Genomic DNA, 125737 nt, shown 5'->3' on the forward strand with positions numbered 1-125737 from the left:
TATGTTCAGTCTACGATTAATCATTCATAATGACGAAGTGAAACACCTTCTTAGAGTTTAAAAACTAAAATCTCTTATTTATTAAAGTATTCAGCCATGTGTTCAGTACTGCAACTCTTCTTGGATACGTTTCTACAAGTTTTGCACTCCTAGGTTTGGGCTGTTTATCCCACTCGTCTTGGCAGACCCTCTCAAGCTCTGTCAGATTGGATGGTAAAAGTCTGTGAAATGGTCGTTTCATGGGGTTTAAGTCTGGTCTTTGGCTGAGTCACTCAATGACTGTTTGCATGTTTTTTGGAGAGGGGTTTTGTCATGGATGTTCCTGAATTCGGCTCCATCCATCCATCCATCAGTTCATACGAGTCTTCCTGGCCCTGCCACTGAGAAGCACCACCATATTTCAGGCCAGAGATTCTTCTTCCTCATGTTGCCTGTTCTTTACGTGTAATTGAGCAAACGTATGGAGTGCCAGACACATCTCAAAGATCATTAAAGCAAACAGGATGGACCCGACCACAATTTAGAGCAATGGATTAAAAAAAAAAAAAAAAAAAAAAAAATATATATATATATATATATATATATATATATATATATATATATATATATATATATATATATATATATATAAACATGTTTTCACTTTGTCATTATGGGTTATTGCATTAGATTAAATTGGTACATCCAAAACTGGGACAATAAAAATATGGTTAAAACAAGCAAACTTATTCTATTGGATTGTGTTTTTTTCCTAGGCTAATAGAAGCTTTTTTTTATTTAATTTTATTACTATTTTTTGAGTATTTGTATCTCCGTTGCTGTTTTGATCACCTAGAATTTGCTCCTACTTGTTGTTTCATGTTCTGGTGAATAAATGTTTCTGTGTTGATGTTTCTGTGTTGATGCTGTGAGATTTGGGGGAGGATTTATGACAGATTAACTCTAAACTCTGTACAGGAGCGAGTAGTCTTGATGCCTCACTCTCGCAAACCAACACTGCATCAAACACAACATCATCACCAACCTGTAAACGTTAACACTTTTGTTTTTACTGTACTGTTGATCTATTTCACTATACTTCCAGTTTACATATAACCACTTTAAATTTATACAGTAAACATCTTTTTTATATATTTTATTTGCATAATTATAATCCAAAACCAGGGCTGTTGGAGTGCAGCGGTCTAATCCACCACTGCTGGAATTTTGAGCTCTTAATTTCGTGTTGGAGGGGCCGTGTGGTGATCCGGTTCTCCATGATCAGATCATTTAAAATGAAACAATCACTGAAATGAAAAATAAATAATATATTATACAAATAATTGTTCTAAATGTATGCATGAAAAATAAACGAATTAAAACAGAATCACAGTTGTGTATGTATTTATTTGTCTGGTATTAGTCAATCCACAAGAGGACATGTTTCATTTACAGCCCATTTACTGTCCCTTTAATGTCATTAAAAACCCAAAACATACTTAGTTTTATATAGTATAGTTTATAGTATGCCTTTATTTGTCATTTATACATATACAGATGTACAGTACAAGGAAATTCCTTTACCGTGTATCCCAGCTTGTTCGAAAGCTGAGGTCAGAAAGCAGGGTCAGCCGTTGTACGGTGCCCCTGGAGCTGAGATGGTTAAGGGCCTTGCTCAAGGGCCCAACAGTGGCTGCATGGCAGAGCTGATACCTCAAACCTCTACCCATTAGGCTACCACCGTCCCAAAGTCCATGTGAATCTTATTATAAAATAATATAATTAAACAAATAAGAAATAAAGAAAAAAATTGAGTCATTGTTTTTTTACTAAATGACACAGCATGTGTGTGTGTGTGTGTGTGTGTGGCAACTGGCAACCTGTCCAGGATGTTTCCTGCCTTTCGCCTAATGAATCGGACCAACAGCAATATTATTATTATTATTATAACTATTACTATTACTATTATTGTTATTGTCGTTTTTATATTGTAAGATCTGGTCCTTCATTGTATTAAAATCTAGTCAGGTAGGTATTAACAACGTGACTGGTGTGATTGACAGCAGCACAACCAATAGGAATCCTAGCTCAAGAAAGCACCAGCCAATTAGAAACAGTGAATAAAGGGGGCGGGCTATTTGATGCAAGGGCAGGAGTCATTCGGCGACACCGGTGGCAGGTAAAAACCCACTTTAGAAATGTTATTTATATTTATAACCTTATAAACCGACTACATTTAAAAATATAACAGCATGTTTATGTTAAAACAACAAAAAACAACTACAAAATTAGTTTATTTTTTGTCTGTTTATTCCGTTACTTTATTCAAAGCGTCCAACGTTCACACCTGTTGCCTAGCAACCAGTGACCAGTTAATTATTTATCCTTCTTGAATTTTCGTGCTAAGTGCTTTTATAGGGATATATATATATATATATATATAAGGAATAGCATAAATAGATATATAAGCAACATAAGAAATATATAACATATACATATAAGGGCCCAAAGTTGGCACTGTTGGGCCCTTGAGACCCTTAACCCTCAATTTCTTAGACACTATACTGTCACGGTACTGTAAGTTGCTTTGGACAAAAGCGTCTGCTAAATGCCAAAAGTAAATGATCTTTCTACCTTTAAAATGATCTAACCCAAATTTCTAAGTTATCTCTAAGTCTATTATTAAATTAAGGTTTTTTTTTCTTTAGGTCCTTCCCTGTTCCAGTATGACTTTGCCCCTTTTTACTAAGCGGGGACCATGGTCATGGTTCGACTACTTTGGTGTGGCAGAACTCCAGTGGTCCGAACACCTCTGAACACCTTTGAGATGAATTGATACAGCATCACTGCCTGACCACGCAAATGCTACATTGACTAAATGGGCACAAATTCCCACAGAATGTAAGGTGTTCACATACTTCTAGACATACTGTGTGATTAACGATTTATATTCTCGTGTCAAGAGGAGTTGGGAGAATACTACAGTACGTCACACATAGCACCTCCCCCACTCACACACTATGGGGACCCCACAGCCGGCTCGCCACCGAAACAGATCTCTCTCTCCAACACAAAGACCAACGAGTGCAAACTCCATCATAGAAGGTGATGCAGTGTGTGTGTGTGTGTGAGTGTGAGTGTGCTATATTTAATTTTATTCAGCTATAAGCTCTTAGATAAAAAGAACCCACATGTAAAACACCTTTCCAGTAAATGCTTCAAGGTTTGTGAGTTTTCTCATTCCCATGAAGCAAAACATGTATACACACACACACACACACACACACACACACACACACACACACACATTAATATGTAAATATTAAGATCTAATCTGTGAATGCCTTCAAGTTTTAACAGACTTTTAATTATATTTGTATGTTTTATAACCCCTTTATTCGGGTCAAGTTTGCTGTGAGTCCTGTTTCCCTGGAATCACTGGGCGCAGTGCAGTAACTGACCTTGGAAAGGTTGCCAATCCATAGATAGCCAATCAAATGTGTTTGTAGATGCTCGACCAGCTGATAGCACTGCTGGGGTGAACCCTGGATCCCAGTGGTAGTGGGCTAGTGAGCACCACTTTTTATTATTATTATTATTATTATTATTATTATTATTATTATTATTATTATTATTATTATTATTATTATTATTATTATTATTATTATTATTATTATTATTATTATTATTATTATTATTATTATTATTATTATTATTATTATTATTATTATTATTATTATTATTATTAATTATTATTATTATTATTATTATTATTATTATTATTAATTATTTGTTATCCTTGCAATCTATGCCAAGTATATTAAAAAAAAGTTATACAAATACAACAACAAATAATGCATTCAATTAATTTGCTTAAACCTTACAACAGATCTCTGCATGTGGTAATTAAAATAACGTTTTGTAAAGTTTATCTTCACTGTAGATGTCAGTATTATATAATATTAACGATAGTAGTGAGATAAAAGAGGAATTGTGTTCCAGGTGATCCGAACGGAGAGAGATTAACAGTAACAGTAGATCAGACTAAAGATGGACGTCTGGGATTCAGTGTTCGAGGAGGAACAGAACATGGCCTCGACATCTTCATCAGCAAAGTGGAACCCAACAGTGCTGCAGGTGTGTTTGTGAACGCTACCTAAGTGCACTTAATGTATAAACCCTGGCTTGTTTGTAAAGCTTGTCGCAGATTATTTGTATGCAGAGCGTGTGTAAATCCAGTGAAGCTTCACTCTGTGTGTGTGTGTGTGTGTGTGTGTAGAGCAGGCAGGTCTGTGTGTAGGTGATAAGCTGCTGGAGGTGAACGGTATCAGTCTGGAGAACATCAGCATGAGCAGTGCAGTCAAAGTATTGACGGGACACCAGCGTCTTCGTTTGGTCCTCCAGAGAGTGGGGCGTGTCCCTGGGGTCAGATACACCAATGAGAAGACCACCTGGTGAGCAACACACACACACACCCACACACTTTGGCCCTGCCTGTCACCAAGCTGAGACAGTAGTACAAATAAAAGCAAATACAAGATGTACAGGATTTTAACAAATCACTGTTTTATGGGTGAAACATGTTCCAGTATTCCAAACACCGGACGGGGGTACGTTTACCTTTTTAATACACCACTTTTTAACCATGTTTTGTAGTTCTGGACTGCAGTCAGGTCAGTCTGGCTCCTCTACTTTTGCCACACGTCGTACGACATGGTATTGACTTGCTGAGAACTCTAGGTGGCAGCATATGCTTCTCCAAAATGAGCATGTACCCAACCTGGCTCTGCTGAGATTAACATTGGGACAATGGAACAAGAGGACTCCTTACACTATAGATTTTATCATTTAGGTCTGTGCCGTCCTCTTGGTGTATGCTACTTATGCATTCGACTTATTAATGCACTAGCCAGTGGACCAGTCTTTGTGACTGTATGGCCTCTTCTGTCTGAATATTTTAATAAACATTCCTAAACATTTTTATTTTTGCTATTTTAAAAGAAGCAGAGCCTGTACACTGATACACCGTGTGTGTGTGTGTGTGTGTGTGTGTGTGTAGGGTAGATCTGATCCATCGCAGGATGGTGGTGGAGGAAGGGGGTCCAGCTCTGTCAGACAGTCGCTCAGACGGCGCTCTGTGTCGTACGGTTCACCTACACACGTCTGTCGCTCAGCCCTGCCTTGGCCTCAACATCCGCGGAGGGACCGAATACGGGCTTGGAATTTACGTCTCCAAGTGAGAGACTGTCTGTCTGTCTGTCTGTCTGTCTCTTTTTAGTCTGTCTGTCATTTTAGTCTGCAGCATTTAGTAATAAAATGATTAGATTGATTGTAGATTAAAGTCAGACGATTTTGGGTAGAAATTTGCAATCAGATAATATTTCTTTAACATAAATAGAGATTATGTCTGTCTGTCTGTCACTGACAAGACAAATCATAAGGTCCACCCACCTAAAGTTTGCTGTTTTAGAGATACTTTAACTCAGTCATCTGGTCATAACTATTTGGTCCTTATTAAAGTCCCTCAGGTGAGTTTTTTTCTTGGACCAGAACAGGACAGGACGATTTGTTTGTCCACACAGGCTCGATCCTGGAGGGCTGGCCGAACAGTGTGGGATTAAGATGGGGGATCAGATCCTGCTAGCTAACGGAGTCAGCTTTGAAAGTGTTACTCACAGCAGAGCCGTCGAGGTCCTGAAGAGCCAGCCACACATCACGCTGACTATCAAGGTGAACAAACACACATATATACATAAATAAAGCCAGGGTACGATTATAGGGTAAAGCAGCACCTGTTTTTTTTATGTAACTTGTGTGTGTGTGTGTGTGTGTGTGTGGTAGTAGTAGTAGTAGCCAGGCGCTGTGTATTATTAATCACTTTCCAGGATCAGGTGTTGGGTGCTAATAAAATGTGACTCCTAAAACACACAACTCTGAACAGTAGAAACATTGAGACAGTACACTGCATACACTGATGCTTAGTGATAATCCCAGAATGATTTCAATATCAGATGCACAGCGAGATCGAACAAGTATTTAACCACCTTTCTTTCAGAGCCTATTCACTATATGGCCAGCATGTTGGATATCCTGTTCCACGTCCATTTGCGTTATTAAGGAGTCCTCATCCTTTTTTTAGAGAATTGAGACTTAATGCAAAAGAGATTGTGTTTGATTTAAAAAATGTTCTTGGTTTGATTGACAGGAGGCGGGGAGATATCCGGCCTATCAGGAGTTAGTTGCCGAGTACCACTGGATGGACAGACGTAAGAAACAGAACTATAAGCATGTAATATATCATAATTAAATCATACTGTGGTAAAACCTCTGATGCCTTCACCTCCTGTTCAACGTTTTATTTTCAGGAAGCAGTAGAGCATATCAATCTTCATCACGGGGGTCAGACTCGTCCTCCTCTGCCTCCTCTCAGTCTTCTGGGACCCCTCTAAACTCCGTCGCTGGTCTCTCTCAAGCGACGCTGCCTCTCTCGCTGCCCCTCAGATCCCAAATGAGCGACGTTTCCAGTTTCACAGAGAGCCACTTCCTGACGGAGGAGGATTTCAGCGTGGAGCAGGTAGAGACGAGCCTGAGCCGAGGCCCCACCGAGCTGCTGCAGGACTCCGCCATCCGCTGCGAGGCAGGAGAGGAAGGTAGAGAGGGGAGGAAAACCGCCCTCCTGATGGCCCTCAGCAAACCCAGTCCACCCATTCGCAGGACTCAGAGTCACATGACCGTGTTCAGTAAGAAAAGGTCTCTTTGTAGTATGAGAACGAAAAGCACATTTTAAGTATATCGAGTACATAGTCTTGCATTTGTGTCTTGCATTTTGTAATGTGTTAGGATCAGATTTATAATGTAACACCGGTTCAGGCTGCATTCTGAGCTAAGGGGAGACTAGCAGCGTCTACTATGCTTAGAGTGTGAGTGTGTTTATCTCCATACTGTCATGGCAATGCAGGTTAATGAAAATGAAAATTATTGAAGTTGATAACACAGAATCAAACACGAGAGCTTGAGATCTCAGCAGCAGTGGGTTTCATTTTTAGGCAATGAAAAACTATTAGCTTTATTCAGTCATGGAAATCATCCTGATACTCACTAGATCAGACAAGTGAACCACTTTTCCAGCATTCTTTATTTCCTCTCTGGTTTCCTTTCTCTAAAACACAGAAGACGATCAAAGTAAGCAGGAAATAAAGCAGAAAGAGGGAAAAGAGGAAAGTGGAATTTCACTGCAGCGTTCCAAAACTTTGCTCGGCCTGCTCTGGAAAAGGAGTCCGTCCAGGGATCACTCCAAATCCCCAACCCCATCCAAATCCCCAACCCTATCTGAACCTGGTCAGGGTAAGATGAACATCAGGACACCAGGAAAATAATGTATTTAAATCTGTATAACATAATTTATACAGATTTTATACATCATTTATACATCAATTATAACTTATCACTTGAAGTTTATGTAAGTTTGTTCCCTGTATTTGTCACAATCATTGAACAACATGAACACTATTTTTTATTCTGTATTCTATTCTGTATTATCGCGCTTTTAAATGATCCTTTCTTTGATTTTCTGTCCGTCCTGATCCTGTGTGGGATTTCAGGTACTACGAAAGACAGCATGTCGGATCAGGAAGTGCTCTCTCAGGTGGAGGAAATGGCCAGAAAGCTGCTGGATGAGGAGGATGTGGCCGTGCTCATGGAGATTTGTAAGCGGGTACAATGACGATGACAGTAAAGCTAATGGTGTTTAATTCACGACCCTGTTTGGATTGGTGTTTTCTTGCCTTGTACCCAGTGTTTACATGTGGTATCACACACTCGTGTCGTGTCTCTTACCATGATGAGCAGTTAGTGAGAATGAATGAATGAATGAAAATTCTCTGTGTTTGTAGTATACAGAGGAGCGGGAGTTGAAGACTCTGGTTCCTCCCCTGCTGTCCATTCTGGACGGGCCTGAGAAACTGCTGTTGCTCAGGGAGATCAGGTGAGAGAAGTTGAGGTCAGATGATGAAGAGTGGGAGCAGGGGATGTCTCCAGTCGCTGTAGAGTGTGGTGTGTTCCTAGATTTTGTGTTTGGTAGTTTCAGATGAAGTGGTTATTGAAAATGAATGACAGAAATAGTGATGGTGCTCGGCTGGTGCAGCAGGCATCTACATAGACCTGATTGGCTACGTCTGAGGTGGAGGGGGTTGTAGATGGGTATTTCTGTCTTGCACCCAGTATTTCTCGTTGGAACCAGACCTGCTGCATCCCTGTTGATGGAAATGAAATGAAATGAAATAATGATAAAATTTGTACTGGGTGCCTTAATATAAATAGAAAAAAACAAAAAGTAATTAAAGTTATGACAAATATATGATTTTAAACATATTCTTTATTCTATATATTTATTTCTTTTTTTTATTTCCAGGACACTCATCTCCAAGGAAAATCTGCTGCATTTTAACAGCATGGTGATGCCCATTGAGGAGGAAGCCTACGATATACTGAAGACACGTTCTCGTAAGTTTGAGGTCAAGTTGTGTCCAAGTTGTGTATGTGCAGGAAGGTCTAAGTGTGTCGCTCTGTGATGAATCAGCGCCCTGTTCCCACCTAAAATAGATGAAATCGTGCTATCCATCTCAGTTCTGTTGAACATTAGTAAGAAATGTACTTGGATGCTCTCTGTCTCTCTTCTTGTAGGCAGGTCCTCCCCGCTCCGCTCCCCCAAGGCGGGCCACACCCCCAAGCGCCACCTCATTACACCTGTACCAGGTGAGACTTCAAAGACTTTCCAAAAGGAGTTACACTTTGTGTCTTTGACTTTCGTTTTCACTCCAATTATACAGTCCAGTCCATAAACAACCCATCATTTCAGCAACACACCCTGGACAGGACGCCAATCTGTCACAAGGCCCTGGCCAACCCCCCCAAACATAGCCAGTGTGAATGTAGATGTCTGACTGGCCGATAGCAACTCTAGGAATTCAAACCATGTACCCACACAAGATTGAAGTGCTAAATTAATTTGGTTTTGCTGTAAAAAAATAAATAATTATGCTTTTGATGTCCCTCAAAAAACTTAAGGTGGGGTGGCACTGTTGTGTAGTAGGTAGTGTAGGTAGGTGCTTTAGTTTCTTCACACCTCTTAAAATATGCTAAAGGTGGGTTGGCTACTCTAAATTGCCTGTATGTTTATGTGTAAGTGAGTGTTTAATACCCTGAGATGAATTGCCACCCTGTCCAGTGTTTTTTTCTGTTTGCATTCCTGAGTGGTTACTGATAATAAATTAACCAATCAATCGATGAATCAATCAATGAATCAAAATAAATTGACTGTATGTGTATATATGATTAAGACCAGCAGGGTGGATTCGAGCTCCAGGCGGTTGAGGATTTGGACAGACAGAATCGGCTGCTGGAGCAAATGAAGCGCCTCCGTGTGACTCGAGCCGAATCACGAGCCCAGACTCCAAACCCCTCTCCGGCTTTCTGTCCTCTGCTCGACGTCCCTTTAGATACCCACCCTCTCTCAGATTCCCTCAGACCCTCCAGAACATCTCCCAAATCTCCCAACTGGCTCCTGACTGAAAACACACCCCCATCTCCTGCCTCTCACCCCGACGGTCCACCACATGTAGAAAACACCACCCTAAAAAGGGGGAGGTCCTCGTTCCGAAACGGACATTCAGAGGGCAAAGCGAAAAGGAAAGAGAAGCGAGCGCAGAATGTTTTCAACACCGTAGTGGACACTCCCCACCCGAGGAGACCACTGCTGTCCCAGGTGTTCTGGCCCCTCAGGAGGGCGGTGCACCCTGCAGAACAAAGTGCTCAACAACAGGAACAAGATGAACACCCAGATGTTCAGACGTATGAACTGAAAACTGTAAAGATCAGCAAAACCAGGCAGTCACTGGGTAAGAAAGTTCAATCTGTTTATTTTATAACAGAACTGGAACGGTATGACATAGTAACATTAGGTTCGCCACATATCATGATATACGTACTACATGGCCAAATGTATGTGGACACACAAACATTTCCAGCATTAAGCAGAAGCTTTTATTAAAATACAATTGGAGCAATTGAGAATCAAGGGCCATTCTCATGAGCCCAACTGTAGCAACCTGGTGATGGTGGGGCTAATTCTTGTAATTACAAGTCCTGACACCTGACAACAAGTGTGTCTGACTTTTCATTTCAAAACCACAGGAATTAATATAAATAAAGTCATGCCCCCCCTTCCCTTCCCTGTTTGTCTTTAACAGCTTCCACTCCTCAGAGTAATAATAATAATTATAATAAGTTGTATTCATATAGTGCATTTCTAATACCCAAGGTCGCTTTACATAAGCAGGAAAAAGGAATTTAAGCCTATTTATTTGCCCACAGAGGTTTGTTTTTATTGCATTTTACAAAATGTCCCAATATTTGTGGTATGGGGCTTATGGTTGTGGTTACACTGTCCAGTCAATTCACCTTTACATTTTTAAACAGAGGCTTAAACAAACCTATACGAGCCTAAACATACAGTATATGCTTAAAAAATCATGAAGACAAGAGGTACAGATGAGACACTGACAGTTCTATCTGTCTTTATATATCCTCTCTCCCAGCAACAGTAGCTAACCCTGCTGATGTATCTGCTAATTACTTTTACCATTTCCATTTGTTTAGGGATCAGTATTTCAGGTGGCGTGGACTCCATTGCTCAGCCTGTGGTGAAGATCCAAAAGATCTTTCCGGGAGGAGCGGCATCAGCTACCAACACACTGAAGGTAAATATCATTTATTTATCTCACAAATCAGACCAGGGCACTCAGGCCGTGCAGCGGTCTGTTACACTAACCTCTGAGATTCTGGGGATGCCCATGCTCCCACAATGGTTTGGCGTCCTTTGTGGGCTGTGGAATATGCTCTCTCTCTCTCTCTCCCTCTCTCTCTCTCTTTCTAGGCTGGTTTTGAACTGGTATCAGTGGACAGTGTTTCTCTTCAGGGCATCACCCACCAGGATGCAGTAGAGATCATCCGTCAAGCCTTCAGCAATAAAAGTACTGATCCCATGGAGCTGGTGGTGAAGGTCCCTAAACAATCCTGAGCTCCTAAATTCTGATCATCACAATCAGAAAGAACAAACTGCTGGATCTAAACCAAGGATGCTAAATTCCACACCGAAGGCCAGTTATACAGAAGAAGAATGTGGGAAACTGAACAATTAAGAATGAACAAGCATTATTTCATCATAATTATGTTCATCATTAAACCAAATCACACAAGAAATAAAATCAATTTATTACTAATTTGGTTCTTCAGAGCTTTGCTTGTGTGATATGTGGTTCCTGGTAGCTTCCTGTTTTGAGTGTGAAATGTGACTTCTGGACAGTAATGACTAATCTAACCTCCAAACTTTAATCTGAATCAGAATCGACCAGCCAAGAGGTTTAAGATTAGTGAAGATAAGTTTAAGGTTCAACTCTGACACGCATGCATGAAAAGCACATACGTGTGTGATGTGTGTGAAGGAAGCAGAAGTGGCTTTCACAGCTGTATTGTAGATTGCAGATACTCACACAAATTTTTTCAGTGTTAAGCAGACTGGGGGTTAACAGGGGTGAAGCTGTTATCTCCAGTATCTGATAACTTGCTAGTGTTGCTGATTTTAGAATCAAGAAGCCACTCAGTAGCAGCGTAGCTTTATAAACCCTAGAGTCATTTTCTACATGTACAGTGTTCAGTACAGTACGTAATTATTTGCCCCCTCATGATTTTCCTTATTTATGCATACATATCAAATTATGAACCCTTCCAATTTCTAAAGATCAGTCTTTTAAACTGCAGTGAAAGAAGCCACACCATGTATAAATATTCAATTATTATAGCTATTTTGAGCAAAACTTGCCTTGTTTTATGATCCTGGTTGAGTAGATGGATCCGCTTGAGTTTGTATCATTGGATGAGCAATTCACTCTTGCAAATTCTGGATTTATTTTAATGGGATTTATTTTAATGGTTCATGAATTTTATTTATTTATTTATTGCAAATTCTGGATTTATTTGAATGGGATTTATTTTACTTTCTATTTATTTATTTATTTATTTATTTATTTTTAGCTATTTAGAGCCAAACTTGTCTTGTTTTATGAGCCAGTTTAAGCTTTGTATCACTGAATGAGCAATTGGATCCTTGCAAATTCCAGATTTAGGATTTTCTGCTAGAGAGCAGGCACTATGACACACCATGGCCTTCAATTATTCAATTATTAAGTGCCCATTTAAGCTCCTGCCACATTATCTTAATGGGTCAAGACTTCATTTATTATTTTAGCTATTTAGAGCAGAACTTGCCTTGTTTCATGATCCAATTCGAGTAGACTGATTCGCTTGAGCTTTGTATCGTTGGATAAGAATTTGGATCCTCGCTAATTTTGGATTTAGGATTTTCGGGTAGAAAGCAGAATGTATGGTTACAATAGCTGGTTCCCAGGTGTAAGCCCACTACTGCTGGGATCCAGGGTTCAAATCCAAAGTCGTGCTACCTGCCGGTCGGACGTTTATTTACAGATTGGCTGTGTCTGAGGGGGATGAGGCCCTGCTATGAATTGGCGTCCTGTCCAGCATTGGCTTTCTAGTGTAATTAGCAGAAATTGTGATATTAGTGATGGTTGGAGCTTCAATGGGGAGAGCTCTGCACTATCAGTTGTGAAAGGTTGTGGGTTTGAATCTCAGCTTTGCCAAGCAGCCTTTAAACCCTTGCAGCTCCAGTGGCGCTGTACTTTGGCTGCCCCGGCGCTCTGACCCCAGCTTCCAAACAAGCGATATACTGAAATAGAATTTCCGTACCATATGTGTGTATATGTATATATAAAAATAAAGGCATTTCTTTACATTTGCTGATTTAATTGTGTTTGTTTATGAGATAATACCAACAGGACCAGTTTTTCGTCAATCGGGAGACGTACCCTGCCTTGCCACACGTACACAAACAATCCAGAATGTTAAAATTGTGTAGAAGAGGATCTGATGCAACATCACAGTGTCGCCAGTACGTATGGCGTAATGTCAACACACCCACCAACTAAAATTACATGAGTTGATTTCACTAATGGCTCAGATTTATAGCACCTTAACGGATGAGTTCCAAGGAAAAAGGCTCATCAGCTCTTCAGGAGTGCCAGAACGTCTTGATGACGTGCTCTGATCAGACTGAAGTGTGAGCCTGTAGAGGAAGTGTGTTACAGTGTGTATAGAGGAACAAACAACTGATCACAATCTTGAAGAAACTGTAACCAGTACACTTCTGTACAGAAGCTGAAGCAGACAGACAACGTACAGCTGACGTTTCTTTGATCAGGTCTGTGATATTTATTCTTTATGTATATTTACAAATGCAGAGGTTAATAAGATAATCTGGTCAGTATATTATTTACTGTTATTAACACTATTTTGTACAGCTGCTGTTTCATCAGTGGTGCACAAAACAGCACAATTCAGCCATCACAGTAAATGTCACTTTCTACGAGGGTTCTTCAAAAAGTTTCCGCACTTTTTAAACTCTATTTGTTAAGAATTTTAAAAGTTTTCTACATAATCACCTTTTGACAGTGTTTAACGTTAGCTGAGAGTAGCCATGCATTTAGTAGCCGGGTGTATTGACTATCACCAATCCATTCTTTCAAGTGTGCATCAGGATGGCTGGGGTGTTATTTGGAATGCTGGGAGTTCTGGTATCTCCACTGCTGTATCTATGGGAACTGCTGGGTGTAACTGGTGCCTTTCTACTCATCATCGTTCTTCTAATCCTGGTGTTTAAAACTCGCCTGGCATGGAAGCGCTCAAATCTCTCCGGCTTCGCCGTCCCACCACAGCGCAACTGGCTGCTGGGTCACATGGGCATGGTGAGTATTGTCAAGTATTGTGCCTCGCTAGGCCACTATTACTGCGATCCAGGGTTCGAATCCCCATATTTAGTTTAATGCTTTGTGTGTGTGTGTGTTAGATCCGGACTGATGAAGTGGGTCTGCAGGAGGTGGATGACCTGGTGAGGACGTATCGTCACTCCTGTGCCTGGTTCTTGGGACCCTTTTATGATATTGTGCGCTTTTTTCACCCCGATTACATCAAACCCTTGCTTCTTGCCCCTGGTAAACATTTTATAAATGTATACAGAGAGCTTTAAACAAAGTACGTTATTCAAATAACAGCTACAGACGATCTATAAGGTTTATCAGTGATGAAGTTCATTTATGTTGATGTTTTCCTGATTAGCAACCATGACATTTAAGGATGAAGTGTTTTACGGGTTCATGAGGCCCTGGCTTGGTAAGAAATTGCACACACACACACACACACACACACACACACACACACACACACACACATATGCAACTCACACATAAACATTAGACTTTGATTACATTCATGACAAGACAGGTAGTTACTGGTTACACAAGATCCACCGGTTCAAGGTTTAATATCAAACACAGTCATGGACAATTTAGTATCTCCAGTTCACCTCACTTGCACATCTGGACTGTGGGAGGAAACCGGAGCTCCCGGAGGAAACCCACACAGACACAGGGAGAACATGCAAACTCCACACAGAAAGGACACAGACCTCTCCACCAGGGAATTAAACCCAGGACCTTCTTGCTACACACATACCTACAAATCTACACACACACACACACACACAACAAATGATTTCACAAATGAAAGTTCTGCGTGTGTGTGTGTGTGTGTTGCAGGACAAAGTCTTCTCTTGAATAACGGGAAAGAGTGGTCGCGTCAGCGTCGTCTCCTCACACCAGCTTTCCACTTCGACATTCTCAAAAACTACGTTTCAATATTCAACTCCTCCACCAACGTCATGCATGTACGTCTGTACACACACACACAGGCTTGTGTAAACTGATTTCAAAACATCTCTTTTTTTAAAGCGTCTCTTAACGTCTAGGAAAAAGGAAGACCAACAGGAACCAGTGAGTGGGAGGGTTTGCATGTACCAGATGTTAAGTGTACAAGTGTAACTGCAAAATGTACTTCTGCTTTTCTAGCAGCAGTGCACTGTAAACAAACTTTCACAGTTTCTAGACATTTTCCTCTTAAAATCGAACCAGAACACAAGACATCCCAAGTCTCCCGCATATACATAGCGGCTCCCTGATGCCCGCAAGTCAGCTAAAATCTCCCGGAATCTAGAACGAGCGGCCAAGAGCGACACAAACGCGCACGCAGGCGACACAGACTTTATTCCCCGATCGCGTATTAAATCCGTTATCTGATATACAATCTAGCGCACTGTGTAGGGAACATAAATCAATTGTTTAATATTTGTATTATATAATATTTCATATATAATATACTGTCTAGTGCACTAAGTAGGGAACATGAATTCATATCTAAAATACTATCTAGTGCACTATGTAGGGAACATAAATCCGTTATCTGATATACAACTTAGTGCACTATGTAGTACACATTAATATGTTTGTGACGTGAACAGTTAAAAAGTAGCTCAGTTAGCAGCTTCTAAAAGTTCTGTTATCACCCATATTCTTTGATGTGTGCGAGAGGTTTTTTAGCTTTTTTTTGGTCCGGGGGTACCTCCCGGAAATGAGTTTTTGCAACTTGGGATGTCTGAGAACATCATATCAAATAAAATAAACAGTTTCTGTTTGATGTTTTACATTTATGGCACTTCCCAGACGCTCTTATCTAAAGCTAATTATACGTAATTTAGATTTCTCTAGACCATGTGGACGGTGTTTCTCCAGAACATCCTGATGTCCGTTTGGGTCTTTAGACTTTCAGGACACAAGCCAAGGGCAAGAAATGTACTTCAGCAAAGACATACTTATATTGACGAGAAGACACGACCCCCAGTCCAATGTAGTTCTAACACAAGTACCTTAGTTCTATGCATCAAATTTATGTTGCATTTCATTAATACAGAAAGTAACTGAGGGGGCGAGGGGTCCAACTGCTCAAGGCAGGAGTAGATACCACACTGTCAAGCATAAGCCAGCAAAAATCTAAGAAAACACACAATAAATTCCCTGAACACTCAGATTGGATTGCAAGAAACTAAAGGAAATGATTAAACTAACTGGGAAACTAAAGGTGACAGTGCTAGGCTGGAAATTCATTCAAAGACAATATGATACGCCAGCTACTCAATCCACCAGCGTGCCGTGACACGATTGCAAACCGATGCTTCTGTTGAATCGAACCAGGTGAGTCGGATCACAGCCGTATAAGGCTGCACTCCTATTTCGATAGATTGTTATGTTTTAGAGCGCTCTCCAAAATAAATAAGGTGGTCGCTTATCTTACTGGATAGTCGCAGCGCTCTCATGAACCCTAGACTTGCTTAAAAAGTGGTGAATTTAGCTTGAACGCTTTATTCCCTGAGATTTGTTGTCCGTTAAGAACCACCGCACATCGGCCTGCACTGTTAAACTATGTGGACAAGCATTATTTTACTCCCTTTATTCTTTATTCTTTCTGTGGTTTTTAGGAGAAGTGGCGCCGTCTGTTGGCGGAAGGGAAGAACGAGCTGGACATGTTTGAACATGTGAGCTTGATGACTCTGGACAGTCTGCTGAAGTGTACGTTCAGCTATGACAGTCACTGTCAGGACCAGGAGTGAGTATAGATCTCTCAACACACACACACACACACACACACACACACACACACACAGAACTGGTTCTAAACGTCTAGGACCTTATGTAATTCTTTTTAGTTATTTTATTAGTTCTAGAGTGTTGGGTGATTGATGCAGTATCACAGGTGGTTGATAGTTTGGTGCTAGGTGGTTGCTTTGGTTTCCCAGGTGGTTGATAGTTTAGTGCTTAGTGGTTGTCATGGTATCTCAGGTGGTGAATAGTTTAGTGCTAGGTGGTTGCTGTGGTATCCCAGGTGGTTGATAGTTTAGAGCTCAGTGGTTGTCATGGTATCTCAGGTGGTTAATAGTTTAGTGCTAGGTGGTTGCTGTGGTATCCCAGGTGGTTGATAGTTTAGTGCTTAGTGGTTGTCATGGTATCTCAGGTGGTGAATAGTTTAGTGCTAGGTGGTTGCTGTGGTATCCCAGGTGGTTGATAGTTTAGAGCTCAGTGGTTGTCATGGTATCTCAGGTGGTTAATAGTTTAGTGCTAGGTGGTTGCTGTGGTATCCCAGGTGGTTGATAGTTTAGAGCTCAGTGGTTGTCATGGTATCTCAGGTGGTTAATAGTTTAGTGCTAGGTGGTTGCTTTGGTTTCCCAGGTGGTTGATAGTTTAGTGCTTGGTGGTTGCCGTGGTATCCCAGGTTGTTGATAGTTCAGTGCTTGGTGGTTGTCATGGTATCTCAGGTGGTTGATAGTTTAGTGCTTGGTGGTTGCCGTGGTATCCCAGGTGGTTGATAGTTTAGTGCTTGGTGGTTGTCATGGTATCTCAGGTGGTTGATAGTTTAGTGCTAGGTGGTTGCCATGGTTTCCCAGGTGGTTGATAGTTAAGTGCTTAGTGGTTACCGTGGTATCTCAGGTGGTTGATAGTTTAGTGCTAGGTGGTTGCTATGGTTTCCCAGGTGGTTGATAGTTAAGTGCTTAGTGGTTACCGTGGTATCTCAGGTGGTTGATAGTTTAGTGCTAGGTGGTTGCTATGGTTTCCCAGGTGGTTGATAGTTAAATGCTTAGTGGTTACTGTGGTATCTCAGGTGGTTGATAGTTTAGTGCTAGGTGGTTGCTATGGTTTCCCAGGTGGTTGATAGTTAAGTGCTTAGTGGTTACCGTGGTATCTCAGGTGGTTGATAGTTTAGTGCTAGGTGGTTGCTATGGTTTTCTAGGTGGTTGACAGGGGGTTGCTAATGTAAGGTTCTTATAGCCAAAAAGAAGTATCTCACACCTGTATGTGTTTTTTCTTCCTGACAGGAAGTCGAGCGAGTACATCTCCGCCATTTACGAGCTGAGCGAGCTCGTGGTGAAGAGGCAGCGCTACGTTCCTCATCACTGGGAGTGGCTGTACAAGCGTTCTGCAGAGGGAAAGCGCTTCCACCAGGCCTGCGAGATCGTCCATAACTTCACCGCCGCGGTGGTCCAGGAGCGCCGAGCCCAGATCCTCCACCAGAAACCATCGGAGAGCCGCGCGCAGGACGACCAGCCGACCGGCTACAAGAGGAGGAGCGCCGACTTCATAGAAGTGCTGCTGCTCTCAAAGGTGAGGGGACGATTTTAAACAGTTACATTCAGTCATCCTGATCCTGGTCGTGGTGGGTCCGGAGTCTACCTTGGTACACTAGGGCATGAGACAGGAATACACCCTGCGCACCTACTGACACACTAACTGTTACCTACAGGAGGTGCAATTCAACATGGCCAATCCACCTTTGGCATAGTCAGACTTAATGATTGAGTTCAGGTGTTTAAGCCACACCCATTGCTAACACGTGTCTAACATTAATAATTATATAAAATAAATGATATCCTTCTTACATTGGTGGCAACAGTTTGGGGAAGGCTGTTTCCTGAACTTCCTGTGCACTTCCTGTGATCTATTAAAACATGGTGATGAGTTTGGTGTAAAAGAACTCTAGCGCAGAGCCTAGTACCTGCTCTTTTGAAGTAATAGGCACAAATTACCTTGTACATGGCTTAGAATGGGATGTTTAATAAGCTAATAATTGTAAATGATGGTGTAAATGCTTTACAACAGATTAAACCCTCTTCACGGTGGATTTCCACCATGGATAGGCTCCTGTTCCATTGTGACCCTGATCACACTCAAGCAAGGCCTACATCTAGTAAGGTTTGATTAGTACAGAGTAATAATACCATCTCTTTCGGACAGGACGAGAGCGGAGAAGGACTGTCGGACGAGGAGATTAAAGCACAAGCGGACACGTTCATGTTCGCCGGTAAGTTCCCAGGCCGCCTCCATCCTCACCTCCGTTCACCGTCCAGCCTAAATCCTAAATCCTGATCGAGTTCCCGTCCTCATCTGTTCCCAGGTCACGACACGACGGCGAGCGGGATCTCGTGGGTTCTCTACAACCTGGCCATGCATCAGGAGTATCAGGATCGCTGCCGCTCAGAGATCAACCATCTTCTCAACGGCCGAGACACTGAGGAGCTCGTCTGGTACGCAAGTCACAAGTTTTTATCTGCTCGTAAGAGGCAGCGACTGAGAGGATGTAGAAATAACGTGTGTGTTATGTTCGATATCTTTACTGTAGGGATGATCTGAGTGAGCTGCCCTTCACCACCATGTGCATTAAAGAAAGTCTGAGGCTTCACAGTCCTGTTCCCACTTTTACTCGATATTACTCTCAGGATATGAAAGTTCCTGGAGAACGGACTGTACCTCAGGGTAATTCATTATTTATTCTTTATTTATTATGTTATTATGAAATAATAATTAATAATTATCCACAAGGGGGAGCCACTATCACTCATCATTTTGCGTGTGAGGCGCTCTGTGTTAAAATATCTGTATACATTATAAACACTTTTTGTTTGTTCACAGGAAGTATCTGTCTTATTAGTGTGTATGGTACCCACCATAATCCTGATGTGTGGCCTAATCCAGAGGTGCGTAAACATTTTAGATAGATAGATAGGTAGATAGATAGATAGATAGATAGATAGATAGATAGATAGATAGATAGGTAGGTAGGTAGGTAGGTAGGTAGGTAGATAGATAGTTGCATACATACAACATACACCATTCACTAACTATAAAAACAAGCAATAAAAATAAAAATTTACAGTATGATTCTATATACATGTAAACACTTTTATGGTGCATGCATAGCATACAAAATGTAGGTATTTATTATAAATTATTAAGAATTATTTTAAATTATTATGAGTTGTTGAACTTTAGTTGAATTTTAGTTGTTTTATAACATTAACTTAATAATTATGTGGTTTTTAGCCTTAAATGAGACACGTTCCCCCCAATATTTAGATATAAAAATAAACAATATATAAATAAACATATTATAATTCCCCCCCTTAATACTTTTGCAGGTTTACGATCCCACACGCTTCGACCCCGACAAAACAAAACAGCGCTCCCCATACGCTTTCATTCCCTTTTCTGCCGGACCAAGGTGAGGTCTACTGTTCTATACACACACACACACACACACACACACACACACACAGACACTATTGCACACAAACCACGACACACAAACATACATGAATACATGCACAAACCACACCACACACTTATACACCTTCACACACACACACACACAGAATACAGAATCACACAGAAAAACACTAATGTTACTTCATCATTAGGATATAGAAATGTATTTCATGTCATTGTTTCCAGTTGAAGGTAGTGTTGGTTTACTTGTATTTGTTTAGTTGTTTAGCTGGTTGCTTTACTTGTCTTAGTTTAGCTAGTGAGTTATTTTAGTTTCAGTGTTTTATTATATTTTAGATTTGATGTAAAATACCTATTTTGTATCTGATATTTTAGAGTAATACATGAATCTACACTTGCTGTTAGATTATATTTAGTTATAATATAAATGTATAAATTATGTGGAGCTGTTTTTTCTATCTTATGTTAAATAATGCATTAATATTCTCACACACTGAATAATTAGAGGGGAACAACTTTAGTATTTGTTATATTATTGTGGTATTTATGTTATTTCTAGTTTTTGTTTGATGTATTTTATAATCTGTGTATGAATTTGAGTGATTATTATCAGACTCTGTGCTGATACGCCGTGTGTCCTGTCACTGTGTTGTAGGAACTGTATTGGTCAGAGCTTCGCCATGGCGGAGATCCGTGTGGTTGTGGCGCTCACTCTGAGAAGGTTCAGGCTTCTCCCAGGATCCACACCTGCACGCCGTCATTATATAATCACCATGAGAACTGAGGCAGGACTTCTACTGCAACTGGAACCTCTCACAGCACCACGAGGCTGAAACACACACACACACACACACACACACACACACACACACACACACACAGGTGGTTCTGGAACTCACAGCAGGTCTCTCACAGCTGTAACTGGCCTGCATACCTTTTGTACATCCCACGTTTTTAAAACATCTGCTCTCTATGTATTGCATTATGTTTGGAAGACTTTTGGGATTCAGCTACACTATATGGCCAAAAGTATGTGGACACCACTTTAAACGTTCAAGCAGTGGTACCTCAGCGGGACTAGTAATCAGAAGGTTGCTGGTTCAAAGTAGTAAAATTCATGTATTAATTCTGTTGCTTGGCAGCAGGGTGGCTCGGCACTCTCGCCTCTCAGCAAGAAGGACCTGGGTTCGATTCCCAGCTGGAGCGGTCTGGGACCTTTCTGTGTGGAGTTTGCATGTTCTTCCCGTGTCTGTGTGCGTTTCCTCCAACAGTCCAAAGACATGCATTCAGGTTAACTGGAGATAGTGTGTGTGTGTGTGTGTGTGAGAGAGAGAGAATGTGCCCTGTGATGGACTGGCGACCTGTCCAGGGTTTTTTTTTTATTTCGCCAAGTGAATTGTACCCACCAGGACCCTGAGCAGGATAAGTCTGTAGTAAAACAGACGATGAATGAATGAATTTATGAATATGAATATATTTAATTACTTGTTTTATGCTTTTATGCTTCATCAGTATTTTTTATATTTGTATTGTGTTTATGAGCAGTTACTGATCCTACAAATAGACTTTCTCAGGAGAAAAACTCACGTAACCTATGATTGTAATCCTAAAATCCAGCATTGTACTATTGTACTATATTTGGTGTTGAATTTACTGCTTGTGGACCTGCCTGAACTTATCTGCTCAACGCCAGTATAAACAACCACATAGCCAAGTACTGTGTTTACAGGAAGTGGGGTGAAATGTGTTCTTAGTTCAAAATAGTTTATCTGGTCTCAAACAGAACCAGATTAGAAGGAAACGATTCAGCCAAGATGAAGTTTGTTGCTTTTAAGAAAGGCTTGCGAACTCGTGGCTGAATGACGTGTTTAGAGCGAGAGTGTGTGATTAAAAAACGATGATAATCTGATAGCTATGCACCTCATTTATTGTGTAACTACAGAATTGTAAATAAAGAACTGGAGTGAGTGTCATTAAAGGCGGGATGACCAGACTATGTGGGTGGGGTCTTGAAACGCTGTGTAAGGACTCTGATTGATAGAGAGGCGCCTGTGCAGAGTGCATAGGTAAAAAAGGGTTCAGCTAAGGGCTGCGTGCGTGAGCAGCAATATACCCACCTCGACTAAAATCAGGGATCCCCCAGCAGCGGAAGACAGATTGACTACACGCTAAATTGGGAGAAAATCAATAAAATTAAAAAATAAAAATTTGCAAGATTGCAAATAACTGAAGTTGTTTACCATCTACTGTACATAATATTGTGAAAAGGTTCAGTGAGTCCAGAGAAAGTGTAGTCTGTGTTGAGCAAAGCTGTAAATGTCACCGTTAATTGTGCTTGACCTTATAGCCATCAGATTGCATTGCATGAGGGGCCAACTGTGTTACACAACTCAGGCTTGGAAATTCTTCAGAAAACAGTTGTCGCTTAAAAATGCAACCTAGGCCGCTCAGGTGAAAACACACGCTGGAACCAGAGCTGGGATCTCTAATACATCGTATCGAATCTCAGCTCTGGCTGCCGGCTGGGCTGAGCGGCCACATGAACAACGATTGGCCTGTTGTTCAGGTATGGGCGGGACTAAGCCGGATGGGGTCTCTCTCTCATGACTGGTACAATTACGACCTCTGCTGGCTGATTGGTGGCGCCTGCACAGAGATGAGAAAAGAGTGCTGTCAGGGTGTGTCTCTCCGTACACAACGTTAAGCTGCACCGCACTCGTCAGAGTGTAGGTGATAAGATGCATACGGCTGCTGCCCACGTGTCGGAGGGGGCGTGGGTTAGCTTCGTTCTCCTCAATCGGAGCGGAGATCGGCATTGGTGGAGAGGAAGCGTGACGCAATCTGGCAATTGGACGCGCAAAAAGGGAGAAAAAATGCATAAAACTCTGAAACTCTATTACACAAAGAGAAAACCAGACTGTTGGGTTCTCTGGGCCTGGGCTGATCTCAGATGGACCAAATACAGTGAAAACTGTGAAAAATCTGTTCATATGAGTTTTAAGAAATCTGTCATGGTACGGGGGTGTAACAGCGCACATCGCGTGTGTGTGAAGGTAGCATTAATGCAGAGGTGTGTGTGTGTGTGTATACTGGGATTCAAGACAATCCCAGGCCTGATTCTGCATACTCTATAACAATATATGTGTGTGTTTGTGTGTCTGGGTGTGCCAGAACAACACACATTACTACATCATTACCATGCTAGTGCCATTTCAGTGCTAAGAACAGGATGGTACGAGTTGCATCTCACCCATTGCGCCAAACGTGCTAGAATCTGCGCTCTCCCTCTCCACAAAACCACTATAAACTCCATTTCCCATCAGCACCCGGGCCTGTCACCCAAAACGAGGCGGTGCCAAGGAGCAAAAAAAAAAAAAAAAAATGTTTGGGAAAGAATGCGTGGAATTTATTTCCTGTGAAAGTGAAGAGAGGAGCGCAGATAGAGACGCGCAGTCTCATTAGTGCGCAAACATGCCCAACCGAGCGCACTCCGACTAACACGCAACCGGAGAGCGGATTACAAAGAGCAGCAGCTGTGGACATGGCTGAACCTCTCCTGAGGAGAACTTTATCCAAACTGCGGGGTAAAGACCGATCCCGCCGCAAAACCGATCCCAAACTCAACACTAACGGTACAGATCAGCTTCTGCTTCTGCTTTTATTTTATTATATTTAGGCGCAGTTCATTTCTTTCGCAGATGTTCAGATTCTGTGCAGCACTTATGCTGAACTTTATAACTTTGTGTATTTATTGTGTTGATGGATTTGATTTGCTGCTTTATTACACTGTACAGTGATTGATGGATGAGTCTGAAGGACAGATGTTTGATCCATGCATGATGTGTTGAGGATACTGGAGTGTGCAGCTGGATTGTGGAAGCTGCATCACCAATGAACCCACTGGCATCTGTGATTCTCAGGAACGTTTTAAAATTCGGGTGTGGGTAGCACTGTCGCCTCACAGCAAGAAGGTCCTGGGTTCGATCCCCAGGTGGGGCGATCCGGGTCCTTTCTGTGTAGAGTTTGCATGTTCTCCCCGTGCCTGCGTGGGTTTACTCCGGGTGCTCCGGTTTCCTCCCACAGTCCAAAGACGTGCAAGTGAGGTGAATTGGAGACACTAAATTGTTCACGACTGTGTTAGATTTAACCTTGTGTGATGAGTAACTACCGTTCCTGTCATGAATGTAACCAAAAGTTTAAAACATGACGTTAAAATCCTAATAAACAAACAAATATAGGGATGTAAGGATACACCCTACCTAAAACCTAAAATGCGATGTGATTCACGATACTGGGTTCACGATACGATTTTTCCCCCGATTTTTTAAACAAAATTAAATTGAAGACAAATTATGACAAAGATTCCTTTTATTATTTCTCTTTAAAAATAAAATAAAATACTGTATTTGTGCTTATCTTTTATTTATCTAAATAATGAATACCCTTTTATTTTTGAGGTAGGTACAAACTGTGCAAAATAATGCTGCACATTTCCCTTTTTGTGTAAAAAAAACTGAAATGAAATTTTCAAGAAAAATCCCACATTAAATAAATAAATGAGTATCCTCACATAAATAAATTTGGCTGGAAAATTCCGAACCTGGCAACCCTGTAGTGACGTCACCCAGGCGAGGTGAATAGCGCCAGCGCCTTCTGCTGTTTAAAGTGAATATCGATTCGTTATGCATGTAAACCGATTTGAATCGTTACACACGTGAATCGATTTTTAACTGTCTTGTGGTGCATCGTTACATCCCTAGTAACTTCGGCAATAAACACCTACAGATCTGGGATGTTTCTCTAGGTCCTAGTATAAAAGCAACGTATAAAAAGCAAAGCGCAGTTTTATGTCTCTTTCTCTTTATACTGACTTGGATTTATTTCATCATATTTGAAGCTGTGAAGCTTTATGGCGGCGCTTTAAATTCTTACTTAATTTACTGTTTGTAATAACGTAGGAAAATACATGTTTAGCATTTAGCGGACGCTTTTATCCAAAGCGACTTACATTATACAGTCTAAACAATGGAATATTAAGGGTCTTGCTTAAGGGCCCAACAGTGGCAACCTGGCGCTTACTAGTCCAGTACCTTAACCACTAGGCTACAACTGTCCTAATCAAAAAATATTTTATATGTGTGTGTGAATGTCTGTGTGTGTGTGTCTTATATGTGTGTGTCTTTTTTTTAGGACAGTTGTAGCCTAGTGGTTAAGGTACTGGACTTGTAATCGTAAGGTCGCTGGTTCAAGCCCCACCACTGCCAGGTTGCCATTGTTGGGCCCTTGAGCAAGGCCCTCAACCCATGATTGCTTAGAATGTATACTGTCACAGTACTGTAAGTTGCTTTGGATAAAATCGTCTCCTCCTAAATGCTGAAAATGTAAATGTTTGTATTGATTTTACTCAGTTCCAATGTACCGAACTATTGGTCCCAGATTGTGGTTCAAATCATCATTAAAGATCAGCATTAGAGTTTAGAGTTTAGATCAAATTCCACAAATTAAATAATAATAATAAAAACACACACATCATAAGAAGCTTCTACATCTTGGACATTAAATATGGTTGGATGATGTTAACCCTGTAATGGTCTCAACAAAAGAAAATCATGTTTAAAAAATCATTTCTTTGCATTTCTTAGTTTTTTGCGACTATATCAACAACAAAAGTTAATATTTTATTACTAGTGCACTTAGTACTTTTTAAATGAGCCTCTACCAAACAGTTGAGATGATCACTAAAATGATCCAACTCTTATGGATGATTTTTAGCTGCAGTTTAAGTTGACATCTAGGTTAGAAAAGCTGTTTTCTTTAAACCACAGTGCCATGTAGCAATATTTTTTAGTTTAACACACGTTAACCAAGGAGTAGATACGACCTAAACAAGATTATTTAAACACAGATTATTATTACCCACATATTTAGACCCACATAGTAAGCTCAAACAAATGGTTCAGGAGAGCATTAAAGACTTGATGGAGTTCATTATGCTTGTATGGAGAATCCTGGTGCTTTCAAAGTAGGATTTTGTTCTCCATGAATCATGGTGCTTCTGATAAGTGATGATCTGTGATCTCGGGGCTGTATGTGTACTCTTTCAAACGGTCTGTTCCAGATGATGAAGGCTAAAAAAGGTCTACAGGAGTGAAAAATACAGCAGCATCTATGAACCGTGAAGTGAGAGGCAAAATAAATAAATAATAATAAAAAAAGATGCAGAACATGAGTAATAAACCTTGTAGCTGAAGTATTCTATAACATAATCATTGATTTTGTAAATTTGTTTGGATTTGTACAGTCGTATGCAGAAGTGTAGACATCATTTGGAACATATTTCATGTTTTGTGGGTGAATTTTGCTCCCTGTACTGATTGACTTTACAAAATCAATAAAAGATGGAATTTGACCAGACGGTCAACCACTTGCATAATACAGCGCATTTCTAACTTTCTAATTGATTATATATGCTGTTTTAATACATGCACAATACATGATATACACTCTATGACCAAAACTATTGGGACACCCAACGATGAGCTTGTTGGACATCCGTTTTCACAACCAAATGCTTATTAAACCAGAGCGACCTCCATGTGATCTGTTCAGCTATAACAGGCTCTTTCTTGAGAAGGCTTCTCACAACACTTTAGGCTACGGTACGTCTGTGGAAATTTGTGCCTGTTCAGTCAAAGGAGCGTTTGTATGGCCGGGCACTGATGTTGATGTTCCAGTTCATTCCAGAGCTGTTCGGTGGGGTTGAGGTCAGGGCTCTGTGCTTTTTCTTCATGTCTTTATAGAGCTTGCTTTGTACACGGGGCGCAGTCGTGCTGGAACAGGAAGGGACCTTCCCTAAACTCTTGCAAGCATGTAGTTTTTTTGTGGGTGAGGCACATGTATCAATACGTTGGTCCATATAGTGTATGATGGACCCAAGATTTTCATCATCTAGAGATCTGTTTGCAGTTTCGGGTTCATCTCTGTACCACGCAACCTCCGAGCCACTACTCTCAACCTGTAGCCTAGTGGTTAAGGTACTGGACTAGTAATCAGGCAGTCGCTGGTTCAAGCCCCCTTCAAGCACTGCCAGGTTGCTGCTGTTGGGCCCTTAAACAAGGCCCTTAACCCTCAATTGCTCAGACTGTATACTGTCATGTAAGTCGCTTTGGATAAAGCCATCTGCTAAATGCTGAAAATGTAAATGTAGTCTCGGTCGACTTGATCCTCCACCCAGAACTCAAGGAAGACAAGCATCAAGGCTCTTCTTTGTACCAGCTAGTCTGTTCTCACATCCGAGTCTCTCACTGTCTTCAAAAGTTACTAAACACTTAAGCTGACTTGTACTTACTTACTAAAATACTTTGGTTCTAACAGGGTTTTAGCAGATTTGTGTTCTTGGACTGTTGTCTACTGTTGTTCACTATGGAAGCTCTTCTGTAAGTCGCTCTGGATAGAAGATTCTTGAGGTTTCCTTATGATTCCTGGGGCTGCGTTACACGTGGACTCATTATGATCTTTTAATTAGTAATATTGCATTTATTGGTGATGAAATACGATCTGAAATTGTATTTGTAACTTCAGAACCACTTTAGCTATTGATTTGAGATATTTGTACTCCACTATTGATCTGAGACTTTGCTCAGAAGCAGATGGTTGGAAGTCTGTGGGTCTGTGGGTCGTGATCTTTGTACGATCAATGACCGGATGATTCTTTATTTTAACGAAGATTTAAAAGCCTGTATGGAATGAGAAGCAGTTTATGAGGATGGATTTAATATTTGTTGTTTTAATACACTGAGGGTTTATGGGGGGAGTTTTGGAATTTACATTTACATTGTTGGCATTTAGCGGAGGCTTTTATCCAAAGCGACTTTATACAGTCTAAGCAATTGAGGGGGGATTGCTCAAGGGCCCAACAGTGGCAACCTTGGCAGAGGTGGGGCTTGAACCGGCAACCTTCTGATTACCAGTCCAGTACCTTAACCACTAAGCTACAACTGGAATTAAATTACTGTTGATTTAACTTCACTTAAATGCCCTGAATGATTCTTTTGTTTGTGCATCTAAGTAAAGCATGTCTGTGGGAATTTGTGCCCGTTCAGTCAAGAGCATATTTGTATGGCTGGGCACTGAAAGCTTTAGAAAGCCCCTCCCTCAGACACGGCCGCCTGGCCAGGTTGGTAGCACTGCTGGGTGAGTGAATCAGACTGCTGCTCCACCCCAGATAGCAAGCACCCCAAAAAATGACCCAACAGTTTAATTAAACCCCTACTGAGCACTTCATTAGTTACGCCTATCTGCAACATATATTCATTCATTAACGTATAAGCTACACATACTGTACAGACTAGCATTGTGGGTATACAATCACTGACTGTACACCACCCAGTACTCCATTTATTAATTGAAGGGGACCCTCTTAGGACCCGTATTGACCGTATCACATTCATCTTCCTCTAGTCTTTTATCAGCGGACACTTCCTCATCACAGGAGTGCTATGTGTACTATAGATAGAGAGAACATGTCAAACTCCTCACAGACTCCTCACTGACCTGAGGTTCGGTTTCAAACCCCTGGACTTTAGGACCTTGGAGCTGCGCAAAAGCAGGCAGATGATTTCAAAATGTTACATCACACATGCCTGTTTCACAAGTGTGTGTGTGTGTGTGTGTGTGTGTGTGTGTGTGCGCAATAATGTGGTGTTGCCCAAATACATGGACCCTGGAGACCTCGGTTTGTTCCCTTAATTCCAGTCACTGTTTGTGAGGAATTTGGCATGTTCTTTCTGAACATGTCATGTTTTACACTGGTTACATTCATGACAGGACGGGTAGCTACCGGTTACTGGTTTTAATGTCAAGCCCACTCAGACATGGGGAGAACATGCAAACTCCACACAGAAAGGACCCGGACCGACCCACCTGAGAATCGAACCCAGGACCGTGTTTTTGGGTGGCATCTGACTCACTGCAACCCTGACCAGGATAAAGTTGCTGGTGAAAATGATGAAAGTCCAAAGAAACATCTGGACGCTCTCTCTCTCTCTCTCTCTCGTCTGTGTTCTCGCACATACTATGTCTAAAATAGGGAAGGTAGTTAGCCTGGTCTGTGTGTGTGTGTGTGTGTGTGTGTGTGTGTGTGTGTATAAACAGCGTGCCACCTCGATGTGAACGTGTCGGCGTGTTTGTCTTCATATACACAATGTGAGCTATGTGATTGGGTAACGGGCGAGAGCGAGAGCGGAGAAATGTATGACAGGAATTCTGACGTATCAGACAGAAAGGAATCTACGCTACAGTGCCAAAAGTATGTGGACACAAGGACGTTTGATTTAAGACAACTAGCCAGCGTTCAGAGGAGAACAGAATGGAGCGAACGGCCACAGAACGGGTCCCACTCATGAACCTCGTGAACTTTTCAGCGGGTCGCCATCACAGGGCGCCGCCTTATCAGCTAGTGAGTCAGTCCAGTGGCAGCAGTTCACGCAGCTCATGCATTTGAGATGAATTAAACACCCGCTGTGGGCCGGGCTGAATTGGAACACTGACTGTGATAACAGGCTGTTGCAGCAAGGCTATAATGATACTCATAGTTTTGGGATGAGAATGAGCAGGTTCGGAAAGGGAGGGGGGAGGGGAAAAACACAACACAGAGGACAGCAGTTAAATTAGCAAGATTTATATGGGCACAGAGAAGTCATCAGCTTTAGTCAGTTGTAATTAGAATGAAGGAAGGAACTTAGAGATGATTAAAATCCCAAGACTGTTATAAAATCAATGTCCTGTGGCAGTGGATGTAAATTTTGACTTGTAACTTTGTAGTGTGTGTGTGTGTGTGTGTGTGTGTGTGTGTGTGTGTGTGTGTGTGTGAGTGTGAGTGTGTGAGAGAGAGAGAGAGAGAGATGAAGGTAGAGAGACATAAGGAATGTATGGATGAGATGTTGATATAGTAACAGCGAGTGATGAAACATTCCTGTGATTCCTCAGAGATCAGACTTGTACTTCTGATTAATACATGTTTACCAGTATAGACGTCTGTGTGTGTGTGTGTGTGTGTGTGTGTGTGTTTGTGTGTGTGTGTGTGTGTGAGAGAGAGAGAGAGAGAGAGAGAGAGAGAGAGAGAGAGAGAGATGAAGGTCGAGAGACATAAGGAATGTATGGATGAGATGTTGATATAGTAACAGCGAGTGATGGAACATTCCTGTGATTCCTCAGAGATCAGACTTGTACTTCTGATTTTCTGATTAATACATGTTTACCAGTATAGCCGTCTGCGTGTGTGTGTCAGTTTGTCTGTTGGTTTGTGTGTGTATGTGTGAGTGAGTCTGTCGGTTTGTCTGTGTGTGTGTGTGTTTGTTTGTCTGTGTTAATGTGTGTGTCTGTGTGTATTATGTGTGTGTGCGTTGATTTGTCTGTGTGTTTAAGTGTGTGTGTCTGTGTGTGAGAGAGTGTGTGTGTGTTGGTTTGTCTGTGTGTGTATGTGTGTGTCTTTGTGTGTGTGTGTGTATGTGTCTGTTGGTTTGTGTGTGTGTGTGGGTGTGTGTCTGTCTGTCTGTTGGTTTGCCTGTCGGTTTGTCTGTGTGAGTCTGTGTGTGTGTGTGTGTGTGTCTCTGTCGGTTTGTGTGTGTGGGTGTGTGTGTGTGTGAGTGAGTGTGTGAGAGAGAGAGAGAGATGAAGGTAGAGAGACATAAGGAATGTATGGATGAGATGTTGATATAGTAACAGCGAGTGATGGAACATTCCTGTGATTCCTCAGAGATCAGACTTGTACTCCTGATTAATACATGTTTACCAGTATAGACGTCTGTGTGTGTGTGTGTGTGTGTGTGTGTGTGTGTGTTTGTAAGAATGAAGTGAGAAAGTCCTGACTGTCAATAGAGATTCATGAGCAGGAGCATCTGGAAGCCATGTGAGAATAAAAAACAGGGTGATTTTCTCTCCCCCGCGTTCCTCTCTTTCCTCCTCCGTATTCAGATCATTTAGTTCTCACGACTTAACGACTTTAACTTTAATGTGCTTAATGATTATCGACACCTCTGGATTAGTGCTATTGTACGACCGTCTTTATGAACAGAACAGAACTGAGTCTTCACCTGTAATGCCTAAAGATGTTGGAGAACCCAGAGCGAGGGATTCAAGAGAACTCTTCCATCCAAGATCTTTCCAGATCATTCAGACGCCCCAGTCCTCTCTCTGGTCTGTTCTCTTCATCTCTGCTCACAATGTTTCAATAGGGCTTAGATCATGCACCCTTCACGCTTCTCTATATGGCAGTCTGATGGGCGAGTCTGGGTTTGATGGGTTGTAAAGCTGCAGGATTGTTTTTCATCGGTTGGTCTAGGCTTCTTATTTCCAGTGAAGGGAAATCTTAATGCTTAATGCTTGTAAGCTTCCAACATTGTGGGAACAGTTTGGGGAAGGTCCATTTCTGCTCCAGCATGACTGTACCCCAGAGCAAAAGCAAGTTTTGTATGGAAGAAATGAACCGGCCTGCACAGAGCTCTGATCTCAACCCCATTTAACACTTTTGGGATGAATTAGAACAGAGATTTTGAGACAGGTCCTCACAACTGCTCTTCTGTATGAATGGACAAGAACTCCCACAGACATACTCCGAAATCTTGTAGAAAGCTTTCTCAGAGGAGTGGAAGCTGTTATAGTTGCAATGGGGGGATCGACTCTGTATTGATACCTTGACTTAGATATGCAATGTTATTAATATTACCGGTAATCTATACAGACCAAAGTGTTGGGACGAGCGCCCAGGTGGTGCAGCAGGATATTCCGCTAGCACACCAGCGCCGAGATTCTGAACTCCTCGGGCATAATTGGCAGTGCCTGCAGCAGACACTGATTGGCCACCGTGTTTGCTAGGGCGGGGTGACCGGACTACGTGGGTGGGGTCTTCAAAAACGCTGTGTAAGGACCCTGATAAGCAGATAGGCCCAGGTCGCTGGGGCCGCGTGCGGGTTGGAGGAGCCTTGTTAAGAAACTGAACTGAACTAATTGTGATCTGAAGCTCAGCTCATCTTTACATAAGCAAGGATTTGATGAGAACCAGGCTTCCTCTTCCTCCGCTTCCTGTCGGTCCTGTTAGCATCAGGCTATTTATAATTTAAATGCTGTTTTTTTATGCTGCTTCCTCTTGTCGGGCTTCCTGATGGAAGCTGTGCTGAACTCATCCAGGCTAAAAATGATCAGAGACGACGTAAACGTCTCTCAGTTTATACTGTTATGAAGAAAAGGCTTCCAGACGTGTGTGTGTGTGTGTGTGTGTGTGTGTGTTTAATGTGGTTAAGGATAGACATGAGAAAGCTCTCGTATCAGAGCTTGAGGTCTCATTTGCTGTTCTGCCCGGCGGTGGCGGTTTGATAACTTCTTCAAATAAATACAGAAGTGCATTCTGGGTACAAAGTGAAGCAGATGTTTACAGTGGAGTTTCCCGCTGTGTGTGTGTCTGATGTGAGGACGCGTGGATCCTTCAACCAGATCTGATATGAGGAGATCTTTTTATGATAAAAGGTCTTTGAAGCGGCGTGTAGAAGTATTCCCAACCAATCACCCCCCCCCCCTCGCCCGTCTCTCTCTCACTGTCTCTCTGTCACTGTCTCTCACTCAGTAAGTCAGTAAGTAGGTAATTAAGTAAGTCAGTCATTAAGTAAGTGAGTCAGTAAGTAAGTTAGTAAGCAAGTAAGTAACTCAGTTATTAAGTAAGTAATTAAGTAAGTCAGTCAGTGAGTCACCAAGTAAGTATGTCAGTAAGTAAGTCAATAAGTAAGTCAGTCAGTCAGTAAGTCAGTAAGTAATTAAGTTAGTTTGTCAGTATGTCAGTAAGTTAGTAAGCAATTAAGTAACTCAGTTATTAAGTAAGTAATTAAGTAAGTCAGTCAGTAAGTCAGTGAGTCAGTAAGTATGTCAGTAAGTAAGTCAATAAGTAAGTCAGTCAGTAAGTAATTAAGTAAGTTAGTTTGTCAGTAAGTATGTCAGTAAGTTAGTAAGCAATTAAGTAACTCAGTTATTAAGTAAGTAATTAAGTAAGTCAGTCAGTAAGTCAGCAAGTAAGTCAGTGAGTCAGCAAGTAAGTATGTCAGTAAGTAAGTCAATAAGTGAGTCAGTCAGTAAGTAATTAAGTAAGTTAGTTTGTCATTAAGTATGTCAGTAAGTTAGTAAGCAATTAAGTAACTCAGTTGTTAAGTAAGTAATTAAGTCAGTAAGTGTCAGTAAGTAATTAAGTCAGTAAGTATGTCAGTAAGTCAATAAGTAAGTATGTCAGTAAGTCAATAAGTAAGTATGTCAGTAAGTCAGTATGTCAGTAAGTAATTAAGTAAGTTAGTATGTCAGTAAGTAATTAAGTAAGTTAGTATGTCAGTAAGTCAGTATGTCAGTAAGTAAGTCAGTCAGTATGTCAGTAAGTAAGTCAATAAGTAAGTCATTCAGTAAGTCAGTATGTCAGTAAGTAAGTCAGTAAGTAAGTCAGTATGTCAGTAAGTAAGTCAATAAGTAAGTCATTCAGTAAGTCAGTAGGTCAGTAAGTATGTCAATAAGTCAGTAAGTAAAAATAACATGAGCACAAACCCAGATTATTAAGTCACTCAGACACCGGAGTAAATTTTGCTCTACTTTCCCTTGGTACAAATGATTTTCCCATAATGCAATGCACTGGCAGGACTGCAAGTGCCTGTAAAATGTGCAAGACTTTCCTTAACAGTCATTATGAAAAAATCAGCCTGCTGTTTTACCGTTCTCTGTCTCTCTCTCTCTCTCTCTCTCTCAGGCTCGTCGCTTTATTCCTTCTTTACTGTTACTGTGTTTCTTATGACGTTTTTGTTTCTCCTTTATTTTATTTATTTTATTTTACATTTACAACATTCAGTATTTATTTTTTTTTAATGCCAAATCAATAATGTGGATCACGATCCGCCGGCGACCCCTAACAGGAGCAGCCGAGGAAATAGAATAGAAGCATTTTAAGGAGTGTAGGATGATGTTTTTCAGACAATTAAATGTACATGTAGTAACACGTCCAGTGGATTAAGAAAATTAAGTGGACTTAATTGTAATTTTCCCATCAATCCACACTTCATCACCCATTATGATAAAGAACTGCTGTGGAACTGCAGGTTGTGCTCAGGTGAATCTTGCTTGCTTCAATGATGTTAAAGATGTAGTCCAATAAACTGTCCTTAAATCTCTGTGATTCAATAATAAGTCGGTTCTTAACTGAGTCTGTTATGAGATGGAACAAGCGCTCACTGTGTTTGGTAAAAAATGTTTGCTGTAGCTCTGAAATGTTGCTCTGGGGTGATAATTATTCTGATTTGCAGTAAAGAAGTGTAGAACAGTGCTGCTGTCTCACAGGATGTCTCAAATTATGTGTGTGTATTTAAGGAGGGGGTGTAAAGGCCTGGCTTTTTTTTTTTAGGGAGAAAACACTTAACGGCCTGTTCGAGGCTCGCGTTCGCAGCAAACGTTTTCACCAGGCCGCTAAATCACAGATCAACATGGCGCAGCACAGCTGGAATTAAATAAGAGCTCTTGGTTCGGCCACACACACACACACACACACACACACACACACACTGGAACACACTGTACGTTTAGTAACACACCTCCTGTACACTGAATTTGTTCCATGTGAGTTCTCACCATCAGCTGCAAATGATCAGACTCCTCTGTACTGAGACTATTTTTAGATCAGTACTCCGTCCTGGGTCTGTTTCCAAACAGCGATCATGTGATCTGGTTTTCAGATCAGATCGACCAAAAATAAATGATAAAATTAAGAAACCTTCACAACTAAGTACAATTATAGAGAAATTAAACCGAACTACACAAGCCAACCAGCATCGAGATCCGAATTTGAATGTTAGCGGTGCTCTCGGCCGACCAGGCATCTACACAGACTAGAGATGTAACGATGCACCACAAGACAGTTAAAAATCGATTCACGTGCCGCTCAGGTGGCGCAGCGGTAAAAACACACGCTGGAACCAGAGCTGGGATCTCGAATACATCGTATCGAATCTCAGCTCTGCCTGCCGTCTAAGGCTGAGCGGCCACATGAACAACGATTGGCCTGTTGTTCAGATATGGGCGGGGCTAAGCCGGATGAGGTCTCCTTCTCATGACTGGTGCAATTACGACCTCTGCTGGCTGACACAGCAGATGCACAGAGATGGGAAAAGAGTGCTCTCAGGGTGTGTCTCTCCGTACACAGTGCTCGTCAAAGTGATAAGATGCATACGGCTGCTGCCCGCGTGTCGGAGGGGGCGTGGGTTAGCTTCGTTCTCCTCAATCAGAGCGGGGATCGGCATTGGTGGAGAGGAAGCATGACGCAATTGGACGCGCTAAAAAGAGAAAATAAAAAATTGATTCACATGTGTAATGATTCAAATTGGTTTACATGTATAATAAATCGATATTCACTTTAAACAGCAGAGGGTGCTGGCGCTATTCACCTCGCCTGGTTGACGTCACTACAGGGTTGCCAGGTTCGGAATTTTCCAGGCAAATTTATTTATGTGAGGATACTTTCTGTATTTGTATTATTCATTTATTTATTCATTTTATTTAATTTCAGTTGTTTACACTAAAAGGGAAATGTGCAGCATTGTTTTGCATAGTTTATACCTACCTCAGAAATAAAAGGACATTCATTATTTAGATAAATAAAAGATAAAGGTCATAATTTGTTTTCTGTTTCATTTTGGTAAAAAAATCGGGAAAAAAATCGTATCATGATCCCAGTATCGTGAATCGCATTGCATCATGGGTAGAGCGTATCGTTACATCCCTAACACAGACACATTCTACACACAAATAAAATAATCCTGATTCTGAGATTCTGAGACTGCGTCTGTATGTAAGAGCGAGAATCTGAACCTCTGCCCTCTGTGTGCATGTGTGTATTTTTGGGTGTGCCAATGAATAGTGAATAGGGTTAAGTGTATATGTGTGTATGTGTGTGTGTGTGTGTGTATACTGGTGTAACAGACTGGGTATTGATGAGAGCTGGGCAGCACAACAGCTGCTTGTTAAAGCATTAATATGACGAAGTGTGTACCACCCCCGACACCCCGCCACCCACTCACCCTCGCTCGTTTTCCCTCGCTTTCCTAATTCCTGCTCTCAATCTCTCTTTATTCTCCCTTCAGTCGTGGCGCCCATTCAAAACCAGAACGTTTACTAATATTATAATATTATTCAACCCAGGTTTACCTTAAAGCCCTCGCTGTTCCAAACGAACCTTATACAAAATACAACCCCAGATCAGAAAAAGTTGGGACGTTATGGAAAATGCAGATAAAATAATTGATCGTAGACAGGATGAACCTGAGATATTTCATGTTTTGATGTCTGCTCGACTTCATGTCATTCGTTAATAAACATCCATTCCTGCATTTCAGGCCTGCAACACATTCCAAAAAAAGTTGGGACAGGAGCAATTTAGGGCTTGTAATGAGGTGAAATTACTAAATAATGATGTGATTCAAAACTGGTGATTGTAATTATGGTTTGGTACCAAAGCAGCAACCAGGAAAGGCCGAGCCTCTGATGAGCAAATAATACAAATATAGTTTTATTTATAAGCGCCTTTCAAAAAATTTAAGGACACTGTACGACTACAGACCTAAAACAGCACAGAAATTGAGTAAAAATCGGTATGTTAGTAATCAGTAAGTCAGTAAGTAAGTAAGTCAGTAATTAAATAAGTCAGTAGGTAAGTTAGTAAGTCGGTTAGTAAGTCAGTCAGTAGGTCAGTAAGTAAGTAACTCAGTCAGTAGGTCGGTAAGTAAATTAGTAACTCAGTAAGTCAGTAAGTAACTCAGTCAGTAAGTAAGTAAGTAAGTAAGTAACTCAGTCAGTAAGTCAGTAAATAAGTAACTCAGACAGTAAGTCAGTAAGTAAGTAACTCAGACAGTAAGTCAGTAAGTAAGTCAGACAGTAAGTCAGTAAGTAAGTAACTCAGCCAGTAAGTCAGTAAGTAACTCAGTATGCCAGTAAGTAACTCAATCAGTAAGTCAGTAAGTAAGTAACTCAGACAGTAAGTCAGTAAGTAAGTAAGTAAGTAAGTAACTCAGTCAGTAAGTCAGTAAGTAACTCAGTAAGTCAGTAAGTAACTCAGTAAGTCAGTAAGTAAATAACTCAGTCAGTAAGTCAGTAAGTAAGTAACTCAGACAGTAAGTCAGTAAGTAAGTAACTCAGACAGTAAGTCAGTAAGTAAGTAAGTAAGTAAGTAACTCAGACAGTAAGTCAGTAAGTAAGTAAGTAACTCAGACAGTAAGTCAGTAAGTAAGTAAGTAAGTAACTCAGACAGTAAGTCAGTAAGTAAGTAAGTAAGTAACTCAGACAGTAAGTCAGTAAGTAAGTAAGTAACTCAGACAGTAAGTAAGTAAGTAAGTAAGTAAGTAACTCAGACAGTAAGTAAGTAAGTAAGTAACTCAGACAGTAAGTCAGTAAGTAAGTAAGTAAATAAGTAACTCAGACAGTAAGTCAGTAAGTAAGTAACTCAGCCAGTAAGTTAGTAAGTCAGTAAGTAAAAATAACACGAAAACAAACCCAGATTATTAAGTTTCTCAGACATGCAGAGTAAATTGTTCTTTCCTTTCCCTTGGTACAAAAGACTTTCCCACAATGCAATTTACTGGCAGGACTGCAGGGGCAAAGGTTTAAAGACGCGTCCAGGAAAGACTGAGTCTGTGAAAATGATTGAAATGTTTACAAACAATGTACCTTAAAGAAAGACTGTAATGGATTTATATATTTTTCCCTCTACAGTGCATAATATCAAAAAAACTTGCCATTGTAACGGTTGCCAAACCTGTGCACCATTGTGAGGTCCAGTCACAAAGTATTTCTACATGGTTTCTGTACGACTACACTATAATGAATCTTATTATAGTCGTACATCTGTAATAAATCTCTGTAATAAAGCTAAAGCTAAACAAAATGACATCTGTTCCAAGATTGGAAAAGCGATTCCCACCAGCCTGATGAAACAGAAAACGAATGTTCAGCATGAAATGAGTAACACAGAACACACACACACACACACACACACACACACAGGTCTCTGTTTTACTCACGTAAAAGAGCCTGTTCATGCATTACAGGAAGTTTTTATCAGCTCCAGTAAACATGCCGTGTGTGTGTGTGTGTGTGTGTGTGTGTGTGTGTGTGTGTGTGTGTGTGTGTGTTTATGTGTACATGTGTACACACTCCCTCTTCCTGTGCGGAGCTGGAATCCTCAGATGTTGTTGATCTGCTGCTGAGGAGCTGAATGTGGTTCTGTAGGTCAGGATGTGTCTTAAATACACACTGATTACTTTTTAGTGGCCTATATATATACTTTGACATTTAAATGTACATAAATGTTAGCATTTCTTAGTATTTTGTGTGTCCATACCTGTAACAGGCTCTAGAAGTTTGAGCTTAATGAGCTTCCACCTGAAATATCAAAGCTTTTTACATATTACTTAAAAGTACTCAAGGAAGATGATCATCACTGAGCAAGTGCATTAGATTGCCAGAACAGAAACGCAGCTTCTGCACCACATTAAGTCAGTAAGTCCGTCAGTAAGTTAATAAGTCAGTAAGTCAGTCAGTAAGTCACCCAGTAAGTCAGTAAGTCAGTCAGTAATTAAGTCAGTAAGTCAGTAAGTTAATAAGTTAGTAAGTCACCCAGTAAGCCAGTAAGTTAGTAAGTCAATAAGTAATTAAGTAAGTCAGTAATTCAGTAAGTCAGTAATTCAGTCAGTAGCTTATGATTATAGTGCTGTCCTGGTCAGTTGCAGGTACATTTTCTATATTTCATGGTATTGCATGAAGTAAATCTGAAAGGAAGAGAGTGGAGGAAGAAATTTCCAGATGTGCAGGATGTCAAATAAGGGGGAGACAGAGCTCGACCGAGAGGGACCGAGAGGGACTGAGAGGGACAGAGAGGGACTGAGAGGGACTGAGAGGGACAGAACTGAGAAAAACTTCATCATTTTAACTGTATTTAATATTTTTAGTTCTTCTTTCTCTCCTAAGTTCAGTGTTCCTCAGGTTACGTCAGCAGGAACGTATCTCAGCCATGTTTCTGTGGTATGAGATTCTTTAAAGGTTAATGCCTGTCTCAGACACCACATGGATTAATCATCAGACTCGCTCACCCTCCTGCTCATTTCTGCGGTTATGGGCCGGGAACACAGAAGCTTTCCAAAAAAAAAAAGAGACATTCCTCGTGCTGTTAGTGACTCCATAACTTTACTTAAGACCTACACGTATGATTATATGATTATATTAAGGGTGGAGAGACACAATTCAGCCCGTCATGTAAGACGGACAAAACTGTTCTGCTTTTAATAGCACTGAGCAATTTTTTGTTATTATTATAGTAATTATTATGTTAGTAGAGAGTTTTTTTAGGAAGTATTTTACGAGGGATCTTCAAAAAGTTTCTGCACTTTTATATTTTGGTTAAAAGCGGTGAGGGTGGGAGGAGCTTATAGTCTGGATTTTCCCACCTTTCCACCACTGCCAGGTTGCCACTGTTGGACCCCTGAGCAAGGCCCCTAACCCTCAATTGCTCAGATTGTATACAGTCTGTATCTCAGTAAACATTCTCACACCTTTGCTAACAGCCTGTGTGTGTGTTTATTCCTGTGTTTTAGATGAAGCAGTAAAAACAGCTCTGGTCTACAGCTCTTCCTCGTCCTCAGTGACGGAGATGGACGTCTCTAACGAGGACTTTGTGAGGCACACGCAGATCACAGTGTCCAAAAAACAGAACTGGGCCAAACAGTCCCTCGTGTCCCGGGACTCGGAGCCGGTATCCGGGACCGGCTCTGTGCTTTCGGAGCGGGAGGGCTGCTCAGGCAAGGCCCAGGCTTTAAAACAGGCCTGGAGCCAGAGAACTCTCAGGGAGGAAGGCATTAATGGAAGGTGTAAGGATGTAGACAGGGAATTAAGCTTCTCCAGAGGCTGCCAGGAACCTGATAGAGCGGACGCCAGTCTGCCTCAGTTGGTATCGCCTCCAGCAGCGGAATTCTGCCCTTCCTCGGGTGTGGCTAAGCTATCCGGGCAGGGTGTTTACCTCCAGCACCTGGAGAGGAGCAGCCGAGCCTGGGTGCTGTCCTCAGGAAAAACCCAGGCTCCGAACGAGGCCTACATGGCGTGCATCACAGAACGGCGGCACGTGGTGAAGAACGAGGCTAATATCTGGTACAACCCGATTCCAGAGGAGGAGGACGCCTGTGTCTGTGTGGCGATGGAGAAGGAGAATAAAGGACTCCAGGATCCGTGGATGAAGAGAGAAGCTGACAGAGCGCCTGAGGAAAGCAGATGTGAGCTTTTTTATAATTTTTAATTGTTTTAAATTTCAAAACATTTTGGATATTAAAGTGTTCAGAATCTGAGCAAATTACAAAACAATACCCCCAAAAAGAATACAAAAAAAATACAATTAAAAATGTAAAAAATATATATAATAAAAATTAAGAAATTGAAAATGAAAAAAATATAAAACAAATAAAAAACAATAAGAATGAAAACAATAAAAAACAAACAAAAATTTTTTTTAAACAAATTTTTAAAAATACAAATAAAATCAAAAATCATAAAACAAATAAAAAATTATAAAAATAAAAAAATTATAAAGTAAATAAAGAAATAAAAAAATTAAATATGAAACAATTATATAAAATAAATAAATGGCCATAATGCACATCTGGAAATACACAAATTACAGTTTGGTTTTGGTAAATAGCTAAGTGTAATGAAGCATACATGATGGGCCAGCGGTACCTCAGTGGTTAAGGTACTGGACTAGTAATTAAAAGGTAGCCGGTTCAAGCCCCATCACTGCCAAGTAGCCCCTGTGGGACCCCTAAGCAAGGCCCTTAACCCTCATAATCGTAATTTAGATAGCAGCGTCCACTAAATGCCGCAAATGTAAATTAATGACAAGAATTGGAACCAGGTTCAGCATGTACAAGTTACTTATATAGGATATAATACGGTATGGCTCAGAGAGAACGGAAATGGCTTAAAAACGTGGGAGGATGAATTTGAAACTGGGCTGTGCTGAGAACTGTGTGGTTCAAAATGGATTCTTCAGCAAAAAAGAAAACACGAGTGTTGATCCCGTGGTTTCACTCGGCCTGGACGCACTATAAAAAGGACTTCGCGTGTTTTGATAGTGATGTCTCTCTGACTAAATGCAGTCACGGGGCAAAGGTCGGCTAAAAACTCAGAGGGCTCCTATTAATTGTGGGGGTTTTTTATCCTTCTTGCACAATTTATTAGCCTGGAGTAAATCGTAACAGGAAATGATTTACATTCCAGGCTGTCTAATAGTCTGTGGGAAATGTACTTTTAAACTTCAAATCTACTGTCTGGAATGTAGTGGTTTTAGAGTGGCACAGTGGGTACTGTTGGTGTCGCAAAGCTCCGGGGTCTTGGACAGGGTACTGACCTTAACAGTAGACACCATCTGTGAGGAGTTTGGTATATTCGTTTTTAGTCCTAGCTTTCAAAAGCATGCACTGCGAACACTGGTGGCTCAGAACTGCCCAAAGGTTTAAGTGAGACTTAAGTGAGATGATTAATGGTTTTGATTTATCTGCTCAACCTTGTGCAGCATCGTTTATTCATCATGTTTAATTTTCTCTTCTTGTAGACGTGTCCCAGCACCCCTGTGTTCCAGACACGCCGTGTGCAGGAGTTAGCACCGGTGCCGGCGTATTTAACGGTGCTAACGTAGCCACGTGCACCTCAGGAGGCTCCTCAGGTCCTGGTCCCGCGGATAAAAGCTCCAGCAGCAGCATGATGGACAAGATCAAATCCCCCGGCACGGTCCGCCGCCTCTCCATGAAGATGCGCAAACTACCGGAACTGCGCCGCAAGCTCAGCCTGCGCTCGTCACGTAACCAACGGCACGCTCAGGGCCAAGCCGGCTCACCAGGGGGCGCCGATGAAGCCTCGCCGCCCAACGTGCGCAAAGAATCCTCCAACGTCATCAGCAGGTACCATCTGGATTCCAGCGCCCCCGCCAGGCCGAGACGCAAATCTTCGCGCAACCGGTCCGCCAGCAAAGGGGGTTACCTTAGCGACGGGGACTCGCCCGAACTCCTGCCCAAGCAGGGACCCGGGCAGGAGTTAGACGTAGGTCCTTCGGAGTCAGGTCAGGGATCACCACCGACCCCTCCGCAGCACGGATGGCAGGAATCGGCCGCTTCGTTTCGGGTGTACTCGCTGGCAGATCAGCCGCGCTGCGCCCAGAGACTGTCGGGACTTCTGACCGTTCACCTGCTCGGCGTTTCCGAACTGGCGCGGACTCGAGCCGGAAAGGACGTCTTCTGCGCCATACAGGTGGACGGCGTGACGCGAGCCCGTACCGCCCTCCTCACCAGCCAGGAGGCGTCCCTGTCGCTAAACCACACCTTCAACCTGGAGCTGGAGCGAGCGCGGTTCTTAAAGCTCATCGTTCTTACGCCAAGCGTTAGCGCAGCTAGCAATGGGTCCAGGGTACCAGCCAGCCAATCACGGAACAGAGTGTGCTGTCTCGGCGCCGTGGCTATTCCACCTCTGTTTAAAGGTGAGAGATCAGAACCTTGTGATGTAATAGAAGTAGGCGGGGCTAAACTCCGTCCTCTCACATACACAACATGAACAAAAGTATTGGGACGCCCCTTTTAATTATTAGCCGCTGTATAAAGAACGTAGCGAGAGGTGTAATGAAACGCCGGAACGTTCCCTCAATCTTAATCACGAGGGTTGGTGCTGGTACAGAGATCATACGTACAAAGTAAAACAGCGAGCCTAAATTTTTCAGGATCTGGTTGTGCCCCTTGCGTTCGCCTCTTCTCTTCACCCCTCCTCGTTGTTTATCTTCACCCCCCTCTCCCCCCCTTCTGCCCCTCCAGCGTCTCGGACTCAGCAGCTGTGTGTGAAGCTGGAGCCCAGGGGATCGTTCTACGTAAAGCTTACTCTGCTGCAGCAGTGGGAGGCTCCGGTGCCCCGCCTCAGCGAGCTGCCTCCCCCCTCCGTGTTCGGGGTGGAACTGCGCCGCCTGGTGGAGAAAGAGGCCGGCGAGATGAAAGTGCCCCTGATCATTCAGAAGTGCGTGTCGGAGATCGAGAGACGGGGGCTGAGGGTAAATCTGACTCTGTGTTTCTGTTTGTAGGATCGTGAAGAGAGACGGATTTGGGTGTTGTGGGGCGCGCCGAGCAAATTAGTAGTCATGTGATCAGTACTGTTAAGGTCTGAAGTTTACATACACTTGAACCTTCATTTATTTGAATTAAAAAAAGATTTTTTTATATTTGATAAAGAAGGATGCTGACAATTCTGAATCAGACTGTAATTTTATTTTTTTTCTGTTTATTTATTTACCTTTTAATTCTGATCACAATTGGCTTTGAATATTTTAATGAACTTATTTTAGTCTATAATTGGGACAGTGGGAGCCTAGTGAGTAGAGCTTTGGGCTGTCAATTAAAAGATTGTTGGTTTTGAATCCCTTGGAGCAGACAGGGTTAAGTCTTTTTATAATGGACATCATCAGCAAGCCGATGGCGACGGTGGCAAGGAACACTCCCTTGAAATTACAGGAAGAAACCTTGAGAGGAACTCAGCAGGGACCCCCATCCTCTTTGGGTGGCCTGGACATTTTTGGTGCAAACACGACAGGTACCCATCCCATCTAGTAGGAGCGGCATTGTTGGCACTGCAGTACCGACTTGCAGTCTTTAACCTCGAGAGGAAAAGCTGTGCACCTACAGATCGATCAAATTGGCCGTGACCAACTTCGAAAGTGACTACAATAGGCATAAGAGCAATGGGAAGGTCGACGACCAGGCATGCATGCACCAAAAGGCACTGTAGGACGTTCCACTTGGCAATGTACAAAAGTTAAAGGACCTGTTGGTAATGTCTTGGTACCAGGTACACAGGACACCTTATAGAAGTCATGTAGAGTTCATGTCTCAGCGGGTCAGAGCTATTCAGAGCTCATGTAGTTGTTGATTTTTGGTTTTGTGTGTGTAGGTCGTAGGTCTGTATCGTCTCTGCGGTTCTGCAGCGGTGAAGAAGGAGCTACGGGACGCGTTCGAGAGAGACAGCGCAGCGGTTACGCTGAGTGAAGAGCTTTACCCTGACGTCAACGTCATTACTGGTACACACATACGTCACACACTCATACACACACACACACTCATGCTCCGTATCCGGCGGTCTCACGTCTGTGGTGTGATTTCTCAGGTATACTGAAGGACTACCTGCGCGAGCTGCCTTCACCCCTGATCACCACGACCCTGTATGAGGTGGTACTGGAGGCCATGTGTGTGAGACCGGCCTGCAGGAAGGACGACACCAACAGATCGCACAGCACCGTCGCCCTGCTGCAGTGCCTGCCTGAACCTGAGAGGGTAAACTCATAGCTTATAAGCACATGGAATTCTGGTCTAGTGGGAAAACCTAGTGATCTCTCTATATAGACACATTTTACGTCATCCTACGCTCCAGAGAAGAAGGCATGTCTAAATTCTTAGATACTTTAAAATGCTGCCTACTGAGGTGCCCTAATTCTAAGTGATAATCTGACTGTAGGCAGTAGGCAGCAAGGCAGCTTGCTAGGTTTTCAGACAGACCCTTTGTGGTAGTGTAAACCAAGGTTTGCACTCAGCACCTGATTGGCTGTGCCTGGGGGATGAAGGGGCAGCCTAGCTAGCGATAGGTGCACTTCTTAGATAGGTGCACCCACTGTAGACTTAAAGGATTGCCACCCAAGAAAGAAGTCCCTGCTTTAAAGCCACCTTAAAGCTCAACTGAAGTTTATAAGCCCATCTGATATAAAGCTTGTTTGACTGTGGATAGTGTCACAGCTTGCATGTTCTTCATGAATCTTCCACTTTTCCTTGTGATTTTTTATGTTCCCAGTCAAACTAGCCTGTTTTATATGGGCACAGAGGAGTCACTGTCTCCATGTGTGTTCTCTCCAGGCCACCCTGTCTCTCCTGCTGGATCATCTGAGTCTGGTGGCCTCCTTCAGCGAGTACAACCTGATGACGTGTCAGAACCTGGCCGTGTGTTTCGGGCCGGTTCTGCTCACTCCCACGCAGGACTCGTGGAAGGGGGCGGTCCCTGGAACCTTCCCGACGACCCCTGCGGTCTCGGGGAGCGGTCGAGGCGGACGCAACTTCACACAGCAGAGCATGGAGATGGCCAGCGCGGTGGACTTCAAGAGACACATCGAGGCTCTGCATTACCTGCTGCAGCTCTGGCCTGGTGAGATCCCAATTACTTAAGGGGGTAAACTTATTGTCTGCTGGGTGGGAAAAGAGCAGACTACACAGGGGGTGAGGTGTTCGACACTTGTGTAAGGACCTTGGTTAGTAACCTGAGGTGCCTGTACAGAGGTGGAGGAACGTGGAGATCAGCATGTGACTCTCCATGTGCTAGACTGGCCTCATGTGCAAATCCACTGATGTTTGGGCGAATAAGAAGGGGTTGATGGACTTTGCGCTTGTCTCAGGGAGCATGTAGCAGGCAAATATACCCTCCTCAGATGCAATCAGGGTCCCCAGCAGCAGAAGAGTAACTGGCTACGTCAAATTGTGAGGAGAAATCAGCCCCAAAACATAAGTGACCAACCTCCAATTTTTCCATAATAAGATAAGACAGTGGAACCTCCAGGCCACCCAAAGAGGACAGGGGTCCCTGCTGAGTCTGGTTCCTCTCAAGGTTTCTTCCTGTAATTTTAAGGGAGTTTTTTTACATTACATTACATTACATTTACATTTAGCCGACGCTTTTGTCCAAAGCGACTTACAATAAATGGAGTACATCTCTAAAAACAGCATAAATAATATAAAAATAAGAAAAGAAAAAATAAATAAACGAAATGATTTGCTAGATTACCAGGCCAGAAAGGTGGCATAGACAAAGAGGAAGAAGAACTAGAGGAGGAAGAGTGGAGGAGAGGGAATGAAAATGAGGTTAGAGGTGTTAGTATGTTAGAGGTGTTAGGAGAGAAGGTGTTCCTTGAAGAGCTCGGTCTTCAGGAGTTTCTTTACCGTAGCGAGGGACGCCCCTGCTCTGGTAGTGGCTGGAAGCTTGTTCCACCATCGGGGGACTATGTATGAGAACAGCCTGGATTGCTTTGTGTGTACTTTCGGCAAAGCTAGACGGCGTTCTGTGGAGGAGCGCAGCGGACGGAGGGTAACGTAAGCCTTTAGCAGTGAGTTCATGTAAGTGGGTGCCTGTCCCGTTATCACCTTGTAGGCGATTGTAAGAGCTTTGAACTGGATGCGAGCAACAACCGGAAGCCAGTGGAGCTCAATGAGTAGTGGAGTAACATGTGCTCGTTTTGGTTGGTTGAATACCAAGCGAGCTGCTGCATTTTGTACCATCTGTAGTGGCTTTATGGTACAGGCCGGGAGGCCCGTTAGCAGCGCATTGCAGTAGTCAAGGCGGGAGATGACCACAGCTTGGACCAAGAGCTGGGTGGCATACTGCGTTAGGAACGGACGGATCTTTCTGATATTGTATAGTGCAAAGCGGCAGGACCGAGTCACTGAGGCAACATGGTTTGTAAAGGACAGCTGATCGTCAATCATGACTCCTAGGTTCCTAGCAACCTTTATTGGAGAGAGTGAAAGCGAGTCGATGGTTATGCTGAGGCTGTGCTGTACGGTTTGTTTTGCCGGAAGAATCAGCAGTTCAGTCTTAGATCGATTCAGTTGAAGGTGGTGTTCCTTCATCCAGGAGGATATGTCTGAGAGGCAGTGTGATATCCGCGCCGAGATTGAGGAGTCGTCAGGCGGGAATGATAGATAGAGCTGTGTGTCATCAGCATAGCAATGGTAAGAGAAACCATGTGAGCTGATAATCTGACCCAGAGAGGTGGTGTAAATGGAGAAGAGAAGGGGTCCCAGTACTGAGCCCTGGGGGACTCCAGTGGATAGTGAGTGGGCTGAGGACAGTTGTCCTAACCATGACACCTTGAAGGAACGCCCGGTGAGATATGAATTAAGCCATGAGAGTGGTTTGTTTGAGATGCCCATGTTTGAGAGTATAGTGAGCAGAAGGTCATGATTGACCGTATCGAAAGCAGCTGAGAGGTCCAGTAGAATGAGGACTGAGGACTGCCCTGCTGCTTTGGCAGATTTTAAGGCTTCTGTCACAGACAGCAGAGCCGTTTCAGTGGAGTGCCCTTTTTTGAAGCCGGACTGGTTCTGGTCCAGGAGGTCATTCTGGGAGAGGAAACCAGAGACCTGTTTGTAGACTACTTTTTCTATCGCTTTGGAAAGAAAAGGTAGTAGTGAGACCGGTCGATAGTTATCAACTTGGTCAGGGTTGAGAGTAGGTTTTTTGAGTAATGGAGTTACTTGAGCCTGTTTGAAGGCAGTTGGGAACTCTCCATCGGCTAAGGAGGTGTTGATCACATGTGTGATAGCTGGAATTATCACAGGAGCAACTGCTTGTAACAGTTTTGTGGGAATTGGATCAAGCGGACATGTAGTAGGACGGCTACATGTAAGGAGAGTCAGTGCCTCGTCCTCAGTAAGAGGGGTAAACGAGGAAAAGGTTGCGCCCTTGACCGAGGTTGAATGAATATCTTTGGGTGGATCAGTGAACTGGCTGCTGATGGCCGACACTTTTCCAGTGAAGAACGATGCCAGCACATCGGCTGTGAGGCAGCTGGTAGGAGGAGGAGGCGGAGGGTTTAGTAGCGATTTGAATGCCGCAAACAGTTTTCGTGAATCAGTGAGGGAGCTGATTTTGTTTTGATAATAGTCAGCTTTAGCAGTAGTGATGCTGGCCGAGAAGTTAGACAAGAGTAGTTGGTAACTGGCTAGGTCAGCCAGGTTCTTGCTTTTTTGCCATTTCCTTTCGGCAGCCCTGAGTTTCGAGCGTTGTTTCCGGAGTGTATCGTTATTTAGCCATGGCTGTGGTTTATTTGAGCGGATGGTTCGTGAGGACAGAGGGCAGAGACTGTCCAGGCATGAGGTCAAGGTAGAGCAAAGTGTGTCTGTAGCCTCATTCACATTAAGAGTAGAGAAGGCGCTTAATGGAGGTATAGTATCAGTTACCAGTGAGGAGTACTGGTCTGCTGAGAGGTCTTTTAGATTGCGGCGGAAAGAGACCGTAGTTGGAGTAGCAGTTGGTATTTCTGGGATGCGGACATTGAGTTGTACAAAGTAGTGATCTGAGAGGTGCAAAGGAGTGACAGTTAAAGAGTCGGTGTCACAATTCCTAGCAAAGATTAAGTCCAGATTTTTACCGGCTTTATGGGTTGGAGGGCTGGGCACCCACTCCAGGTCGAATGACTGCATGAGAGTTTTAAAGTCTGCAGAACAGGGACTGTCAAGGTGGATGTTCATATCACCAAGAATGAGTATGGGACACTCATGTTCAGGGACAGAAGACAGCAGCATGTCTAGTTCATGTGTGAATTCGCCCATTTGCCCAGGTGGGCGGTAAATGACAATGATACCTAGTTTGACAGGAGTATTAACCAGTATGGCATGGTATTCAAAGGAATTGTAGGTAGTACTGGTCAACAGGGTAGCGTATTTTAAGCCATTCTTTATCAGTAAGCCTGTCCCTCCTCCCCGTCCTGATGGACGAGATGTGTGGGAGAAGGAATAGCCGTTTGAAAGTGCCGCTGGAGTAGCAGTATTTTCTGGTTTGATCCAGGTTTCAGTTAAAGCCAGTAATTGTAGTGATAGGTGACTGGCATAGGAAGCAATGAAGTCAGCTTTGCTAACAGCTGATTGGCAATTCCATAGCCCAACTGAGAAGGAGGCAGTAGTGGGTGTGGTTTGCCTGAGCGGCTTGAGGTTAGCATGGTTTTGGTGCCTGGAGCTATTTTTGCGCTTTCTGTGGGAACCAGAGATTACTGGAATATGCTCATAGCACATACTGTGAGGCAGTAGGACTGGCTGCCTTGTCGTTGGTCTTGCTCGGTGGACTCGCACAGGTAAAAAAATAAAAACGATTCCCGAATAGACGCGGCTAACTCGTATAAAAAAGATTCCGCTGTTAAAATTCAAGCTTTGTTGTTCTGCTTAGCCGCTAGCTTAGCTTAGCTCAGGTGCTAGCTGGTAACATCACTGCTGCTATTGCCGTGCTGCTCCAGATCAGCTTTTAAATCCACAACTTGCTCCACATACATACTTCCTCTTCACTTGGCAGGCAGGTAATTAATGTACTCTCATGAATAACTTTATTTCAGGAATAAAGTCGTAATATTTTAGGAATAAAGTCATTGAAGGACCTTGAAGGAGTATCTGAGCATACATCCAGCCGGCAGAGCTGGATGAGTTCTGGATGAGTTTTTCCTTGCAACTGCCACCCTTGGCTTGCTCAATAGGGGTTTTTGGTCTGTTGGTCCTGGATTCTGTAAAGTTGCTTTAAGACAATGTTCATTGTAAAAAGCGCTATATAAATAAATTTGACCTGACTTGACTTGGAACTACATTGCCAAGCTTTTGTAAACACCCCTTTTAAACCCACACCGCCCCACCTGGGAATTGAACCCAGGACCTTCTTGCTGTGAGGCACAGTGCTACCCACCGAGACACAGTGCCGCCCCAGCTATGCAGTCTCAAAGCTAGGATTAAATGAAGGTTGTTCAAAAGCCTGATAATGCTCATGCTGTAGAATTAAAGCCTCATGGTTGTGTGTAATTCTAGTAATCTAGTTAAAAGAGTGGAGCCTGTTACAGCAGCAACTGAGTATTGCAATTAAAATGTCATCATATCAATAAATTCCTAACCCAAATATTTCACTACAGTTCCAGCAGAACGACTGATGGACCAATCGCTGTACAGTCCAGAGGAAGAAGAAATCCCCGCACTAGACTCCCAGAATCCCCTGCACTGCCACGCTCGGCGTACGGCGTTACACATGGACCTCCCGTTACAGCAGGACTCCGCGGTGGTCTCGCGCAGAGGCCGGGGGCGTCTGGAAAGCCCGCCGTGCAACCGTTACGCCGGAGACTGGAGCGTCTGCGGGAGGGACTTCCTGTCCAACGAGGACGCCGATTACGACGAGGTGGCGGGAAGCGAGAGCGACGACGAGGAGGAACGGGTGAAGAAGAAGGACTGGGCGTACGCGGACGATTTCGCGCTGGATTTCGACGCCCCGTTTACGTGCAGACTGAGTCTGAAGGACTTCGATAATCTGATCTCAGATCTGGAGCGAGAACTCGCCAAACAGATTAACATCTGCCTCTGATCTCGCCTTCACAGGAACATCTGGATCTGCACTGTAGTCGGTCTGAAAATCTAGTGATCTTTCAGAGGTGGCTTGACTGCTTCCGTTTCAGAGGATCCACAGTGACAAATCCATACTGAGATCCTCTCTTATCCTCTAAAGACCCAAGCTTTGATTTTTATGCCACTAGATGGCAGACAAAGGTGTCTACTAATGAGGACAACGGGTCTACGTTAAGCAGAATGAAGTATAAGCCATAACAAAGCCAAAATGTAATGTCTTCATATGTGACTGCAGGGTCTCAAGAGGTCAAGTCTCTTTTTCTGCCCACCAGAGTTGGGGTTCTGAATGCATCGCATCGAATCTCGACTCTACCTCTCCGACTGGGTTGGGCGGCAGCATGAACAACGATTGACTGTTGTTCAGGGTTAAAGGGTAGAGAGTCGGATCATAGGTCCTCATAACTGGTACGACTGCGGCCCCTGCTGGCTGACTGATGGCGCCTGCACAGGGCTGAGGAATAATGCTGATGGGGGTGTGACCCTCCGTACACAGCGTCCATTAGTGTATGAACTCGACTCGTGCGGGTGAAAAATGCAGTCTGTACTGATTGCGTACCGGAGGAGGAGAGGCGTCCTCAGTCATCGGTGAAGGGTCGAACCAGTATAGAGGACGTAATCAGGGTAATTGGACACGACTAGAATAGGGGAGAAAAATTGGGGTGGGGGGGGGGGGGATAGTGGGGAAAAATAGATGATAAAAAAGTCTCTTTTTCTGAAAACGTGAGTTGTCGTGCACTGGTGGACTGAGTAGCTGGTGTTGTGGTAATTCAGATTTCACTCCTGTTCTTTCCCTGATCTTTTCTTGTCCCTGTGCGGTGAGTTTTCCATGTTCGCTGCGGACCGCATAGGCTTACGTCCCTTCTCTTTTCTGGGACTGAGATATATCCTATCCCACTGGTGAGTTTGTGTTCTGTTCTGTCACCTTTCCAGCTTGGGGTGCGGATTTTAATAGTTTCTGTTATTTTGTCCACCCTTTATTTTGTAGATTCTTTTAAAAAAAATAATAATACTGCTTCAGCTGCAGTCCAGCGTTTTGGGTTTTATCCTCCATGGTCTTGGCACTACAGCCGCCGCCTCAGTGGCAGACGTGCCCCCCTACCCGTCACATGTTTGTTTAGCACAGTGCAGATACAGAGGTTCATGAGGTAGTAATAAAGGTGAAGAAAATTGTACAGGACTTTATTAGTACAGGACTTTATTTCCAGTCTTCTGAAGGACGACGACGAGCAGTTTCTTCTGCTTTAGTAACGTGAAGTTCTATTTAATAACACTGTACACCTGAATGTGTGGCTGTGGTGCAACTCCAGTCCTACAAATACACACGATGTCAAATACACAGGTTCGTTTTTATTCTCTGCTCACAGCAAAACACACGAGGTTTATCTATAGTACTGGGATGAATGGGATGGGACAGTGGGACAGTGAGACAGTTTAACGCCTAGTCCAATCCCATCAGTATTCTTGATGACTCACATGACGTGATATTACGTCCGGAACGCTGGTGATAAATCTGACGCTGATTATCGTTCAGTTAACAGAAACGTTTTATTAGTGACTGACAATGCAATCGACGATCCAGTTTAAGTGTAGCTCGTAGATGTTGTTACCTCATGGGCACAAATTCCTTCAGACACACTTTAAATGTTGTAGAATGTTGTAGTCTTTCCAGAATACAGTAGACTGTGACATCCGCAAAGTGGGGACTTATATATGGTTTTGAAACAGTTGTCCAACAAGCTCATGGTTCTGTGTCCACATACTTTTGAACACATATTGTACATTATGGTCATATCATTTCTGTTAAATACTGTAAATTAAGGAGTGTTTTATCCAAAAATAATGGCAAAATAATGACATTTCTACCTGTCGTGCCCTGTCTCAGGATTTACTTATGAGCGTCAAGGATGCGTGGGGTGCTTAGGTGGTGCAGCCATGGCTGGATTACTGACCGGGCCAGTGGGGCCAGCGTCCGAGGGCCCTCCATTTTAAGGATCCTCTGACTATTAGGGACTTTGACCCCAGGGCCTCTTGGGGCCCTAGCCATGCTTTTGGGGCCCCTAGCCATGCTTTTGGGCCCTAGCCATGCTTTTGGGCCCTAGCCATGCTTTTGGGGGCCCTAGCCATGCTTTTGGGCCCTAGCCATGCTTTTGGGGGCCCTAGCCATGCTTTTGGGCCCATTATGAAAATGGATGAGGCGTTGTGGCACTGCTCTGACTTCGACTTCTGGCTATTAGGGGTCCTAGGAAAGGGGGGGGCATATTTTTAGAGGGCCCTGGTTATGAGAACCCCTACCAGGGGGCCCTAGAGAAGAGCAGGGCATACCATTAGAGGGCCCTTGATCACGAGGGCCCCTGCTATGGGGCCCTTGACTTCCATAGAAGTCGTTTACCATGGCTCCTTGACTTTCTAGGGACCTACAAATTGCCAGGCAAGCTACCATATTTCATAACAGACGTTTTGTTGCAAATATGCGATTCAGGCCCTTACTTAATGTTTCTGAATTTGTATTGTTTCAAAATTATTATGTTCAATTTCTCTTAAGCACAGAGACACAAATTAATTTTGCAATTTTGCAATTATTTAAATTTAAGACAAGGGGCCCAGACTATCCTTAATCCGTCCTTGGGTGCAGCAGGGATGGCAGAGCTGAGGTACCTACATGAAAATTCCTCATAACTGATGCAATTACGACCCCTGCTGGCTGGTCGATGGCGCCTGCACAGAAACAAGGGATAATGAGGGTCAGGGTGTGGCTCTCCACATACAAAGCTGATCCACATATGAACTCTCCTTGTGCAGGTGAAAAGATGCAGTCGGCTACTGCACACGTGTCGGAGGGGGCGTGTGTTAGTCATAGCTCTTCTCAACCAGGGTGGAGATCAACATCAGTAAAGAGGAAGCGTAAGGCAATAGGGTGATTGGATATGACTAGATTGGGAGGATTGTGCACAGGTTACTTTGAGACGATTTTTCACGATTTGAAGATTTGCAGTATTATTAAATATTAGAGTAAATAAAATCTAGCTTTAATCTCAAAATAAGGACACAAACACATTTCATTCCACGTAATACACAGACGACAACGTCTAACCCCACTCGCTTCCAGACCAAAGCCACGTTTGATGGATCTTTTGCACTTGTGTGTTGTTTATACGGTTATTCGATGTTTAATTTGCTGCTTTTTTGTTGCCGGAGCGCAGTCGACGGTGTGTACGTATACTGTCGATCATTTAAGCATGGTACATGTGTTTATCCGACTGTGATTACATGAAGAAATAAATGAAACTTACGGAATTGAAAGGCCATAATCGAGCGAGATTTCGCTCATCATCATAATCAAAGCAAAATGTGTTAAATTAGATTTTATAAATGCTGTTTTTTGTTCTGTATCTATGTGAATGATCATATGCAGTGTTATTTTCTATTGCACATTTACAGCAAGCACTTATTATTATTATTTTATTATTATTATCGTGATTTGGGTTTGTTTCGTGTATGTTTACTTATGTAAAAGAAGACCCTTTTGAATTGGTACTGTTCTGTACCCTTCAGTGTTAACCAAATATAAAATAAAAGCACAGTATTATTATTCCTAACACATTCTCTTTTATACTGTTGATTCTAGTTTGACTGTTTAAATGTTCGAATTTGACTTTTTCTACCATCACCATGATGGTGGACGTGCCAGCCCTTAAAACATTAGGACCACCCCCTAAATATGTGCCTGTTAAGGTCTATTTCTTAACAATTGTGGAAGTGTGTGTGTGTGTGTGTGTGTGTTGGCTGTGCTGTGCTGTGTCGGGTTATCAGTAGTATAAGCGCGTCCCCGCTGGTAAAAGACGGTAAAGCGCGCCCCCGTGTGATGTGATCGCGCACTGCACGCACTCTCCGCTCAAAACTCTATTATTATTAATTAATATATTTTATTATTCTTACAGGATTAATTATTACTACTTTATTACAGCTAAAACGACAGTATAACGTATTATGTATATATTATATTATGTATAACGTATATTATTATGTAATAATAATTATAATAATAATAATATTACAATAACAATAGTTTTAATTAATTTCATTTTTAATAATAACAGCATTAATAATAACAACAACTTCCAAATCAGTAATAATAATAATACAATAATACAATAACCAAAGTTATCGTTAATATTACTTATAATAACAACATAAATATGATAACTTATGTATCAATAATAATAAACATGGCTAATAGTAATAACAATAACATCAATAAAATAAGTATAACAAAACATCACCAAAACAATAATCATCTTACCAGTAACATTAATAAAGTATTTATATAATAAAAATAATTATCATCATTACAATGAAGAAATAATAATAATCATAAATAAGAACTATAATTATAAGTAATATAATAAGTAATTTATAGTTTATCAGCACAAATGTTATTATTATTATTATTATTATTAGTAGTAGTAGTAGTAGTACTGTATTATAATTATTACTACTATTATTATGATTATTACTACTGTTATATATACAGTATATATATATATATATATATATATATACAGCGTATATATATATATATATAATTATAATACTATTATTATAATTATTTCTACTATCATTATTATTATTTCTGTGTTATAATTATTAATACTATTATTATTACTACTACTATTATTATTATTGTATTATAATTATTAATACTATTGTTATTATTATTATTATAATTACAATAAAAAAACATCACTCTACAGCAAGGATTGGCAACCTATGCCACTCATGCCCCAGCTGGTACGTGGGACGTGTCTGCCTGGCACTCTGATTTGTAAGAGTAAAAAAATAAAGGTATTTCAGACTTAAGGCTGCACCTTATTAGCTGGCTCTAATAAGGTCATTTACTCTAGAGAAAGAACCATTGCAGAAGTCATTAAACATCCCTTATAATCTGATGTAAACTTCTGATCTTAACTGTACATTCTGAGGTTTATATACACATAAAGCTTACAGAGTAAATCTTTTAAAGCTATTTTAACCCACAGAGTCTCTTCAGTGCCTGACGCACCTCCACATTTCTGATTCCGTAAGCCAGCGGGTTGACGCACGACGGAACCAGGATCAGCACGTACATGTACATCTGATTGTTCACGTCCTTCCCGCACAGAGTGATGAATGTAATCACGTTGGGAAACAGCTGCAGCAGAAAGATGGCAAAGTAGAACGAGATGGTGCATCTGGCTCGGACGTTGTCCTGCTGAAACGGTTGCTGGACCTGACACGCTTCCTGGTACATCCGGCCGTACGAGAAGAGAAACATCAGGAGGCAGAGAATGAGCAAAGTCCCGATGAACACCTTGTTGAACAGGTCGAAATACATGGGCTCTTTCATTTGCGCTTGCAGGACCTCCGGCTCACACACTAATCCGGCCACGATGCCTTCGAATTTGACTTTTTCTACCATCACCAGGATGGTGGACGTGCCAGCCCCGGCAACACCCAGCAGCCAGATCAGGGTGACAAAGTAGTACATGCGTATTTTGGTCATGAACGCCAGGTAGTGGATGCCGTGGCACGTGTAAATGAAACGTTCCAGTGCCATAGAGGCGACGGTCAAGAGCGAAGTGATGATGGCCAACGCGCCAGTGAAGAACGAGCTCAGGCATCCGAGGCTAAAGCTCAGAGTCGTGCGGCTCAGGAGGCAGTAAAGCGTGGACGGCGCGAAGGTCAAGGTCTGCAGCAGGTCACTTACGATCAAGTTCTTCAGCAGCATGTAGCGCGGGTTCCAAGAGAGAGCCTCAGAGTGCTCCAGACCTAACAGAAGGTAAACATTGACCACCAGAGAAAAGATAAACAACGCCAGAACCAAAAACATGGAAACGTTCAGCAGAAGCTCATTTTTCACGATGCTCCAAAACAGACACGATTTCAGTGGATTCACACATGAGGCCAGTCTCACACGTGGAGAGTCACACACTGAGGCTACTAACCAGGGTCCTTAAACAGCATCGAAGACTCCACCCCCTTTATTAGTCCGGTCTTTTCCCACCCAGCAGACTAGTGGCCGGTTGTGTCTGCTAGGGGCGCCCAGCTGAGGCTCCAAGTTTAGAATCCCGCATGAAGTGTCACACACTTGGGCTACTAACCAGGGTCCTTAAACAGCATTGAAAACCCCACCCCCTTTTTTTTTGTCCGGTCTTTTCCCACCCAGCAGACTAGCTGGACATTTTGTGTGCTGCAGGCACTGCCAATTGTCCCTGCTAGAGGGCGCCCAGCCGACCGGTAGCAGAGCTGAGGCTCCAAGTCAGAGAGTTTAGAATCCCGCATGAAGAGTCACACACTCAGGCTACTAACCAGGGTCCTTAACAGCATCGAAGACTCCACCCCCTTTTTAGTCCGGTCTTTTCCCACCCAGCAAACTAGAGGCCAGTTGTTTTTTTTTGCTGCAGGCACAGGCAACACGGGCGCCCAGCCGACCGGTAGCAGAGCTGAGGAGAGCTGTTGCCCTTCCTGACGCGACCCTTCTATTTCTATCCAATCTTGGCATATTTAGTAGAGAGTCCCAAGTCTCATTTTAAGATGGCACGGTGGCTCGGAGGGTAGCACTGTCACCTCACAGCTACAAGGTCTTGGGTTCGATTTTCTTCTTACGTCTGTGTGGGTTTCCTCCGGGAACTCTGGTTTCCTCCCACAAGTTCACACATGCAGTCGGGTTAACTGGTGATACAAAATTAATGTGTTTGTGTGAGTGTGTGTGAGTGTGTGTGTGTGTGTGTGTTTGCCCTGTGATGGACCGGCGACTTCTGTGGTGATTTCTATAATAATAATAATAATATTTTTTTATTACTACTACCACTATTACTATTATTACTATTATTATTATTGTAATTATTACTTTTATTATTATTATTATTACTATTATTATTATTATTATTACTACTGTTATTATTATTATTATTATTATTACTATTATTATTACTGTTATTATTATTATTATTATTATTATTATTATTACTATTATTATTATTATTACTATTACTATTATTATTATTATTATCACTATTATTATTATTATTATTACTGTTGTTATTATTATTATTACTATTATTATTATCGTAATTATTACTATTACTGTTATTATTATTACTGTTATTATTATTACTATTATTATTATTTTTATTATTATTATTTTTATTATTATTTATATTACTATTGTTGTTGTTGTTGTTGTTGTTATTATTATTATTATTACTGTTATTATTATTATTATTATTTTTATTTTTATTATGATTATTGCTGTTATTACTATTATTATTATTATTACTATTATTATTATTATTACTGTTATTATTTTATTATTATTATTATTATTATTATTATTATTATTGTTATTATTATTATTTTATTATTATTATTGGTGTTGTTGTTGTTGTTGTAGCTTGGTGTCCTCTGTGCTAAAACATCCTTTAAGTGTTAGAAGAAGGAATGGCAACATGTCCTACCTGGAGCGAATTAAAGCTCAATGAGATGCAGGGTGACCAGTCAGTCATCTGCGGCTCCGTGCCCCCTCTGACATCAATCTGTAATCGAACCATTTCCCCTCTTACCCACTTTCAGACATTCAGGTGTGCACCAGAGGTGCCAGGACAAATGTTGGGCACCTTGACATGTCAACACGGCGGGACCCCAGCCAGGATTATTTGTGTCCCCTCAGTGTGCCGGCTCTCGCTCTCAAGTTTCACTGGTCATCCGAGAACCAAGGTGGTCAGTAAGTGCCCACTGCATTGTGTAAAAGGGCACAAAGACACACAGCAGCAGGACCCCCCATACAGATTATTTATCAGATCCTTCTTAAATCCTGTACAGTGTGAGCAGAGCAGGATGATGATGATGAACCAGACGGAGGTGAAGTATAATAACGGGTACATGCAGGATGAGTACATGCTGCCGGAGGACGAGTGGGACCGGGACTTGCTCCTGGACCCTGCGTGGGAGAAACAACAACGTAAGGTGAGCGTGTCTACATGGTTCTGTGTACAGACTTTTTTCTGTATAATAAGTATAATAATGCCCAACAATGACTGTAAAATGGGATGGGACAGATGTAAATCAACTGTATATACCTTGTAGATGAGGTGACAATAGTCAATCATGGGTGTCTGTAAACGTGTGTGATTGGACGTGTGCACAACACTCCCTTTTTTAGGCCCATTACACTGCATGGTCACCTGATCTGATTGGTTAAAATGCTGTTCTTAAACTGTTCGAGTGCCTCAAAATTTCTCAACAAATGATTGCAGGAATTTTAAGCCTTTTACCCTCTACAGTGCATAATATAATGAAAAGGTTCAAAGAATCCGCAGAATTATCTGTATATAAAGTATAAGGACAAAATCACTACTGAATACTTGTGACCTTCAGTCGGTCAGTCCATCAGACGGGTTCAGGAGTCCGGCTAAACAGACTGGACCTAGACCATGTAGAGATCTGTACGTCATCTAGTTCCTACAATTGTAACTTTTTATGCCAATACAGACCCCCATGCTGACAGAAGAGAGCCGTAGACTATCACAAGCCTTCTCCGGCATACGTGTAGTCGTCGACCACTTCTTTTTACTTGTCCCACAGAGAGCAGTATTGCGTACGGAGAGTCATGCACTATCTCCGTGAATCAACCGTGTTGAGTTTGAGTTTCAGAGCTTGAATATTAACAGGATCATTCAACAGGCACAGTGTCTGAGGGAGGGAAGGACAGATAAGGTTTCTCTTTATTCCTGAAGGTACACACTGAGCATAGCGTGATCTTCCGTATGTCTGTATGTCAATAAGGGAACCATTCAATCATCTCCTTTCAAGTACAGCCAATCACGCCCTGCCGGTCAATAGCACAGCTGAGATTCAAACCCTAGAGCTCAAGATCTCAGTAGTGGCAGTCTTGCACAATCGACCACAAGCACCATGTGAAAGGAAATTTTACTTAAAATACGTACGTTCCTCGCTTTAATTGATTTGTAACGGCACGGTGGCTCGGTGGGTAGCACTGTAAGCACCTCACTGCAAGAAGGTGCTGGGTTTGATTCTTAGGTTGAGTGGTCTGGGTCCGTTCTGTGTGGAGCATGTTCTCCCCGTGTCTGCCTCCCACAAGTACATAGATGTGCAGTCAGGTGAATTGAAGATAAAAATCGTCTGTGACTGTGTTTGACATTAAAAATATGAACTGATGAATCTTGTGTAAGCAGTAACTACCTGTCCTGTCATTAATGTAACCAAAGTGTAAAACATGACGTTAAAATCCTAATAAATAAATAAAATAAATAAGTACTCGGCTGTGACAAGCTGAATTTATGGACTCGGCGGACCTCTGTAAGATCAGAATTTTAATATTAACTATTACTTCATGCCTATTAGAAAGTAAAAGAAGTAAAGTGAAGTGTTTAACAGGATATTTAAATAAAAATTAAGCAATGTTACAACAATAAATTGCACTAGCGTTTGGCTTTTTCTGTGCCATCCTGACAATGTGAGTGAGCACGAGGACACACATGAGATCAAAATAAACACGCCAACAACTAATTTTAACCGTGGCGCTCATAAAACACGGACATATTTTACACGCCGTCCTTCATTACACATACCTTTGTTTTAAACCTAGGACCTAGGTACTATATACAAGGGAATAAAGGGAGAATCAATCAAAAAACAATCAGGTTGCCTGCGGTTTAATCTAGTCTGACTATCGAAGGACACGCTCGGCAAGAGATCTAACCGATGTGGTTCGGACGATTCGTCCGCCAGGGCTGGACGTGTCTGATGTCTGGTTTCATGCCACAGTCATGCCTCCTGAAACTGTTAATCAGCGAGACATTCAAGAAAACACACATTAAAAACTGGCTTTAAATATAAATAGATAGATATAATGTCATTTATTTTTTTTAAACTGGATTTTACTTGTATAAACCAAATTTTAAGCTAATCATGGATTGCAGTTGTAGCCTAGTGGTTAAAGTGCTGGATTAGTAATTCAAAGGTCACTGGTTCAAGCTGCTGTTGGACCCCTGAGCAAGGCCCTTAACCCTTAACCACTCAGAATAAAGGCAACAAGGGTACAGGAGTTCAGCCAAACTGACTGGACCTGTCATCCAACTCTACCCTATGCCTATACAAACCATCCCACAACCAGATGAGATGTTTAACAAGCACGTGACGATCAGGCGTCCACATATTTCTGCCCAGCACTTTATCCTGGTCAGGATTGCGACAGGGTCGGTCTGTTTACCTCTGTTTAGCTCTGTGTATTCGGTGCTTTTGTGACCTCAAACGATGCATAGGGACATTTGAATACAACAGAAGGAGGTTCATCTTAAACTTGATTGACGGGCACTGTTTGCCACATGGCATTCATGTCAAGTGTGCCAAGCCCAGGAGAAATATCAGCATGGGGGAGGGGGGGATTTATTAGGACGGGTACAACGTGAAGGAACAAATGTTTCTCTGAGTTCACACACTCAAATCTAATAATTAATGCACAACTAGCATTATTGAAATATTAAAATTATATTAAAATGATTATTATACTAATAAGGGCGCTGAGGTGGTGGTATATTCAGGGATCATATTTCAGCTGAGCTATCGGCCGACCAGGCATGTACACAGACATAATTGGCATAAATGTCTTTGGCCAATGCCCTGTGAGTGTCCAGGATGTTCTCCGGTGAAACCAGACCTACCACGACCCTAAAGAAACTGTGAAAAGTAATATTGTTAATATTGAAGATAAGAAGTACTAAACATTTTAATATGATGGTAGTAAGTGTGGTGCTGGTTGGAGTGTATCATGATAGTGTATCGTGATAGTGTGTGTGTGTGTGTGTGTATGTGTGTGTGTGTGTGTGTGTGTGTGTGTGTAAATTTTTGTGATCTGATTTTGTTTCTCTTTGTTGTTTTGTTACCAGACGTTCACCGCGTGGTGTAACTCTCACCTGCGTAAAGCCGGGACTCAGATCGACAACATAGAGGAGGATTTCCGAAACGGACTCAAGCTGATGCTCCTCCTGGAGGTCATCTCTGGTACTTACTTCATGATTTTTATATTTTATATTTTATAAGAACTAACATGCAAAAAATATAAAGCAAATGAATGAGCTTAATGAGGTGCAGAGACTGCACATTAAAGAAACCTGCTCTGTCAGCTGTCTGTGCCTCCATGCCCCTCTGCTGTCGGTTAGTGGCATTGCAGGAGGGCATGATATTGTAAATCATGCCCTCCTGCTAAGTTATATATTAATTTAGGCTGTTATACGTCCATGCAAACACCCCATACCTAAAAAACCTAATGGTTTTTACCTGATGCTGTCCATACCATTACAGTTCGACCAAAGTATTAATGTTCATTAATGTGAATTGTAATGATGCATAAATAAATATATAATTTGTTTCCTAGGTTACCTGTTGCTATAGTGTAAAATATAGTGTAATAGTGTAAACAGGATTTAATGCTACAGTAACTATGAGGAAAAACACCTACTGGAAGGACAAAAATTGCATTTGTGTTTAGGTGAACGGCTACCAAAACCCGACAGAGGAAAGATGAGATTCCACAAGATAGCCAACGTAAATAAAGCGCTGGAGTACATCACCAGTAAAGGAGTCAAACTGGTATCCATCGGAGCAGAAGGTAATCACAGTTCACTCTGGAGCCTATCCCAGCTTTTCAGTGGGCGCAAGGCACACAGTAACACCTTGGCTGGGGCGCCAGTGCATAGCAGGGCAGACACAAATACATACACACACCCATTCACCTATAGGGCAATTCAGCGTCTCCAATTAACCTGACCGCATGTTTTTGGACTGTGGGAGTTCCTGGGGGAAACCCACACAGACACGGGGAGAACATGCAAACTCTGCACAGAAAGGGCCCGGACCGTCCCGCCTGGAGATTGAACCCAGGACCTTCTTGCTGTGAGGCGACAGTGCTACCCACTTAGCCACCGTGCCACCCCATAAATGGAATAACGAAAAATACAATATGTCTTAAAAGTGACTGTTTTAGAAATTGGCTTACCGTTTTATTTAGTTCTTTTAGAGGTGTTTAGATGCACTGATGTGCTTATATGCATAGTTTTTTATGCAATCTTATATTAGAATAAATATTAGAAGTAAATATAATGTGTGATTTGATATGTTGTAGAGATCGTCGATGGCAACGTAAAGATGACTCTGGGAATGATCTGGACCATCATCCTTCGCTTCGCCATCCAGGACATCTCAGTGGAAGGTGAAAACGCAGCATACGTGCAATATATGCTCAGTAGACACGGGTCACTGTTTGGTTTAGTGGAACCGTGCTGATATATATATAATATGTCCAAAAGTATGTGAACACGTGCATATGTTGAACATTCCTCCATTCTGTGATGTCTAAATTTGAAGCTGCTTTGAATACAAGCGTCTGTCAGGTGTACTGTATCAGTTTTATGATTATGTTAGTTAATAGCTCTGATTTTGATACAGAAACCTCGGCTAAAGAAGGTCTGCTGCTGTGGTGCCAGAGAAAGTCGGCTCCGTACCGAAACGTCAACGTCCAAAACTTCCACTGCAGGTACGATCTTTACTAGCATTATTAATCTACCACTGTATGTTGCTTCATCAAACCAGACATGGTTGGATCCTCCCAGACAGCTGTACTATCTACAATGCATCATATACCCCCTGTGTGATCTTCTACGTCTTATTCTGGCACCTTGACCAGGCAGCTGAACTCATTATCCAACCCTCCCTCCCGCAGACACGGCCAATTATCTCTGCAGAGCATCGCTGACACTCTTCATTGTGATGGACTGGCGTAATAGGCCGCTGTGCCATTGTGACAGATTGCTTGTATGTTCTGCAGTATGTTCTTTAGGGCACCTAACACCTAAGGAGGTGTCTGACCCTGACAAGGAGCTTTCGCCTACGCCCACTGTTCCCTCTGCTGATGCAACCTACAAACCCTTTACGTTGGCTGTTTCCATCGGAGGCTTATTATGGTCAGGGTTGCATGAGATCTAGTACCACCTAAAACACTAGAGCCAGTGTCTGGCGCACCTTGAGCAGACAGGGTTGAGACCTTGCTCAGTTTTATTTGTTTAATGATATAAGCTCATCTCTCAATACTGTTCAAATGAAGCTCAAATGTTCATGTGTTTAAAGAGGTTCAAAAAGACAAAGGTTCTCATGGGGTGTCCTAACTTTTTCACATAAAGGTATATGTCCTAAAATAATTGTATGTAAACTTCTGACCGTAACTGCATCAGTACATTTGATGTTCATTGCTGTGCTGGAGAGGTTAATGAACTGTACCTAACGTGACGTATTTTTCTCCCCTGGCGCTGTGGATGAAGCTGGAAGGACGGCCTGGCCTTCTGCGCCCTCATACACAGACACAGACCCGACCTGATCGACTACTCCAAACTCAAGAAGGTCTGATCAATCTTCTCCATGCTTCATGATCAAACAAACCCATCAGCTCAGGATCAAAATCTCCTCATAGTCATTATACTGATCTGATCATTACCAACAGTCATTTCAGGGTTTATAGGTCTTGTTCTGTTCTGTGTACATAGTCATGAGACATAGTCGTGATGTAGCAGCGCCTTTAAGCCATCAAAGACCGTCCAAGGAACTGTTCATAGATTACTGGGGTCAGATTTTGGTAAAGCATAGACCAGGGCTGGTGATACCAAACTGGACATCCAGATCCAGAAAGGCCTTGGTGAGGGAGGTAAGAAAGAACCCAATGGATGGTAGAACCAGGCCTTCATGGCAGCGTGGCATGGCAGAAGCCACTAAGCCACTAAGTAAAAGACATATGACCCCACCCGCTTGGAGTTTGTCAGGATAAAGATAGAGATTGTGTGTGTGTGTGTGTGTGCGTGTGTGTGTGTGCTCATTAATTGTCAGTACTTTTACATCCAGCTGATACCTCCCACTTAAAACACCTAAACGTGCCCCCCTCATCAAAACCATCATTATTTTATTACACCTGAAGGAAGAATAGAAGAAGTCACATGACCACCTCATGTTTTGGTCCATGATCTTTTCATGTATGTGCAGGATGATCCTCTGGGAAACCTCAACCTGGCTTTGGAAATCGCAGAGAAGCACCTGGACATCCCCAAAATGTTGGATCCAGAAGGTCAGTACTTAGGGACAGATTGGGAAGGTATCTCACGCTAGTCTATCACTAGTTAGATCTGGGTTCGAATTCCAGCAGTTCTACCAGCCGTCCAGGCGTCTGTCCTCGTGCCCAGTGTTTAGAATGCCTTTATTTGTCGAATATACGTATACAGCTTGTTTGGAAGTTGGGGTCAGAGCGCAGGGTCAGTCATCGTACGGCACCCCTGGAGCAGAGAGGGTTAAGGGCCTTGCTCAAGGGCCCAACAGTGGCTACATGGCAGAGCCTGGATTCGAACTCTCAGCCTTTCAGTTGATAGCCCAAAGCTCTACCCACTAGGCCACCACTGTCCCGTTTATTACTGTTTATTAGTGGAACCAGACCCACCGCAACCCTGACCAGAATAAAGCTTTTGTTGCTTTTGTTCATGGACAAACTATTCGTTAGCTGATCTATCTGACATATAAATTAATAAATAAATAAATAATAATAATAATAATAATAATACCAAAGGGGGTAGCAAGGTGGCCCGGTGGGTAGCACTGTCAAATCCCAGGTTGTTCTTTCTGTCTCTGTATGGCTTTCCTATGGGAGCTCTGGTTTCCTCCCACAGTCCAGTCTTGCAGTCAGGTACATTAGACCACTAAATTACCCATGGTATTAATGTGTGTGTGTGTGTGTGTGTGTGTGTGTGTTTGCCTTGTGTTGGACTGGCGACCTGTCTGGGGTGTGAATTGTACCCACTGTAAAGCTGAATAGGATAAAGCGGTGGTAACACAGACAATAAATTAATAAATAATAACACAGGTGGCATCATTTATCATAAGCGCACTGTGTGACCTCTTGACCTTTTGATGGGCTCCCATAGTGGTACAGTGGTAAACAAATTAACTTGCTTCTGCATAGACAGACACTGACATTTGGATTTGGGCTTTTAAAAAATCTGGATGTTTATTTTTATCTGTGGACCAAAGAGAACAATGACTGTGATTTCCAAAACCATTTTAAAGGGTTGATTTTGTGTCGGTTCATCTCAGATGGGTTTGCATCGACTCTCACATTTCCCCCATCACACATTTCCCTTGTCCCAACTTTTTTTTCTATTTTATTTATGCATTTTTCTCCCATTTTCTCCCCAATTTAGTGTAGTCAGTTTGTCTTCCGCTGCTGGGGGATCCCTGATTGCAGTCGAGGTAGGTGTATTGCTGCTCACGCCTCCTCCGACCCACACGCAGCCTTTAACGGAACCCTGCACAGGCTCCTCTCTATCTGCAAATCCCCACCCACATAGTCCGGTCATCCCGCCCTAGCAGAAACGTGTCTGCTGCAGGCACTGCCAATTATGCCCGCTAGATGGCGACCAGCCGACCGGTGGCATTGCCGAGTTTCGAACCGAGGAGTTCAGAATCTTGACACTGATGTGCTAGTGGAATATCCCAACTTTTGGTAGATTTTTTTAAATGATTACTTTTATCCCAGTGCTAAACTCTCAGCACGTATTCCAGTACAATGAACCTTTATTCACGTTCTTCGCTGCACTTGAACCAACGTGCAATCTAAGAAAAACATTGAACAATAAAAGCCTATTATGAGTTCATCTTTATGCAGACCTGTGACTGGTCTCCTGTAAATGGGCGAATAATAATAATAATAATAATAATAATAATAAAAGTCCTCTCATCGGGCGCTATCGATTTGTCCACCGTTGGACGTTTCTTTGTCAGTTCAGTCAGACTCACCTCTGCAATCAGTGTGATAAATGGTAAATGGTAAATGTGGTAAATTGGCACTCGTACGTTCTTTTATCAGACCCCCATTAGAGACCCCTCTATATGGTTTACTGATTTGTGCATGCCTGAACTCACCAGCTGATTGGCACTCCATAATCTGACCGTTTCAGTGAGAGTCACTGTTAACAGCACCGTGTCTAATTCCTTATAGTGTCTAACTGCAGAAGTGAATAGCGTAATTCTACCATTCAACAGCAAATTAGTTTATTCATTTGGTGGTGTAGAAATTCTATAATGTCGAAGCTGGTGGCTTCTCAGTTCCTACATAAATAGGGATAGTTCGGAACATGGAACAGCGGTCGATTTGAAATAAAACCCAAACTGTCCCTCATGCTCTGGGGGAATTTATCTGGGTGGTTAAAATCACCAGAAAACAGGACTGCCTTGAACAGGAGTGACACTGTGCACAGTCAAGCAAGCTTTCTCTCATTATCTACTGTATCATCATGAGTTCAGAGCCTGTCGTGTGAAAGAGACGTTTACAATCCAGGCTTTTCCAAAACAGCTTACAGTTGTGAGAAGGGTGCACTGGAACAATTGAGGTTTAAGAGTTTAAGGGACTTTTTCTTTCCCATTCTTATGTCCTCCTCTGTTTTCAGACATCATCAACACCCCCAAACCTGACGATAGAGCCATCATGACCTACGTGTCCTGCTTCTACCATGCGTTCGCTGGAGCCGAGCAGGTACCTCAGTGTCACCTACCTGACCTAAACACACTTACTGATATCATACAGCCCTTATCTACTTTACACACTCGTCCTAACAGATATATTAAATCAGTTATATGGCATCAGTTTGGGGAAGGTTCTGTGTCAGTATGACACAGGTCTACGAGTCAGGACGAATTGACAGTTTAGCGTAGAAAAACTTTAGTAGCCCCAGTATACACCTTGGAGATTTTTTTTTATTTTGTGTGAGACAGCCCTTATTGTCCAGATGTAATGTTTTTGTATTTTGTATTTATTTATGCATTTTACTCCCTTTGTCTCCCAGTTTAGTGTAGCCAATCCACTGCTGGTGACCCTGGCAGTGTAGTAGGGTGTAGTATATTCGCCTGACACACACTCCCTCCAACGTGTGTGCAGTCCACCAATCATACCTTGGTGGATTTGCGTGTGAGGTCGACTTCACATTTGGAGAGGCACGCCCCGATCTCTGCACTCCTCCACTTTCTGTACAGGCGCCCTGGGCCACCAAGGTCCTTATACAGAGTTGATAACCAATAAGCAGGCTGAAGGCTAATTGTGCCTGCTGGAGGGCGCCCAGCCGACCAGTAGCAGAGCCAAGAATCGAACCCGGGAGCTTTGAATCTCTGTGCTGGTGTGCTAGCAGATTAAGTTATTTTGACTTATTCTCACAGACAAATCTTTGAAATGAAAGCTCTTTCACAAGAGTGGAGGCTGTTAAGGCATCAAACTTTATATTAATGGCAAAAGTTTGGAATGGGGTTTCTAACAATCTCCTGATTAGGTGTCCACATACTTTTGACAGTGTAGTGTGTATGACTTGGTCCGCAGACATATACAGTGACCCTTGTATCGCTGTTGTATCTTTTTAAGGCTGAAACTGCTGCTAACAGAATCTGTAAAGTTCTGGGTGTCAACCAGGACAACGAGAAGCTCATGGAAGACTACGAGAAACTGGCCAGCGAGGTGAGGCTCTCATCCTGATATTTTACAAAGAATGGCCAAAAACGTCTCTTCATTCCCTGCATCTCCCTTCTCCCCAGCTGCTGGAATGGATCCAAACTACCACCCCATGGCTGGAGAACCGTTCCACCGAGACCAGCCTCCAGGCCACCAGGAAGAAACTGGAGGATTTCCGGGACTATCGGCGCGTCCACAAGCCACCCAAAGTGCAGGAGAAGTGCCAGCTGGAGATTAACTTCAACACCCTGCAGACCAAACTGCGCATCAGCAACAGACCCGCGTTCATGCCCTCCGAGGGGAAGCTGGTGTCGGTAGGGCTTATACATACAGCTGTGTGGACATATTTAATTTAGCACCTCTAATGCTTTGTAGACATCAAATAGCTTTATTTTCATATCCCCAGTCAGTTGCTTAGAGGTGCCCATGGTTGTTGAGCATAACATGTATCACATGTATAAGGCATTTAGCAGATACTCTTATCCAAAGCAACCAAATACGATCTGTCTGCACAGGACATTGCAAGTGCATGGCAGGGTCTCGGGCAGGCGGAAAAGGGTTATGAGGAATGGCTGCTGACTGAACTCCTCCGTCTGGAGCGTGTTGAACATCTTGCTGATAAATTTAAGCAGAAGGCCTCCACCCACCAGGCCTGGGCGAAAGGTAGGAGTCTGTATTAATATGCACATTTAACACTGCATGCTGTTCCCTTCTCTCAACAACCACACATAACATCTCATCCCCTGGTCCTTCTGACACGTTTTGGCCTGCACATCTTATTTATCCTAATATATATGATCACAGAGATGCTCCATCTTCTAGTATTTGACTTATCTTCTCTAATTTATTCTGCCACTGCAATATTTCAACTGTGGCACTCGGCACTTTAAAAATAATTCAGACCGACGCACATGTGACGTTCCCAGGAATTGCTGATGACTGTGTGTGTGTGTGTGTGTGTGTGTGTGTGTGTATGTGTGTGTGTGTGTGTGTGATAGAAATAAGTCTTTTTGTACTGTAGGGTATTGTAATTTAAGACAAATTCCGTGTATGTGTGAGCGTATTTGGTCAATAAAGCCTGATTGTGATTCTAATTAAGATGATCTGACATGACTGGGATAAACTGCCTAAATCCAGATGTTTAATGAAACATATCTGTTAATATTATATAATACATATATTATATGTGGTAGCTCAGCAGTTAAGGTTTTGGACTTGTAATCAGAAGGGTGCCGGTTCAAGCACCACCACCACCACCAAGTTGGGTCCCTGAGCAAGATCCTCAACCCGCGGTTGCTCTAATTGTCATAAGTGTAAGATGCTTTGTGAAAAATGTAGCCTACAGGTTAAAGTACTAGACTAGTAATCGAAAGGTCGCTGGTTTAAATCCCACAACTGCCACTTTGTCACTGTTGGGCCCTTGATTGCTAAGACAGTATACTGCTACAGTACTGTAAGTTACTTTGGATAAAAGCAAGTAAATGTAAATGACAGAGCGGTGCTCAGGTTTTAAGGGTGTCAGATAGCACCAGGGTGGTGGGAAGTAAGATTTCCACCTTGCCTCTGGTCTGTTATGAGTTTGGCATGTTCTTTACAGATCCGTGTAAGTGTCTATTACAAGGATTGGGTGCCTTAAATTGACCCTAAGTATAAATAATAAATAAATAATACAGCTTTGTTGCCTTTTAATCAATTGTACTGTTAGTTTGTTTATATTGATGCTATAATGTGTGTGTGTGTGTGTGTGTGTGTGTTGTAGATAAGGACAGAGTCCTGTCCCTGAAGGACTATGAGACAGCCTCTCTGTTTGAGGTTCGAGCACTGCTCAGGAAGCACGAGGCGTTCGAGAGCGACCTTGCTGCACATCAGGACCGAGTGGAGCAAATCGCCGCCATCGCTCAGGAACTGAAGTACGAGCACTTACTCTCAGGGTTACTAAGTCCAAAAATGTCACTGCTGTCTGTGGATGACCTTGTTTACAAGGCTAAGTGAAGGCGTCTTATTTGGGGTTGACAACATTTTGTGTCTATTCATGTTTTGTTCTGTTGTTTTTGTTACAATGACAAAAGTGCATCATCAAAACCAAGGTACAAAACGTATGACCTTCTATCACATTGCAAAAGCAGTGTCTTTGTCTGGACTGCAGTAAAGTTTGTGCCCATTGTTGCCCTTCCATGTGTTTTGGTGTGTGTGTTTAGTTCAGGTCACTGTGTTCAGATGAGGAATGTGTGTGACTGTAACACATATACAGGGGCATGTTGTTCTTCTTGAGGTTCCGTTTGTTCGGACTCAAGTGCACTGAATCGCTGACGAATTCTGAGGTCAGTCCAACAGTGCGTGTACAAGTGTGTGTGTGTGTGTGTGTGTGTGTGTGTGTGTGTGTCAGGGCTCTGTGTATGAGTTTTTCTTCATGTCTTTATGGAGTTTGATTTGTGCACAGTCATGCTGGAACAGAAAAGGGCCTTCCCTAAAATGTAGCTGCAAACTTGGAAGCACATAATGTCCTTTATATAAGTGATTTATTACACCTGTTAGCAACCTGTTGTGCAGGTTGAAATATGTGAATTCACAAATTAAAAGAGGTGTCCCAATACTTCTGACCCTGTAGTGTAGTTCAGTTCTGGTTTCAATCGCTAATAATCAAACTAGAGAAATTTGGCAAGGTAAAACTCTCAGAAATACTTAACAGATCCTCTTAGAAGGATTAGAATCATTTAAAAACGATTAAATGAAGTGAAAGAGAGCAGGACTCGTTCTCCTCAGAGAAACACCACACTATTAAATCAATTTCTGACAGAACTTTAAGGTAAATTTTAAGGCCCCTTGGTTTACTTTGATTTTTAGCTTGGGTGTAGTCCGAGAACCCGTATGTGTTCTACTTGAAAAGGGTCTGGGGTCACCTAAGTAACCTGAAAGTGCATTAATGTCATTAGTGTTTTACCCTCTTATTCACTGTAAAGCTTAAAAAAAGGAGTCAAGAATCAAATGGCGCAAATGACTCAGGGAATCGACTCTGCTCGAATGACTCACTGAATGCTCTATCTGAAACTAGGGGGAGTGAGCGCTAGGTGGAACTGCGACTGTAACTAGAACAGCAGCTACTCGATCCACCAATGTACTGGCATGTGATCACAGCAGTAAATTATGCTAGCCCGCTACCATTGGGATCCAGACTCTGAATCCTTATCGTTGCTATCTGTCGATCGGGCGTCTACATATAGATATAAGGAACACAGCACTGACCATCTAGCTTACTGGTTGAGCTTAGATGATGACTGGGCACTGAATGGGGCATTGGGCTTGGTTAAAAAGTCCTGGATTTAGCTGTAGCTGGCTGGAGCTCCTGAGATTTGTAGTCCGCTTAGGACTCCAGTGGGTCAGTTTGACGAAGGCAATCATCCTGTTACACTGAGGACATCAGTACCCACCACTCCACCATCCACCAACCTGAGTGATTCATTAAAAAGACGACTGATAACGACTCAATATGTTCACAATAATAATTATAACTTAGTTATAGTTATCCAACCTGCACTGCAGAGAGAGAACGTCTCACTCCTCCCTGGATGTTAACACCAGTTCCAGGTAGTTCCAGGTAGTTCCTGACACAGTGGGGGTTACTGGACTTTGACCATGAGGTGATCAGTGTGTCAGTAACTGGGTTACTGTGCTATAAGTCAGAGCTTATCACACGCACAATTATCAGGTCAGTTCGAGTAAGGGTCAGCCTGACCATGACTGCGGCTGCTAGCTGGAACAGCAGGACATCGACCATGGCTCCTTTCATCTGAGATCTTTTACAGTATATTTATGTACACAAGGTGGACAAAATATCAGAAACATGTAGCAACATACATTCTGTACTGTATATCACTGAGCTGATACATAGAACAGCTTTAATATTTCATAAACTGATCTTATACTTACTATATGGTTAAAATAAGTAAGTTCCCTTCCTAATTATTGATTAAGGACATTTTATAGCGTGTGTGTGTGTGTGTGTGTGTGTGTGCAGTGAGCTGGATTACCATGAAGCGGTGAGCATTAATGAGCACTGTCAGAAGATCTGTGATCAGTGGGACCAGCTGGGAACTCTGACTCAGAAACGCAGAGAGGCGCTGGAGGTAACACACGACCCCCTCCACACACACACACACAGACACACACACACATACACGCACACACATGTACATATATACATACATATATAAGTACATACACACACACACACAACCCCCTCCACACCTATACACACATGTACATATATACATACATACATAAATACATCCACACACTCATACACATGCACACAACCCCCTTCCTCACATCTACACACATGTGCATATATACATGCTTACATAAATAAAACACACACACACACACACACACACACAACCCTCTTCACATCCACACACACACACAAAACACCCTCTCCCGTCTCACACATGTACATACAGTATATACATACATATATAAATACATACACACAACCCTCCCTTACACATATACACACATGTGCACACATACATACATAAATACATATACCGTATAAAAGACTCAGAAGGCTCAGATCAGCCTTTGAAATTAAAAGATCAGTGTAGACACCAACTGACCCATAGCAATGCTGGGGATTCGAACCCTGGGATCTACCACCACGCCACTCGAGCACACGGTTGACCAATAGGAGTCATTCATATTAGCAAACAAGCCATCCCAGTTCACCATAATAATAATCCCAGTCTTACGATTCTTTAGCTGTGATCACATGACTCCAGATTCCAGCTATTTTAACTTATTGCCACTAGTATAAATAATTACATTATATTATATAAGTAATGACCAGTTCACCCTCAGATTAGTTTCTTCCTCATTAAACTATGTGTGTGTCTATAAAAGAGAACAGAGAAGCTGCTGGAGACAATCGACCAGCTCTTCCTGGAGTTCGCAAAGAGATGCGCACCCTTCAATAACTGGATGGAGGGAGCCATGGAGGACCTACAGGACATGTTTATAGTGCACAGCGTGGAGGAGATCGAGGTATAAACGTACCCGCACCTACACCCACCCACGTTCTCTGATCATTATCAGACCAGTGATACTAGGTTCAGGGCTTTCGTGAGATCACGAATCAGAAGTGCCTTGTGGGTATACAAGTACTGACTGTAGCCAAGCTTGGGCTCTATTAGTCAAACAAGACTCCTATCTGACCCTGACAGACCAGGTCATGATATGTGGTGCACAATGCTCAGCACCGCAATGACACTAACATGGTATTGACATGGTAGTGTGTGTTGTTCTGGTATAAGTGCATTATGCACAGCAGTGTTGTTGGGATTATTAAACAGTGTTTAAACTTACTAGCCTCTTTATTAGGAACACAAACCCTGTTAGCACTCCGATCACAGGATGCTGTTGGATTCATATTTTTATCTATCTATCTATCTATCTATCTATCTATCTATCTATCTATCTATCTATCTATCTATCTATCTATCTATCTATCTATCTATCTATCTATCTATCTATCTATCTATCTATCTATCTATCTATCTATCTATCTATCTATCTATCTACGTATCTATCTATCCATCCATCCATCCATCCATCCATCCATCCATCCAACTAGTTATTGTATACCCACAAAGTACATTTGTATTGTAGGTGTAACTTATACAGTGATACAGTTAAACTATGTACCAGACAGGTGTACCTAATAAATTGCTTAGTGAGTGTATATGCATCTGTTAAATCAATTCAATTATACATGTTCTTGCTTTGTGCCGCTTTTCTTTGTCTGTGTGATCAGTTGAGCTTCAGTTGCTGATTTTTAAGCAGCGTGTTTTTTTTTTGTCCATCTGGACTGTAATTGACACCCATGTTTTTGGTGGCTCTTGGATTACATCTGACCTTCCAGCCAAATTTAAACATTTACGCTTTTTTTTTTTTAACTCTTAGCGTATGGTATCAGGTTGACCTGAGTGAAGAGACCACTGTTCCATGTACTTTTTAATGTGTGCAGTTAAATATCATGTATCATAATGAATTATTGCACATAGAAGCTCACTACATTGAATAGGGGGCAACAGTATTAGGATATTCTTTGTGATTATTCACAACAACTGCTAACAGGACAGTTGCAGCTTAGTGGCTGGACTAGTTATCAAAAGGTTGCTGGTTCAAGCCCCACCACTGCCAAGTGGCCACTGTTGGGCCCTTAAGCAAGGCCCTTAACACTTAATTGCTTAGATTGTATACTGTAACAGTACTGTAAGTGTAAGTGCTGAAAATGTAAATGTAATGTAATGTAAACTACGGATGATCATATTCACTAATGAAGAACTTGGAGGTCATGCTACAACATTAAATGGCATTTATAACACATCTATAAGAGCTGTTACAATGATCAAAGACCCATTAAAGTGTACAAAGGGGTACAGTGACATTTAGGAACCGTGTATATAGCGTGTATTACGTATTACACGTATGTACATTCTGAAAAGCTTCAGAACTCATAGCTGTGATATTTGACGCACGTGTACGTGTTTTACACAGAGTCTGATCTCAGGCCACGACCAGTTTAAAGCAACACTACCCGAGGCTGACGCGGAGAGGCAGGCCATCCTCAGCATCTTCAACGAGGTGCAGAAAATCACCCAGAGCTACAGCATCACCGCCAACTTTACCAACATGTACTGCACCATCACGCCACCTGAGATCAGCTTCAAGTGGGAGAAGGTGTGTATGTGTCAAGCTTGAGACGCTTTGTAGAAAAGTGCTTAGAATACTACAATAACTTAAATCTAAGGCATAATTATAGCATTTTTCAGCTCCAGTAATAATGAATAATGTGAGTGTGTGTGTGTGTGTGTGTGTGTAGGTGAAAAAGCTGGTTGCTCAGAGATCTAGCGCACTACAGGAGGAGTTTTCCAGGCAGCAGGTGAACGAACGTCTCAGGAGGCAGTTTGCAGCTCAGGCCAACTTGATCGGACCCTGGATACAAACACGCATGGAGGTGCAACACCGACCACAAACATACTGGTTACCAGCTCACGCTGTCTGTGTGTGGCTGAGGGTTTAGTTCCTGTGTGTGTGTGTGTGTGTGTTGTAGGAGCTCGCTCGCTGCACGGCCGATGCAGGCGGTTCTCTGGAGGATCAAATGAATCAGCTGAAGCAGTACGAGACCTTGATCATCAACTACAAGCCCAACATCGACAAGCTGGAGGCAGATCACCAGTTCATCCAGGAGTCGCTCATATTCGATAATAAACACACCCAGTACTCCATGGAGGTACCGTGCTTACACACCTCCAATACTATGGTCACCAACTTGCACCCATGCAGAAACCCCCTAGCAGTCATTTAGAATTGTGGTGGAAAACCTTTATAAAATAAGACAAATAATATTTCAATAAAGATAGGGCATCGAACCAAGAGTCACAATAGCACATGATGTTTATACAGACAGTCCACTTCTTCCCAGGACCCCCAATACTAGTTGGAACCGGTTTAAGCTAGATTTCCCCCCATACTTCAGACACTGTGTTTTCTCTCTGGGTCAACTTATCTTGTAAAAACATTCTGCTCGACCTTACGATGGTATCATAAAAATGATAATAGCAAATAAAAATAGCAAACACTTATCAACACCCTTTAAACCACCTGAAAAAATCTAGATACACCACAGCATTCAGGTGAAATACCAGGGCAACTGCCCAGTAACACCCTAGCAGCACTTTGCTGACCACTTGGAACAATATACCAGCCACCTAACAACTCTGTACCAACCACCTGGAATACTATAGCATCCACCTAGAAGAGTATAGCATCCACCTAAAAGAGTATAGCATCCACCTAGAATACTATAGGAGAAACATGACACATTCACTCATGATTAGTTTTAATTTTGAATGTTTTTTCTTGGTTGTAATTTCAGCATGTCCGTGTTGGATGGGAGCACCTCCTGACCACTGTAGCTCGCACCATTAACGAGATCGAGACCCAGATCCTGACCCGTGACTCCAAAGGCATCAGCCAGAAGCAGCTCAGCGACTTCCAGTCCTCTTTTAACCACTTTAATAAGGTAACGGCATCAAGACACAAATCACATCCAATTGGTTTTACTACTTACCACCTGGTTGGTTTAATAAAAGGCTGTCAATATAGCGACAGCAATATCATCACCTCATTATGAAGACATGTACTGTAGATAAAAGAATCACTTCACAACCCAGACATTGATGCTGCACCATGAACAAACACAATACAAGGTTTTTAGAACCGGGGCTTTAATTTGCTACTTATTTATTAGTATATTATGAGCCACTTTAAATCTCTTCCCTCTTTTTCTTTAGTTCACCACTTGTCTTTACTTTGAACCCGCTTCATAAGTGCCAATTTATTTCTGTACCTTTTTCTGTACCGCCGTACCTTTCATGTGTGTGTACTGTTTCATACACTTTTCTATTCTTTTTTTTATTTTTACAGAAGAAGAAAGGAGGTATGGATACTGATGAATTTCGAGCGTGTCTCATCTCCATGGGTTACGCTCTGGTAAAAACAAGGAACAGTACATTCACTCATCAAAAACTAATCAGAAAATCGGGAAGATTCATCAATCATGAGAAACATCGTCAAAACCTTTTTACTCAGTCTGAGCACTGTGAGTCAGTCAGTCTAAAACACAATGACAAACTTTAAGTGCACAGAACTCTGGGACCTGAACACAGCACAGTAAGATAGTCCAGAACAAGTGAGATCATCGGTATCTGGTTTATTTCACATATGAGAATCTCATGCAAACACTAAGTGCTAAGTGGGTAGCACTGTCGCATCACAGCAAGAAGGTCCTGGGTTCGATCCCCAGGTGGAGCGGTCCGGGTCATTTCTGTGCGGAGTTTGCATGTTCTCCCCGTGTCTGCATGGGTTTCCTCCGGGTGCTCCGGTTTCCTCCCACAGTCCAAAAACATGCCGCCAGGTTAATTGAAGACACTGAATTGTCCTATAGGTACCTGGTCGCTAGGATGCATAAACCAGTGCATTGTAGTGCCGGTCCCAAAAATAGGGAGGGTCGTGTCAGGAAGGGCATCCGGCGTAAAAACTGTGCCAAATCAATAATTTCCTAACGGGAGTGGCCAAGGAAATACAGAGAGTATAACAGGCATTATAACAGTTTAATTAGCTCTACTTTCAAATAAGAATGCCTATCTATCTATCTATCTATCTATCTATCTATCTATCTATCTATCTATCTATCTATCTATCTATCTATCTATCTATCTATCTATCTATCTATCTATCTATCTATCTATCCATCCATCCATCCATCCATCCATCCATCCATCCATCCATCCATCCATCCATCCATCCATCCATCCATCCATCCATCCATCCATCCATCTATTCTGTCCATCCATCCATCTATATTTAATGGAACACCTCTCTGTACAACCACAGGGTGAGGCCGAGTTTGAACGGATCATGTCGATGGTTGATCCGAATGGAAAAGGGACTGTGACCCTGCAGGCCTTCGTGGACTTTATGACCCGAGAAACCACCGAGACTGACACTGCTGAACAAGTTGCTGCCTCCTTCAGAATCCTGGCGGGTGATAAGGTATGATTATGATTGTGAAATGCTGTGAAGAATTTTGCCTTGATTTTTCTATTGTGTTTTAATCTGCTGACCTTGGTAAAACCTGGTGTTTATTTGGTTAAAACTTCTCCTTTTGAACTAGAAATTATAAAAACCAAAATGCCACAGATGAATGACGGTGCCAGTTCCTTTATTCAGCAGTCTCTGTGCCTTATTAAGCCTCATAACCAGTTCCTTGCTGGCACAGTCCAGTCCAGTTTTTCCACAGAATAAATGAATGAATGTTTGTGATCTTTACTCTGTATTATTTACTACTTTACAACGATTGAACTAATCTGTGAGTCCTGCAGGTATTGCCAAGGATTTGTCACATTTGCCTAATTTTGCATACACACATATCTGGCTGGACTGACATAACAGCACACTTTACCATCACTGGACCTAAAGTTTTTCTTCTAAAATCTAAGATTTGTTTTCGTCTGTGTGTGCAGCCTTACATCCTGATAGAAGAGCTGAGACGTGAGCTGCCTCCTGAGCAGTCCGACTACTGCATTATGAGGATGCCTCTGTACCACGGGCCCGACTCAGTTTCGGGGGCCCTGGACTACTGTGCTTTTGCTTCAGCTCTCTATGGGGAAAGTGATGTCTAAACACACAAACACACATGATTTATAGCCTGGAAACTATTAGAAATTTAAGCTTTTGCATTTTCTGTGCTCCAGTATTGTTTTTATCATGTCCTCATTGATCTCTCTTGATTAAGACGTTCGTTTAAACTAGACAAATGATAAATGATAACTAGATAAATGATTTTCTCTTTGTGTAATATAGTTTCAGGTTGCATTTCTTGATGCAGTGGTGGACGGTGTTAAGTCACAATGGTTTTCTGAAGTACTGCTAAACAAATTCTAAATGGAGTTAAAAAGAGAATTGAACCATTTTATTTAAGTTGTCTTGTTTTTAAATGGCTCACATCGTTCACACATGCAGTTTTTTACACTGTATGATGTATTGATGATCAAATAAAGCCTACAGCCAGTAAACTGTTGTAATGCTTCTTAATTTGTGTGTGAAGTTAAAAGATTCTTACACCACTTAAGTCTCCAATACAGAATAATGAGGATTTTGGTATTTGTGACATGTAAGAACTTTTATAATAAATGTTAAGTTGCATCAATGTTTCTCTATAGAAATTTATAACAAGGAAATTCAGTGTCAGGCTTGCAATGTTGTGCAATCATGCTTCTACTTTTGCGCTAAATGTAAGCCACTTATAATTTATCTGATATTTAAATGGATAAGTGTGCAGCTAAGACTCAAATAATGCAAAAAGAAGAATCATTTTTACCAACGAATATTACAGACCAAACCAATTCATTCATTGTCTGTTTTACCACCGCTTTATCCGATTCAGGGTCGCAGTGGGCACAAATGGACACCCTGGACAGGTCGCCAGTCTATCAAAGACCAAACCAATTCCAAAACATTTTACATATTTAAACAACTTCAACTACTGTAAACATCATTAGAAATACAGTTGCAGTCAGATGTTTATGTACATTGGTACATAACATGTATGTCAATGAAGTCTTGGTTTTTTTAATGATTTATGCAACTGCTGTTTTATGGGATTAAATAATTAAAGGACAACTAAATTATAAATAAGTAAATAAACTGCTTGGATTAAAATTTCACATAGAGCAACTTAGATTAGTTTAACAAGTTTAAAGTACAACTTTTGGTCAGATCTTTGATTATGCTACTCAGCAGAATTGGTAGATGGTTAAATGTATTACAGTCCTAAACCCCTTTTATTTGCACATAAGTTTATTAAATGTTAAACAAGCTGAAGATCATTAAATTAATAGATAAATAAATTAATGAATGAATGGTGCAATACAAAGGAGTTACTGCGATCCCTAGCTGCACATGCGCAGTAGACACTTCAGCCAAACAGGCTCTTTCACGCACGCGTAGTATTCCTCCTGTGCACGTTGCTGTGTTGACGCATGCGCAGTAGCTTCATTGGTAGCAGCGACGGCGAGAGTCGAGATTTATGGACAAAATTAAAGTCTATTATTAATATCTGGAGAGTTTAAAACCGAGCTAAAAGTGCACCGTTGACTTTCATATACGGTTAAAACCTTTATAAGGTGTTTGAAATGCCGCCGACCGTTCATTACGCGACAGAAACTGGTAAGTGTGTGTAGAAGTTTGTATGGTAGCTGTTGAGCTGTCAAAACCCGGCATGTACTGTAACGGTATTCCGCACAGCTGGCCATATGCTTTTATATTTTTTATATAAATGTTTTATATTATCTAGAAATATAATATTATCTATTAAAAAGAAACATTCATGCAGGTCTAGCAGCAATAGGGGAGGCATTTTATGGTGGAAAAGTATGAAATTTACAGATTAGAAGTCGCTGTATGGATTTCTGTTACCTTTAACAGTGTTCCATACAGACCGACTGACAGATTTTTGACTTATTATTATTATTTTTTTTAATCTTACTGAAGAAATTAGGGACTAAGTTGCTGGCATGACAGGTGTGACTGGCGATTTAGACCGTTAGTTTGGTTGTTGCATTGCCATACATCAATAAAGTGAGTATAAGTGTAGTAAGATAAGTGTAGTATGTAGATTTATTTGGAATAATTACATTTAAAATGCTTACAAACTTATTTAAGGTTATTCTGTATGTACAGTTAATGTTAGTGTGGCAGTTTAATGTGGGTTTTCTAAAAATCAACATACATCAGGGTCAAAAGTATACATACAACAGCTTAGAGTACTAATTTGGTGATGTAAAGTTTCATCATGTTAATAAAACTGTGTTGGTTGGTACCATAATTTCTCATAATTTATTCTAATTTATTCGAACTAGTGACTTATCTTTGCTCATATAAGTAGGGCTAGTTTGACTGCATCCGATGCAGGAGTTGTACATAGTTTGGAGGAAGAAGGGATTCAAACCCTCTCCCTCTCAGTAAACAACATGAAATATTATGAGCAGGGTTACTTAGAACCAGAGAGACTTACGTGTGTTCATGTGTTGTAGGTGCTGGTATGGACTCCCTAGAGGCTGAGCTTAGGGAGATGCTGCAGAAAAGGATCATGGTCCTGGATGGTGGAATGGGCACCATGATTCAGCAGAGGAACTTGCAGGAAGACGACTTCAGAGGTCCGGAGTTTAAAGATCACCCACGGAGCCTGAAGGGCAACAACGACCTGCTGAGCATCACCATGCCTGAAGTCATTGAGGCCATCCACAAGGTACTTGGATTTGTGTTGAATTGTGTTTTAGTGCCTGTTTTCCTTTGTTTGTGTTTAGCAGTTTTTCCCTAATCATAGCCAGTTCCCTTATTACAATTCTGTTGCTTCTCGTACCACCCCTGCACTGGCTAAGGAGAGCTGAGACTATCATGCACCCCATATCTCATAAATGCTACAAACTTCCCAAATACTCCTTTACTAGTGCAGGCGCCACGACCAGACACAAGAAGTCGCAATTGTACAGCAGCAATCAAGCTCAGTTGCCATACCTCCCTCATGCTCACCCAGTTGCGCCTGTTTGGTTGTCCGGCCAAGTCGATAGCATCGCCTGGGATTCGAACTTGAGAGCTCAGCTGTGGTGGGCTACAAGCATTAGTCCAGGTGCTTAATTTTGTGGTGGTTTTACTGGTCTACCCAGTCAGCACTTGGTCCGAATGTGAGACGGTATGAAGTGAATTTATTTTAAACGTAATAGGCTGCAATTTTATTTAAGATTAATTTCTATATTTAATTTAAGTGCTTGTAACCTTGTTGCTACAAGCCGTGGGCTGTTTGTGTGACTGGCAGATGCAGTGGCTGATGAGAGTGTGATTACACTGTGCGCTCTTTCTCTCTGTAGGAATACTTACTCGCCGGGGCTGATATCATCGAGACGAACACGTTCAGCAGTACTCGGGTTGCTCAGGCGGACTACGGCCTCGAGGAGCTGGTGAGACTCGAACTGAGCTCAGTGTGTGTACAGCCTTGACGCTGATAAGCTGCCGCTTCTCATGTCAATAGAAATTTGTAGAGAACTGTGACACTGATAAGCCGTAGTAACAACCTTGAGAATCTGTGGTTTGGTGTCTGTGGGACGACTGTACATGTATTACACTGTTATTTACTTGTGTGACGGGCATTATCAGCTTTTCTGTTGCATTCAGTGTATCTGCACTTTCATTGATAAGTCATTTACTATAGTATGTTTATAAATTTTTTATTGCTTTGTTTATTTGGTTTCACACTTATATTGCTTATTTTAGACAGATTACTGTCTGAAAGCTCAGCCAGACCACAATAAACACCAGTTAGTGATCGATTAATCCAGTCATTTTCTTCCGTTCTGATGTGTTTGATTGTTGCAGGCGTACCGACTGAACAAGGCCTCTGCAGAAGTAGCCAGGAAGGCTGCTGATGACATTGCTACACAGACAGGTCTGAATATTACCGACCCATTTTTTTGGCTGGAAAAACCCTGCTCTACTGTATTATATTCAAATAGTACAGCGTGATGTAGAAAAGTATTTGGACCCTGACCATGTATCCCTATTTCTGTTACTTTTGCTAAATACTAATTGTACAGTATAACGTAAATAAAACGACTGACGCTAATAATGACAATGCTTTCCTTCATCAGTTAGATGCAGATGTGACTTAATACCAAGCTTTTATTTCCAGGTGTTAAACGCTACGTGGCTGGAGCTGTAGGTCCGACCAACAGAACCCTCTCCGTGTCCCCATCGGTGGAGCGTCCGGACTTCAGAAACATCAGTGAGTGAGAAACACAGCTGCAGCTGCACCGTCACGTTGTAAACAACCTTGAAACTGTGTGAAAGATGCTTTGGGTGGCGCAGCAGCGTCTACACAGACATGTTTGGGGGGGGTTCTGTAATTGATTGGCGCCCTGCTTTGGGTATTCCTGCCTTACACCTATTTATATTTATAAGTGGTTGTAAAGCATGAATAGACTATACCACAGACTGATCCTACTACACAGCTCTGTGTTATTAGAATAGCTTCAGTATAGAACGCTTGTATATCAGCTGATTAGAGCGACGCTTTTGCTGTGCATCTTCTGCGCAGCATTTGATGAACTGGTCGAGGCGTACTCGGAACAGGTCCGAGGCCTGCTGGATGGAGGCTGTGACATCCTACTGGTGGAGACCATCTTTGATACAGCCAATGCGAAGGTAGAGCTTTTGTTTTCGACTCTAATCCTGATGTGGAGAGATGTTTATTATTTGCTTGTTATAAAGGTTTTATAAAGTGAAAAGATGAAAATCAAAACCTTTTAAGCCTGACTGAAGTTTGTTGAGCATCACATGGATGAATATTTGTATGTATGTATATTTCTAATCTGACACACACTTCTGTTTTGGAACATTAAAATGAAACCTATTTTTTATTTTCCTGTTATAAGCACCTTTAATCTTTAACGCAGATTCACCTGAATTACTTCATGTAACCCTGGTCATTACATTTCTTGTTTTCGTCTTTATTTCTTTTATAAAGGCTGCTTTGTTTGCTATTGATGTGCTGTTTGAGGAGTCGTACAAACCCAGACCCATATTTGTAAGTAACAAGGCCACATTTAACTTTTAATATTTTAATATCAATAATGCTGTAATGTAAAACGTAATGTTGTGCTAAACCACCAAGCATTTGGGTTCAAATGTAGCTAACTGGCTAACATTTGTTATTTTTGTGTGGACATTGGGCTCAGTTTTTACACCGGGTGCCTGTACTGCTAAGTGCACCTCTTAATTCCCGGGCTGTATGTATTTCCATTAATACATGTATGTGCTGCTTATGCCTAAAACCCTTTAACCTCTAAAGCTTTAGACATCCAGTAGATCTTGCAGTCCTTATTTCTCAAAAGAATGGTGTATATACAATTAACACACCGGCTAAAACAATAGAAATCAGATTATAGTAGAATAAAACACACACACTCTTATTTTATCATACATATTAGTGTATTTATGTTTGTGTGTGTGTGTAATAGATATCCGGGACCATTGTGGACAAGAGTGGTCGTACTCTCTCAGGTCAGACTGGAGAGGCCTTTGTCATCAGCGTGTCCCATATGAAGCCCCTGTGGTAAGAATTTTCTTTTAATGAATAATAGTAATAATTTACTTCATATTAATACATGTTAATAACTATAAATGCACGTGTATTTCATTTTTTCAATGTTCTTAAACCTATCATAGTTAAACCTTAATATTTAGACACATATACACTGTCATGTCACATTATTATGACCACCACCTAATATCCAGAGTAAATTTAAAAGTCAATATACCAGTTATTAGTAATTTCATTACCAGCCATGTGAAAGTAACTAAAGGTATAAAAGAGTAAAAGACCAAACTGGTTCAGCCCAGTTCTGCTCATTGTATGTAATGTTTTTGTCCAAGTGCTAACACTACCAGCCTGTTCATTTCCTCAGTATTGGTCTGAACTGTGCTCTGGGAGCCAGTGAAATGAGGCCGTTTATCGAAGCGATCGGAAAGAGCACCGGTGCCTTCGTCATCTGTTACCCCAACGCAGGTAATACACGCCCACTGTGTACGCTTACGTGAGAGCCCTTAAAAGCTTGATTTACTGGTGTTTATTGTTCCGCAGGGCTCCCCAATACTTTTGGAGGGTATGATGAAACCCCTCAGCTCACTGCTACACATCTGAAAGTAGGTTGTAGTATGTACGCTTGCACAGAATGACAAGTTGATGAATATAAAAACAATATACAGTTCAAATATTCAGTGAAATTAATGATTAAAATGTCATGTTTATTTAAGACTGTGTGTTTTACCTTACCATATTTCAGGAGTTTGCCTCGGATGGTTTGGTGAATGTTGTTGGCGGATGCTGCGGGACGACTCCAGACCACATACGGTAATAATAAATCTTTCAAGCCTGTGTTAGGAGTCTAAAACTAAAATACATAGTATAAGATGTGTTTTTCTAGGGTATGTTACATATTTCAGTCATTCAATAACATACTGAAAGAACGAGTTCAATACCAGGGTTATCGCAGAGAGCCGAACCACGCACAGAGCCATGCTGTAAATCTGCGATAACCCCTCTGGTTCCTTTTTAGAGCGCCCAGCTAGGTTGATAGCACCGTCTGGAACTACGTAAACAGGAACAGCCTGCTTTATTCTGGTCAGGGCTGTGGTGGGTCTGGTTTTCCTGGAATCACATGATGCAGTAAAGTGGCACACCCCAGGCAGGATGCCAATCCATTGCGGGGCCTCGGCAAACGCTGATGCCTATGTATAAATGCCATAAAAATATCAACCCCCACCAATTTTACCACCATTTATCCTGGTCAGAGTCGTGGTGGGTCCAGTTTACACAGAATCATTGAGGGCAATGCAGTAACACACCCCGGACAGGACGACAATTCTTCACAGGGCTTCAGACACCCTGCGTCCTTCGTCAAACATAACCAGTCGTTGCATTGCTTGGGATTCCAACCCAAGAAGGTCCTGGGTTTGATCCCCAGGTGGGGCGATCCGGGTCATTTCTGTGTGGAGTTTGCATGTTCTCCCGTGTCTGCGTGGGTTTACTCCGGGTGCTCCGGTTTCCCCCCACAGTCCAAAGACGTGTAACTGAGGTGAGTTGGAGATACTAAATTGTCTATGACTGTGTTCGATATAACCTTGTGACCTGATAAATCTTGTGTAATGAGTAACTACCGTTCCTGTCATGAATGTAACCAAAGTGTAAAACATGAGGTTAAAATCCTAATAAACAAACAAACCCAATTAATACATATTACAGGGAATAATTTTACGTTTGTCTATATTGGTGCTCGTGCCATAAAAAAATAACCTGTGGAAATGAATTTCCATTGCTGTTGAGTAACACTAAATACTGATCTTGTTTACTCTGTAACACCGTCATAACATTATTATATAATGATGAAAAGAAGCAGCCGAGCGTTCGTTCCTGCTCAGACTTGACTCTACCTGACCTGTTTGGGTGGCTGTGTTTTGTTTCTGACGCAGGGCGATCTCAGAAAGCGTGAAACAGTGCCAGCCCAGAGTTCCTCACAAAGATGTGTTCAGTGACTACATGCTGCTGTCTGGTAAACCGTCTGTTTTGTGGTTTTAAGTCTTATTCGCATGATGATAGTGGCTTAAAAGCTAAAACTGCCCATCCATGTGATTGGAAGTGTAATTAATAAAGGTGTTAGAGGGGCTTAGATTATTCACAGCTTTTCATATTCACGCCCCCGCCAATTTTGAGAGAAGTCGGAGCTTATGAAAGGTTGATTAACCTTTTAATCATCTCCTCAACCCACTGTTTGAGCTTACTTTGAGTCGAATTACTTGGGTAACGAAAATCTGTATTTAAATAATCCTGTTTGGGCCGTATCTACTCCTTGGTTGACATGTATTAACCTAAAGAATATTGCTAGATGACACTGTGATTTTAGGAAAACAGCCTTTCTAACCCATTTGTTTTTGTGATCATCTCAAATGTTTAATAGAGGCTAATTTAAAAAAATACACTATTAACACGAACACTAGTAAATAATATAAATTGTTTGTTGTTGGTATAGTTCCAAGAAACTAAGAAATGCAAAGAAATCATTTTTTAAACATTATTTTCTTGGTGAGACCATTAGAGTGTTTTTATTTACTGAATAATTGCTAATTGTGGTTCCAGACATTAGTTACATACTAATCCTGCTAGATCAGGGTTCAGGTTCTGTACCTACCAGTTTTGTAGGGTATTTAAAGGCCTCCATGGTAAAAAAAAAAAAATGTAGGAACACATTTTGTAGAGTCAGATGAATCTGATCCCTAATTATTTGACTTATTTTATTTTGTATTTAAGTTTAAGTGCCTTACAGCATGATGTTATGCAGTATTGTGTTTAACAATGTTGTTGCACCTCTGATGTGTTGGGTGTGTTGTGTTTTTAGGACTGGAGCCGTTTCGGATAGGGCCCTTCACTAACTTTGTAAACATTGGTGAGCGCTGCAACGTTGCCGGATCACGCAAGTTTGCCAAACTCATTATGGCCGGGAATTATGAGGTACTGCAGGCAAACATGCTAGTCTGATTATATTTATATTATATTTCAGTTTTAGTATGTTTTACCACTGCTTATCCTAATCAGGGTCATGGTGGGTCCATGGTGGGTCCATAATCACTGGGTGCAATGCAGTAACACACCCCTCAAACACTCTCCCTTCTTCCCCAAACATAACAAATCATGTCTGTATGTAGACACCCAACCGGCTGATAATATTGCTGGGGATTCCAGCCTTGGATCGTTGTAGGAGTGGGTTGGCGTAATTTAGTTCTGCGCTACCCAGGCACACTATTATTTGTTTATAATAGTGCTAGGGTAGCATAGCAGCCTGTTATTCTAGCCCACCACTGCTGAGATCCAGGTTCAAATTTGTGCTATCGGTCATCTGGCATCTACACACGAATGATCGTCTGAGGCGAGGAGCGGAGGGTGGGGTGGATGAAGCCTTGCACTCAGTGTTTCCTGGTGGAACCGGACCTGCTGAGACCCTGACCAGGGCACAGTGGTTGATGAAAGTGAAATGAATAATGAGAATCTGTCTGTATTGCATGTAAAACAGAGGATGGATGGTGTGGAAAGGGAGCTACATTAATGTGTGTGTGTGTGTTCTGTAGGAGGCGTTAAGTATCGCTAAAGCCCAGGTGGAGATGGGTGCTCAGGTGCTGGATATCAACATGGATGAGGGGATGCTGGACGGACCCGTTGCCATGACGCGCTTCTGCAACCTCGTAGCCTCTGAACCGGACATCGCTAAAGTAAGGGCGTCTTTTTAATGTGATTTTTTATTTTTAGTAAATATGAAAAAAGCGTGCACACACACACACACACATCATGATGCTAGCCGACTACCACTGGAATCCAGAGTTTGTATCCACAGCGGTGCTTAGGCTATATCTCAGGATGTAGGGGAGGATGACTGATGTCCCGTGATACAGGACCCACAACAAGGAGGTCCTGGGTTTGATTCCCAGCTGTTCTCCTCGTGTCTGCACTTAAAAGCTGTCTATGTACTTAAAAGCTGCTGAACTCAGAGTATAGGTTCAGAAGTTAACGCCAGCTCTAACCCCGCTCCATTTTTGGTTTGTGCGCAGGTACCGCTGTGTATCGACTCGTCTAACTTCGCGGTTATCGAGGCGGGTCTGAAGTGCTGCCAGGGTAAGTGCATCGTCAACAGCATCAGCCTGAAGGAGGGAGAGGACGAGTTCATCAAACGCGCCAAACAAGTGCGCCGCTACGGGGCAGCCGTCGTCGTCATGGCCTTCGACGAAGAAGGACAGGTCAGTACGCGCTCTCAAGTTTAGCATTATAGGCTTACACACTTCGTTTAACGTTTGCTTCTTTACTTTGGCCCTGGCGGGTGAGGGCACAGTCTCATGAGAACTGCCGATCCTGCCTCATTCTGTACCCAGCTAACGTTTTCCCATTTACCGTGACCTTGCTAGGCAACCGAAATCGATCAGAAGGTCCAGATCTGCACCAGAGCGTATCACCTCCTGCTGGATAAGGTTGGCTTCAACCCCAATGACATCATCTTCGACCCCAACGTCCTGACTATTGGCACTGGGATGGACGAGCATAACGTGTACGCCATCAACTTCATCAGAGCCACTCGGATCATAAAGGTACGGCACGCAAACCATTACGGTCGTGCTGTGAGGACTGTGCGGACACATCATGTAGGTGTGTGAATACGACATTTATGTTTGTCTTTATATTTTTAGGAAACCCTACCTGGAGCACGGGTCAGCGGTGGTCTGTCCAACCTGTCCTTCTCTTTCCGGGGCATGGACGCCATCAGGGAGGCTATGCATGGAACGTTTCTTTACCACGCCATAAAGGTGCTACATTTACATTTGTTGATGTTTTTAGGGTGGGGTTGGGTTCACTCTTTTTTAGTAACATGCAGCATCTCAGGTGGAGCTATGTTTATGCATTTTCTCCCCTTTTTTCTCCCGACTTTTTTTTGCGCGTCCAATTGCCCGATTGCGTCACGTTTCCTCTCCACCAATGCCGACCCCTGCTCTGATTTGGGAAGAACGAAGCTAACCCACGCCCGTATGCATTTTGTCACTCACACTAGGCGAGTGCATATATATATATATGCGAATCAGCACTGTGTACGGAGAGACACGCCCTGATCCGCACTCTTTTCCCGCCATCAATCAAACAATCAGTTACGAGGAGTCCCTATCCGGCTTAATGTCCCACCCCTATATGAACAACAGGCCAATCGTTGTTCATTTGGTCGCTTAGCCCGGCCGAATGGCAGATCTGAGATTCGATACGATGTATTTGAAATCCCAGCTCTGGTGCGCTAGCATGTGTTTTTACCGCTGCGCCACCTGAGCGGCCGGTCTGGATCCTTTCTGTGTGGAGTTTGCATGTTCTCCCCGTGTCTGCCTGGGTTTCCTCCAGGAGCTCCGGTTTCCTTCTACAGTCCAAAGACGTGCAATTGAGGTGAATTGGAGACACTAAATTGTCCCTGACTGTGTTTGACATTAAACTTGAACTGATAAATCCTGTGTAACCAGTAAGTACCTGTCCTGTCATGAATGCGGACTTATAATCTCTATGCACTACTGACTGTGTTGCACCACCCGCAGGATGGTATGGACATGGGCATCGTGAACGCAGGTAGTCTTCCCGTGTACGACGACGTCGATAAAGAACTTCTGGTGCTGTGTGAGAACCTCATCTGGAACCGAGAGCCGGAGGCCACAGAGAAACTTCTGCTGTACGCTCAGGTACGAGTCCGTTTTCTTTTGATGAGGACGTCTGAGAAGAGAATTGAGACGTGGGCATGAATACGTTTAGTTTCACCTCGGTATGATGTGCTGGGATAAAGTCTTCATTATCAGTCATTACTGATATGAGCTGATACGTATTCACACAGCACACTGGACTGATTTATGTATTAAATCATGATTAAATAGCTTCAGGATCATTTCAGTAATTCTTTCAGTTATTTTAAGCAATCATAGGCTTGTATGCATCAGTTCTAAAGCATTTGTACCTTTATGCTGCATTTGATTGCAATGTGATCAATCAAGCATGTTTTTTTTTATATTTTATTATTATTATTACAAAGGAACCTCGATTTATTGGACCTTCATTTAACAGATTTCGGATTAAACAGACAAAATCTGGAAAAAACGAATGTCCGGTCCGATTGTCCACTAGCCGGCGCTCGTCTCTCTGTTTACATGAGCGATAGGCTTTGTTTTGTCGGGAGGCTCGCTTTGTTCTCGCCTTCTCTCTGTGTTTTATGCTTAATTTTGGCAAGTTCTAGTGCTTAGTTATGTCTTCGAAAAACGTTATGTGGTAAGTAAAAGAGGCATCTAGATATTGCTGAAAAGTAAGAACTTAGTTCTGTATCTTTGTATATTATTGCAATAATATACAAGTCTGTTAAATTGAGGTTCCTCTGTATTAATGTTAGTATTTTAATGAATATCCTTTTAAAACTGGTTTAGAACCATGCTAAAGGAGGAAAGAAGATTATTCAGACTGATGAGTGGAGAAAGGGAAGCGTGGAAGAGAGGTTGGAGTATGCACTTATTAAGGTAAGTGTGTGTGTTTGTGTGTGTTGTACATATAGGTTAAAATAATGCACCCTCTCCACTGTTAATGGTGTGTGTGTACGTGTGTTTTTCTGCAGGGAATAGAGAAGTTTGTAGTAGAAGATACTGAAGAGGCTCGATCTCAGATGGATCGGTACACCCGGCCGCTGCACATCATTGAGGGGCCGCTCATGAACGGCATGAAGACTGTGGGGGATTTATTTGGAGCTGGCAAGATGTTTCTGCCTCAGGTAGATAAAAACACTGCACCCAAATACACTGCACCCCGACACACTGCACCCCAACAACCCTGACATAATTCACTCGAATACACTGCACCCCAACACATTGCACTCCAAAAACCCCAACACACTGCGCTCCAACACAGTGTAATCTGACACACTGCACCCAACACACTGCACCCAACACACTACACCCCAAAAACTCCAACACACCACACCCAACACACTGCATCCAGACGAACTGCAATCAACACACTACACCCCAACAACTCCAACACACTGCACCCTAACACACTGCAATCTGACAACCCCAACACGCTGTATCCCAACTATTCCAACACACTGCACCCCAGCACACTTCACCTTGATACACTGACCCCAGGAGAACCCAGGACTCAGCGGTCAGTATTCAAATTAACTAAATAGTGTGTGTGTGTGTGTGTGTGTGTGTTATCAGGTAATCAAATCAGCTCGGGTGATGAAGAAGGCAGTGGCTCATCTGATTCCCTTCATGGAGAAAGAGAGAGAGGAGATGATGGCGGTGACCGGAGCTACAGAAGACACTGTGAGTGAGGTGGATGGATGGATGGATAAATGGATAAATGGAGGGTTGGATGGATTATTAATTCAGAATTGAGTCTTTACTTTGTAAAAAAAAATGGTGCTGAAGCTGAACTGTGCTCGTTTGTCTCTGTGCAGGATCCCTACCAGGGAACCATCGTTCTGGCCACAGTGAAGGGAGACGTCCATGACATTGGCAAAAACATTGTGGGGGTTGTACTGGGATGCAACAACTTTCGGTATGTAAAATTTGTATGTAAAACTGTTATTGTGATGGCTGGATAAACATCATCCGTCACTGTAATACGGCAGTAAACGTAGCGCTCACTGTTAATGAATGACTGTCAGGGTCCTTTCTCTTCTCATAGAGTGATTGATCTGGGCGTGATGATACCATGTGACCGCATCCTGAAGGAGGCCATTGACAAGAAAGCAGGTAGACTTGTCCACAAATCTCATATTTTAACATCCAGACCAAATTTTCCTCTGTTACAAAAAGTGTGTGTGTGTGTGTGTGTGTGTGTAGATGTCATTGGCCTGTCTGGTCTTATCACTCCATCTCTTGATGAGATGATTCATGTAGCGAAGGAGATGGAACGACTGGGCATGAAGACCCCTCTTCTGATCGGAGGAGCCACGACCTCAAAGTCAGTATTTATTTTATATTATTTTCATCTTTTACTATTGCTTTATCATACAATAACACACCCGGGCATTGTTTATGTGTGTGTGTGTGTGTATCTCTGTACAGGACTCACACAGCGGTAAAGATTGCCCCTCGCTACAAAGCTCCAGTTATTCATGTTCTCGATGCTTCTCGCAGTGTGGTCGTGGTAAGCCTTTCTTCTTTTAACTCCTTGTTAAACAAATAAATGAGTTAATGACATAGTTTATTTACAATCCTGTTGTTGAACTATTAAGACCTGAACTAAGACAAGAGCACACTGTGTTTCTTGGCAGAACTGGGCCTGTCACGACCCTGACCATGATAAAGGGGGCAGGTCCTAGTACTCAGCTCTCCGCAGCCAGTGTGAGGGTGGTGCAAACAGCCAAGGAATTGTAATAGGGAATTGGAAATAACTCGATCTCTGTGTGTGCAGTGCTCTCAGCTGTTGGATAAAGCCGTGCGTCAAGATTTCTTTGAGGAGGTAACAGAGGAGTACGAGGATATCAGGCAGGACCACTACGACACGCTCAAGGTCTGCTCGGCTCTGTTTAACAGGCGCACACACATCTGTTTAGAGGAAAAGCTGAATGTTCCTCTGGCCATTAAAATAGAAAGACTGTGGTGATAAGAACTTTCACTCTGTACTATCCCTTGAGGTTTGATGGCCAGTAAGGGGTTCGAGTGTGCCTCCAGACGGCCTCACTGATAAACTTCATTGAATTTTGTAAATATGAACACATTTAGAATTGAATGCCTGCAACACACACAAAAAGTTGCAGGAGTTTTGATGGCCAGTAAGTGGTTGTGTGTGTGTGTGTATGTTGTGTGAGTGTTGGTAGTCTTTAAAATAAAACCATATTCCCATTTTATCCTCTATTTTCTCTATTTTTCTCTTTATGTTTGCACATTTATAGAGTTCCCAAGCCTCCTAACACACATTTCAGTGTACGGTTGCTGCAAACATTTGTACAAATGACAAATAAACTTAAACACACCCCTGTCCCAATTTTGTGTGTGTTGCAGGCATTAAATTCTAAATGTGTTTATATTTACAAATTCAATGAAGTTCAAGTTTTAGCACTGTGTTTTTTGGTTTGGGAACTGGTGATACTGATTGTTGCAGTTATGCAAGTGGAATCTTTTGCCTCTTTTTGTCTTAGGAAAGGCGCTACTTGTCTCTTGCGCAGGCGCAGGAAAAAGGCCTTCACGTCGACTGGCGCTCTCTGCCAGAACCAGGTAATAATCAAGAGGTTTTATGTTCTCTCAGTTGCAGTTCATAAGCTCAAGATCTGTTTTAGTGTCAGGGCATGTTTGGAGTCTGATATAAAGACTAGACAGACTGATTGTCCATTCTGGCTCTCTACAGTTCAGCCGCAGTTCCTGGGAACGCGCGTGTTTGAATCGTACGACCTGAGAAAACTGGTGGACTTTATCGACTGGAAGCCTTTCTTCGACGTGTGGCAGCTCAGGGGGAAATATCCCAACAGAGGATACCCCAAAATCTTCAAAGATAAAACTGTGGGTAAGAGAAACTGGAATTTGCCAAAGTTCAGCTTTGCCACTCATACCAATGTGGTATTTGCATTGATTCAGCCGTACAACAGGGGCATGTCTTGTTATATACGGTATACATTTGTTGGCTATAGGATTGCGATCTTCTGTGTGTGTGTAGGAGAGGAGGCCAGGCGTGTATATGATGATGCTATAAGCATGCTGAACAGGCTCATTGACAGTAAGGGACTGCAGGCGAGGGGCATCGTGGGCTTCTGGCGTGCAAAGAGCCAGGGCGATGACATTCTCATTTACGATTCTGATGTCATCCCAACCTCATCCAATCACATCGCGACCTTTTATGGGCTGAGACAGCAGGTAAGATCATGTGCAGGGTGTTGGAGTACATGGAAAGGTGTTTACAGGGGGTCAAGGGTTCTGTGACAGTATGTTGTCTAAGCAAACAAGGGTTAAGGACCTTGCTCAAGGGCCCTACAGTGGCAGCTTGGCAGTGGTGGGGCTTGAACCAGCGACCTTTCGATTACTAGTCCAGTACCTTAACCACTAGGCTGCAACCGCCTTAAAGCATGAATTGTAATTGTCTCTCACCTGTCAGGCTGATATAAAGCTCGTCGTCTGAACGTTCTGTTCCTCTACAGGCAGAGAAGGATTCGGCGAGTTCAGAACCGTACTTGTGTTTGTCGGATTTCGTGGCTCCGCTGAGCACCGGCGTGCCGGACTATATGGGGATGTTTGCGGTTGCCGTGTTCGGGGCCGAAGAGCTCAGCAAAGAGTTCGAGCGCCAGGGTGACGATTACAGCAGCATCATGGTGAAGGCTCTGGCTGACCGACTCGTTGAGGTAACACATTTCATTGTTAAGGGTTAGAAATAAGCATGAACCTAGAAATGGTACTGATCCTTTAGCTGGCATTTTCTTCCGCTGTCCACATACTTTTGAAGTGTACGTGTGGACATGTATTAGCTTTGTGTGTTCTTGAGATGACAGTAACCCTCACCTGCCCTGCTTGTTGACAGGCCTTTGCAGAGGAGCTGCATGCCCGGGTAAGAAGGGAGCTTTGGGGTTACAGTGAGGAGGGAGACCTGCCAGCAAGCGACCTGCACAGGCTGCGTTACTCTGGGATTCGACCCGCCGCAGGTTACCCCAGCCAACCAGACCACACTGAGAAACGCACCATGTGGAGAATCGGCCACATTCAGGAGAAAACTGGTAGGCAAAACTTGCCTTTCAGATCCATATCAGATCGTCCCAGAACTCCCAAGCCTGTCCACATTTATTTTGGGGTGCTCCAGTTGACCCTTTCTGTCAATTTTCATGGGTCATTTAAAAAGAGTCAGATTTGGAGCATGTCAGGCTGCCCACACAATGAATGCACTGTTTGGTCGCTATTTAGCAGATGCTTTTTATCCAAATCGAGTTACATTACTGTGACAGTATATTGTCTAGGCAATTGAGGGTTAAGCAGTGGCAACCTGGCAGTGGTGGGGCTTGAACCAGTGACCTTTCGATTACTAGTCCAGTGCCTTAACCACTAGGCTACAACTGCCCTAAAACAGTGCTTCTTTACATACAGTTGTGACAGTATACAATCTATTCAACTAAGGGTTAAGGGTCGTGCTCAAGGGCCCAACAATAGCGACCTGGCAATGGTGGGGCTTGAATCGGCAACCTTTTGATTACTAGTCTTTACTGTGGTCTAATAGGGATTCTTTGCCTTTGACTGATGGGGTAAATATGCATTTTTTTTTATCATTGTGCATAGATACAGATAAGTTAAGTTCAGCAGATAAAAAGGTCAGTTGTGTAGGATATGTCAAAGGATTTATATATATATATATCAACTCTGTTCTTTTGCTCTTTGTTTTTAAGGTATTAGTCTGACCGAATCGTTGGCCATGACCCCAGCGGCAGCTGTATCGGGTCTCTACTTCTCCAACCCCAAATCCAGCTACTTTGCCGTGGGCAAGATCACCAAAGAACAGGTACTTTCTGTGTGTACGAGTGTAATTTATTTGTAAATTCTGGCTCGTCAGTGACAATTTAACCATTTTCGGTACATGGAGGGAGACGTTAGCTGGCGTGCTATCGGGTTCTGCCGTCTCAGCCCATTGGTTTGAATGGTCTGAGGCTAACTGTGTTAGCTTAGTTCGTTTAAATAATCTGCCTTGAGTTTGATGTCTTATTAAATCCTCTCTACTCTCTACAGGTAGGCAATAGGCAGCGATCCTAGACCCATTGTGGTGGATTTAAACAGATTTCCCTCCTATTCACATTTTTATGCCAACTTTTAATTGTGAGTATGAGAATTTGCAATCTGACCCGAGTGCTTTGTTATGATCAGGTTGAAGATTACGCCAGGAGAAAGGAGATTCCCGTCAGCGAGGCCGAGAAATGGCTGGCACCCAACCTGGCCTACGATACTGACTGAATTACTGAAGCTCTTCTGGACAACACAACCGACCATAAGCTGCTCTGAGCCTTTACAGACAGGATTGCTGACCAAAGGCTTCCTGTTTCTGTGGTTTGGACTCTTGGTTTATACTCAACTGTCCACTTGTTTACACCAGTGCCCGGGCAGAACTTTTATCATTGTTTATCATCAATGACAGTTTGAGTGTCAGGTTCTTTAAATACTGTGGATTTAAGCTGAATATTTTAGATTCAGCTTCTAAACAAAATGTACTGATGCTGCTAGATTTGAAAATATGTTTTAATCAAACCTCTTAAGATAAACGACACTAATTATATAAGCAGAAGAAATAAGGTGTGAACTGTTTTACCATATGATGTTTTTACTAATAAAATAAATACAAAGCCTTAAACAAGTACACTATATGGACAAAAGTATTGGGACACCCCTTCTAATTATTGAATTCAATTCAGGTGTAATAAATCAATTATATTAAGTAAATGATATGGTTCCAAATTTGCAGCCCTCTTCTGTTCCAGCATGACTGTGCCCAAGTGCACAAATCAAGGTCTATAAGGACATAAAGAAAAGCTCCACTCAACAGCTTTGGAATGAACTGGAACATCAGTGCGCAGCCATACAAACACTATTTTACCTGAACGGGCACAAATTGCCACAGACATACTTCTCAAAACGGAACAAAGCAGTCATGCATTTATTTTTGAAATGGGACGTCCAGCAAGCTCACGGTCAGGTGTCCAAATACTTTTGACCGTATAGTGTATTAGTGCTACAGGTGGGTTTTATCATTTCAGTTTGTTTCTGTATTGACTGTATTGCCTGTATTGACAGTGCCTTGGCCAAAAATTAACCGTGGATGTTTCAGTGCCTACTAAGCAATACAGTTTTACCTCATCTGTAAGTCGTCAGCGATGCGTTACTGCTCGTCTGGTCTTCCAGTAAAAGTGTGAGATATCTGACTAATTGTTGTGTCTCTTTCTTTGCTTCTACCAGTGTTCTTTATATAGAGTTTGGCCATTTGGTTCAAATTGCAGCAAAGTTTGGCATGTTGCAGCCACAATGAGGCTTGGTGGGTGGCACTGCCGCCTCACAGGAAGAAGGTCCTGGGTCCTGTTCTCCCCGTGTCTGTGTGGGTTTCCTCCGGGAGCTCCGGTTTCCTCCCACAGTACAAAGATGAGATACAAAATTGTCCACAACTGTCTTGCGTTTGACATTTAAAACTTAAACTCATGAACCTCGTGTAACCAGTCACCACCGGTCCTGTCATGAATGTAATCAAAGTGTATAAAATATGACGTTCAAATCCTAATAAAATAATTAAATAAACCCTATTTACCTCCCTCCCTCAGGCACAGGGTGGTAGCACTGTTGAAATTTGTACTCAAGTGCTCAGACTGTGGTGAGTTAGCTGCACTTCAACACCATTTACTCAAATAGCCAGCATTCACCAGCAAATCTCTCAGGAATAAAAAAAACAACAAACAATTTAATAATTGCATATTTATTTATTTATTTAATAGTCGTGTGAAATGCTGTCAGTGTTAGTCTACGGATCTCGTTCTGTAGTTTCACAAGCTGTACATAGCTACCTGAAAAAATTAGACTTTTAAAGGTAAACTCAATGAAATACCTGCAAAAGCACGTACCTCGCTCACAATTCTTTGTTTGTGCCTCAAAAGCAAATATTTATGTCAATCAACTTGTCAGTGCCATCAGAATGTCTAGTCTGTGTGTCATTGCCTATGAACAAGGCAGTAAAAATACTTAGTCATGTTGTCAGTGCAACAGTGTACACTAAGTATATTTTGATGGAAACTAGCTAGTTTTTGATTACAAGAACGCTGCACATTCTGTGGCATATCAATTGAAATGGTACGTGTTACACACAAAAAACAAACTTACACAGAACACAAAGTTACACATGACTGTATGTGGGAGACTGACAGCAAGAAATTGGACTGGAATCAAATTTATACAGTAATATTCTTTTACTGTATTGTTCGCACTGCAATTTGTTGACAAAAAAATCAGATAGAAATTCAGGAAAGACGGACAACTGTTTGGCAGCACTCTATAACACAGAGGAAAAACTACAAAATTAGAAACTTACTCTAAACATTCAAAACAACCTGAGACAACAACTTAAGGAATTATAGTGCTTTCTTTTCTATACATCCTGACGCTCCTCTCTGTTGGGCCACATGTTTTCATCCACGTCACACTGGATATCTTCCCTTGCAATGCAGCGTGGAAAGAATCTCCTGGAGTGCCTAATCCAGCCTCTGCAGGCATCTGCTGTGATATCCTCACAAGCTGCATCCATGGCAGTCAGCAGGTTCATCTGGGTGTGCGGCTGGTGATCGTACACCTTCCATCTCCAGGCTGAGAAGAACTCCTCAATTGGGTTCAGGAATGGGGAGTAGGGTGGGGGGGAGTAGGGTGGGAGGAATTCCATCAGCATTCTATAATGAATGGCAAACCATTGCCTGATGGTGTTAGAGTGGCATGGACTCTCCTAGCTCTGCCTCTGTTTTGTCCCCTCAGCCTTCCACCACGCAGCCTTACCCCTCTTCTTGGCTGTTCACCCTGTACACAGCCTTGTCTTTTCATTGTGAGACTTTGTGACATTGCAATGTTTTGTGTCTATATGTTTGTCAATTGAAGGTTCATGAGATGTACCTCTGACCTATGGTTGAGAGCTGTTTGACCATTGGTTGATCTAAACCTTCACAAATTCCCCTTCTTAACGAAAGCCAAATAAATTACCAAAATTTACCAAAAAAGTTTCATAGAAATGTACAAATTATGCCTGAGAGATTATGACAACATGTTCAGCACTTTTGCATGTAATGACCTAGGCAATGACCCAAAGCCTAAATGTTTTGGAGGGTAAGACAATTCAACAGACAATCAGTAGAACACATTTTGATAAACATCACATAAGCAATTGATAATGCAAAAAACAGCAGACAATTGTACATGACCATTTGCATGAATGTACAAAAGCATTCGCAAAATGTGAAACACAATAAGAAATGCTATTATGATCTGCACAAGTGACAAGGAGATGTGGAGATTGAATGAACAGTTTTGAGAATTTCAATTCTGATCTGAGAAATGAACCAAATCGACTGAGAAAAACTGTAATAGGATCAGCCTCACATGGTTAACAGCTGAGCCAATCATTCCGTGACTCACTCTAATCCTAAAGCAGACAGTAATACTATGTGGTCCTCTAATCCTAAAGTGTGCAGATTAATCTGTACCCTACAGCCAGCAACAGTAAACACTCCATACAACAGTCTACTCCCCTCGATACACGACCACGTTCTTGTCCGTCTCGTGCACCTTGATCTCGTAGAGCGTGTTGGGTGGGAGAAGCTTGTTCATGTTATCCCAGATGTACACGGCCAGGTTCTCGGTGGTGCTGCACAACAAGAGACAAGAGACACGTGGGCTGTTAGGAAAGCTGCATGTCTATATACAGCAGAGCAGACGTAACGGTTTACCTACCTGACAGTATTAGCAAAGTATGGCACATCCAGGTCAAGGTTCTTGTGGTCTAGTGGTTTCATGATGCCTTCCTGAAAACAACATGGTTAATTTGTAAATGTCCTCTTTATGCTTTAAGTGCTTTAAACATGATTAAATCGTGTATTTTGAGTGGCACGGTGGTTAGCACTACTGTCGCCTCATAAGAAAAAGGTCCCGGAGAGGAACCAAGTGTGTACTTACCTCTATGCACTGTTTAAGATCTGTAAGATTCATCACCATTCCTGTGGTTGGGTCTATCTGTAAAAAAAAGAGAATTACCCCATATGACCAAATGTATGTGGACATGAGAAGGCCACTAGAGTTAATTCACACCAAATTTTGTCAAACCATGTATAAATAAACCTCTGTGATTGGTGGACTTTAGCTCCGAGCTGCAATGATACCCTTTCCAATTAAAGCATTTTATTCTACCTTAGGGTGCTTCTTCTTTTCAGGCTGTAAAGCTGGATATAAAAAAACACTTTATTGATCATTTCGTTTTTGATTCTGCTTTGCTGAATGGTTATGTGAGTAGAATATTGCTTACCTTTCCTCTTACTGTCACTTCAACTGAAAAAACACAAGCAAAATCCACAATTTTAGTTTAAATGGTGGCAATAAAATTAAAACTTTGTGTGGCATACCTTGGGATGGTATGAAATAAGTAAGACTTATATATTAAACCTTTGTAGTTGTGCCCATGACCATTGGGATTGTTGCATTTTCCAAAAACTCTCCTATTCTCTTCATCACTTAGGGATTTGCTAAATGCAAAAAGAATGCACAAAAAATAAATGCATGTTATTCATAAACAGAACTCCTACAGTCTTATGGTTTTAAGTCAAAATACTTAAGGAAGTTTGGTTCTTTGACCCATAACACCAAAGTTTAAACAAACAACAGTGAGATAGACTTGGTCCCAAACCATTTACATTTAAGGCACTTGGCAGACATTTATCTCCAAAGTGACTTAGAATTGTTGCCATCAGTGGCAATTTAGAGGTTGTTGGGCTTGACCCAGTGACGTTCTGACCATTAGTCCAGTACCTTAACCATTGTGCTAGCACTGCCCCAACCACATCCTTCAATACAAAATATTATGTCTACTATTATAACTACCAACACTATAGTTACACAACGTGCAGGACATCGAAGGTTTGGGTCATCTGTCATGACCATTGCTATGTTTTTAACATTGTTAATGTTAAAGTTTAGTTTATTAGTTAATTAATTAGTTAACTTTCCTAGGGGGATTAATAAAGTCTTATCTTATTTTTGGATAATATAAACTGTAATAAAATGTTACAGAAACCAGCTAGCCTTGAAAATACAAGCATGTTCATAATTCTAAACAAAAATCGAAATAAGTACAATGAAAAATCTGAGAAAGAACCAAATCAAATGGTAAATCTATTTCTGCTAGCTTTATTTTAAAGATTTAGATTGTAGGCTAAAGTTGGTGACATTGTTTAGCTTGTGTTATGGATTTAGCTTCTCTTTAATTGATATGGAGCTCAAAGTACAATAAAAAAAATCGGAGAAAGAACCAAATCAAATGGTAAACCTATTTCTAATAGTTTTATTTTAAAGATGTAGGTTGTAGGCTGAAGTTGGAGACATTGTTTAGCTTGTGTTATGGATTTAGCCTCTCTTTGATTGATATGGAGCTGAAACTACAATAAAAAAATCTGAGAAAGAACCAAATCAAATGGTAAATCTATTTCTGATGGCTTTATTTTAAAGATTTAGGTTGTAGGCTGAAGTTGGAGACATTGTTTAGCTTGTGTTATGGATTTAGCTTCTGTTTGATTGATATAGATCTGGTTTACTGAAAGTCTAAGTGTAAAATGTGACTAATTCCTGACTAATTTGACAAAACTGAGTGGCAAGGCGGTGGTAAAACAGACAATAAATGAATAAATAAATGAATGATTATAACTGTATGTTGTTGCTATAATATAACGCCTCAGCCTGCTGGACTACAATTCCCATGATGCACTGCTGAATCACAAAGCAACAGGTTTCATCTTCCGCCGGAGACAGAGACAACAGCTGTGTTTAATTTGTAGATGTAAGCAAACTGAGCTGTTTAAACACAGACTAAAACCTTCATACAGCTTTTATATTTAAAATAAATGATCATAAACGTGTAGCTCTTATTTTAAAATGTTTGACGAATGTCGCACTTTCGTTTATTGAATCAGTTAAAGCAAAACGACACGATGTACATCTGTAATGCAAAAAAACACGACGATATTTATATAAGAGATTTAAAAAGAATAAAATGAATAAACCATACAGCTATAAAAGCTTTTGTTATTATGTGAGTAATACAAATTTGTTTATAATTTACCTGTGTAGGCGATGACAGGCGCTGAAACTCTGAACTCTGCTAATATAACAGATCCGCTCGGCTCCTCCAGTACCAAACTTCCCTCTTTCCTCCATCGTATTTCGTATTTATATCTAAAATACTCAGATAATGTGTTATGGAATGAATTGTTCTCCTCCTAATACAAGCCTAATACCCCTCGCGTGCTGCGGCTTTTTATCCGGTACTCACGAGACCTCCCGGTTACCGAGTGCAGCCCGAGCCAGATCAGATCAATACCAGTCATGGTTGACTTCACAAATTGGGCAATCTCCTTTAAAACCTTGTACTAACAGCACTAAGGTTTGGTGCATATTGTTTCTATGGCAGCACTATATACGTACTTGCTGTATTGTCATATATATATTCAAGATTTTGGAATGTACCTGTAGGAATTTCGCCCATCCATCCAGAAGACACTGATGATGGACGTTGGATGTGAGGACATGGCTTGCAATTTCCATTCTAGTTGGCAGGCCATTCATGCCTTATGGATCTTGCTTTTGCAAAAGAGCCTTCCCCAAACTGTTCCCACAAAATTGGAAGCATATAATTGTCCAAAATGTCTTGGTATGCTGAAGCATTAAGATTTCCCCTTCACTCGAACTCCAATGGACCTAAAGAACAACCCTATAGCTTTATCCTCCTCCACCAAACTTTAGAGTTGGCACTTTAGATATGTTAGCCTTTCTCTATCTATTGCCAGATAGAGAAGAGTGATTTAGCACTCCACAGAACAAGTTTTCATTGCTCCAGAGTCCAGTGGCAGCATGCTTTACACCACTCCATCCGCCGCTTGGCGATGTAAGGCATGCAACTGCTCAGCTTAAAGCCATACAGCTTCAATAATACCATGCTTATTAATACATTTGCCTAGTTTTGGAGCATTTACCTATTATTTACATAGACAAATTGGCAGCGAAGAGAATGCCAGTGCTTCAACACTACAGTATTTTCTAGCCTCGTTTCATTACAACACTGGTTGCAACATACACAAATATAAACACAAATATACATTTTAAGATAAAAATTTATACACAATGCTTTATATATATATATATATAACAATGTAATCAGCTATTTATTACAAATATTTGAAAAGTAAAACAGGATTGTGGATTGAAGTTATGAAAAGATGTAATCCCACACTATATGGGCAAAAATATTGGGATACTTCTAATTTTTAAATTCATGTGTTTTGAATTGAGCTACATCAACTGCTAATATATGTCATACATCAATTAGATAAGGGGATATTGTACTTCCAAATATATAGCAACAGTTTATGGAAGGCTCTGTTCCAGCATGAATGTGCTCCAGTGCACAAAGCTAGTTTGGAATGAACTGGAACTGAGGCATTATTGACCAACATCATTGCCCAGCCATACAAAATGCTGGATTTTTAAAAAATAAATACTTCCAAGTGAGAAGCCTCACTGTTATAGCTGAAAAGGTCACATAAATGTCACTCTATTTTAATACCATTTGTTTTTTTAAATAGGACGTTTAACTAGTTCATGGTCAGGCGTCCAAATACTTTTGGCCATTTAGTGTATCTCATTTGTTTTGGACTACTTCTAACTGGTTTGTTTTGTTACATACATCGTTCATGTGTGTAGAATAAATGGCACCGTTTTAATAACAGTAAAAAAGAAATATGAGGATAACATTTTTAACAAATATAGCTACACATAAAGTGCATTTTTACATGCATTAAAAGTAATTTTACAAATAAACTCACATTAAATTTAGTATAATTTGTCCTGAAAAGTGATTTAAACAAACAAAAAGACCTCAAAACTTTCAGCTTTAACAATTTAACACAAAAAATAAACCATCAGTTCATAATAAAAACAGCACTTGTTACACTGACCTCTAAATAAAATACTATTTTTTTTTCGCAGTGAGCACAAAATATTTACAACAATACTTTTAAACTAACTCTATAAAACACAAGTTAGTTAGTTTGATAACTGCACTAGACTGTATGACCATCTTTTACCTCAGAATTTAGTATGTATGGTAAACAAGCTAGCTAACTTGATAGCAATTCATTCTGTCAGGATGGTAAACAACAGCCAACAAGCTATCAATGTAGAATGTAGAAATATATATTTGTACATATATACAACAAGAAACAATACTTAAAGCTAACATGCTAAGTTATGGCTAAACTGCTAAGTACGCCAAAAGCTGCAGATTGCTAGTGTGACTACAACGTTTTTATTCATTTTAATTCTGTCATATTTACAAAGCTTAAAATTACATAAACATTACATGAAATCCTGTAACAGACACATTATTAAGACTAAAAAAATGAAAGTATTTTATAGATATAAACAGATTTTGAATTTGATGCCTGCAACACTGAGACTAAATAAAAGTAAAACATTTACAGAATACTACAGTTGTTACATTCACTGAATATTCACTGTTAAAATATTCCAAAATCAGCAGCTGAATTAGTAACATGTGAGGGGATCATGATGGCACCAAGGGCTCAGTTTTTGCAAGCAAAGATGGCTGAGAATTGTCAAATAGATTGCAAATAATTTAGGTATTTCACCATCTACTGTACAAAATATTGTGAAAAGATCCAAGGAAGTCATGAAATCTCAGTCCACGTAAGGCAAGGACAGAGCCACTGTTGAATGTGCATAATCTGCGCGTCCTCAGACAGCATTACATGAGAATTACTGTGATAAATATGGCCACATGAACACATCTGATCACCGAAATGAGTGGACGAGGAAAAAATGGCTGCAAATTCTACGTTGTTTTGAACTCTGTCGCTTTGATATTATTCTGCATTTCTGGTAAAATTAAGCTACTTAAACCAGGACAAATAGAAGTAGCATTTTAAGGATCATCCAGTATACTGTATATTAATTGAAGCAAGTGCGTCCGGTAGTTCTTTAGATGTTCATCTGGGTTCATTTGTGACCTCCTGGATGAACCATTGATGTGTTCTTAGTGAAAGTTTGGTAGGCTGGCCACTCCTGGAAAAGTTCACCACTGTTCTATTTTATTCCATTTGTGGAAGTGACTCTTACTGTTGTTAACTGGAGTCCCAGAGCCTTAGCAATGGCTTTGTAACCATTTCCAGACTGGTAGAATTGAATGACTTTGTTTTGAGTAACGAGCCCACATGCCATGTAGATCGATTACACAATCATGTCCTTCTGCCCTTCCAAATTTGGTCGGCAGATGGGGCATGGAGGCACCAATGACTGACGTGTCAGTTTCTCTTAACTGACAGGCACTTGCACCTCGCTGAGTGTTAATTCAACAACTCCAGGTTTTGTTTCTGTTTATTACTGTTACTTCCTTACAGTTTTGCCAGCTCATCTGTTGGTGACCTGCATTTATCTTGAAAAGGTGATGCCAGGCTGGGTCCGGTCTGGTTTTCTGCTGGCATGTAAGGCAACCTGCAAACTGGGTTCATAGGTGCGGTGCTCAAACCTGGTTCCTCAGTGCAGAGGCGCGACACGCCCATTTATTTTCACATCTGTATGTGAATCTCTTTACAGCCTGGTATCATGTGCTGCGTTTTGAGAGCTTCTAGGCTGCTTCACATTGCCAGACAGGTTCTACTGAAGTGAAGTTTAGATTAAACCGGTCTGGCAGTGATCATGACTGGGTGTGGCGAGTGAAACCGTACCCAACCGTCAAATTAATTTGGTTGCGGGGTTGATTTAGTTGCTAAGGGAGCAATAAGGGTGTTATCTTTGTCTGATGTTAAAAGTGGTTTGATGATCTCAAACATTACAATATATGCAAAATGTAGAAATATGCAAAAATAGACAGTATTGGGAAGGGGGCAAATACTTTTTACTGCATCATAAGTGTTCATGTGCTACATTTCTGTATGTAACTTATATTTAAGGACAATCCATATTAAAAGTTTCCTGTAATTAACAAATCCTGCTCAATTAGTCTTTACAGTTAAAACCCACTTTCCTCCAGAATCTCCTCCATGGTCTCTCCGAGAGTCATGTCCCCATCGCTGCTGGACAGACTCTTTCTGGTACAGAACTCGATCCCTGAGCACTGCCCGCTGGACACCTCTACCCCCGACTGGATGGTCACTTGAGTGATTTGAGTCTGCGTGGGGACGTGGCTTCTGTCCTCGTAAGAGTCGCTGTGATTCGACGGGTGTCCTGGTCCTTTTTGAGACTTCTTCCATAGATATTTGGGGTGCATGCAGGCGAAGCATTTGTGGTCGTCCAGGTGGTTGGTGAAGAGAAAGACCTGCCACCTGTTTTTCAGCTCAGCTCGGACCTGGGGATAAAGAAGTGTGTGAATTAGTGGGGGCTCAGTGGTTAAGGTATTGGATTAGTGATCAGAAGATGCCTGGTTCAAGCCCCACCATCGACAAGTTACCATGGTTGTCACTGCAGTGCTAAAAATGGTCCACCACCCAAATGATGATGGTCAGTGGGGGGTCCTATGGGTGTCCCGATTGATTGATAAATGGGATACAGAATGTGACAAAGTGTACAGAACAACAGAAGGGTGTAGCCGGACCTCATAGGGCAATTGTAGCTTAGTGGTTAAGGTACTGGACTAGTAATCAAAAGGTCACTGGTTCAAGCCCCACCACTGCCAGGTTATCACTGTTGGGCCCTTGAGCAAGGTCTATAATTCTCAGACAATATTCTTAGACAATATACTGTCACAGTACTGTAAGTCGCTTTGAATAAAAGCGTCTGCTAAATGCCGAAAAGGTAAATGTAAGTACCCAGATACTAAGAACTACTCTAGCTGGCTCTAGCTATAAGGTATAAATACTTCTTTAATGTACATTAAATGGATTTTAGGAGCAAAACTCTCCCAGAATACATTAGTGGCTTACCTCCCCATTGGCGAAACAGTACAAAACAGCAACCAGAAAACCCTAGTAAAATAAAATACAATGATTAGCCCAAATACCGAGGTAATGTATCTTCTGACGAACTAATACAATTTAGTACCATTACCTAGAAAGCTCAGAGAGCTTAGATAAAAACAACAGTCGAGTACCATTACCTGAAAGGAGCTCAGGGTTAGATGGATGAAATTTCGTACATAGCGGTGACTCCCCTCGATCGTTTCATCTATAAATACTGTGAAAACTATTTCATGGATTCCAAGAAGCGGAATCAGTACCATTGTTGCTCTTGCTAAACTGCACAGAGAATAAACAGAAGCATAAAGGAAACCTAATAAAATCTATCATTTCATAATCAAGTCATACCAAAAATGCCAGCGTACACTGACCTGTATCTGTAGTCGGTAAATTTCACCTGATCAGCTTTTAACTTTGAGAGTAAGAGTTTTATGATCCTGAGAAATATACAGAAAATCACCTGTAAAACAAAAGAGAATTTATACTCATGTAAATCTATCAAAATCATGGTTTAATAACCAAAACACTGAAGATACAATCGTACTTCCGACAAGCACATTAGTAGATGCTTCAGTAAAATAAAAACCTAATAAAACAGAAAATAATGCCTTATTGTGCAGCTACAGTTAGCAGTCAGATGGTGCAGCGATCTATTACGCTACCCCACGGTCGACCGGGCGTCTACACAGACATGTTTGGTAATTGGCTGTGCCTGAGATTTGGAAGGGGGGTGGTCGAAGCCCTGCTTTGGATGCCTTGTTTCCCGGTGGAACCGGACCCACTGTGACGCTGACCAGGTTAAAAGCAGTTGATGAAAATTAATTAGATTTATTTTGTCCTTGATCCTCCTCTTACACACTACCTCAAGACTGTCCAGCTGCAAACCCACAACAGAGCTGGCTTTCCTCACCAACTTATTTAGTTTCTTGGCATCTCCAGCCTTGATGCCAAGAGGGCACTGGCCACCACGGACTGATAGAATGCTTTCAGCACTAAGCATATACATTTTTTTATGCTTTTTAATTTAATTCACTAGATTCTTGTAGGTTAGCAGACTACTTCACTTCTTGTTTCCTATAATAACTATAATAACACTGTTTCGCGGTCTGGGTCATTTCTGTGTGGAGTTTGCATGTTCTCCTTAGTCCAAAAACATGCAAGTGAGGTGAATTGGAGATATTAAATTGTCCATGACTGTGTTCGATATAAACTTGTGAACTGATGAAACTTGTGTGTAATGAGTAACTACCAAAAGTGTGAAACATGACGTTAAAATCCTAATAAACAAACAAACATTCAACGCAGATCTGACGTAGATGCTTCTTATCATGAACAGGTCAAATGTAATACTCACAAGGACTGACAGTGTGATCGGAGCTCTAATGATCCACCAGATCCATCTGTTAGTTATGACCCAGCAGCTTTACAAAAAAGAACACACCACATTAGGAACCAGTGGTGAAAACTATGAGGTGATGAGGTCTACAAGGATTATTAATTATTCAGGTCCAATTTTATGTCCATTAAGAACAAGCAGGTAAAATAACAAAAGCATATACCTACCCCTTATTTTCATACAGGATTTTAAGCACCATCCAAGGTATTACAAACAAAAATGGAGTTCCTAGATAAAAAAGAACAGCAATTATATTTAAGAAACAAAGGTCCTAGGATGACAAATGAGAAATGTTTTTAGGAAATGCCATTATTATAACCTAAAGATTGTGGGAAATAATGTATGCTCATATACAAGTCTATAAAAAATACACTTTATATACAAACTAAATAAGGAATCTTTTTACAGTTTAGAGCACAATTGGATTCCACCTGTTGCAATTTGAATTGCCTGGATGTAAACCAAGACATGAAGTCCAAAAGAACTATTTAGAAGAAATATGTGTGGATCTCTGCCATTAAATTGTCGCAGGGCATAGATCAGGGCAGGGATATTCTGACACCAGGTCACTAAGCAAGCCATGCACTAAGTCCAGAATTATTCTGGTTCTTTCCTTAGCCAACGGGAGTTTTGGCACCACATCAAATTCACATGCTTTTGAGAATGATCCATCACGACCAGGACCACAGTTCTGCACAGTGCCTTGAGGGACCTGACCTGATATTTAAGTGTGTATGGGATTAGAAGCAGGCCTACCCCATCCTACCAGCATGTATCTCTTTAGCAGCCGCCTCTTGGTCAGCACGGCGGTGAAGAGCAGAGTGTGGAGGAAAATGGCCTCCACCAGAAGCCAGAAGTAATTACAGCCCACAAAATACTGCATGGACACCTTGGAGGCTTTGCAGATCCAAGCTCTCTGGAAAATGTACATGATGGAAAATGATAATGGTTAGTGTTAGTGTATGTAAAGGTAAGTGGTACATTAAGTGAAATGTACAGTCAGAAATGGAAGCTGTTTGCTGGGGTGGTAGTCTTAATCTTGTATTAAACATTTTAGTTTTAGGTACACCACATGTACCTTCTCATGTAAAAATACAATAATAAGTTGGACAATAGGATACCTAGTGGAGCCTAGTGGTTAGGGTACTGGACTAGTAATCAGAAGGTCACTGGTTCAAGCACCACCACTGCCAGGTTGCTGCTGTTGGGCCCTTGAGCAAGGTCCTTAACCCTCAATTGCTCAGACTGTACACTGTCACAGTACTATAAGTCACTTTGGATAAAGGCGTCTGCTAAATGCCGTAAACCCTAACTTCATACACATTGCCATGGTGCCACCAAATACATGAAATTACTCTGCCAATCCAACCCTCACCCACGAACCAAACCTTTCACCCACCCTAATTAAACATGTGTTAGTTCTAGATACACCACATGTACCTTCTCGTGTGAAAATGGACAAACTTAAGTTAGAAAAAAGGGTACAACTCCAACATTTAATGTTAATTCAACTCCACAAATAATGATGTGATACCGTTGAATCCAGATATCCGTTCCATCCTGATTCATTCTTGGGCAGGTTGGAGTACATGATGTGTAACAGGATTTCTTTAGTAATGACCGCCATTGCTCTCAGCATGAATGACACAAAGAGGTTCATGTGGATGTAGTTCCTTGTACAGTGAAGCTTCCTAGAAAGAATAAGGAAACAGATTTATTCATTTTATGAGTGGTTTAATATAAATTCAGTGTAATATCATGCTTTACTGTAATAAATAAATCATCACAGTACTAGACTATGAACAGAAGAAGGATTTGTATAAACAAACTACAGGTCAGTAGAGGGCAGCAAAGACTGAGTAATAAGTAACAGTCCTGTTAAATGTTGAATTAAATGTTGTTGGACTACAAACCTTTTTCTGCATTACATCTATTTCACTTGTACATATCTTATTTGTTCATAATATCCACCTACACCATATACATCTATCTATTATGTTCATAGCCTATACTGTATACATTAGTCTATTATGTTCATAGCACCTAAATCTGTATATTATGTCTATAGCACTCCCATCTGTATATCATGTTTATAGTACATTCAATAATATATTCACCTGTATATCTTGTTCATACCACTGCCTGTATCCTGTAAATAATGTATATCGTACATACTGTACATCCTGCACTTGCTGCTTATTGCACTTCTGGTTAGATGCTAAACTGCATTTCGTTGCCTTGTACTTGTACATATGTAATGACAATAAAGTTGAATCTAATCTAATCTAATCTAAAACGTTAAAAACATAAAACGAACACAAAACACAATACCAAAACTCTCAAGATTTTTGTACGATCATACAGTATAAATGTAGCTACATGATAAACAGCAATGATGAGCTAGCTGTGTTCTAGTGTTTATGTGTAGACCTGTGTCCCTTGTTTAGAGCTGTTTTAGTACTTTAGCAGGAAATTCAGTCTGAGAGCTTTGAAGCAATTATATTATTTACCCTCCGAGCCATTTCAGAGAAATAAAAAAGCCAGAAAACTTGATCACTGAGGTTTACTGAGAGTGCAATGGGCATCAAAAACCACAAACAGTACAGTGGTTGGTTGTTTTTTTTAAGCTAGAATAGCACAATGAGACAATACTCGTGTTTTGTTTAGTAATTTACTGTTTTTAATTTGTTTATGAAGCTAAATCAGAGTAAAAATGGTCTGGCTACAGTAGGGATTCATACTATTGTGTGTCTCTTATATCTGAACTTTTGTTTCAATTGGTAAACAATTATTCACAAGCTTTCAATTAAGGATACAGCAAATAGAGACGGACCAAGAACAGAACCCTGAGGCACTGGTAGTTTGAGAGCTTTGAAACTATTATATTATTTACCCTCCGAGCCATTTCAGAGGAATAAAAAAGCCAGAAAACCTGATCACTGAGGTCATTGTTGAATGTGAGACGGACATCAAAAACCACACACAGTACAGTGGTTGGTTGCTTTCTTACGCTAGAAAAGCATTATGAGACATGATTATGATAATCATGTTTTATTTAGTAATTTATTGTTTTTAATTTGTTCATGAAACTAATTCAGAATAAAAGAGTCTGGTAAGAGTGCAGTTTTTTAAATAAAACAGTTCAGTAGCTCTAAAATAGCATGTCTTTTTATATCTGAACATTCGTTTAATTTGATATACAATTATTCACAAGTTAATTTGACTCTGTACCCATTAAATTTGGGATATAACAAACTGAGGACCAAAAACAGAACCTTGTGGAGCTTTGCTCACCCTCTCTAATCACCCTGCTTGGTTCTCTCTTGTGGAATTTCCTGTTTAGCAGCTTTTCAATTGCATTAAAGGTCAGGAGACTGGGACTGGTACGCCACATTTTGTCATTTTGTGGTGATCCAACCATTTTTTATGATTTAGTTATTATTTTTTGATTATTGCCTTGCTGGAGAATCCAATCATGACCCCATCTCTCTCTCACTTTCACTCACCTAAATAACCAAACTCTAGCTCGACGTGTCTTTGTTTAATTTGGTAAACGATTATTCACAAGCTGACTTGATTATGTACCCATTCGATTTAGTATACAACAAATAAAGAAGGACCAAGAACAGAACCTTGTGGAACTCTGCTTACCTCAGTAGGCCCATAATAAGCACAGCTAAGGAGAGGGATGACAAGGACAACGAGTAGCCAACGATGGAGACGACCCTTAGTATCGCCTGTCGGAATAACTCATTTTCCTGTGTCACAGAACAAATTACATTACAAAGTGCATTTTGTACTATAAACTGATGTATGTGCACAAATTCCTACATCGAGCTATAAAAATTAAGAAATATTGACCTCGTTTTTGAAAAAGTTGGAGTCTTTACATTCTGACTGATCCTGCCAGACGGTGCTGGAGTTCTCCAATATTTTCCAGGTTCCGTTCACTGTGCAGATCTTATAGACACTCCCAGAGAAACCTGTACAAAATAGACATGAATCAGAATCATTCTGCTTAAGAATCGTTAGCAGTCGTATAGCAGTCATATAAAACACATAGACTGAAGTTTTTCCAAGAAACGGAGATCAGATTCCCAACAGTGATTTCCAGAATGTTAAAAGACAGTAAAGATAAACAAGAAACACAAGCCAGAGCAGCAAAAAATGCTTCCAACTATCTAGGCTCGGTATCTTTTCTAATAAAACGTACATTTTAAAGAACAGCATACAAGACGATGCGATGTACCTTCTTTAATCCAGGGTAAATATGAAGGACAGGGGACTGATACTTTCCCAGGAGATGAATGTGGCCAACAGGCAAAAACATCAACTGTTCCATTGCAGTAAATTCCTTAAAAATAAAGAGAATCATAAGATATATAAACAAATATGTACATTATGAGTAAATATGTACATCATGAGTAAATATGTACATTATGAGTAAATATGTACATTATGCTTGTAGGTGCACTTTGTAGGTACATTATATATGGCTCCCTGCTTGGTTCTCTCTTGTGGACTTTCCTGTTCTGTAGCTTTTCAATCGCATTAAAGGTCAGGAGACATTGTGGTGATCCTATCATTTTTTATGATTTAGTCATTACTTTTAGCTTACTGCCTAAATTGTAGCTTTAGGCCAGAGACACTTTATCTCTCTCACTTTCACTCGCCCAGATAACCAAACTCGAGCTCTGTTATTGTGGACACATTATGAGAAGAACCAATTCAGTGGAAAAGACGATTATAACTGGAAGAGTTGAAGGTACAAGAGGAAGAGGATGACCAGCATTAAGAAGACTGAATTCTGGAGAAATACGGTCCACAGGGTCACCAGGAGTTAAAATCGTTTTGATGTTACTTAATCGTGCAGTATTTTGTTGCCATTAAGGCGCATATATTTATATATTTCAAGACAAATAACCCAAAAATGCTCTACAGCATCTATAATATCAGATGTCTTTACAATGTGTGTGAGGGGGGGATTTTGGGTCCTGTTTTAGGCAGGTAACCATCATTCTTTAAAATCTAACAACGGATATTAGTATTTTCTTGTGTGTAGATATTTTATGGCCTTATAGGTGATCATAATTTTGTCTAAAGTCATTTGTCATTCTCATTTCTTTCCCATATTGATTAACATCGGTTATTTTATTGATCGTGCTTACCAGTTACAGTATGTAGGGTAGCTGCCAGGCTTCTGCTACAGTTTTCCCGATATTCAGCACGTTTAACTATCAAATCCTCAAGCAAAGAGCCAGTGACCTTCAAATAGAGTTAAGAAATGATGTTTAATTGCTTGACTAATTCTTACATGCAGTGTAATAACAATACACATCTTAACAATAAACATCTTATCCTAAATGACCATACCACTACAAAAACTAGAAATATTTGCCCAGTTTTTCTTGCAGAATTGTTCAAGTTCAGTCAAATGTTGTGGTGACCGGCAATTTTTTTTAATCAAATGTAAGTCAGACATCTGACTCAGCCACTAAGGGACATTTGCTTTCCTATCCTTAAGGTCGTGCCCGAACTTCCTGCCCATGTTCAGCTTCAGCTCACAGATGGCCGCATGTTTTCCTCAAGAATTTGGACGAAATTGGTAGCATCCATTTTTCCATTAATTAAATAAATTTAACTTTGACTGAATGCCCAGTTCCTGCTAAAGAGAAACATCTCTTTAACATAATGTTGCCACCACCACGCTTCACAGTACGTGTGGTGTATTTCTATGGGTGTTGCTGCTTGGAGTTCGTTCCGAAATGTGCAATCTTGGTCTCATCTGAGTATAAAACCAGACGTAAATACAGCTGGACTTGTTTTTATTTTCCATAAGCGCTGTATATGTGTCGTAGATAAGCATGTTAGAAGATTTAGTTAGTGCTACTGTTTGCTACTGAGGCTCCAGGTAGGTGGGCTTGTTACGCTAACGATATCATACACACGCTAACATTTAATCTGCTGTCTGAGCTGCTACTAAAATATGAGGCCGTGAGCGGTGTACTTAACAGCGGCCGCTCACAACCTAGCAACTGTCTGCTCACACTGCAGCCCACTGCCAAATATTTACCCCAAATTTCCACAGTGAATCAATGGAAAGTTTGGAATTATATAACCGAACGGGGGGCTGGGATTCATCTCCGAAATAAGCGCTACATCATGCACAAAGGCTAAAAATAAAAGACAAGAAAACGATAATAATCTGCTAATTTAAATAACCTTTACATTTTATTTACAACCTATTACATTCTATTATATGAAATCACGGGAATCTGATGAAGAAATGAACCAAATAAATCAGGACGAAATGAAATGACTAAATGTCACAACAGACTTAAACAAATCTAATAGATTTTACCTGGTTTGATCATTTTATTATATTATTCTATTTTTCCAGGAAAATTTCAAGTAGCTCTTCTACCTACTGGTCTGTTTTTAAGAGCTGGAAGGTAAACAGGGTACAAGGAGAAAACCCGCACAGCTAGTTAGGAAGAATACCAAACCTTAACCATAACCATAGATCCTGAAGCACTGCAGCACCCGTATTACCTCCACCCTGGTCTTCCACTTTAAATTCAATGATAATGATAATGTTTCATCTCATTTTCTAAAAATTCCTACCTCACAGCAAGAAGGGCCTGGGTTCGATTCCCCAGCAGGGCAGCCAGGGTCCTTTATGTATGTAGTTTGCATGTTCTCCCTGTGTTCATGTGGGTTTTCCCCCCCACAGTCCAGAAACATACAGTCAGGACAAACCGGAGCTACTGAAAATTGGACTGGCGACCTGTCTGAGGTGTTTCTTGCCTTTAGGTAAATGAATCAGACACACCACGACCCTAACCATGAATGAATGTTTTTCCTTGGTCAAAAAAATATCAAGTCAGTATCTATCAAAAGTGGTCCAAGGAAGGAACAGTGGTAAACCGGCGACAGGGTCATGGGCGGCCAAGGCTCATTAATGCACCCGTGTGGTCTGATCCAACAGACGAGCTACTGTAGCTCAAACTGCTGGAGAAGTTCATGCTGGTTCTGATAGAACGGTGTCAGAATACACAGAGCATCACAGTTGCAGGGCTGTTTTGGCAGTAAAAGGGGGACCAACACAATATTAGAAAGGTGGTCATAATGTTATGCCTAATCAGTGTACAACACGGCTTGGCGTGCCATTGTCCTTATCTCCGGTTACTGTCTGTAAGGAGTTTTGTGTGCTTTTGCGCCACTACGTCTATGCAGGTTTCCTTCATCCAAATACGTGCAAATGTACTCGCTAGATAGATACTGTGAGTGTCCGGGGTCCGGGGTGTATTCCTGCCTTGCGCCTACAGTAGCGCTGGACCTACTCTGACCCTGACCAGGAAAAAACGGGTAGTAAAAATGAATAAATGTACAGAATATATAGATTTTATTCTTTTGTTGTTAAAGGAAATGTTGTGCCCTTTGTATGATGTGTACCAGATATACATTTCATGTTTTAGGTGTGTATTTTTGGGAGATATTTATTGTAGTTGGGTTATTTGCTGTTGTGAGTATAGAAACTGATCCGGTAGGGTGAAACTCTGTTGAAAAACCTCAAATTTCTCCACTTTAGAAAATAAATGACATAAAAAATAGATACATAATCATTTTAACTTAACTAATCTAAAATACTTAACTAAAATACAACCAGTGAAATATTAAAGGGACTAATTTAGAGACACAGTAGAACTTGAGGTATAAAACACTCACCCGCAGGTTGGGAACCAGCAAAAGAACGGCGAGAAGTTGGACGCCACCTACGCCCGCCAGCCTCTTCACTGGCCAAGGAGAGATCCATATGGCCATGGCTCACTGCTCACCTTCCTTTAAGGCGTACAGTGCACCATGACATCCCACTACATCCTTAAGACCCCCAGCGCTCCAGCTCCTGAAAACCCTCCATCGTGAATCTTACTGTCGTAGAAAAGTCAAAGCGTTGCTCTTATATCTTAATGTTCCACCACTCCAGTCTCCTTCCTCCACCAGTCTTCATCTGAGAATCTGTGTGTCTCGTTTACTCTCTAGCTGCTCCCCTCCTGGCCCTCCCCAACCACTTCAGATAAGCAAAGAGGTCGACCTTTAATGGTACGCGCCGTAAAAGCCGGGAAGAAAAAAAAGAGCGAACCTGGATCATAAACTGAATCAGCCCGAGCCCGTCTATCACATTAGCATCACTTTCAGAGGGAGTTTCTGATGGTTGTGGCGTTGGGATGTTATGCGTGCCATAGCTCTGAATCACAGCTAACCATACTGAGCGCCTGCAGTCTCTCTGAGTCTGGGGAATGAATCTTAAAGTATCATTGAATCAGATGCTGAGATTTAAGATTTATTTACACATTATAGATTATTTCCTTGTTTGAAACAGCCCTGACGAATAGCTTCATCAAAAATCGCTTAGAATTCACAGGCAGGTTCACTAGGTATATGAATTATATATTTCATATAAAGGTGTTTGAAAATTTTGATTTGGTGCTGCTCAGACGGGATTCAGCTGAATAGATTGGAAATTGCAGTGCATGGATGAATATTTATTATTAAACTGTTGTTCCTGCTTTCTTCAGGTCATCCTGCAACTCATTATTTTCTGGGACCTCAGGCTCCCATCCATGCCAAAATCTCTTATATGATTTAAATCCTGAAGAAGATCTTAGCTAGGATTTAAAGAAAGCATTTGTAGCACAAAAGCATCAAACCTCGACGAGCTGGAAGTTTCTGCAGGAGAAGAACAGGTGAAGATTCAACAAGACCAGCATCAGAAGCTTGTTAGCTCTTAATTAATCCATCAAGTCCTGAGACTGGGGGTGGATTAATATTGCACATGGACATTTGTCAAGAGGACGTTAACATTTGCTATTAAGTTGATTGCATATATTAATAAATATTCTTTCTCTGTTTACTTAGATGGTGCGGCACTGTGGTTAGGTGGGTAGCACTGTCGGCTCACAGCAAGAAGGTCCTGGGTTCGATTCCCAGGTGGAGCGGTCCGGGTCCTTTCTGTATGAAGTCTGCATGTTCTCCTCCTTGGTTTTCCTCCGGGAGCTCTTGTTGGCTGTTCCCGGTCTGCAGTGGTCAGTATCTATATAAGTGGTCCAAGGAAGGACCGGTGGTAAACCGGCAACAGGGTCATGGGCAGCCAACGCTCATTGATGCACGTGGGGAGTGAAGGCTGGCCCGTGTGGTCTGATCCAACAGACGAGCTACTGTAGCTCAAACTGCTGGAGAAGTTCATGCTGGTTCTGATAGAAAGGTGTCAGAATACACAGAGCATCACGGTTGCAGGGCTGTTTTGGCAGCAAAAGGGGGACCAACACAATATTAGGAAGGTGGTCATAATGTTATGCCTCTTCAGTGTATCACTAATATCAGTAATACCTTCTTAATCTAGTCCTGATTCGGAGAGTAGTGACCCCCTTACATACCCCCCCCCCCCCCCTTCACCACTGCAGATCTGTTAACATTGCTCTTCACTTGACCTCCATAAAACCCCCTCGAGTATAAACATCTATTAGTCAATCTTCAGTTGATAAATAATCTGATTACGTGCTCGAAAGCTTTCCTCAGAACCCCAGTTTAGTATTAATTTACTGTCCACCGCTACATAAATACATTACTCACTGATGAAGCTTCCTTTTGGGAACGTTTTATTCATAATCTGAAACTAAAAAACGGTGAATTTTGACAATAAAAGAGAGCATTACCATAGAGGGATAAAAGCATCGATGTGCTCGTGCACAGCCATTAACACACATTGTTTAGATGTCTGGCTTTAGAACTGTATGTGTGTGCTGTCCAAATATAACATCGATCAGCCATGAGCTCGTGTTATAAATGACACATTAAACCAGTTTCGAACGCGCTCTCATTTCTGTCTATCTGGTTCTCATTTATCGATATCTACACCGATCAGTCATAACATTAAAACCACCTCCTTGTTTCTACACTCACTGTCCATTTTATCAGCTCCACTTACCATATAGAAGCACTTTGTAGTTCTACAATTACTGACGGTAGTCCATCTGTTCTTCAATGGTCAGGACTCTCCCAGGACCATCACAGAGCAGGTATTATTTGGGCGGTGGATCATTCTCAGCACTGCAGTGACACTGACATGGTGGTGGTGTGTTAGTGTGTGTTGTGCTGGTATGAGTGGATCAGACAGTCAGTTGGTCCACCTTGTAGATGTAAAGTCAGAGAAGATCGTTCATCTGTTGCTGCTGTTTGAGTCGGTCATCTTGTAGACCTTCATCAGTAATTAGAGGACGCTGCCCACGTTGCGCTGTTGGCTGGATATTTTTAATTGGTGAACTATTCTCAGTCCAGCAGTGACAGTGAGGTGTTTAAAAACTCCAGCAGCGCTGCTGTGTCTGATCCTGTTATACCAGCACAACACACACTAACACACCACCACCATGTCAGTGTCACTGCAGTGCTGAGAATGATCCACCACCTAAATAATACCTGCTCTGTGGTGGTCCTGTAGGGGTCCTGACCGGTAGCAGAGCTGAGATTCGATTTCATTTAAATGACTGATGAGCTACCAATATTAATAATAAATTATTATGATCCCTGGAAAGATCTTTACCGTCCATAAACGTTTGTTTATAAGGGTAAAGCGAGGTAACATTGCGAGCTGATCCTCAGAGGACTTATTCTGGCCTGAGGGATAAAAACTTTTTCTTGATGTGATTGTGCGAAGGTGAAAGAAGAGTCATCACTGGGTAAACGTGCACCCAAACGATGCTGTTTGTCTCCATTTGAAACCGGCTGCCAGTCGGAGAACAGCGGTCTTCCCGGTAACTCTTTTATTGGAGCGTTCGGCTGAATCAGAAGGACATTCTGAAACCGAACCATCACTTCCAGAAAAGCCCCAGAGGGAAGTCGTCTGCAAAGCCATCAGGTGGAGTAAAACACATTCGCCTGTTAGCCTGGCTTCTGGTGCTCACTGTTGACCGAGGTTGAACAGGATGTTTGTTTTTCCGGATCAGCCCTAACTGGACATGCAGGACCACTTTCTCTGTACTGGGGGGTGCGGAGTGGAGGGGAGGGGCTGTGGTCGCTGTGACTCTTCAGTACTCGCTAGAATGTAAACTGACCCTGCAGTCAAGTGAGTGCGCCGAGCACCCGTGTGGAGCCTCGTCTGTTTATCGAAAGGGATGAGCACGCCCGACTCGTCAAAGCAAACCCAATACCAGGCAGAACCAGTACGTGCGCGTCCAGGTTTTCAAACAGCGGTTCAATCCGTGAAGGTACATCAAGTACGTAAAACACACTTTGATTTCACTTGATCAAATATTTTGGAAAACGTCACATGGTGGAACAGAGTATTACAAATGGATGACAAATTAAAAGAAAAAAACACACTAAGTTTCTCAGAAAAGCTTCAGTGCCAAACGGTCTCAGTATTTTGTAGAGAAACAACATTTTTACTACTGACGTAACCGACGAGGGTGAAGTTTATCATCTCCCTGGTAGCGGTGTGTATATGTGTGTGTGTGTTTGGGTGAATTGTGGTCACATTTGCAAGAAAAAACACACATTCAACAGTTAATGGCCACATGAAGCAAACAATTTACGCATCCAAGAGGCGGCCTGTTTAAAATTCCCATAGACCACCTGTCTGAACTACCAAACAAACTCGGTCCACATTTACAGCTGGACGTAAACAGAACAAGAACGCTCCCCTTCTAACAAAATCACCAACCAAACTCGACGTGCTGAGGAAATGCACGGTTGCCAGAGGTGCAACCCAAATCTTAATTTACTTACTATTATAAACGCTAGTAACTGTTTAAACTGTTTAAATGTGGACGTGCTGAATAATTAGGTTTGGACGGGTGCACTAACTAATAGTAACACGTTCTCTCTGATAACTGGTTTTGAGTTTACTAATGTTAAGTCTGCTGTAGCTAGTAGACGTGAGTTTGAATCTCAGCTCTGCTACCGGCAGGTCAGACGCTGCAATTACGACCTCTGCTGGCTGATCTAAGGCGACTGCACATAGACGCGGCATAATGGGGATCAGTGCGTGACTGATCCACATATGAACTCACGTCGTGCAGGTAAAAAAAAGGAAGCTACTGCACATGTGTCGCAGTGTGTTAGTCACTTCTCCCCTAGGTCAGGAGTGGAGGTCAGCATCAGTAGAGAGGAGGCAAAATGTAATCAAGTAATTAGGGGGTTGGGGGTTTCTGGGGTTGCAACTGCACTACAAGTAAAGCAGAATACAGAATGTGCTTGTGTTCTATACATTTATGTATGTATATATGTATATATGTATGCAAGTATGATCTTAAACATGCAGCGAACAAACGCTCTGCAGCTCTTGATCAGGAGACTTCGGCTTCTGGATAAATTTATGAATTTGTGTTCTGTTCTGCTTCGTGTATCTGCTACACATCTTGACCTTAAAAACGAGAGCATGGGAAATTTCCTCAGTCTCTCAGACAGTTGAGTTTATTTCTCTAGTATCTGCACAAATCACACGATGATGTTCATCCAAAATACAATTTATAAAGTTTGATAAAGTTGTTCCGATTTTTTAATTATATTATTGATTATCTGCTGATTATCTACATTATACTATTTAAACATAATTATCTACAACATATAATTTAAATATAATTATCTACATTATATTATTTAAACATAATTATCTACATTATATTATTTAAACATAATTATTTATATTATATTATTTAAACATAATTATTTATATTATATTACATAAATATAATTATCTACATTTTATTATTTAAACATAATTATTCATATTATATTATTTAAATACAATTATCTACATTTTATTATTTACACATAATTATTTATATTATATTATTTAAACATAATTATCTACATTTTATCATTTAGACATAATAATTTAAATTATATTATTTAAACATAATTATTTATATTATATTATTTAAACATAATTATTTAAATTATATTATTTAAACATAATTATTTATATTACATTATTTAAACATAATTATTTAAATTATATTAATTAAACATAATTATTTATATTATATTATTCAAACATAATTATTTAAATTATATTATTTAAACATAATTATTTATATTATATTATTTAAACATGATTTATAAAGTATCACAAGTCGGCTTTAAATGTGGTGAGTGGAACCTTCATTGATGTGGTGATTTTCTAGTTCATTTGGTTGCATCATAATTATATCAATTAAGGTTTTAATTGTGTGTGCTACAGACACTATACTTCATGTCATGCCTTCCTTTTTGGGGTCTGATTCCCTCCTTTTTTGGGTAATAGAAATTGCCACCCTACCTGCTAGATACCAGGCTGATTAAATGTTGACATCGTTATTGCTTGCTTTATTCTCTCTATAAACAGAGAAACACCTGATTAAAAAGTGTAAAAGCTTTATAATTATTAATTACTGTAGAATCACATTAGCTAATTACGTTTCCATTTAATCCATTACTATAACGCCTCATGTCTAATTAAATCAAATTTTCTAATGTTCGTTTACATGATTAGCAAAAACACAAAGTGGTAATGTACAGTACTGTTAGTGTACTATTAAGTGAATAAGCCAAATTGTTGACTTCAGCTCTTCTTCATTAATGTATTTTGCTTTTGCTGATTTCTGATGCTAAAACATGACGGTAAAATCCTAATAAATAAACAAACACCATTAAACAAATTCTACTTTTAGAAACGTTTATGACCCGTCAGTGCAGTTAAGGTCTCAAAATATCTCCTCGTGTGCCTAATAACCAACAGTTCACTTTCCTAAATCTCTTCATCTGACAGGAAAGAACACGAGAAATAAAAACTAAAAAAGTTTGGCTTAAATTACACCAAGGAAAAAAAGCCCGGTGTGTTTAGTCTCAAAGAATGTCTGACTTCTTTACTGTGTCAGCGCAAAACCGTCAGTGTTTCCAAGCCTTTCAGTTCTACAGAACCGCTAAACATGACAGAAAAAGGGGAAGCAGCGGTCACATGGTCAGTGATGAGATTAAATATATTATACTGTATATTACAGGGGCTCCGTTCAGTAGGGATATTTGACAGCCTTTATCATGTAATGGCTTATAAGAGCGATCGCCGATGGCTGAACGATTCATTCCTGGAAGCAGCAAGAGATCCGGTTGAGAGAAAGCAGAAGATGTTCTCGTCCACAGAACCCCGGACTGGCCTCTCTTACACGTACATTTTTAATCTGTCCAGCCCAATGAGGAAGGTCGGATGAGAATGCTGTGACGTAGGATGTTAAAGGCTTAGAACCGCCATACAGAATCATGGGAATGGGTCCAAGTCATCTTTCTCAACCGGGATCCCTGCTGGTAAATCAAGTTTGTCTCTGTGCTTTTAGGAAACTCTTGGGATTTACAATTTAGATTATGAAAAGTTATGAGCATCAGAAGTTCACTTCACGTTCTAGCTAAAATTATCGATTGTGATATGCACTATAATGCCCGTGTGGTTGTTTTTGGAGGAAATTAGATCTTTTAGAAACAGTACCCATCCTTCATCATCACGTGTTACCGTTTTAACCCGGTGAATGATCGATGCAGCTCTTAAAAGAGCAGAATAAGTTTCAAATCAACACATCCTGCATTTCCTCAAAAATGCAGCCGATGTTTGCCTGCGCACAAACATCATAAATTAAGTGTCTCTTTTACTGGGCCGAGTCCAAGCGCAGCCGGAGCAGATGAGTTCACGGACGCACTCCCACCGCACTCCCACCGCACTCCCACCATCACCACATTTGGCCACATGTGTCACGTTCTCCTCCACCCTAATGGAACTCACCGGGGGGAGGCGCAAATTAATGAGCCTGGCACTACCTGCTCACATAAAGTAAACTAACTGTGGTAATAACGGAGTGCAAAATTGGGTTTGCGTGCTCATGGACTTGCTCAGGTTGGGAATTTGTCTACTTAAACTTTATTAATGACACGAATAAAACGTAAGCGGTAAGCCTGTGTCACTGGGGAATGAGCTTCTAATGATTAAGTTACTTCTGTATTTACATATTTGGCATTAAGCGGGCGCTTTTATCCTTTTTTGACAGCAATTGAGGGTTAAGGGTTATTGTTGTTAGTATTTGCACTGTTTATTATTATTCTTATAATTATTCTATTTTATTTTTACATGTCTGTAACTATTTTTTTCTTTGGCAGCTACCTTTAAGAGAGTCTTGCTCAAGGGCCCAACCGGTCAATCTGGCAGTGGTGAAGCTTCTGATTACCAGTCCAGTACCTTAACCACTAAGCTACAACTGTCTATCCGTCTATCTGTCTGTCTGTCTGTTTTTCTATATATCTGTCTATCTGTCCGCCCATCCGTCTGTCCGTCCGTCCGTCTATCTGTCTGTCTGTCTGTCTACCTACCTACCTACCTACCTACCTACCTACCTGTCTGTCTGTCTGTCTGTCTGTCTGTCTGTCTGTCTGTCTGTCTATCTATCTATCTATCTATCTATCTATCTATCTATCTATCTATCTATCACCCACCCTAAAGGAATGGCATTCTGTTTTGCCAGCATCTTGCGATGTGAATGGACATTAGCTGTGCTGATCTGTACAATAAAATAAATGAGCTGTAAGTGGTCAAGAAGTGATAAACGCCTTAATGTGTTTTGAGAAAACACATAATTGTCTTACCCTCCTGAACTGGAGACTATTAAAATGAGGTAGAAATTCTTAATGTATTAAAATAAACTTAATAAAGACTTAATAACTAAAAGTATAACGATAACTATAAATGTGAGGTCAGTATAAGCTGCTAATTTTATGGATAGATCATTTTATAGTGTATGATTACTAAGGCTTACGAAACACAGCCCTATGATCCATAAGTACATGATTACTGTTGTGCCCTTTGTTATTACTCATTATTTTATCCTGATGTACTGAAGCAAAGTTTGTCTCTCCTGGACTGTAAACATAACAAGGCCGAGTGAAGTGGAACAACAGAAGTGCAAAACCTTTCTGTGACGACAGTGATGTCTGAGCAGACGTTAAAGGAAAGTGATGCAGAAGACAAACCTGATCTAAAGATTTAATAACAGAAACTGTACATTCTCTCTCTCTCCCTATCTACAATGAGGTGTGTTACTGTTGTGCACTGACGGAATCCAGAAACCATCCAGTGCCAAATCCTCAGATATACAAATACTAAATTCCAAAGCTAGACTGCTGGGCACCACATGCACACAGCGATAATGCATACAAGTGTAATAAGCTATTGAATTATATTCCCAACACATCTACACCCTAAATTTCTACATTGATCCACCTTTTAGGATGATACTTGAATGCCTGGTGTGCAGTCTGCCCCTTGGTTCAACTCTTCACCCTACACTGAGCTTCCCAAACCGCTGAAATACAAACACTGACTTGGGGCATTTTATAAAATGCAGTAAAAACAATATTTGATTTGTTAATTCTCTTAAACACTTAAATAACTGACAAAAGTACAAAGAAAGAAAAATATTTCCACTGTTTATTTGATGCCAGTAACATGTTTAAAAAAGTTGGGACAGAGGCATTAATTTTATTTTGTCATTATTTCGGAAATGAGGATTCTAACTGTTTGACTCTTTTGATTTGTACTGAGCGACAGATATGACCTGCAGGCAGGCCAGTCAAGCACCCACAGCGAACTCGTCCGTGTTTCTGCATAGACCTGCTTTATTGCTGTCTAATTGCAACATAATATAGTTTCAGGTTGCATTTCTTGATGCAGTGGCGGACCGAGTGACAACGGTTTTCCGAAGTACTTCCAACCCTCCAATATGTCTGAGATACACCGACAAGGCATAACATTATGACCACTGACAGGTGAAGTGAATAACACAGGTGAAGTGATTATCTCTTCATCACGGCACCTGTTCGTAGGTGGGGTATATTAGGCAGCACGTGAACATTTTATCCTCAGAGTTGATGTTAGAAGCAGGAAAAATGGGCGAGACGACTGGGTCAGAGCATCTCCAAAACTGCAGCTCTTGTGGGGTGTTCCCGGTCTGCAGTGGACAGTATCTATCAAAAGTGGTCCAAGGAAGGAACAGTGGTAAACTGGCGACAGGGTCATGGGCGGCCAAGGCTCATCGATGCATGTGGGGAGCGAAGGCTGGCCCGTGTGGTCCGAATAAACAGACGAGCTACTGTAGGTCAAATTGCTGAAGTAGTTCATGCTAGTTCTGATAGAAAGGTGTCAGAATACACAGTGCATCACAGCTGCAGGGCTGGATTTTTTGTTAACACCTTTCCTATCAGTCATGTGACAAACACGACTCCAAAGGCCATGCGATATTCAAACACAATCATGATGGATTCCTGTGTTAAACAGCTCGTATCACTTTACCAATAAGTAAACCCAATTATTCCAACATTTCTGTCGCTCACCTCGTAATCACTACTGGGTGTGAGCAATTGGAAAACATCTCAATCTTCAAAAAATCTCAGTTTGATCGTTTATAAATTCCATTTATCTTCAGTGAGAGAATCATAGCGAGCCATTATATACCAGTCACCTACCAAAAATCTACTCACTTACACCCCGCGGGACATTTAGAGCAGTTAAAAGGTGTGATGAGAGTATTTACACGAAACACAAACAGTCATGAAGAGCATGTCAGAATTAAGCCGGACAGTAAGCAGAGATTTAGACTGAACCAGGGCATCTGGAGTTGTGCATTACTGCTGTGCCACCTGTGATAGACGTTCCACAACACTGTACACTGGCAGGTCTTAAATATGGATGCATTTTTTCATTATTTTATTGGACTTTATTGGTAATGTGTTCCCACTTGTACCATGTGTTTCCATGATATACACTGAAACAACTGTGAACCGTGACCCTGACCAGGATATAATTAGTGAAAATGATATGTATCCAATATATCTAACCATTAGGAAGTTTTGCACAATGTATTCACACATTGGGTTTAACATTTCTGCTTTAGGTTTTGACCCATTGTGGAAGGGTTACCCAATGG

General features: G+C 41.5%; 8 protein-coding genes across 10 annotated transcripts; 5 read left to right on the forward strand and 3 right to left on the reverse strand.

Moving 5' to 3' along the window:
* The first annotated feature begins 2126 nt into the window (after positions 1-2126).
* pdzd7b (PDZ domain containing 7b) lies at positions 2127-11258 on the forward strand. 2 transcript variants are annotated; one of them, XM_063003532.1, is made up of 16 exons: positions 2127-2158; positions 2688-3084; positions 3982-4116; positions 4259-4433; positions 5039-5215; positions 5562-5709; positions 6185-6245; positions 6345-6719; positions 7150-7323; positions 7581-7693; positions 7872-7963; positions 8390-8481; positions 8662-8733; positions 9318-9875; positions 10636-10736; positions 10913-11258. In XM_063003532.1, the coding sequence occupies exons 2-16, from the start codon at positions 3000-3002 to the stop codon at positions 11054-11056; spliced, it is 2502 nt and encodes an 833-aa protein (XP_062859602.1). In that variant the 5' UTR covers positions 2127-2158; positions 2688-2999; the 3' UTR covers positions 11057-11258. The 2 variants fall into 2 exon arrangements, with proteins under 2 accessions (XP_062859602.1, XP_062859603.1); XM_063003533.1 differs by lacking the exon at positions 8662-8733.
* A 1980-nt stretch (positions 11259-13238) lies between these two features.
* On the forward strand, positions 13239-21960 carry LOC134321712 (cytochrome P450 4F3). The gene is made up of 13 exons (XM_063003534.1): positions 13239-13309; positions 13636-13853; positions 13955-14099; positions 14224-14277; positions 14703-14830; positions 16475-16602; positions 17867-18152; positions 18783-18849; positions 18943-19072; positions 19168-19301; positions 19458-19522; positions 19964-20046; positions 20707-21960. The coding sequence occupies exons 2-13, from the start codon at positions 13647-13649 to the stop codon at positions 20882-20884; spliced, it is 1605 nt and encodes a 534-aa protein (XP_062859604.1). The 5' UTR covers positions 13239-13309; positions 13636-13646; the 3' UTR covers positions 20885-21960.
* A 1523-nt stretch (positions 21961-23483) lies between these two features.
* LOC134321161 (rho GTPase-activating protein SYDE1) lies at positions 23484-50943 on the forward strand. Its single transcript, XM_063002749.1, has 8 exons — positions 23484-23683; positions 39707-40378; positions 41713-42630; positions 42959-43188; positions 44082-44208; positions 44295-44461; positions 45035-45320; positions 49834-50943. Exons 1-8 carry the CDS (start codon positions 23593-23595, stop codon positions 50274-50276), a joined length of 2934 nt encoding a protein of 977 aa, XP_062858819.1. The 5' UTR covers positions 23484-23592; the 3' UTR covers positions 50277-50943.
* A 4394-nt stretch (positions 50944-55337) lies between these two features.
* On the reverse strand, positions 55338-56183 carry LOC134321581 (olfactory receptor 2B11). Its single transcript, XM_063003387.1, has one exon. The coding sequence runs from the start codon at positions 56181-56183 to the stop codon at positions 55338-55340; it is 846 nt and encodes a 281-aa protein (XP_062859457.1).
* Positions 56184-58122: 1939 nt separating this feature from the next.
* On the forward strand, positions 58123-78523 carry LOC134321162 (alpha-actinin-2-like). 2 transcript variants are annotated; one of them, XM_063002750.1, is made up of 21 exons: positions 58123-58318; positions 61261-61375; positions 61863-61982; positions 62496-62582; positions 62819-62906; positions 63688-63766; positions 64400-64481; positions 66850-66935; positions 67812-67904; positions 67982-68212; positions 68414-68561; positions 69658-69808; positions 71914-72022; positions 72795-72935; positions 74451-74633; positions 74776-74910; positions 75007-75186; positions 75832-75978; positions 76383-76448; positions 77352-77510; positions 77981-78523. In XM_063002750.1, the coding sequence occupies exons 1-21, from the start codon at positions 58190-58192 to the stop codon at positions 78137-78139; spliced, it is 2688 nt and encodes an 895-aa protein (XP_062858820.1). In that variant the 5' UTR covers positions 58123-58189; the 3' UTR covers positions 78140-78523. The 2 variants fall into 2 exon arrangements, with proteins under 2 accessions (XP_062858820.1, XP_062858821.1); XM_063002751.1 differs by lacking the exons at positions 58123-58318; positions 61261-61375; positions 61863-61982; ... (1 more) ...; positions 62819-62906; positions 63688-63766 and adding an exon at positions 63864-64067.
* A 1006-nt stretch (positions 78524-79529) lies between these two features.
* mtr (5-methyltetrahydrofolate-homocysteine methyltransferase) lies at positions 79530-96508 on the forward strand. The gene is made up of 33 exons (XM_063002752.1): positions 79530-79685; positions 80552-80766; positions 81386-81475; positions 81891-81960; positions 82204-82296; positions 82609-82715; positions 83038-83097; positions 83531-83625; positions 83978-84078; positions 84154-84215; positions 84356-84423; positions 85542-85621; positions 86465-86577; positions 87192-87332; positions 87669-87854; positions 88020-88199; positions 88299-88415; positions 89181-89321; positions 90051-90140; positions 90236-90388; positions 90837-90944; positions 91079-91179; positions 91309-91376; positions 91467-91587; positions 91692-91773; positions 92041-92139; positions 92768-92843; positions 92974-93129; positions 93280-93476; positions 93758-93958; positions 94135-94327; positions 94988-95100; positions 95460-96508. Exons 1-33 carry the CDS (start codon positions 79652-79654, stop codon positions 95544-95546), a joined length of 3798 nt encoding a protein of 1265 aa, XP_062858822.1. The 5' UTR covers positions 79530-79651; the 3' UTR covers positions 95547-96508.
* A 526-nt stretch (positions 96509-97034) lies between these two features.
* pts (6-pyruvoyltetrahydropterin synthase) lies at positions 97035-101643 on the reverse strand. The gene is made up of 6 exons (XM_063003535.1): positions 101437-101643; positions 99768-99847; positions 99631-99653; positions 99285-99341; positions 99063-99133; positions 97035-98976 (listed from the first exon to the last, which is right to left on the reverse strand). Exons 1-6 carry the CDS (start codon positions 101529-101531, stop codon positions 98853-98855), a joined length of 450 nt encoding a protein of 149 aa, XP_062859605.1. The 5' UTR covers positions 101532-101643; the 3' UTR covers positions 97035-98852.
* Positions 101644-105276: 3633 nt separating this feature from the next.
* LOC134321582 (glucagon-like peptide 2 receptor) lies at positions 105277-115562 on the reverse strand. Its single transcript, XM_063003389.1, has 13 exons — positions 115467-115562; positions 112907-113003; positions 111988-112092; positions 111600-111721; positions 111390-111496; positions 109273-109429; positions 108495-108654; positions 107906-107966; positions 107697-107763; positions 106714-106802; positions 106483-106621; positions 106310-106351; positions 105277-105735 (listed from the first exon to the last, which is right to left on the reverse strand). Exons 1-13 carry the CDS (start codon positions 115560-115562, stop codon positions 105400-105402), a joined length of 1578 nt encoding a protein of 525 aa, XP_062859459.1. The 3' UTR covers positions 105277-105399.
* Between the last annotated feature and the right edge of the window lie 10175 nt (positions 115563-125737).

Source organism: Trichomycterus rosablanca, chromosome 10, assembly GCF_030014385.1.
Source record: "Trichomycterus rosablanca isolate fTriRos1 chromosome 10, fTriRos1.hap1, whole genome shotgun sequence".
NCBI lineage: Eukaryota > Metazoa > Chordata > Actinopteri > Siluriformes > Trichomycteridae > Trichomycterus > Trichomycterus rosablanca.

Bases quoted from the DNA above. Each gene is read 5' to 3' on its own strand.
- mtr (XM_063002752.1), top strand. From the start codon at position 79,652: ATGCCGCCGACCGTTCATTACGCGACAGAAACTG. The intron at 86,578-87,191 runs GTACTGCAGGCA...TGTGTTCTGTAG, and splicing joins TTATGGCCGGGAATTATGAG to GAGGCGTTAAGTATCGCTAA. The intron at 93,130-93,279 runs GTAAGAGAAACT...GTGTGTGTGTAG, and splicing joins CTTCAAAGATAAAACTGTGG to GAGAGGAGGCCAGGCGTGTA.
- LOC134321582 (XM_063003389.1), bottom strand. From the start codon at position 115,562: ATGGCCATATGGATCTCTCCTTGGCCAGTGAAGAGGCTGGCGGGCGTA. The intron at 113,004-115,466 runs GTGAGTGTTTTA...CTCTATTTGAAG, and splicing joins TGCTGGTTCCCAACCTGCGG to GTCACTGGCTCTTTGCTTGA. The intron at 106,352-106,482 runs GTAATGGTACTC...TTATTTTACTAG, and splicing joins TAACCCTGAGCTCCTTTCAG to GGTTTTCTGGTTGCTGTTTT.
- LOC134321162 (XM_063002750.1), top strand. From the start codon at position 58,190: ATGATGATGATGAACCAGACGGAGGTGAAGTATAATAACGGGTACATG. The intron at 68,213-68,413 runs GTAGGGCTTATA...CTGTCTGCACAG, and splicing joins CCGAGGGGAAGCTGGTGTCG to GACATTGCAAGTGCATGGCA. The intron at 76,449-77,351 runs GTAAAAACAAGG...GTACAACCACAG, and splicing joins TCTCCATGGGTTACGCTCTG to GGTGAGGCCGAGTTTGAACG.
- LOC134321161 (XM_063002749.1), top strand. From the start codon at position 23,593: ATGGCTGAACCTCTCCTGAGGAGAACTTTATCCAAACTGCGGGGTAAA. The intron at 23,684-39,706 runs GTACAGATCAGC...CCTGTGTTTTAG, and splicing joins TCCCAAACTCAACACTAACG to ATGAAGCAGTAAAAACAGCT. The intron at 42,631-42,958 runs GTGAGAGATCAG...CTGCCCCTCCAG, and splicing joins TATTCCACCTCTGTTTAAAG to CGTCTCGGACTCAGCAGCTG.
- LOC134321712 (XM_063003534.1), top strand. From the start codon at position 13,647: ATGGCTGGGGTGTTATTTGGAATGCTGGGAGTTCTGGTATCTCCACTG. The intron at 13,854-13,954 runs GTGAGTATTGTC...TGTGTGTGTTAG, and splicing joins TGCTGGGTCACATGGGCATG to ATCCGGACTGATGAAGTGGG. The intron at 14,831-16,474 runs GTACGTCTGTAC...TGTGGTTTTTAG, and splicing joins CCTCCACCAACGTCATGCAT to GAGAAGTGGCGCCGTCTGTT.
- LOC134321581 (XM_063003387.1), bottom strand. From the start codon at position 56,183: ATGTTTTTGGTTCTGGCGTTGTTTATCTTTTCTCTGGTGGTCAATGTT.
- pdzd7b (XM_063003532.1), top strand. From the start codon at position 3,000: ATGGGGACCCCACAGCCGGCTCGCCACCGAAACAGATCTCTCTCTCCA. The intron at 6,720-7,149 runs GTAAGAAAAGGT...TCTAAAACACAG, and splicing joins GAGTCACATGACCGTGTTCA to AAGACGATCAAAGTAAGCAG. The intron at 10,737-10,912 runs GTAAATATCATT...CTCTCTTTCTAG, and splicing joins CAGCTACCAACACACTGAAG to GCTGGTTTTGAACTGGTATC.
- pts (XM_063003535.1), bottom strand. From the start codon at position 101,531: ATGGAGGAAAGAGGGAAGTTTGGTACTGGAGGAGCCGAGCGGATCTGT. The intron at 99,848-101,436 runs GTAAATTATAAA...TTTTGCATTTAG, and splicing joins GCCTGTCATCGCCTACACAG to CAAATCCCTAAGTGATGAAG. The intron at 99,654-99,767 runs GTTTAATATATA...GTGTTTTTTCAG, and splicing joins TCATGGGCACAACTACAAAG to TTGAAGTGACAGTAAGAGGA.